At 44.0% G+C, this 144,179-nt stretch overlaps 1 pseudogene; it reads right to left on the bottom strand.

Moving 5' to 3' along the window:
* Positions 1–29,437: 29,437 nt before the first annotated feature.
* LOC143941263 (protein mab-21-like 2) lies at positions 29,438–100,811 on the bottom strand (annotated as a pseudogene).
* Between the last annotated feature and the right edge of the window lie 43,368 nt (positions 100,812–144,179).

Raw genomic sequence — 144,179 nt, 5'->3', positions numbered from 1 at the left:
TTCCTGGGGCTGCTCGGCTGCTTCAGTCAGCTTCTGAGCATAATACAGCATGTCCCACGAGGGGTCTTTCCCTAAGGCTTTATGGGTTTTGGGAGGCTTACCTGCATCTTTCAACTTGTCTCCACATGAGTGCTGTGAGGGAGCTGTCGCGTCGCCATGTTGGAGTCAGGCTGCATGATGTCTTTCTTCTGTTTGTGGGTCACCATTCCGGCGGTATACTAGGGGTGCCGCGGTCTCCACGGGTATCCGCTGTAGTTTTTACTGGAGCTTTTTTTTTTTTTTCCCATTGTTATACTTAATAGACACAATTTTCCAAAGTTATAGTGTCTTTAAACCCAAGTACAAAGAATTAATATATTTCAGCTAGTCTTTGAATATGGCGGCTGCATGGGACTGTATGTGACACCCAAACCTATCAAATATAACAACACTACAAATTTTGGCATATAATTACCAACTTTTATTGATTTTAACCTCTTTGGTATTTTTGCACATATGTAAAAATTATAATTTTTGGTCATAAAATTACTTAAACCCCCAGAACACTATATGTTTTTTGAAAGCAGAGACCCAGTAGAATAAAAAGATGATAGTTGGAATTTTTTTTACATAGTAGGTGAGGTTGAAAAAAGGCGCAAGTCCATCAAGTCCAACCTATGTGTGTGTTTATATATATGTATTACATTGTATATCCCTGTATGTTGTGGTCATTCAGGTGCTCATCTAATAGTTTCTTGAAACTATTGATGCTCCCCGCTGAGATCATCACCTGTGGAAGGGAATTCCACATACTTGCCATTCTTACAGTAAAGAACCCTCTACATAGTTTAAGGTTAAACCTCTTTTCTTCTAATTTTAATGAGTGGCCACGAGTCTTGTTAAACTCCCTTCTGCGAAAAAGTTTTATCCCTATTGTGGGGTCACCAGTACGGTATTTGTATATTGAAATCATATCCCCTCTCAAGCTTCTCTTCTCCAGAGAGAAAAAGTTCAGTGCTTGCAACCTTTCCTCATAACCAATATCCTCCAGATCCTTTATTAGCTTTGTTGCCCTTCTTTGTATTCGCTCCATTTCCAATACATCTTTCCTGAGGACTGGTGTCCAGAACTGGACAGCATACTCTAGGTACAGCCTGGCCAGAGTTTTATAGATGGTATTTGCTCAACTGCTTATCAAATGCATATTTTCAGGAAAAAAATATAATAAAATAAATTTTAGTGCACACAAACACAATATACTATCATTTTTTTTTTCCGTAAAATACAAAAGGGCAGGTGGTGTCAAGTAACTAGAAACCAATTGCATGCCCCTGCTGAGAAGACTCTAGATCTCAGAGGTAACAGAGGTAGTGGTGTCGTGAACCATTTTCCAGAATTCCTAGATCCTGGGACATGACCACCAGATATGTAACATGGAGCCTTTCTCTTTTTCGCATCTCCATCAGATATCTGGGGTGTAAATTTGTGTAGCAGAGTAGGTGTTCTGTACCATCTTGTTAGAATTCTACATCACACCATGATCCCTAAGAAACAATATTTAAAATCCTTATCTATGTTCATGATCAATGCAGAGAGAAACTGTACATCTAATCATCCAAAATCATCCAAATCATCCAAAAAAGAATGATTTTGCAGAATCAACTACATAGAGAAATTAGAAGAACTCATGTCAGGTCACCTTGATGCCAGGTGACAGATGCACACCGTAGGGCTGACTGCTGCGGACAGGAGTCAAGGTGATAAGGAAGGCAGGGCCACCAGAACACCAAGACAGATCCCACCGGGGTTAGAGCATAAGATTCCCTGGGGCGTGGAGTCTAAGAGCCAGTAGGTGTTCACCAGAGCCTCTAGTCTGTGAGGTTGGACTGGGCTGTAACTGGCTCCAGGTCAGGACCCCCAGGGTCCCCCAGCTCGCACCCACAGTAGGCAACAGGAGGATAGGGATAGTGAGGGATAAAGCCAAGGTCGGCGCCACAAGCAGACAGGAATAGTCAGGGACACGCCAATAGGTCAGGATCACAGGCAAACAAGGATTGTCAAGGACACGCCAAAGTCGGTAACGGAACAACAGAAGAGCACACGGCAGGTAACAGGAAGCCAAACACACAAAGGTTGATCAGCAGGGTTGGCCTGCAGTGCAGGGTCGGCTGGTCTCTAGAGATGAACACATGGAAACAGGTAAGCAGACAAACTCTATTGCATAACCATGACAACTCATTAGCATATCACAGGAAAAATCTCCAAATTCACCTCAGCCTGGTACAACTGGATTCAATTCAAATCCTCTTCTGCCTATAAAGCAGTAAATGTATGAAAAATTAAACATAAAACGATTCCATCCGCACCCCACCTTTTACCACCCCCAAAACCCACCCCTTTCCTTTTTTTCTCTTCTTCATTTATTTATTTCATTTCAATATTATTTTCTCATACAACCAAACCGGTGTAAATTGGAACTTTCTATAGCAATTGTAATATAGATTAAACAATAAAATAACATGATAATCACACCCTCTGCTTATGGTATGACAATACAAATGATGAATACAACATGTAAAACTTTGAAATTTATAAAATTACACCTTAATACCAAGATTACATTTCCCAGATGTATAATGCCTGTCATTACTGATTCTAAGCATATTCTATTGTTCTAATGTTACAATTGAATGTTATATGCCAAGATTTTTCATGTTCATTTAATAAAAATGTATGAAACAAAAAAGAATATCTGTTCTCAGAAACAGGAGTGTGTGGGACATGCCATAGATCAGGGGTCCTCAAACTATGGCTGAGGGCCATAGTTTGAAGATCCCTGCCATAGATGATAACACAGAGTAGACATGCAACTGTTAGGCTACTCAGCCTTTCTCAGCTACAGTTCCTCTAGAGCAGTGGTCTCCAAACTGCAGCCCAGGGGCCAGATGTGGCTTTTTGCATAATTTTATCTAGCCCTTGGGGCAGATAAATGCACATATTCGCTAGCACACCATGTGTACTTGTTCTTCTGTGATGTGAACCTTCTACAATAAAAGCTTTGGACAACATTTAAAGATCCATGTGTGCCAGCGAATATGTGCTATTTCTCCCAATGATGCCAATGATGGGGCACAATGCCTCCCAATGATGCCAACAGTGGGGCACAATTCCTCCCAATGACCCCAACAATGGGGCCCAATGACACCCGTGGTGGGGCACAATTCATCCCGAAGATGGGGCACAGTTCCATTCACTGGCACCCAAGACAGGGCATTATTTATTTTCCACTGACATGGGGCAAAACGGGGTGTGAGATCCACATGACAAGGCCTAGTGGGCCAGCTGTGGCCCGTGGTTTTTTTTTTTTTGCACGTGTGCTCTAGAGGTGGCTAGGGTTTCCCTATGCAACGAGCAATTCCTGCCTCTCAGAGAAGTTCCTAATTATACCAGTGATCTTTTCATCACTCTGTAAGGAGGGGGAAATTTTCCTTCTGACCGTTAATGTAAAAGGCATTATTTCCACCAATCACCAGTGTAATAGGTCTTTTTTCAATACCCCAATAGAAGGGGGTCCTTCTCCTTTTGACCACCGATCTAAGAGAACACTTCCTCACTAACCACATCCTGGAAGTGTCAGAATGGAAGAGAGTGCCATATCTCAGGGTAGCAAGAAATCAGGTAAGTATATGTACTCATTCATTATCCCCTTAGACCAGCGGTCTTCAAAGTACAGATTGTGTGCCAAATCCAGCCTACTACAATATTGCATTCAGCCTGCAGCTTGGGTAAGGTGCCCCCACTGTGCTGTAAACATACCATCAGTTGGTTTCTAAGACAGCTAATGGGGACCCTGATTTAAGGGGGGACTCTAACTCAGACTCTGATGTAAGGGGAAGCTTGACTGAAGACCCTGATGTCAGAGGGGCCTCTAAGCCATAGCCTGATGCAAGAGGGTACTCTGATAGGGACCCTGATGTAAGTGGGGACTCTAAGGTGGACTCCAAAGTAAGAGAGAGCTCTGATGGGGACCCTGATCCTGATGTAAAGAGAACTCCTAAGGTGGACTCTGATATAAGGGGGGGGGGCTTTGATAGGGACCCTTATGTACGATTGGGCTGTAGTATTATTGGGTGCCGTAAGACCACCGGCTGAAAACTGTAGGCAATCTGAGTGAAGAAATGTCACAGGACAATGTTTCGGAGCCACGGGCCTCTTCGTCAGGCAAGTGATGAAGGGGTCTCGCATGGCTCCGAAACGTTGTCGTATATGTACCGTATGACCATGTGAATAAAGCTTTGGACCCTTCTGAGGAATCCTTGATGTGCTGATGACATTTCTTCACTTAGATTACCGTTCATGGGGCATCACTTGTCGTGATTTTGAACTCCAGACTCCATGACAAGTCTCGTCACTGTGAACTAGGGCTTAGGGGTGACTTTATTGAAGATATTTATCTTGTGTTCTGTATCATATTATGCCCATTCTAAAAAGGATCCAAGCAAAGCATATTCATTCATTTATTACTCATTGGTTTATAAAACTTTTTTTAGTCCGCAAATATTTGTGAATTATACATTGTGGGCCTTGTTCTAAAAATTTTGCAGACCTTTGCTCTAGATGAAGACGCTTTCTCTACATAACGTGCAGTGCACGAGGACACTGCCTGGTTAAATGCTAAACCAGCTCAGAGTTAAGGTTTAAATAAATATAAAACCAAAGGCCAAAGGGATTTTTTACATTTGACCAGAGATCTACCTTTTTAAGCCTTTAATTGCAGTTCTTGTTTAACTAAGTCATTGTTTCCAAAACACTTTGGGCTAATTCTTCTTGTGCAACAGGCAGGGTATTATACAATCAAACAACATGATGAAACAAGCAAGGACAATATACAGTAGGTACACTGTGTATTTTCTGCACAGCAAACCTGGCCATGTTAGTGCAGGTGAAATCTTAGTAGGGAAAATAAAGTAATCAGCTTGCTGAACTCTGCATGGATTACCGGTATTAATTTTTCTCAAGAAACATCTAGAGATCTAGAACATTATGACAAAGAAAAATTAATTATTATGATTAATTATATAGTAACGATGTAATAAAAATGCAAGCATTTTTTTAACATTGAGCAAAGAAGAAAAATAATGCATGGCGGGAAAACTTTAATATAATTTAAGGTGTGCCAGGAAATGTGAAAAATAATTTCTTTTAATAATAGACACCTGCTGGAGCTGGTTTATGAATACCGGAGCACAGACAGCAGAACTAGTCCATAGCATAATGCCTCCAGGCCATAATGCCTCCACTTCTCCCATAAAGCTGTAATGAAGCCATCATTATGTCACAGTTGGATTCCCACTATTTTGTTTATTGCTCATTATACAGAAATTACTACTTTTAGCGAATCTTGAAAAAGACATGGTTAGCAAAGAATTTATTAGTACCTTGGAAGGTCACAGGTTGGGCACCCATGATTTACATTTAGGGTTGCCACCTGTTCGGGATTCACCCGGACAGTTTGGGTTTGGAATCATGCGTCTGGGCTTCAGACTGTCTGAAACCCAGACACATGATTCAGACTGGACTATGGCTTCCCAGCAGGGTTTCTAGCTGCAGTTTTGCAAGCCGAGAGTGTCTGTTACACTCTTTTTCACACTGCCCAAAGCCAGCACTAAAAATCCCCCCCCCCCCCCAACCACACACGGATGTGAAAGGAGAGAGGGCTCAATCTGTACCTCTTCCTCCCACCCCTAACCCTCTCTGTCTGCCCACACTCCAATCCCCAGACCTGCGCCTCAGAAATGGGGGGCCAGAAATTTGAAGTCCAGCAGCCTCAGATACAGCTAGATGAGAGATGCTGACTGACAAGGGGTGAGTGAGCTCACCATCCATCCCTGTCTGTGACTGAAGTCTCCCCCTTCTCTCTCCTGCCTCTGTCTAAGTACACTAAGGCAAATCAGGGTTCTCAGAGCACCCCTTACATCAGCATTCCCCTTTACACCAGAAGCCACATTGTTCCCCCTTACAGTGAAAGAGAACTCTGCAAGTTCAGATGTAAAGGGGGAACTCTGTGTACTCTGATGTAAAGAGGGACTCTTATGATTAACTTCATATGATTAGAAATGTTATTTAATAGCAAAATCTATGCATAGTTTATCTATGCATACTATGAAAACAAACATTCTGTGCGACGCTGCAGTGTTCCGGTTTGACTTGAAGAAAAGGTGGCAACCCTATTTATGAATATCTCCAATGATCATCAGCTCCATCTAGTGACCATAATGCCCCATCTCAATCCAGCGATGTTGCATGAGAGACTCGGTTGCATGGGACACTCCCTCTTCATTGGCTGAGAGAGCATGAGTAGAGAGTAGGGATGAGCCGAACACCCCCCTGTTCGGTTCGCACCAGAACCTGCGAACAGACCTAAACTTCGTGTGAACTTTAGAACCCTATTAAAGTCTATGGGACTCGAACGTTCACAATCTAAAGTGCTCATTTTAAAGGGTAATATGCAAGTTACTGTGCTAAAAAGTGTTTGGGGACCCGGGTCCTGCCCCAGGGGACATGGATCAATGCAAAAAAAGTTTTAAAAACGGCCGTTTTTTCAGGAGCAGTGATTTTTATAATGATTAAAGTGAAACAATAAAAGTGTAATATTCCTTTAAATTTCGTAGCTGGGGGGTATCTATAGTATGCCTGTGAAGGGGCGCATGTTTCTGGTGCTTAGAACTGTCGCTGCACAAAGTGTCATTTGTGCAGGAAAAAAAGTCTTTTAAAATCACTTGCGGCTAAATTGTCGGGTCTCCGTAATACAGAGAACACTCAATGAGTGTTCTCTGTATTAGCCGACAATTCATTCATTCATTGATTAAAAAAAAAAAAAAAAAAAAAAAAGCGTGGGGGTTCCCCTAAATTCAATTACCAGGCCCTTCAGGTCTGACATGGATATTAAGGGGAACCCCGTGTCAAATTTAAAAAAAAAATTGACGTGGGGGTCCCCCCAAATATCCATACCAGACCCTTCAGGTCTGATATGGATATTAAGGGGAACCCCGCATCAAATTTAAAAAAAAAATTGACGTGGGGGTCCCCCTAAAAATCCATATCAGACCCTTTATCCGAGCACGCAACCTGGCAGGCCGCAGGAAAAGAGGGGGGGACGAGAGAGCGGCCCCCCCTCCCTCCTGAACCGTACCAGGCCACATACCCTCAACATTGGGAGGATGCTTTGGGGGTCTGTGACCCCTCAAAGCACCTTGTCCCCATGTTGATAAGGACAAGGGCCTCATCCTCACAACCCTGGCCGTTGGTTGTGAGGGTCTGCGGGCGGGGGGCTTATCAGAATCTGGAAGCCCCCTTTAACAAGGGGACCCCCAGATCCCGGCCCCCCCCTGTTTGAAATGGTAAGGGGGTACAAAAGTACCCCTACCATTTCACAAAGAAAGTGTCAAAATGGTTAAATAAGACAAACACACTTTTGAAAAATTCCTTTATTAAAAATGAAAAAAAAAAAAAAAGATTCCAGCGGTGCTAATCCACTCTTGCTATCCAGCGACGGATCTCGGGGTCCAGCGATGGATGATCATATCCAGCGACGGGGGAATCTCTCAGTCCAGCGCTGTCCATGCATCCTTCTTCTGTCTCCTCTCTGGAGACACTGCAGAGAGCACAGCGCTGACGTTTCTTATATTGGGAGGGCGGGGCCACCCGTCACCTGACCCCGCCCCTCTGATGCTGCAGAGGGAAGCCAGGGGTTCCCCAGTGACGTGTGGGTGACCCCGCCCCCTCTGATGTAACGCAGGTTTCCGTTACATCAGAGGGGGCGGGGTCACCCACACGTCACTGGGGAACCCCTGGCTTCCCTCTGCAGCGTCAGAGGGGCGGGGTCAGGTGACGGGTGGCCCCGCCCTCCCAATATAAGAAACGTCAGCGCTGTGCTCTCTGCAGTGTCTCCGGAGAGGAGACAGAAGAAGGATGCATGGACAGCGCTGGACTGAGAGATTCCCCCGTCGCTGGATATGATCATCCATCGCTGGACCCCGGAGATCCGTCGCTGGATAGCAAGAGTGGATTAGCACCGCTGGAATCTTTTTTTTTTTTTTTTTCATTTTTAATAAAGGAGTTTTTCAAAAGTGTGTTTGTCTTATTTAACCATTTTGACACTTTCTTTGTGAAATGGTAGGGGTACTTTTGTACCCCCTTACCATTTCAAACAGGGGGGGGCCGGGATCTGGGGGTCCCCTTGTTAAAGGGGGCTTCCAGATTCTGATAAGCCCCCCGCCCGCAGACCCTCACAACCAACGGCCAGGGTTGTGAGGATGAGGCCCTTGTCCTTATCAACATGGGGACAAGGTGCTTTGAGGGGTCACAGACCCCCAAAGCATCCTCCCAATGTTGAGGGTATGTGGCCTGGTACGGTTCAGGAGGGAGGGGGGGCCGCTCTCTCATCCCCCCCTCTTTTCCTGCGGCCTGCCAGGTTGCGTGCTCGGATAAAGGGTCTGATATGGATTTTTAGGGGGACCCCCACGTCAATTTTTTTTTTAAATTTGATGCGGGGTTCCCCTTAATATCCATATCAGACCTGAAGGGTCTGGTATGGATATTTGGGGGGACCCCCACGTCAATTTTTTTTTTTAATTTGACACGGGGTTCCCCTTAATATCCATGTCAGACCTGAAGGGCCTGGTAATTGAATTTAGGGGAACCCCCACGCTTTTTTTTTTTTTTTTTTTTTTTAATCAATGAATGAATGAATTGTCGGCTAATACAGAGAACACTCATTGAGTGTTCTCTGTATTACGGAGACCCGACAATTTAGCCGCAAGTGATTTTAAATGACTTTTTTTCCTGCACAAATGACACTTTGTGCAGCGACAGTTCTAAGCACCAGAAACATGCGCCCCTTCACAGGCATACTATAGATACCCCCCAGCTATGAAATTTAAAGGAATATTACACTTTTATTGTTTCACTTTAATCATTATTAAAATCACTGCTCCTGAAAAAACGGCCGTTTTTAAAACTTTTTTTTGCATTGATCCATGTCCCCTGGGGCAGGACCCGGGTCCCCAAACACTTTTTAGGACAGTAATCTGCATATTACCCTTTAAAATGAGCACTTTAGATTTTTCCCATAGACTTGTATAGGGTGCTTTTCGAATTTGCTGCGAACAGCCCAAATTGTTCACTGTTCGCTGAACAGGCGAACAGGCAATGTTCGAGTAGAACATGAGCTCGACTCGAACTCGAAGCTCATCCCTAGTAGAGAGAGGTGGTGAGGCCGGGCTGTGGCTCTTTGTCTGAATGGACACAGGAAGCTGCAGCTCAGCTTGGGTTCCCCCATAACAAGTTGCTTGCTGCAGGGACACTCAATAGGAGGGAGAGGCCAGAAGCACAGAAGAGGGACCCGAGAAGAGGAGGATCTGGGCTGCTTTGTGCAAAACCACTGCATAAAGCAGGCAATTATAACATGTTTGTTATTTTTTTTAAAAAAGACTTTAGTATCACTTTAAATATGGTAAAGGAATGCTTCTTGTCCCTGTTATTGTCTTGTGGGTGGGGCCTACTGTGTCTGTGAACATAGAAGTATACTTTGCGTAGATTAGGCTCATCATTGCCCAGGACCAGGCGGAGATGGCAGTCATGTGAAAAGTCAAACATTAAGGCAGTCTGAATGGAAAAATTTCATCAGCACACCAAGGATTCCTCAGAAGGGTCCAAAGCTTTATTTACAAGGTCACACAGTACACATACAGCAACATTTCGGAACCATGAAGGTTTGTCACTTGACCTGATGAAGGGGCCCTGCGTGGCTCAGAAACATTGTCGTGTGACATTTCTTCAATCAGATTTTCTATGGTTTCCAGCTGGTGGTCTTACAGCACCCAGTATTACTACAGCCATTTCCATGAATATGTGTTTTGGGAATATTCAGTTTGGACATGAGTGGCAATGGAACCTTTCTAGTCAGTCCTGTGTGGCTTCGAAACGTTGCCGTATGTGTACCATGTGACCAGAGTAAATAAAGCTTTGGACACTTCTGAGGAATTCTTGGTGTGCTGATGACATCATACATGACCTCATACATGCTCTCATTTAACTCTTTACTTCCCGTAACTCATGATCAGGCCTCGTATCTCTATCGCTAATCTACTCCCGGTTACCATGAGAGACGAACATCGACTACCCTCACTACCAGAGGACCTGTCACCCAATCAGGTATGGCAAATGACTGATTGCTTGTAGTGTGTTTCTGCACTCAGTTACCCATAGCAGCTAACTCTTTTTCCTCGACTTGCTGAGGTAACCATTTGTAGCAATATTACTCATACCCCATTGTACTTTTTTAGACCCAGGTTCTTAGGGATACTCCAGAACCCGACATGCACCCCTTTGAATAACTTCAGACCAGGCTCAAAAGAGTTGAAATAACTTTACAGTTGGAACTTTAACAAAACAGCATGACAGGCCTTCTCCTAACTGTGGCTGGTCAAACATACCTGCACAGGTAGAATCCTTATGTACAAATTCCATAGATGGAAAATACAGAAAGGCAATGTCCATAATAAAGGTGTTCCCAGGGGTGGACAGCAAGTCCCAGTGACCCTCTTCTCTCTCTTCGTCTGTGACTCCAGCCCTTTAATTTGTTGGAGGAGAGATTTCGGTGTGGGGTTGTTACTCAGGGGTTGGGCTTGGCCCCTTAGTTCCAGTGAAGGGAACTATTATCAGCATACCAAGACATTTTGGACAATTTCATGCTCCCAACGTTGTGGGAACAGTTTGGTTTTCCTTCCTGTTCCAACATGGCTACGTACCAGTGCACAATGCAAGGGCCCTGGATGATGTCATTTATGACGAAACGATCATCGGGACTGATATGTACACACGCTACTCTGCATGTGCAATCGCTATCTACCCATTTACTAAGGATTTGTTTAGATTTATGTATATATCTGCCTGCATTCTACTAATCTGATGTAAGTGCATTACTTTTTATTAAATTTTAAGCTAAAACAATATCACACTATGTGGAGTTTTTTGTTCCATATATACTTCAGTTAGTTGATCTACTGCTGTTTTATTGCCACTACTTCTTGGTCTGTTGAGAGCCTTCTGGTTTACCAATTAAGACACCTGAGAGAGCACCTGGGCTTTTCTTCAGTGGATCAGAGATCTTGTTCATACACTATTGATTATACTGGGTGCACTTCAGTAATCTTTGCACCTGTTATATGCATTGTGTTATATATTGCAAGTACCATATTTATCGGCTTATAACACACACTTTTTTCCCCTGAAAATAGGGGGCAAATCGTGGGTGTGTGTTATATGCCGATTGTGTACCTTGGAGGGGAAGGAGTGCCACCAGAATTCACCAAGCCGCCATCTCCTGTTTACGCTCCCACTGGGCTTTCACTTGGCTCTCACATCACACAAACAGTCCTGCCTCCGCCACCGGCATTTGACCAGTGTTCTGTCTATCACAAGAGCTGGTCCAATGCTGATGGCGGAGATGGGACTGTGTGTGTGAGAGCCGAGTAAGAGCCGAGTGAGTGCTGAGTAAACAGGAGATGACGGCTCAGTGATTTCCTACATGGTTCAGATTGCTTTAATGAGAGATGGTGAGGCTGCAGATGGGCATTGAGGCTAAAAACTGCATTAATCGTGGTGCATTGATGGGCATTGATCAGACTGCAGATGGGCATTGATCAGGCTGCAGATGGGCATTGATCAGGCTGCAGATGGACATTGATCGTGCTGCATTGAGGCTGCAGATGGACATTGATCAGGCTGCAGATGGACATTGATTAGGCTGCAGATGGACATTGATCGGGCTGCATTGTGGCTGCAGACGGACATTGATCAGGCTGTAGATGGACATTGATTGTGCTGCATTGAGGCTGCAGATGGACATTGATCAGGCTGCAGATGGACATTGATCGGGCTGCATTGTGGCTACAGATGGACATTGATCAGGCTGCAGATGGACATTGATCAGACTGAATTGTGGCTGCAGATGGACATTGATCAGGCTGCAGATGGACATTGATCAGGCTGTAGATGGACATTGATGAGGCTGCAGATGGACATTGATTGTGCTGCATTGAGGCTGCAGATGGACATTGATCAGGCTGCAGATGGACATTGATTGTGCTGCATTGAGGCTGCAGATGGACATTGATCAGGCTGCAGATGGACATTGATCAGACTGAATTTGTTGCTGCAGATGGACATTGATCAGGCTGCACATGGACATTGATCAGGCCGTAAATGGACATTGATCGGGCTGCATTGTGGCTGCAGATGGACATTGGTCAGGCTGTAGATGGACATTGATCAGGCTGCAGATAGACATTGATTGTGCTGCATTGAGGCTGCAGATGGACATTGATCAGGCTGCAGATGGACATTGATCAGACTGCATTGTGGCTGCAGATGGACATTGATCAGGCTGCAGATGGACATTGATCAGGCCGTAAATGGACATTAATCTGGCTGCATTGTGGCTGCAGATGGACATTGATCAGGTGGTAGATGGACATTGATTGTGCTGCATTGAGGCTGCAGATGGACATTGATCAGGCTGCAAATGTACATTGATCCGGCTGCATTGTGGCTGCAGATGGACATTGATCAGGCTGCATTGATGGGAGAAGGGGAGGCTGCAGATGGTCACTAATCAGGCTGCATTCATAGGCACTGACCCTTAATTTGCTTCAAAGTTGGTTATTTAAAAAATATGTTTTTTTCTTGAAACTTCCCTCTTAAAATGAAGGTACATGTTATACACCAATAAATATGTTATATTTGTAGTTCTGCACTTCTTCTTTACATATTGTTTGTGCCTAGTATCTGGGTTATAGTGCCTAGCTGCTGTTTTGTTTTCGTTTCTAAGCACAGATATAATTTTTACACTCCCAAACTATTTATGCTCACCCAGCCACCATCTGGGCACCCTCCCCCAGTCTGGGACTATGTAAACGTAGATCTGACTCTCCCAGCTCAGAGCAGACTAGAGTAATCACAAGCATCTCCACTGATTAGAGGAGAGCTAAAGACCTAAAATTACCCAATATAGCACCTACCTGGGAGGTTGCTACCTACGTGTATATTTTTTAAAAAATTGCATAGCTATTCATCTAGCAAAATGGTATATATGCTCTGTGCAAATTGTGAAAACTGTATGTTTTCCTTTTATTTCTCCACAGGTTGAATGTTAATCATTCATAAAAAAAATAGCATGGCTTGGGGAAATATTGCATCATATGGCCACTAAATGGAGGCGAGGGCCATTTAAAATATACATTTCATTCTTACAAGTCCTAGCTTGATCTAGTGGCCATAATTTGGTATGCTACAGATGACATCATTGTGACAAAACGCGTAGGTAGGAGTCAGCATACGTTCTTGCATCACTTCCGATTGTCACCGATAGTGTCAACAATACATGTTTTACATGCTTTATTGTGTATGGCAAAATGTGAGTACATTTCCACATCTCTTTAAATTGGAATAAAAGTATTAAATAGTATCACACTATTGGGGCCGTTCTCTCCTTTTATATGTTAAACAAGCGAAACACCAACAAAACATCCCGAATCGGCCTTAGGGTGCTACACAGTGGCAAATACTGTGAATGCCTCATGCCCCAGGGAAAATCATTCCTAATTTGGGCATTTTATTTATTTATTTTTATTTTTTCTCTTCATTATCAATTTTTAATTTTTTGTTTTTTATTTACATTTGGGATTGATGTTCACCAATGTGTATGTTATATATGTTTTTTCGCACATAACTGCATCTAGCTATTTTTGCACAGAATTGTACAAAGCAATTAGGTTTAAGATTTAGGGGAGCATCTGTATAAACCACCGATAGTACACATTTTAGATTTCAGGTGGATGGGACCACACCTCACAGCGACTACACTAATAATTGATCTAAATATTTTTAGACAAATATATTTTTTATTGTATGAACCGTATGAGAAGCACCACATCTATTTTCTTTCAGATGGAGGCGAGGGCCATACAAAATAGACATTTCATTCTTACAACTCATAGCTTGATCTAGTGTGCCAGAATTTGGTATTTTCCCAAACCACCTTATTTTTTGATGAATGAATAACATTCAAACTATAAAGGAAATTGCCTGGGAACATTCATGTTGTGTTCGTGAAGGGTACCACTGGCTTTTGCTGGATGGACAGGTATGAAAACTTTTGTATACACCACTTAGTGTCAGATATAAGTTTATCTTGTCTCTGTAGTATAAGAAAAATAAGTGTGGCCTCTGTAGTGAATTGCTATAGGTAAAAATCATAAGGGACTTGTACTATCATCCAGAAATCTAGGAAATAAACGGATTGGGAGACGAGTCCCCAACCAGGCTGCCACAAGAACATGGGGGCAAATGGACTGTCGCGGTACAGTAAAACAATAAAATTAGAATTATATAACTAATGTATAAAACACAAAAACATTTTATTGATACAGGAGACGTAATCAATTACAAATTAAAACATGATAGCAGTTCATATATATCACCAAAATAATTTAACACCGGAACGGGAGAATCGCACTGGGACAATTAGGCACAGATGGCATCTCTCTCAAGTAGTTTCGCGGACAATAGGCACAGATAGCATCTCTCTCAAGTAGTTTCACGGACAATAGCCGCTTCGTCTGAAGGTATAAGCAATACAAACAGCATAATTAAATGAAATATTTTAGTAGATAGAGGGGGGGGGGGGGGTGCAAGGCTGCTTACCCATGTCCCGGAAGGCACCAGGCACAGGGCGCCACCACCAAGGAGGGTCCCCCGCGGCGACTCAGGGGAACTACCAATCAAACTACCAACCTTGGTGGTGGCGCCCTGCACCTGGTGCCTACCGGGACATGGGTAAGCCGCCTTGCTCCCCCCCCCCCCATCTACTTATACACATGTACCACAAACATAACATCAAAAATAGCACAAGATCACTTCTTATTATGTCGATTCTCACCAACCTCACTGCAGTAGGGGATGAAAGATTTGCTGTAGCTTCGACGCAGGTTGCGTTTCACAGGGCATAGCCCATTTCTTCAGGAACATATCTTGCAGTCAACACTAAAATGAACAATATGTATATCAATTACAATCACATGCTATCAATCAATATAATGGATCAATGGTCTATTGCCACATACCTCAAAGTTTATACAGAAACATATGTATAGAATCAAAATGTATAGTCTTCATACAGTCAGCCGCTGTTACCTCCTGGTCGGATGGAGTAGTCCACACAAACAGCTTTTTAGGGAGACCAAGCTCCTATATTATCATTTCATGTTAATATCTGAAACAATTTATCATGTGGGTATCCTAATACCAGGTGTAACAAAGCCTATCCACATAGCACCATGTATATGCTATAATAGGGCCAAAGGATATTACGGTCTGGGGTCCTTTATGGTTACAAGCTACACCCCTATCAGCAAATATATATATATTATATTGGTGCATGCTTGCACCCTACATGGCTTGCGCAGCACCCCATCTGGAACCACAGAGTGCCAGGAAACAGCCACAGGCAGGATAAAAGACAATGCAAGGCAAATAACAATATACAAGAGAGAAGAGCCTAGCCCAAATGCAGGAACAGGCTTAGGCTGAAATGTGACAATCAGTACAGACTGACAGAACAACCCTGACCAACACACCAGACTTCAAACATGAAAGTGCATCTGTGTCCACAAGATTCACACAGACAAGCATTAGCACTTAATAGTGTAATAAATAAGTTTAACATTGATGCTATTTATATAGAAATCCATTCCGCAGCAGGGCAATTCTAGAGCAGGTGGGGGCTTTAGGATTACCCTGTGGTAATAGGTTGTTTATCTCCTAATTTTAGAAGTGTGACTCTAAGATCTATCAGGTCTTCTCTTTGCCGGCTCATGAGAGTGCAGATGACGGGGAGAATAAAGTGCTGACATATACGTTGGACAGCTGAGTACTCCACTTCCAGCCTAGCAACTGATGGCCTTGTTTACAGTTTGTTGCTACCCGAACATAGTGCCAATCATTACTGCACATTGCAGTAATGGATTTGAGTATAAATAGCACCAATGGTAAGATTACTACACTAATAATTGTTAGTGTTTTTGTTGGATTTTTGGACACAGGCTTACTTTAAAGGGGAACACAAAGCAGAATCCAGTGTCCCTGGGGCCAAAAGTATTTGAAGACAGTGGGGATTGGCGGGTGTTGCTGGATGCCTCTGCTTTTTTGCTAAGACCTGCCTGGATCATCATGGAAAGTGAGACATGATATGCAGATGACCAATTCACCTCCTGATTAGCTGTCAGAAGTAAACACTAGAGAAACCCTGCAGAGGACTGACTTGTCCTCCGCACTGGGCACCAGAAGTTGAGATAGGGACAGAGATCTGCTGGTGAGGGAAAGCTAGGCTTAGCATTAGGGGAAGATTCCTTTGGAGAAGGATTAGCTTGGGGTTGGCCACGCAGACCCCTGGAAATTGCCACATTTGGAAAAGGACCTCACTACCCAGTCTGCTATCCAGATTGGTCCATCCTTTCAGCCTGCGACACCAGTGTAGCACCCCATCTGGAGCCCCATTACTTAGGTCTAAAGGGTACTTGCTAATAGGAGCACAGCTCAAGCATACTTGTAATGTAAGTCTTGTACACTTGAATTATGGTGGAATGGTACAAGTACCCTACTGTCCACACTTCTACTTTGTGTAGCACTCTCCACCAGAGGAAGTAAATAATATAGGTCTTGCTTACCGGTTCAGAGGCTGCCAGCCCAAGTACCAACTCCAGAGCACACCAACAAAAGTCACGCTTAGACTAGGTGTGTCTGTTTAAAGATTTATTGTAGCTGGCGCATGCGCGGCGTACAGGATGGTGGATGTGTGAGAGAAGAGCTCTGGTCTCCGGCTCACAATCCACGGCTCCTAAACAGCTAACATAGCACCAAAAAGCACAGGCGCGACACCGCTAACTGCCAGAGGCCCCCAGGCACCGAATGGGTAAAATTGGCTTCCAGCAAGGTATCTACAGAGGCTTTATTCCGCTATCGTGGCCTACACAAGGTATGGAGCACTTCCTGTATAGGCCACATTCCCCGGCCTCAAGATCTGCCCGGTCCGTATAAGCTATAATTTGTAATACGCTATAATTTGTAAAAGACCTGGGAAAATTTGGGTGGCCTGAAAGAGAGTAGTAATCTGGCGCATAGCTCGCCGCAGCAAACAGTGCTCGAGGCGAATTGTGAGTGTTCTGCACGGAATGCAGGGGTCAGATATGTCCTGGGGAGAGGGCTAGTATCACATACCTGACGGTAGAGCCTGATATGCAGCGGATGTCCTCTCTGACACCTCTGACTCGAGCCCCCCCCCCAAGTAATCCGAAACAGCTGTAGAAGGAGGGGTAGCTCAGCAGGATTCTCCAGGCAGAAGAGAGGGATGGTACAGGCAGGCTGGGTCATACATTGGCGGACACGTCAGGAGCAGATGCGGAGGCAGAAGAATAGTCAGGATGCAGGCCGGGTCGGCAACGAGCTTGCAGCGAGGTAGCAGAAGGAGCAGGCAGGTGCGGTTGTCAGACAAGCCAGGTCGGGTGCAGGTGGATAGCAGGAATCGTCAGAGGCAAGCCGGGTCGGGTAACAGGAACAGGTAACAAGATGCAGGTAGCAGGTACACACAGGAACGTTGTAGAGCAGATAGCATCGAATCTGTGCACTGCCAGTGTTTAAATGTTGGGTGCCAAAGCTGTTACCGGGTGTGCGCATGCGCACGGGGGAGGTAATCTGACAGGTCTTGGATTCTCATGCGCGTGTGTGCGCGCAGATGCATTGGAGGTGTTCGTATTCTTCAGCCGCCATCTTGGATATTGGCTAACCCTTCCTGACAGCTAGCGCTAGCAGGGCGGTGGGGAGAGTTAGATATGTGCTTACATTTCTGCTTGATCCCTACCTGGCTACTGTTTGGCTACTGAACTTTGTTTACTGTCTATGCTTCTCTTTAATACCTGAATGATTGTTGTGGGCTGCTGGCGCTACCTCAGGCTGATGTTAAATCCGAACCTGCCTTAACCATTTTTTATCCCTAAAGCCTATATATATATATTGCACCCGTGTTTAATATTGTATCCCTATTATTGTGATTATACCAAAAGGGTTTTTTCTTATATCCTTAATCCAATCAAATGTGACTATACACCACTTGTGTTAATTACCATAGATAAACTCACTGGGTTCATCACTTATTTCAATAAAGAACTGAAAACAAAAACCATAACCAAAACACAAAAAAATCAAAAAGAACCAAATAATATTCAAACTATTCTGTGATGGTGAAAAAAATCCCCAATGTCACCCCAATGAGGATGTCACCCCGGGTGTGGGCCACACCCACCGCCCCACCCCCCCCCCCCCCCCCCCCCCACCCACACACTGCTGTGTGGCAGGGCTGTGTAACTCTCAGGACAACATGAATTGAAATAAACTCCTATATATAGTGCCTTGAAAAAGTATTCATACCCTTTCAAATGTTCCACATTTTGTCATATTACAACCAAAAAATGTAAATGTATTTTATTGGGATTTTATGTGATAGACCAACACAACGTGGCACATAGTTGTGAAGTGGAAGTAAAATAATAAATGGTTTTCAAAATTTTAAAAATAAAATAATTAATAATAAAATAAATATGTGAAAAGTGTGGTGTGGATTTGTATTCAGCCCCCCTGAGTCAGTACTTTGTAGAACCACTGTTTGCTGCAATTACAGCTGCAAGTCTTTTTGGGGATGTCTCTACCAGCTTTGCACATTTAGAGAGTGAAATTGTTGCCCATTCTTCTTTGCAAAATAGCTCAGGCTCTATAAGATTGGATGGAGAGCGTCCGCTAACAGCAATTTTCAAGTCTTGCCACAGATTCTGAATTGGATTTAGGTCTGGACTTTCACTGGGCCATTCTAACACATGAATATGCTTTGACCTAAACCATTCCATTATAGCTCCGGCTGTATGTTTAGGGTCATTGTCCTGCTGGAAGGTGAACCTCCGCCCCAGTCTCAAGTCTTTTGCAAACTCTAACAGGTTTTCTTCTAAGATTGCCCGTGTATTTGGCTGGCCAACTCTGACCAGCTTCACTGTCCCTGCTGAAGAAAAGCATCACCACAACATGATGCTGCCACCACCACGTTTCACTGTGGGGATGGTGTGTTCTGGGTGATGTTCAGTGTTAGTTTTCACATAGGCCCATAGCGTTTTGCTTTTATGCCAAAAAGTTAGATTTTGGTCTCATCTGACCAGAGCACCTTCTTCCACATGTTTGCTGTGTCCCCCACATGGCTTATCACAAACTTAAAATGGGACTTCTTATGGTTTTCTTTCAACAATGGCTTTCGTCTTGCCACTTTTCCATAGAGGCCAGATTTGTGGAGTGCAGGACTAATAGTTGTCCTGTGGACAGATTCTCCCAACTGAGATGTGAATTTCTGAAGTTCCTTCAGAGTTACAATGGACCTATTGGCTGCTTCTCTGATTAATGCTCTCCTTGCCTGGCCTGTCAGTTAAGGTGGACAGCCATGCCTTGGTAGGATAACAGTTGTGCCATACTTTTTCCATTTTCAGATGATGGATTGAACACAGTGCTCCATGAGATGTTCAAAGCTTGGGATATTTTTTTTATAACCTAACCCTGCTTTAAACTTCTCCACAACTGTATCCCTAACCTGTTTGGTGTGTTACTTGGTCTTCATGATGCTGTTTGTTCTCTAAGGTTCTCTAACAAACCTCTAAGGGCTTCACATAACAGCTGTATTTATACTGAAATGTTGCTCTGTGATCCTTCAAACAAATTTAAAGTGCTAGTGCAATGAAACACAAAATGTATAACTATGCAGTCTGAAAAAGTGACTGCGTGCTAAGGTGCAAAAACATTAACAGAACAAATAACTGATGGTAACAGCCTGTAATCAATTAATAGTATGAAAAATAGTGAAAATAAAATGTCCTGCAGATATGGTTAAAAAAACGGCTAATTGCCAAAGTGCACAAGTGAAGCAGATATGGTTTCTACACAAAGTAAATATCCATAGCTGATAGTGACAGCTTGAAATTAATCAAATCAAAGTGAAGCAATAAAATACAATAATCTGCTGATATGATTATTGGTATATAATAATCCAAGTAATAAAAAAAGTCCAATGTATACTCTAATACAGAGAATCTTGAATATGAAAATACAGTCCAAACAATTGTTATAACAGTCTAACGAGTATTAAAATGATTAGCATATCCTTCCACCATGAATATAAAAGACGGCCGATGCAAGGCCAATCCTCTGTGGTGACACCTGAATGTGTACAAGCCCCTCACCTTACTGCTGTAAGGTTACAGCATAAATGCAGCAAAACTCTTGGTTTCCTCTTTGGATCGTGGTATAGCCTTCTCCTCTAATAAGCTCCGTTTGAGGAGGTAGGAGAGATAGAACAAAGGTTCCAAAAGTATAATCCCATTTTAAAATGGATCAATTTATTAGAACATGTAGCACTAACCCCTGAAGGAGCTGCTGTTTTGATTGGGCTTACCGTTACCTTCTTCACCTCGATTTGTGTCTAGGGGTTTCCCGTGGTAGATGGCCCAGAAACTTTAGAGACTGATGACGGATCCACTTAAAGGGATTTTTATTTGCAAAAACGTAGTTAACAAACAGTCTCTTAGTATAGGATCAGAGGGTTAGGAGAAAAGTCCCGGTACTCTTAGTGTCAAAGTCAATAATAAAGAACTCTCTTACTTTGACTAAATCCAGAGAATAGCCATTCACAGCTGGATGTTCACTCAAGTTGGATAGTCCCTCTCTCACAAGGCCTAGCAGCCAACAAGTTGCTTAAATCAGGAACAAGTCTCTGCCACAGACTTTGTTGTAGAACACGTAGGAATAAGTCTCTGCCACAGACTTGGTTGTAGAACATGTAGGAAACTAGGATTTGTAGAACACTCGTGTGGTAACAGTATATTTCAGCCAGTTTGGCAATACCTCACGATATTGGATTCTCTTAGGTCCCTCAGCCTCACCAGGCTCTTGCCAATAAGCCAACCCGTATGTGGCCTTCTTTCGAAGAGTCCTCCCCTGGATAGCTTACGAAGTTGCTGTGCCTCTCCACAACCGGAGACAGCGAATCTTTCCTTAGTTTCCTTGCCTCGGGCTAGCCAACCCCGAGACATAAAGTCGGGTGAATCTGCACCCCAGGCCATAGCCTTTCTGGGGGGGCTGGTCAGGAGGACCAGGACCATGGAGTCAGAACTTACTTCTGGACCGGAACCCCGAACAACATGACATCCGCATTTAAGTACCCTCTCCCAGAAAGCACAGCAAGAGTGACACTCCTACTGGGCAAGTTCCGAGAGAAAGTAACCTTAAAGCACCCAACCATGCCTGCCAGAAGAGACAGCGCCCCCTATGGCCAGGCTGAACACCCTATAGTCCAGTCAGACTGATGCTGAGGTCAAAATTTGGAACAATTATACCCAAACCAAACTACAGTTTAGGTGTAACATTAAATTTCAAAACACATAGTGTGTGCTCTTCAGTAGCCAGCACTATACACATAAAACACAGATACACTCACTTTTTGTTTAAAAGAGACCAGTGATGATCCACGAGCGCTGAGCTCGTACTGTTCCGTCACTACTGATTCTGCCTATGACTCCAATCCCTGGGACACTTTTTCAGACTGCATAGCTATACATTTTGTGTTTAATTGCACTAGCACATTAAATTTGTTTGAAGGTTCACAGCGCAACATCATTAACCCATTCATTTTACCCCACTATCTGTTAAAGATCAGTTAACCAGTTGTTTGCTACTGTGTACTTTTTCTAGTTTTAATTTGACAGCACAAGAGTAAATATACACTATCTTGTCAAATGTATTGATAAGCAAGGTCCATAAAGACATGGATGAGCAAGATTGGGGTGGAGAAACTTGACTTTCCTGACCTCAACCCGATTGAATACCTTTGGGATGAATTAGGGCAGAGACTGCGAGCCAGGCCTTCTCATCAAACATCAGTGCCTGACCTCACAAGTGCGCTTCTGGAAGAATGGTCAAACATTCAGATAGACACACTCCTAAACCTTGTGGACAGCCTTTCCAGAAGAGTTGAAGCTGTTATAGCTGCAAGGGGTGGGCTAACTCAATAGTGAACCCTACAAACTAAGATTGGGCATGTAAAGGCAGGTGTCCCAATACTTTTGACAATGTTATATATATATATATATATATATATATATATATATATATATATATATATATGTGTTTGACAATGTAATATAATATATTATATCTACAATATATATATATATATATATATATATATATATATATATATATATATATATATATATATATATATATATATATATATACAGTATATATATATGTGTGTGTGTGTGTGTGTGTGTATTTAGCTGTCACAACAGCAATATAGTGAAACATGGTTTCATATAAAACTGTGTGAGCATTAAAATACCAGCACGAAACACGCTGAGTCTGTTGATTCACAGTCAGCATATTTCAATAATCCAACATTCTCTGTAAATGCATTCTGTACAAAGATGCAACAGTAGCCCTTTTCTTATTATCAAAAATTTAATTTTCTTTTTACAGTCAGCAGAATTTACCATTAAATGTACTGAAATGATCTTCCACTCAGCATGAACCAGGAAGACTGCAACTTCAACATATAGGAACACATGAAGGCTGATCTGGAATGCTCCCTGAATCACACAGCATGTGCATATGTAGGATGTGCAACACCAGAGTATTCTGGGAGGTCACAACGCTTTCCGCACTATATCCTCTTAACTTTTTTATTACTTATATTTGGTGTGCAAAAAGTCACAAATCTAATTTGATGCAATGCAGTTATGAGTTATGACAGACACACTGTGATCATGTCCATTTTTAAAATGTATCTCATATAATTCTTAAAGGTATTGTACTTTTTCAAATGTTTTCTGGCAGGGTCAATGCTAGACTATTTAGTGTTCTAGGCAAGACCAGCTACTTGGGCGTTTTTTCCTTGGAGCCACATAAATTCGTATTTCCCTTTTGTGCTGGAATCATGCCGCACAACGTACTTTCAGCACAGAGACCGGGGTCTCACCTAGAGCACAGTACAGGGCCACCTATGGCTTGAAATCAGCTTAGTTCCCTGAGGGCCAAGAGGGTGGTGAGGCAGTTCAGGAAAGGTATCAGTGGGAAGAGTGATGCCTTATCAAGAGTACCTGTCATTTAGCCCATTCATTCAAGATTCTGTTTATTGAAGGACAGTGGAGTGTTAAAGAAAATTCTTTCTTTCCTGGGGATTGCCTAATCGATTTGAGCTATCTAAACTGAATAGTGTTTCTTAATTTCCTTCCTATGCTCAAATGTCTTATTAAAACAAAAAGATATGAGATACCTAAACCTTCAGTATTAGGCCTCATGCACACAGGACTTTTTAGAAACTCTCATAAAAGCCTTTCCTCCTGGCAGAAATTTGTTAGCAGAAAAAACACCTGATGCTTGTAAAAGCATGTAATGTGTTAAGGTGCATTTAGGCGCTATTACGGGTGTGAAGTGCTTGGGCGTTAATTCATTTCATTGGCCAGTATAATAATTTACTCTGGCCATTGAAATGAATTAACACTCAAGTGCTAAGCACACATAGCGTTGACAAGCGTCAAGCATTTTTTTCTGCCAAAACCAATGGTGGCCCGTCCATTAGGGGCTACATGATCTACATGTAGGGGACTAAGCCATTGATTTCAATGAGGGGGGGGGGGGGGTAAGCACGTGATTAGAGCCAGAGGCTCTAATAGGCTTAAACAAAGGGTGGACTTGGGGCGCTGAGCACTGCGCTCCGAGCCCACTCAGTTGTCTGCAGCTGCAGCTTCAGGCCCCTACCTTAATATAGGCCCAGCAGGGACGGGTTGACTATTTGGATAATACACTGCATGAGGCGCTCCTTATACCTCCCGCAGGAAGTGGAATCTGAAAGTCAGGGGTAATCGGTGCGGCGGGGGGGCAAGCACCATCACCACGACAGGCTCTCCATGAAGCAGCTGAACCCCACTCCACTTCCTCTAGAGGGAGATCGGTGCTTGTAATTGCGCCCCCCCCCCCTGCAGTGATCACCCCAGACTGTCCATTAGATTCTCCCTGCTCTGGGCCCCCATGTGTATGCAAATGGTGCCCAAACCCTTACTCTGCTAAAACCTGGAGCAGTGCACATGGAAATAAGGTTCAGAGCATGATATAATTGCCTAAATGGAACTGAAATATGCAGTATATTATGTAAAAATATCTGCATTTAAACTGTGAAAAAGTGATTTCTACACTGAAATACCTTTAAAAGTCTGAGAAGAGATAAATTCCCCGTTTTTGCACTAGGTGCCAACACAACTGAGCATGCTCAAACCTGTAAATATCTCTCATTTTAGCTCCAATATCTTTTTTGCAGGGTGCTATAGTAAATACCAGAATGAGCGCTGTGTTAAAGAGCATTTTTTGGGAGTGAAAATCGTCGGCATTATAGTCCAATGCAAGTTTTAGCCATTGATTCTAATGGAACAATTGTAACTTCCCCAAATAAATCCTTTTAATGTTGAGATGAAATGTATCTTTCGCTGAAATAAATTTTCCTTTCCAACATTGTCGCTTCCACTTAAAGTGGGGGTCCAGCTGTAAAAAAAAAAAAAATTAAAAGTCAGCAGCTACAAACACTGTAGCTGCTGACTTTTAATAAGCACACTTACCTGCCCAGGGTGCCCACAATGTCATCCGCCCATGACCGTCCATCACATTGCATTTATAGTGCTTTTTGAAAACTGTTGCTTTGTTTATGTGCATGCAAATATGGAAAAATGGACTTTGTTATTTGGCCTGTAGGATATTTGATGCACATAGCCCAGGGCTGACACAGTTGCAAATAGTATTATGTTTTTCTGCTCATCAGGTGCAATCGCTTTAGACATACATGAAGAGACAGATTGAAAGATATTGGTACTTCTATTGGGCGTGTGTCAGTGTGCTAACAACACAACCTATACTATATAAAGGCCTGCAGTAGGGGGGGTTTGTTTGGCCTGAGAAGGCCAGGTTTTTTGCTGTGATTTGTGGGGGAGAAGGAATGATATTGTGCATATTGACAAACGCCCAACTGGGGCTGTTTGCTGAAATTCTTGTGCATTTTTCCCATCATGGATTTATGTGGCCATGCTGTCAATGTTGCTGTCAATGTTGTGTTTGTATTGTTCCTCTCTGACCATCCAAACATGGTTTGGGAGTATGTGCTGACCTTCTACTCTTTGATCACATTGCTTAATCGTGTACACAGAAATGCAGCTTCCAGCAGAACATGGTCACCTATGTATGTGTGTGGATTGTGGGCTGGTGATGGGTTTTATATTTTGAATATATGTCTTTTTTAATATTATGTTGGAACGCTTTGTAAGAATAATGACTGTTAAGTATGTTTCTATAATTTTGCAGATAAAAATGATGTGGACTGGTGGGTGAGTTGTAGTATAAAATGTTACCCGTTATACACTGAAAGTAAAGCTGTGTCCACTCTAGGCTGTATTCCCGAGCTAGCCTGCAGAGAGGGGGTGGGCCGGGAGCTCCACTGATGCTCTGACGTTCCCCATGCAGCCTGTATGCTTGGAACAGAGCAGCTGTAGTGAGAGCAGTGATTGGAGTGGGAGTGGGAGCTTCAGGCCCCACCCCCTCTATTCCGGCTGGGGAATACAGAGGTCTGGGGGTCGGGGCTGGGAGCTCCACTGATGCTCTAACCCTGCCCCATGCCTGTATGTGCAGGGTGGAGCACTTTTAGTGAGAACAGATAGTGGAAGCCCTGCCCCCGGACCTCTGGCTGTGTGCAGTTTACTTGGATGGCCAGGTATGTCCTTACACCCATAAGATCCCTGACTGCTGAAACTCTGAGCTGTGTTATTCAACTGTAAAGCTGTGCATTGCTAAACGTTCTCTGACCATCTCCTGTATAATGTCCGCAGTCTCTGATTGTCACCTGTAGCATGTCTGCAGTCTCTGTCACCTGTAGTATGTCCACAGTCTCCGATGCTCTCCTGCAGTATATTTGCAGTATCTGAGCCTTTTCTGTAGTATTAATGTGCTTCTTCTACTTGCTCAATTATTTGGAATTGCTCCAGTGCTCAGTGAGTGGTAATGATGTACATTAACCTGTAGAAACCAATCAGTGAACAGTAGTAATCTGCTGTAATCTCTAGCAACCAATTAGTGAGTGGTAATGATGTGCTGTAACCTTTAGCAACCAATTAGTGAGCGCTAATAATGTGCAGTAACCTCTAGCAACCAATCGGCAAGCAGAAATGATGTGTTGTAACCTTTAGTAACCAGCCAGTGAGCGGTAAGGAAAGGCTGTTACCTCTGGCAACCAATTGCAATCGCTGCGTGATCTGCTGCAGTAAACTGATTTTGCGTTCACCTGCTATTTTTTGTATGTCTCAGAATGGAGGGGGGCCTCAAGAAAATGTTTACTCAGAACCCAATCAATATCAAAGATGGCCCTGGCTGAACTCGCATGATTTCCTCTCACTGTCAGTGTGAACAAGGGCTCAAACTGGGCCTTTGTCTTTGTAATTCACCTGCTGCTATCCCAGGGACACCATTTCTTATCAAACTACCTTAAGTTTACCTTCAAATATCATATGTAGAAATATAGATTTGCATATCTGCGAATAAATGAAAAGAAAAAAATTCTAATTGTGGTTGCGATCAAATATTAAATTAAAAAAAAAAATTGACATGGGGTTCCCCCCAAAATCCTTACCAAGTTCTTCAGGTCTGGTATGGATTTTAAGTGAAGCCTGTGCCAAAAAAAATGGCGTAGGGGTCCCCCACAAAATCCATACCAGACCCTTAACTGAGCACGCAACTTGGCATGTAAGAAAAGGGGGGGAGCATGCCCCCCCCGAACCATACCAGGACACATGCCTCAACATGGGGAGGGTGTTTTGGAATCCTAATCCTCAGCCTCATTCCCACAACCCTTGCCTGGTGGTTGTGGGGGTTTGCGGGCAGAGGGCTTAATGGAATATGGAAGCCCCCTTTAACAAGGGGCCCCCAAATCCCGCCCCCCATGTGACTGGGGTACATTGTACCCCCTACGCGTTCACCAAAAAAAATAGTGAGATGTGACAAAAAACAATAGTCAAGTTTTGACAATTCCTTTCTCAAAAATGTCTTCTTCTTTTCCCTGCTGCTTCCTCCATCTTCCTCCATTGATTTTCACTCTATATTGATATGAAACGGCAGCGCAAGCAATTTTTTTTTTCTTTTTGCTGCGGTACAGTAATAAACATGGAAAAGATGCGCTACTTTACAGGCATACTATAGACACCCCCAGACACGATATTTAAAGGAATTTTTAATTTTTATTGTTTCACTTTAAAGGGGTTGTAAAGCTTCGTGTTCTTTCACCTTAATGCATGCTATGCTAGCATAAACACATCTTGCACTCTCCGGCTCCCCGAGCCCCCGTTTTACTCCAGGCGTGATCCCGCATTGCTTTCCCCCAGCTCTTAATTGGATGATTGATAACAGCGCAGCCATTGGCTCCCGCTGCTGTCAATCAAATCAATGACGAGGCGCGCCGGGCGGGGCCGAGTGATACACTCGGCCGCTATGGCCACTGACTGTATCACACGGGAGCGCGCCCACAAGCTAACCCCCTTAGCAGAGCGCTTCCCAGAGGGGAGTTAGCTCTTCCGGGGAGGGGCTGAGACAGCCGCCGAGGGACCCCAGAAGACGAGGATTGGGGCCACTCTGTGCAAAATTAACTGCTCAGTGGAGGTAAGTATGATATGTTTGTTTTGTTTTGTTTTTTTGTTTTTTATTAAACCTTTACAACCCCTATTAAAATCACTGCTCCTGAAAAAACTGCCATTTTAAAAACATTTTTTCCAATTGATACATGTCCCCTGGGGCAGGACCCAGGTCTCTATACACTTTTTATGGCAAAGAACTTGCATATAAGCCTTCAGTGAGAACTTTGGATGTTGCAGGTTCGAGCCCCATTGACTTCCAATTGCCTGTGATCTGACAGGCATGTTCACCGGCAATAGCGATGCTTTCCATTTGAATAAGCGCCTAGATTCTGAGAATTGAAGTCTTATTTGGCCTTATTTGGGCACTTTTTCCTGGTCTGAAGGATAATTTTTCTGGCGCTATAGTAAATGACCCCCAATGCATCTTTCTCTTTCCTTGCAGAGAGGAGAAAAAAAGTGCTTGTAAAAAAATTATAAAAAATAAAATAAAAAATAAAGAATACAAATACCTAGATCAAGGTATCATCTAAGTCAATGCCAAGGTTAGTATTTGGGTCAAGGGTCAGGGTCAGTATATTTATTTTCAACTCCAAGCAGGTAATTTTTTTATTTGGCATCAGTGTCAATCAGTGCCAGTGTGTTTTAGGTAGGACAAAAAAAAAAGAAGAAAAAATTTGCACTATTGCTTCTGGACTGTACTACGGGTACAAACAGCAACCATACACATATGTGGTACCGTTGCAATTGTTAGGAACAGAAGAATGTATTTTGGGTTGTTCTTTGGTGGTAGGTTATACATTTTTTTACCATTATGGGCCAATTTTCCTTTGATAATAAAAAAAATCAGGAGATGTCCATAACCATTTACTACCAAATAAAAGCCCAATATGTCCTGAAAAAAGTAAGGTATAATCCACCCGGCTGCACAAGTAGTTGTGATGATATGTACGGTTTTAATAACACAACTCAAAGTTGCAAAATTGTGCTTAGGCATTTTGATTTGTTTTACCCTTAGGCATAAAGGAGTTAACCAAAAAAACACTAATTAACCAAATATAAATTATCTGTATTTTTCTAGCGGTAGCACAGGCGCTGGTTGTACAGTCTTTCTTTCACTTATTACACTTTAATTTACTTACTAGACTAGAATTCCAATCCAGCTCTGTATACATTTGTATCATTTTCTAAGCTTCATTCTGTTTGATGACTGTAATGGAGTGATAAATAAAACTGGGTTTATTAAAATGATTTCAGACATCAAAAAGCACTCTGACATTCTCACACACAGGATGCATTCTCTGTTCTCATATATCAATACAAATATCTGAAGATATACTTACTTTTTATTTTTTGCTTGTCTTTTACTGCTTTCAATGTGGCTGATGTTTGGCACTAAAACACATATAACCTTGGTAAGCTTTTAAAGGATAACATTTGTACATACTGTATAGTTTAAATAATAAATCATTTTTGTTCACTTTGTGACAAACATTCAGGCAAAAAATAATAATAAAAAGAAAATGACTAGATTTTATTATGAAAAGGTACTAGATTTTCTTAAGTCCGATTGCTTCTCGTGTGACTTGATTCACCCCTCACATCCTATGCAAGGAAAAGTCCCTCCATGTCTGGTAGTTGTTGAGCGGCTGCCCAGGCATCTTAGGTGTCTGCCCAACAGGGTCTTCAGGATGCACAGACATTTATTTCTGCAGCCCCCACCAGGGCTGGACTGGGACAAAAATTTGGCCCTGGACTTCATCCAGACCAGCCCACTTAAATTTTTCAAACAAGCACAAAAACAGTATATAAAACTATACGCAACTGTGCAAAAAAAACATAAGTAGCATAACATAAGGAGTCCTCACTAACCTCTTTTATTATTTCACTTATTCTCCTCTGTATTTCTCTCATCTTTCTCACATCACTGCGTGGAGTTGAGGGCAAGCCGTGTGTGCAGCCATAACTTTGTCACTGAAACCGGCCCACTGAGCCGTCGGCCCACCGGGAAACTCCCTGTAGTCCCAATGGCCAGTACATGCCTGGCCCCCACAGCAGCAGCAGCCGGTTCTCAGCCTTGGCAAACTGGAGCACCCAGGTGTCGCTTTCGGTCGAGCTCTGCTTGCCGGTCAGGGAGTAGCACTTTTTGGAGAGCTCGTTGAAGCCTTCCGCCTTCACCTGTGCCACCCTGTTGGGGCCCAACCAGGGATGTGGGACAGGAGCCACTGAGCTGCACTGCGGGCCTGATGCCTGTGCACATGAAAGCGGGGGTGATATGCATCACATAGCACTTACGGATCCGCAGGCGGTCCTCGCTGCTGTCAGCGATCATCTTTACCATGTCCCGGTAGCTTCACTTGTCCATGGCCTGGGCCACCAAAGTGTATAAGCGGGGGCGGATATTCCTGGCAGAGAGGTCATTTTGAACTCTACCTACAGGGACATGCTCCTCTTCTGACCATCGCTCAGCTTGAGCACCGTGCAGCTCGGTAGGGAGCCACCATCCATGATGTTGATGACCCCATCTGGTTGAGGTAGAGCACCAACTCATTATGGTGGTGGGGGAGACCACTTCCAGGCCCTAGTAGCGGGTTTCAATCTCAGGCAGGAAGCAGGGGTGTTAGGAAAACCTGCAGAAAGTTTGGAAAGCAGTGGCCATAGCTGCGCCCTAGGCAACTGCCAAGTGTGCCTATCGCTAGCCCCGGCTCTGGCGACTGGAGGGGTCTGCGCTTGTGCAGAGCACTCTGCTGTCTCCATTTTTTAACTGCTGCCTTCTGCCGGGGACAAACGCAACAGGAATGGTCCTTGGGAAGTGGGGGCTAATGGCAGCCTTACTATCGGCATAGCTGGGAACTGGCAATACCAGAATTTATTTCCTGATGCTGAATTATTACCAGACTGCTTATAATACATGCATATAAACAAAGTGAGTGTAACATATGTTATGTTATTTGTGAAAGTCATGCACACATTCTGCCAGTAAATGTCAGGAGAGGGTGGTAGAGGAGAAAGAGCTGTGACTGTGCCAGTGCCAGAGCAAATTGGACCAGTTGGGGTTTGAGATTCCCCCAGAGGAGAGATGAACATAGCGAGCAGGAGCAGATAAACTAGGGGGCTGAAGATGTCACCAAAGAGGTAAATGTTTGATAGTGTATGCATGTGTATGTAAGTTGCATGTATGTGTGTTGTAGGCATGTGTATGTATGTGGTAGGCATCTGTATATGTGTTGTATGCAGTGTGAATGCATGTGCATAATTGGTGGGTGGTGGAAAAATGCATTACGTGGATGCTGTGTGCTGGGCTGTATATTATTCTGACTCCTAAACTATGTACGTTATAGACACCTGACCTTCACAATATGTACATTGAACACCCGATCTCTGCTCTATGTATACTATCTACCCCAGACTCCTTCACTATATACATTACTCTCCCCGGAACCCTGCATTGTGTATATTACCCACCCAGGACCTCTGCACAAGGTACATTACCCAAATGTACATTGCACACCTCTGACTTCTGCATGCTGTACAAAGGTTCAAGTTTTAAGCCTCTCCCACTGTTACAGCAATTTAACCCTGGCCACCACTCCTTCATTTCCCCCCCACTATCAATGGGACAGTAAATGAGGAACAGCCTAGTAAAGTCCTGCATAACAATGTACAAACCCAATCCTAACAAACCCACTCGGTCCAAAATTAATAAATTGCAGATGTGTTACAATATAAACTGTACTTAAAGATTAGAAATAACAGTCTGACTATAACATTGCTAAGGCCTTTACACCCAAGAGTCCTCATAGAACTTAGCCATGTTATAGCCAGACCATTATTCCTAATATTTAAGTACAGCTTAGTGAATGGAATGGTACCAGCAGATTGGGGAAAAGATAATGGTGTCAATATTCAAACAAGAGCCAAGATATATACCTGGGAACTACAGACCAGTCAGCCTAACAATAATAGTACATAAACTGTTGGAGGGGATGATAAAGGACTATATACAAGAATTTGCTGGTGAAAATAGTATCATTAGTAGTAACTAATACAGATTTATGATAGATCGTTCTCGGCAGGTCAACCTGTTAACATTCTACCAGAAGGTAAGCTGTAATCTGGATAAAGGAAGGCCTGTGGACATGGTGCATCTGGATTTTGTCAAAGCATTCAATACAGTCCTCCATAAACCTCCAAAAAGGTCTGTTGGTATTGACGATAGTGTATGTATCTGGATAGAAAACTGGTTACAGAAGCATGTTCAGGGGGGTTGTGATAAAGAGTGTATCTTCTGAATGGGCTGGAGTTGTGAGTGGGGTGGCTCAGGGCTCTGTCCTGGGATCACTTCTGTTTAATTTGTTCATACAAGATATAGAGTTTGGATTAAATTGTTTAATCTCAATTTTTGCTGACATTACAAAGCTAAACAGGGTAGTAACTTCACTACAGGATAGAGCAACTTCACAGTAAGAAAAATAAAATAAAGAGGTGGGCAGCCATATGGCAGATGAGGTTGGAAAATGTAAAGTGATGCACTTGGGGGCTAAACATTTGAATGCAAATTACATGTTAGGGGGAATTAAGCATGGAAAAGATCTGGAGTTTAGTAGATCACAGACTCAACCATAGAATGCAATGACAAGCTGCAGAAAGCAAGGCTAGCAAACTATTGGCATGCTTTTACTCAAGAGATAAAACTCTAATTATACCACTTTACAAAACTCGGTTTCCTCTAAATCTTAAGTATGCCATCCTGTTCTGGACACCAGTCCAAGGAAGGATGTGCTGGAACTTGAGGGAGTCCAGAGAAGGGTAACAAAGCTATTAAAGGGGGCTGGAGGATGTCAGTAAGGAGGAGCTACTACAGTCATTAATCGTATTCTACCTGGAGAAGAAATGCTTAAGAGGAGACATGATTGTGATATACAAATACTGTATCTAAATGGGTATTCTAGCATAGAGCGAAAAACAGTCTCAGGTCACTTGAGAAGACACGCAGCCACTCAATGAAGTTGGATGAGAAGCGGTTTAATCTTAAACTGTGTAAGGGGTTCTTTACTGTTAGAACAGTAAGGATGTGGAATTCCCTACCACATTTGGTGGCATCAGTGAGGTGTGTCGATATTTAAAAAAAAACTTTTTAGATGAGCATCCTAGTGAATGCAATTTACAGGGATATGGGAAATGGTAATGACATAAACACAACTTGATTGACTGGTATCTTTATTCAAACTTACCAACTATTTAACTATGTATGAATAAAGATGATGTTGCACTGTCAACAGTAACATGAAAAACTAAGCAATGAATAATATAATCAACATATATTAAATGTAAATAAATTAATTAATACATATTGCTTCTAAATGTCCATAAATTATCACATGCTACTAAAGTGAGTAATGCAATGAATAAAATAATACATATAGTTCCAATGGTGACAATTTAATTGCCAAATGTGCACTAAAAGTAAAGGTGCTCTACTTCTCACACATTCAAACTCTGAAATAACTAGTGATTGGTGTCTCTTCTCATAATATATGTGACATCTCAGTGCTCACAAGCCTCTCAGCTTACTGCTGTAAGGTAACAGCATTGGATAAATATCTTCCATGGGGGATCCTTGTGCCTCCTCTTAACTTTCTCTGTTTTGGGATTTCTCTGTGATGGACGCTGCCCTGGGGACTGGATGTATGAAGACACCTCCTTAGGTGTAATTCTGGAATGTCCACCGAGTCCTCTCCCTGGTGGTAGTAAACAAACAAGAGGGCTCCAATAGTTGGATATCTTTATTCATAAACTTAGAGCCACAGATTTAGCTTTTTGGTGTTTGCAGCAGTCTTATTCATTTCATTGTTGTTTTGATAGCGCAGGAGTACCATTCACTTATGTAACTATAAAGAGCAGAGTGAATTATTTTTCACAAAAGCTCCACTTTTTTCAATAGAGGGTAAGAAAGCTTTAAAAGTTTCCTCACTTTTTGTCCCCTCCCAGCGGTCTAGCCTGCCAAATTTCCTAGATCTAGTCTACTAGGCCGATATGTATTCTTCTACATATTTTTGGTAAAAAAAAAACGCAATAAGCGTATATTGATTGGTTTGCGCAAAAGTTATAGCGTCTACAAAATAGAGGATAGATTTATGGCATTTTTTTTATTATTATTTTTATTAGTAATGGCGCGATTTTTATCATGACTGCGACATTATGGCGGACACATCGGACACTTTTGACACTATTTTGGGACCATTGTCATTTATACATCGATCAGTGCTATAAAAATGCACTGATTACTGTGTAAATGACACTGTCAGAAAAGGGGTTACACATTAGGGTTACACATTTTTTACTAGTAATTTATATAAATAATGCCTCACTTTGTATTTAAATAGAGTAGGGGTGGGTACCATCATCCTGATTATGTTAATAGAGAAAGAGACGGGCTAACATGAGCTACTGCAAACAATACACCCTGTAACGCCTATAATGATTAACCACTACAATACTGGGCACTTTCGCCCCCTTCCTTCCCAGACAAATTTTTAGCTTTCAGCGCTCTCATACTTTCATGCTACGCTGTACCCAAATTAAATTTTCATCATTTAGCACAAATAGAGCTTTATTTTGGTGGCGTTTATTCATGACTCAGTTTTTTATTTTTTGCGATATAAGCGAAAAAAGGGCGGAAATTTGGAAAAAAAACTATATTTTCTTCTTTCTATTTTAAAAGAAATCCAATAAAATCAAATTTTGTCATAAATTTAAGCCAAAATCTATTCTGCTACATGTTTTTGGTAAAACAAAATTCCGTTAAGTTTATAATAATTGGTTTGAGTGATCACAGACATATGTACGCAAATGATCATGTACAGATGTGTGCAGGTGATCACGGACATATGTGTGCAGATAATCACTGGGACATGTGATTTTACTGGGACATATGTGGGGGACATGTGTTTTTATTATTTGGGGACATGTGTTTTTATTATTTGGGGACATGTGTTTTTATTATTTGGGGACATGTCTGTTTTGGGGACATGTGTGTTTTACACTAGACTGGTGATCAGTAAGTAAAAAGCTGTAAAAACAGCTCATACTCACTGATCACCAGCTGGTTGCAGCGATCTGCTCTCCTCTCCTCAGCGATGACTTCCGTGTGAGGAGAGGAGAGCGGATTGCCTAGAACCGGCTGTTTTATGTCACATGATGGCTGTGATTGAACACGGCCATCATGTAATCAGGAGGGCCAATCACAGAGCCCTCCTTCCGAACCGAGATGCGCCATGTCTGGGTGACACTAGCGCATCGGGATCTTGCCGCTGCGCGGGCATGCACGCATGCAATCCCCCCCTGAAGGACGTTCCTGAACATCCAGTCAGAAGGAGAGAGCTCCCACCCGGCCAATGTATATATACGGTTAAGTAGTTAAAGGACTATCTCTGTACCCAGTGATTTGAGGCAAATTATGATAAAATAACATTTAATACATTTATTATAGAAAAATACATAAAAATACAATCACAACAAAAACTATTTATGAATTGTTGTGTACATTTACATGGGGTTCACATTAATATAATCAATAACCCATCGGGTAGATGGAAAAAATGATGTAGATACAGACGATATCCTCAACAAGTTTCATGACATGTGTCGCTTCTTCATGTGGTGTCGATCATAGCATCTAAAAGGTAAGTGAATATAATCTCATAATTACACAAATAAAAGACATTATAGATAAGCTAAGCATAAAGCTTGATTAATCTAACGCCATTGGACATGGGAGGCAATAGATGTGGAACGGTCTAAAATGATATAAAGGAATTTCTACATGTAATGATGAAGTGGGACCAATACTCCAGCACACATAGGGTAATAGAAAATATGAGTGGTAAAAGGGAAACATTTAATAAAAGTGAAGAAAAAAAGGGGGAAGAAGGAAAAATATAAATGAGGAGGAAAAAGAGGTGGAAGAAGGGGGAAGGGAAAAAGGGGGTGAAATCTAGAAATAGAATAAAAGGAAGAAAAGAAAATTGGAAAAAGAGAATGAGAAGATGAAGAAAAAAAGGAAAAGAGAAAAGACTAGTAATGGCAGTGATCTGCGATTTTTATTGTGACTGCAACATTATGGCGAACACATCAGACAATTTTGACACATTTTTGGGACCATTAGCATTTATACAGCGATTAGTGCTATAAAAATGCATTGATTACTGTAAAAATGTCACTGGCAGTGAAGGGATTAACACTAGGGGGCGAGCAAGGGGTTAACTGTGTTCCCTGGGAGGTGATTTTAACTGAAGGGGGAGGGGACTGACTAGAGGAAGAGACAGATCGTGGTTCCTAGCTAATAGGAACACACGATCTGTCACTCCTCACAGAACAGAACAGGGAAGTGTGTGTTTACACATACTTGTCCCTGTTCTGTGTCTCCTGCTCATGATCGCTCGTGGCCAGTGGTCATCTCGACCGTTGACCACGAGTATCGGCACCCCCGCTGTGCAGCAGGCGCATGCGTGCCTGCTATCCCGATCCCGCAAGCCGATGTATAGCTACGACGATTCGCGGGATCATGCCGACCTGCTGCAGTATAATGACAGAGGCTGGTCGGCAAGTGGTTAAAGGAACACGTGCTGCAAGGCACACACAGTCTAAGCCTTGACGGCTGCATCTACTTTGGTAGCTCACCAAACAATCTGCAGACTTTCCAGAAGTTTTTTAATCTTTAATTACTCTCACACAAGGTTGAATCAGAATGTAAAATCTGTAACCTTGAGGAAAAGTCAAACAACATGACTTTTACAATAACCGTGAAATCTATTATTACAACCACCCTGTGTTTTCTAGGTTCAACTAACTCCGCCAATTATCATTACCAAAATGCCAGGCAGAGGAGAGAGGGCTAATCATCAGCATTGCCTGTAAGCCCCCTACAGCTAATCATTTACCCATTACTGACTTACCATGCCTTGTTAGAGGCAGAGCTTGGCTTTTTCCAGTCAGGTTTGCCCTTCTGAAGATCAGTAAACATATAACTGGTGGGGGAATATTCAAGAAGTAGCAGGAGAGGCGGGGGAAGCGCAGATCCACAAAAATTAATAAAGTAGAAGCAGTGGGATCCTTGCAATGCAGGTCTTCAGGTACAGCTTTCTCCAGCAAGTAGAACAGTGAGCAGCACAGTAGTGGCATCACCAAATCTCACGCCAAATCTCTTGAGACTAGTAGTGCCTTTAATCCCTCACTGCAGATATACACTCATGAGGCTAAAGGCACAGTGGTGCCTAGGCACCTTCACATACCAGGAAGTGCACTGCTGTTTTTAAGAGGGAATTAAAAACAAAATGTAGATTTTCAGGATACTGTTGAAGCAGAATTAAAGTGTAGCTAAAGGCAAAACTTTTATTTATTTATTTTGGATAGCATGGAGAGGGATTAGAATCAGCTATCGGAGCCCCTGTTTAGGAGATTCATCCTCTCTATTTTTCCTGTTTACTGTTATCGGAGAAAATGAAAGTAAACAAAAATACCAACTTTTGGGTTGACATCAAAACACTAATGCCGCGTACACACGATCAGACTGTCTGGCAGACTTAGCCCGGCAGACAAAGCGCCAGACTTTGAAGCGGAGGTCCACCGGACTTTTCGAATGAGCGGACCTGCCCACACACAACCGGACTTTTCCGGCGGACTAGGTCCGCTGGACTATGGCGGGAGTCCGCCGTACTTTTGAAATGAATGGACTTGCCCACACACAGAGGAAAGTCTGTTCATTTTGAACGTGGCTCCAGGTAGCCGGGACTAGCGAAGGAAGTAAATGTCACCGCCTTCGGTGGCGAGATTGACACGTTGCTGGCCCCGTCACCTATTATGGACTTAAAGGGGAAAAAACGGCGTGGGGGTCCCCCCCAAGGTCCATATTAGGCCCTTATCCGAGCACGCAGCCCGGCCGGTCAGGAAAGGGGGTGGGGACGAGAGAGCCCCCCCCTCCTGAGCCGTATCAGGCCACATGCCCTCAACATGGGGAGGTGCTTTGGGGAAGGGAGGGCCGTGCGGCCCCCCCACCCCAAAGCACCTTGTCCCCATGTTGATGAGGACAAAGGCCTCTTACCGACAACCCTGGCCGTTGGTTGTCAGGGTCTGCGGGCGGGGGGCTTATCGGAATCCAGAAGCCCCCTTTAATACGGGGGCCCACAGATACTGACCCCCTACCCTATGTGAATGAGTATGGGGTACAATGTACCCCTACCCATTCACCTGGTGAATAAAAAATAAATAAACACCACACAAGGGTTTAAAAAAATGTATTGCACAGCTCCGGGGGGTCTTCTTTCGTCTTTGGGGGGTCTTCTCGCCAGACTCCTCCAGTATCTTCTGCTCTTTTGCTAGCTCTTTTACTAGCGGAGGAGCCCGGATTTCTTCTTAGTCGTCCCCGGGGACTTCTTCCTACTTCGGGGGTCTTGTCCCCCTCTTCAGGGGTCTTGTCCCCCTCTTCGGTTCTTCTTGCCGGGCCTCCGCTTTCTTCCTTTAGCTCTTTTACTAGCGGTGGCCCGGTCTTCTGTTGCCACGCCGCCTCTTCTTCCGACTTCGGGGGTCTTGTCCCCCTTCGGTTCTTCTTGCCGGGCCTCCGCTCCTTCTTCCAGCTCTTTTACTAGCGGTGGCCTGGTCTTCTAAGCTGTGCTCTGGCTGGCTCAGGGGGATCCATTCAGCTGAGCAGTTTGACATGGAACCTTGTCTGAGAGGCAGTGGGAGCAAAGAAGACAGTGTGAGTACATAAGCACATCCAGGGACATTCAAAGGGAGAGATTGCCACATGTAGCAAGCTTTATAAAAGGAGAGTGCTGTGCTTAACCCTTTTATGCTTGTTTTGGGAGATCTTCAGAGTAGTCAGGAGGGTTGGTAGTGTGAGCAAGCAGGTTAGCTGGGAGCAGACCTACACAAGGAGAGGATACACCCTTGCATACAATTTGTTCTGTCAGGTTTTGTTCTATTTCCAAGAGGGGCTGAGAGCTCCTAGTCTGTAGACTCAGAGTTTTGCTACTAAATCCACAAAGGACCGTGTGTATATACCGGAAGGAAAGTGGTCCAGGATCTTTTTTTTACAGAAGAAGCGAGTTGTCCCCTGTTGTTGTTCTTGATTCTAGTTGGGCCTCCCATAAATCCTCTGTCAATGCTCTGTCAAATTGGGTGACTATGTGGCAGATGAGGTTTAATGTTGAGAAATGTAAAGTTATGCACTTGAGGGCTAAGAATATGCATGCATCATACATGCTAGGGGGAGTACAACTGGGGGGATCCATAGTGGAGAAGGATCTGGGGGTTTTGGTAGATCATAAGCTCAATAATAGCATGCAATGCCAAGCTGCGGTTTCCAAAGCGAGCAAAGTCCTTTCCAGTATTAAGAGAGGTATGTACTCCAGAGAGAGAGATATCATTTTGCCCCTGTTCAAATCATTAGTAAGACCTCATCTGGAATATGCAGTTCAGTTTTGGGCACCAGTTCTCAAAAAGGATATCGGGGAACTGGAGAAAGTGCAGAGAAGGGCAACCAAACTGATAAGAGGCATGGAGGAACTCAGCTACGAGGAAAGATTAGAGGAACTGAATTTATTCACTCTTGATAAGAGGAGATTAAGGGGGGATATGATCAACATGTACAAATATATAAGGGGTCCATATAGGGAACTTGGTGTCGAGTTATTCACTTTACAGTCAACAAAGAGGACAAGGGGGCACTCTTTACGTCTAGAGGAAAAGAGATTTCATCTCCAAATACGGAAAGGTTTCTTCACAGTAAGAGCTGTGAAAATGTGGAATAGACTCCCTGCAGAGGTGGTTATGGCCAGCTCAGTGGATTTCTTTAAGAAAGGCCTGGATTATTTCCTAAGTGTACATAATATAACTGGGTACTAACATTTTATAGGTAAAGTTGATCTGGGGAAAATCCGATTGCCTCTCGGGGGATCAGGAAGGAATTTTTTTCCCCTGCTTTAGCAAATTGGATCATGCTGTTTTTTTTTGCCTTCCTCTGGATCAACTGTGGGTATAGAATTGGGTATATGGGCTGGTATGATATTTATTATATACATATATATATTTTTTTTTTATTTTTTTTGTGGTTGAACTGGATGGACTTTTTTCAACCTGACTAACTATGTAACTATGTAAATCCCTTCACCCATCCAGGTTGTTACCAGGGAGGTCTTTAATATTAATTGGACCCTGGGCAAACATTTTCTGTGGCCCTCCTGAATCCACTTATCAACTATTTGTGGGCTCAAGGGGCAGCTACTTTGGGCTCCACAACAGTAACTGGGCCCGGGGCAGCTGCATCTTTTGCCCTGCATTAAAGACAGCCCTGGTTGTTACCCCTAATAAAATATCAAAACAAAGCCAAGGGACTGACTTCTTGTGTTTGGATGCAAGCAGAGAATGTGTGTTACCTGGCTGTGCTGGAGTAGGAGAGCCAGTTATTAGCAGCTCCTGCGGTGATAGTGCTACTCTACAGTGCACCTTACTCTCCCCGATCTCCAGAAAACTGACACCAGGTGTTTTGTAGTTTACAAATGTAGCAATTACCCCCGAAAGAGCTGCTAGTTCGAATTGGGCCTGCACTCTTCAGAGAAATCCCCCTTTAGAAAAACTCTGTCCCCTTGGCCCAGCTGCGGTGCAATAATACAGTACAATATAAACAGTATAAAATACCTGTATCTATCCCTCAGGATCCTCTGGCTCCACCTGGTGGGGAAAGACATTATGCCACACAATTGTACTCTTAATCAGAAATACTTTTACTGAAAGTATAACAAATAAATGGTTACATGGATTGCACTGTCATCCCAACATAGAACGTCAGTACAGCATGAATCGACAGTCAATTACAATAAACAATATTCAAGTGTGCTATTATCTAGACATGGGAGCTCCCCTTACTTAAAGTTTTACATGAGGCCTGACTTAAAGTACTTTCTCCTGTATCTTTGTTCTTCACTAGCTTAAGTAGTTCTTCCGATATTTGTAATCCAAAGGGGTAAGTGCAAAAGATAACTTAGAATGCTCCAGGTATAGTTCCAAGAACTTGTAATCACACTTGGGCGCTAAAATGAACTAGGCCTAAAACCTATTAAATGTCAGATGCTCAATTACGCTTCCGTGGGGCAACAGGTTCCAGAAAGACCTGTGAGTGAGTCTAACTGCGTGCAGTAATAACAAATGGTGGGCCATAACCCACTCACCAACTGGATCAGAGTTCTGGATGATGACTTGAGTCCGGTAACTGCAGCTTGCTTCTGCTTAGACTGGGCCAGATGCTCTGCGTCGTTCTGACTGGATCCGGTCTTCCGCTACTTCGGCAAGCATCTCCAAACCTCGCCAATCCGATCACCAGCTCTCGGGCTCGGTCAGGTCACCTCGCAAACAGTCTGGTTTGCAGTCCGTGGTGACTTTCTGCCTATGTGTCTCCGAGGATCCTCCTTACAGTTCCACACAGGCAGGCAGCGTGGTCCCAAGAGACCAAATATGGCCGCTGCAGTCCCTTTTATACCCTACCCAGCATGCACTGCATATCAGAGTGTTCATGGGTAGGTCACACAGACTCCTGGGTAACAAAGGTCAAACCACTTAGCAAAACAAACAGTACTTCCTATGAAAGTCCTTGTGTTTAAAATCACCATATCTTGTGCGTTACCAGACTTTGTCAATAGATGGCTCCAAACACTGAACCCTCTCAATGTCCACAGATTTAACATTGATATATATATATATATATAGCCACGTTAATAAACGAATACACAAAGATAGTTGGGAATACTGTAATTGATAACAACAGAGACAGAGTGTAAAGGACGTTATCAGCTTGCAAGGTTTCTGGCAGGATCAACAGGTTTTTTTGCACTTATACAGGAGAACAGATTTAACAAATTACTTTCAATGAAATATTTTAACAGAACAAAAGAGAATACATACGAGAATGCCATAGCTAAGATTTATATACACTTTAATTCAAGGTTAAAGATTTTGACTTGAAATTGGTGAAAAGTCTTTTCTTCTAAAAAAAAATGGCCCAGTCGATGAAAGAAACCTAATTTAGCAAATAATCTTTTTGTATTTTTCGGTAGACGAAATGTCAATTTACTGAGTAATTTAATCCACTTTCATGCCTAGAAAAATACAGCTCAGTCAATTTAAAGCATAGTCCTTAATCATACCTATTAGTTAGTGAAGTAGAACTTTACACTGACCTCAGACCGAGGGTTATATAATGATGTGCCTTCAGAACATAACGTACCCATTGTTATCTTGACTTTGTTCTTCACTATCTCACTAATTTCTCCCTCTTATTGTTTCAGAGTACTGCTCTCTAGATCACAAAGACTCATATTTTTTGGCCATTTTATTAAATATTACACTTCTTCTGAAAGAGCACAAGTCAGAATTACCAGATCACATTATTTTTAATGAATTAGAAACTTTTTAGGTAAGGGTAGAAAAAAAATAAGGCCTAGGCAATCTAGATTGCATAGCCTCTGGCTAACAGGTTTATTTAACATCTTTCTAAACCAAAAAACAAAAATGTAAACTGCTACTACTAACATTTAGGCCACATTCATATCTTGCAATTTGGTATTACAGGCATAATCAGCAAGATTCTGCCCGAGCTTCCAAATTGGCAAAATGCATGAGATGCATTTTGGGTACCATTCATTCTTAATGGCACTGCAAACACAGTGCAATTTTTCAGAGAATGCAGCAAGACAAAACACACAAAAATCGCTGCAAAACGAATGTGAACAGCAAAATTCGGTGCTTGGGCTTCTGTGCCGCAACAAAGTCAAGTGAATGGGCTTCAACTGCAGGTGGCATTTGACCTCAGGGCATTACAGAGAGAGAGAAAGTAAAGAGGTCCATGGTTCCAATTCGATGATGGCACCCTATCCGATAAGATGATAGCGCCACATGTGACTCTGGTGGCTATCTTGGGCCAGGCAGAGTCTTTTTAAGACCCTGGCTCCCATGCTTGGCATGCTTTTCGCGAGTGGCTAGAGTAGGGACAGATCAACCATCGTTCAGGGACAGGGAAAGGTTCCTAGGGAGTAGGGAAAGGGCAGGGACACACCACCTTTCCTGGAAGCCCTCCTTTTTGGATAAGGACTAGGGTGGCTGCATTTGGCCCAAAGAGGACCGAGGCTGTCAACACACCTGAGACCTTCTGTTTCTGCTCTTCATTGTTTCGCCAAACTTCAATTACAATATATTTCTGTTCTCTGCACCTGGATACTGAGTGTTTTCTGCCACCGCACCATGTGCTGCGCCTACCCACAGTATGCCCTATGCACAACACTCAGAAATATGTGTAAATTACGCAAAAAGAAAACCGCAGACAGGAAAATGCACTCCCGCTACACAAAATGTAAAAGGAGCCTCAGAGATACAGCACTGCCTTCTTATACAAAAGGTATTTACAGTGGGTATAGAAAAGAATCACATGTTGTTGCTTTGCAGCCTGAAATGAGGACAACACATATTTTGTTTTATCCAGCAGGCTTTACTGGTGCAGTTTATAACATCCAAGTGAAAGATATAACACCAACATGTCAGAAAAAAATAAAAAACAAAACAAAAACAGAATCACTGAGTTGGAAAAAGGATCACCCCCATAAGGCAGTATTTTGTTGAGCCACCTTTTGCTTTAATTATAGCCTTTAGTCTGTTGGGATATGTCTCTACTAACTTTGCACATCTAGACTTTGCAATATTTGCTCACTCTTCTTTAGACTTTGCAATATTTGACCACTCTTCTTTGCAGAACTACTCAAGTTCAGTTAAATTTGATGGTGACTGTATGTGGACCGCAGTCTTTAAGCCATTCCACAAATTTTCAATGGGGTTTCAGTCTGGGCTCTGACTAGACCATGCAAGGACATTCAACTTTTTCTCCTTTAACCATGGTATGCTCATATTTTCTGGGTTCTTTGGGTCATTGTCATGTTGGAAACCTTCTTCCCATTGACAACTTTCTGGCAGAGTGCAGCAGATTTTCCTCAAGAATTTGATGATATGTTGCCTCATCCATTTTTCCTTCTATCCTGAGAAGTGCTCCAGCCCCTGCTGCAAAGAAACCCCCTCATAACAGGATATTACCACTTCCATAGAAATGGTGTTATTTGGATGGTTAGCTGTTTTGGATTTCCGCCAGACAGATCGTCAGATGAGACTAAAATTGAATTAATTGGCCTCAACACCAAACGATATATCTGGTGGAAATCCAAATCCAGAGGCGTTCTGTGATTACAGGCTGGAAGAGATCGCAGAGACCGAATGCTAAAACCCATCTCATGTGCTAGGAAGTCATCCTTGTGTTTGTCAGGAGGTTGTCCTGAAGAGCATAGCTGATCCATTCCACATTAAGGGGGCTGTTGCTTGCACTGTCCACCGAGGAAGGTTCATCATCCTCAATACTGCTTTCCAGAATCTGTCCACTACCCAGGGACAGCGTTCTAAGTTCCAAGAGTTCTAACTTTTAAGAAGCAAGTTCAGTGTCCTCAAAGTGCTCTTGTTATAGCAAGTTATTGGAAAAGCCTACTTTCTCCAATCCCCATCCCCATTCATCCCAAAAATAAAACAACAAAAACCCCACGCCCTAGACTATTTCTTGAGGTGACAGAGAGAGAACTTGCATGTGTGCCTGGCTGCAGGGCGAGAAGACCATGAGACCTAAAAACTGCTAGCCTCTATGGGGGTTCCGCTACATGTATTTTAGTATTAATTTTAAGACTTAGGCCGCGTACACACGGGCGGATTGTCTGCCCAACTAAGTTCGTCAGACAATCCGACAGACAGTCCGTTCAAAATTTGAATGAACGGACTTGACCACACACGATGAGCAGACAGTCCGCTGAAAGCGTGCGTGATGACGTGTACAGCACGTACGACGGGACTAGAAAAACGACGTCCTATACACTGCAATGCAACCTTCGGCCGTGTAAATCCTTTCTGAGCATGCGCCATACTTAGTCCGTCCAACTTGCCTACACACGAGCGGACTGTCCGCTAAAACCAAGTTTGGACGGACAAAACCAAGTTTGAACGGACAAAATTACGGAAATTCCGTAAGACTTTGTTCGTCAGACAGTCCGCTGAAAAAGTCCGCTGAAGCCCACACAGGAGCGGATTGTCCGCTGAAACACGGTTCAGTGGACTAAGTTGGACAGACAATCCGCCCGTGTGTACGCGGCCTTAGAGAAAATGTGTATCTGGTTTCTATCGTTTTTATTTTGTTTTTAAATACGATTTTTATATATACTATAAACAAAAATACTCCATGCTCTCTAAGCTGTGTAAGGGTGAATGGTGCCCTTAAAAATACTTTTTTTTTTCAATGCACCTAACCGACTTCTATGGGGCTTATCTACCTCTATCTTCTGGCCAGAAGACAGCCCCAGAGAAGTCAAATTTTCTCTCATTATCGCTTGAGCCAGTTACGACAGTTCTTAAGAAGATAGAGGGCTCAGTTTACTGTATATAAGACATTACCGTATATACTCGAGTATAGGCCGACCCGAATATAAGCCGAGGCCCCCAATTTACCCCCAAAAAAACTGGCAAACTTATTGACTCGTGTATAAGCCGAGGGTGAGACATGCCTGTCCATCCCTGTGTGTGTGTCCGTCCATCCCTGTGTGTCCGTCCATCCCTGTGTGTCCGTCCATCCCTGTGTGTCCGTCCATCCATCCCTGTGTGTGTGTGTGTCCATCCATCCATCCATCCCTGTGTGTGTGTGTCTCCATCCATCCATCCATCCATCCCTGTGTGTGTGTGTGTGTCTCCATCCATCCATCCATCCCTGTGTGTGTCTCCATCCATCCACCCATCCCTGTGTGTGTCTCCATCCATCCACCCATCCCTGTGTGTGTGTGTATCCATCCGTGTGTGTGTGTGTGTGTGTGTGTGTGTGTGTGTGTGTGTGTGTGTGTGTGTGTGTGTGTGTGTGTGTGTCCAGCCTACCTTTGTCCCGAGCCTCCGTCCCGTGCCTTGCCTCCTTGCCTCCGTTCCGTCCCGTGCCGTCCCGTGCCGTGCCGTGCCTTGCCGTCGTGTCGTGCCTTGCCTTGCCTTGCCTCCGTCCCGTCCCGTGCCGTGCCGTGCCTTGCCTTGCCTTGCCTTGCCTCCGTCCCGTGCCCTCTTCGGCGGCCATTGTAAAATTCAAAAGCCGCGCCTCCTCCTTCGCCTGTGATAGGCGGAACACTGAATTTCCCAGCAGCCTGTGTTCCGCCTATCACTGACGTCGTATCATCCTCGTCCGTAGTACGAGGATGATACGATGTCCGTGATAGGCGGAACACAGGCTGCTGGGAAATTCAGTGTTCCGCCTATCACAGGCGAAGGCGGAGCCGGAGGCGCGGCTTTTGAATAGTAGAATGGCCGCTGTCTGTCTGCTCGACACGCTGATCGAGCGGGCAGACAGCGATGACTCGAGTATAAGCCGAGGGGGGCACTTTCAGCCTCAAAAAAGAGGCTGAAAATCTCGGCTTATACTCGAGTATATACGGTAGTTATTTTTCAGTCTCAAAACAAGCATAGCATGCTTTAATCAGCCTCCACTGTAAGTTGTGCACTTTAGCACGATTAGTGCCATTATAACACTGTCAGCATAATCCAACTTCACAAAAAGTATTGCTCAGACTAGCACCCATGGGCAGGGGCAAATGCACAGGTTTACTTTAACCGCTTCAGCCCCGGAAGATTTTACCCCCTTCCTGACCAGAGCACTTTGTGCGATTCGGCACTGCGTCACTTTAACCACTTCAATACCGGGCACTTAAACACCTTCCCAGACCAATTTTGAGCTTTCAGCGCTGTCCCACTTTGAATGACAATTGCGCGGTCATGCTACACTGTACCCAAATGAAATTTTTATAATTTTTTTACCAAAATATAGCTTTCTTTTGGTGGTATTTGATCACCTCTACGGTTTTTATTTTTTGCGCTACAAATAAAAAAATACCGAAAATTTTGAAAAAAATTTTTTTTTTTGTTTCAGTTTCAAAACTTTGTAAATAAGTATGTTTTCTCCTTCACTGATGGGCACTGATGGGGCTACACTGATGGGCACTGATAAGGCGACACTGATGGGCACCAATGATGTGGCACCAATGAAGTGGCACTGATGAGGTGGCATTGATGGACACAGATATGTGGCACTGATAGGTGGCACTGATGGGCACTGATAGGCGGCACTGATGGGTGGCACTGATGGGCGACACAGATGGGCACTGACAGGTGGCACAAATTGGCACTGATAGCTGGCACGGATTGGCATGGATGGGCGGCACAGGTGGGCATGGATAGGCGGCACAGATGGGCATGGATAGGCGGCACAGATGGGCATGGGTGGGCACTGATAGGTGGCACGGGTGGGCACTGATAGGCAGCACAGGTGGGCACTCATAGGCGGCACAGGTGGGCACTCATAGGCGGCATTGTATTGTTATACTGTACTAATGGATGCCAATCAGTGCCAAACAATAATGCATGCCAATCAGTGATGCCCATTGTGGGCACTGATTGGCATCCATTATGGGCACTGATTGGCATCCATTGTGGCACTGACTGGCATCCTTGGTGGTCTAGGGAGGATTGCCTTTTGCTGGGCATCCCTGGTGGTCTAATATGATAACCAGGGTAATTGGCGCTACCTACAAGTAAAACTCCTTATATGTATGTATATCAATATATAATTCCGAATATATCATGTATTCATCTAGAAGAATATATATATAATAGAAGGAGGCATAACCCCCAAAAGACTACCAATCTGCGATTTAAAATTTACAAGCTCAAAAATCCCAAAAAACAACAAAGTTCCTACTAGAGATTAGTTCCTGGGATTAACAAATAATTCCAATAGGCAAAAGAAAAGGAAAAAACAAAAACCAAACAACAAACTGGAAACAAAAATAATTTTTTGTATCTGTGTCGCTAAGAGACAGTATTCCCTAAAATCGCATTAATGCCAAAATGTGGTTTGAGTAGGCAAATTCCCAGTAAGAGGCGTATGTAAATGTGCTAGTAAACTTATTATCCCAAATATGCAAACTGTAAGTGTAAAACGCTAATATAGATACATATGAAAGAATTTTTTGCCTAAAATCGCATTATCGCCAAGATGTGCAAAGAAACAAGTAGAAGGTGTATGTAAATGTGCTTAATGAGATTAAAAATCACAATACAAAATTCAAATTATACACCTATACATGCAATGTGCTACTATAAGCATATATATATGAAAAAACAAAAATTAATAATATATAGAAATTATGTCAAAAAAATATATGAAATATAGAAAGAATATATATATAAAAAATATATATATATAAAAAAGGGCAAAGGGTCTCTTAAATAAACAAAATAACAAAAAATACGAAAATAGTGTCCAAATTTCCAAAAAATCTCTTCAACTGTGCAATTACAGAAAGTTCAAAAGATGTGACTAAAGTGCTTCTCGTGCAATCTCCAACGTGACTTCTGTGTTCCCCCACAAGGTCCCCCACTCACCAGAAGAATACACCCCTGCAGGGGTAATTCGCCTTGGAATCAGAGTCTACCGGTAACCAGCTCTTCATTCGCATCCAGAGAGAGTTTTTTCAGTCCCTGCTGATGTCCAGCTCCTCAATCGCAACCAAGGGGGAGATTTCCTCATAGGAAAAAAATTGTAGTCTCCATAGTGTGATTTGTATAAAAAATCAATTTACTGCCACAAAAATATAAACAAATAAAAACATAAAAAATAATAAAACGGAAAAAACAATTCTCATATGTTGAGACAAGATGTGGGACCACAGTCCATTAAAAAAACCTTTCAGCCTCCATATATATATGATAACGTTCCAGGAAAAAAGATAAAAAATCCTAGAACAGGGCTGAAAGAAAGGTAATAACCATACGCTAATGGCACTTTATCCCAGATAACACAAAGGACTAGACACCAAAAAATAATAGTAATGTCCCAGGATATAACCTGTTTGTCTGGAGTCACTCCAGTGTTTGTAAGTCCCCCAGGGATAGAGCCCTTCTAGCGCGAAAAAAATATATAGTAATCCGAACGTGGAAGCCGCCCGGTGGACACGCAGGTACGGCTTGCACTCCAACTGCGCTCCAACGAACGGAACTGACGTAATAGGCGTAACTCCGTCTCATACGCCTCTTACTGGGAATTTGCCTACTCAAACCACATTTTGGCATTAATGCGATTTTAGGGAATACTGTCTCTTAGCGACACAGATACAAAAAATTATTTTTGTTTCCAGTTTGTTGTTTGGTTTTTGTTTTTTCCTTTTCTTTTGCCTATTGGAATTATTTGTTAATCCCAGGAACTAATCTCTAGTAGGAACTTTGTTGTTTTTTGGGATTTTTGAGCTTGTAAATTTTAAATCGCAGATTGGTAGTCTTTTGGGGGTTATGCCTCCTTCTATTATATATATATTCTTCTAGATGAATACATGATATATTCGGAATTATATATTGATATACATACATATAAGGAGTTTTACTTGTAGGTAGCGCCAATACCCCGGGTTATCATATTATTCTATTTCTTGGAGGAAACACCTTTTGGAGTTTCTTTCCTTTGTGGGTGGCAGCAACCTAATGATATAATTAGTATTTAGCCGTAGCTACTGTTATTACTATCCTCTCTTACTTCCCACCGTTGTCGAGCGCGTTTTTTTTCCTTTATTTTTATCCCTGGTGGTCTGGTGGCGTCCCTGGTGGTCCAGTGTGGGCATCCTCGGGGGGGCTGTGCTGATAATCGACCAGCACAGACCCCCCCTGTCAGATTCTTCTACACATTTTTGGTCAAAAAAATGCAATAAGCATACATTGATTGGTTTGCGCAAAAGTTATAGCATCTACAAAATAGGGGATAGATTTATGGCATTTTTATTATTTTTTTTTATTAGTAATGGAGGCGATCTGCAATTTTTTTGTGACTGCGACATTATGGTGAACACATCGGACACTTTTGACACTATTTTGGGACCATTGTCATTTATGCAGCGATCAGTGCTATAAAAATGCACTGATTACTGTGTAAATGACACTGGCAGGAAAGAGGTTAAACACTAGGTGGCGATCAAGGAGTGAAGTGTGTCCTAGGGAGTGATTCTAACTCTGAGGAGGATGGGCTACCACTGACATGACAGCGATCATTGCTCCTGATGACATGGAGCAGTAGATCTCTGTCTTGTTACTAGGCAGAACAGGGAAATGCTTTGTTTACATAGGCATCTCCCCGTTCTGCCACTCCATGATACGATCGCGAGACACCGGCGGACATCGATTCTGTGGGAACCGTGGACACGGTCATGCTGTACGCGGTGTGGGCCCACTAGCCCAGCAAATTAAAGGGGTCGTACAGGTACACCCATTGTTGCCATTGTGCCAACATATATAGGCGTGCGGCGGTAGGCAAGTGGTTAAAGTCGAACTAAAGGCAAAACTTTGTTTTCATTTTGGTAGAGTAATGCCGGGTACACACGATCGGAATTCTGGCCAGAAAAAGACAGATGAGAGCTTTTCATCGGAAAATGCGACCGTGTGTATGCTCCATCAGAATTTAGCTGTCCGAATTTCTGCCAGCCAAAAATGTATAGCATGTTCTCAATTTTCCAGACGGAAAAACTTTCTATCGGAAATTCCGATCGTGTGTATGCAATTCAGACACGCCAAAAATCATGCTCAGATTCAACTACGAGACGGAAACTATTGGCTACTGGCTATTGAACTTCCTTTTTCTAGTCCCATCGTACGTGTTGTACATTACCGCGTTCGGATCGTAATTTGGTGTGATTGTGTGTAGGCAAGACAGCTTGAGTGGAATTCCGTCGGAATTCCGTTGGAAAAACCAACAGAGCTTTTTCAGACGAGAATTCTGATCGCGTTTACGTGGCATAAGGGAGGTTTATATCACCTGCAAAAAAATTTTTTCGCCATCTGTGTCCCTTTGGGGAGATTTTCCTTCAAAGAGAAGTGTGGGCTTGTAAAAGAAAAAAAAAAAAACATTATACTTACCTGGATGCAGCATTACTCCAATGCTGCATCTGTCCCCCTGCCAGCTCTAAGAGTGAGAACCGAGCAATCAAATACAGCTGATCAATTGGCTCTCAGCCTTTAGTGAGCAGAGAGTCGGGGACTGCCAGTCACCGACTCTCTGTTCTGCCCTTCCTCGCTGAGAGGCTGAGCCAGCTCCTGATCCAGGCATCTGGGTGGATCCAAACCATATAGTCGGGATATTTTCAGAGCCTGGACTGGCTGTCCCAAACTAGATTTACAGATTCTGCCCAAGGCTCCACCATGTCCTCTTATGTAGCAACAGATTGGAGTGCAGACAAGGACAGAGCTCGTCCCAGCTCTAGACATCTGATGGAAAAGGACATAGACCCTCTCAATGGTTTAACAATTGAAAGAGTAGAGGTCTTCTTTGCGTACAGGTAAAATGTGTCAAGAAATTTAGATGGATGTAAAGCATCCTGATTCAAATAACCAACCTTTCTTGTCAACCAATGGCTAATACAACCCATATACTTGGGCAAAACATGTTAACAAGTGATCAAAGTGTCAGGTATTGCAACTTTTATAATTTAAGTTGTTGAAGTTTCTTTCAGTTAAGTTAGATTTTTCCTTTAAAGGCCTGGAGGCAGGTGATTAGGCGAACCTTGCGGTAACATTATGGTACACATCAATGTATGGTAATGGTGTAAAGTGGGACATATTGGTGGTTATTTACTAAAGGAAAATCCACTTTGCACTGCAAATGCACTTGGAAGTAAAGTCGCTGTAGATCCAAGGGGTACATGCAAGGAAAATAAAAAACAGCATTTTAGCTTGCACATGATTGGATTATAAAATCAGCAGAGCTTCCACTCATTGCAGATCGACTCCTTAGATTTAGAGAAACTGCACTTCTAAGTGTACTTTCAAGTGCACTTGCATTGCAAAGTGGATTTGCCTTTTGTAAATAACCCCCACTGTGAATTTTCATGTAGAGAATACACCATTCTCTTGTGTTGCAGGAAGATCTACAGTTACAATGGTTGCAACCCTAGTCCTTACACCACTTAACGGCACTTGAACTTGAGTTCTCAACACACTCTAAAACACTTCAGATATTTGGCATCTTGCACATATTCACATGTTATGTCCATAAATGTTTCTTCATCTTTGAAATCATTCATCAGTCATGAAACTCATCCAGATAGAATGCAGGAACCTGGGGCTATTTTACTCAAAGATCTTTTGAAATAACACATAAACAGCAGGACCCTCAATACAAATATGCCAGTAGATGTTGATAATTAAAGAGGCCCTGTAACCACCCACTAGTACTCTGGAAACTAAAGGCAGGTAGAGAATATGTATTAGGAGTACTTACAGAAACCCTGTTACCACCCTAGCCATTGTTGAAAGAAAACCATAAGAAGTCCTGTTTGCACTTTGCACAAAGCAAGGTTCGTAAAGACATGGATGAGTGAGTTTGAGGTGGGAGAACTTGAGAGTCCTGACCTCAACCCGATAGAACACCTTTGGGATGAATTAGAGCGGAGACAGCAAGCCAGGCCTCTTGCCCACATCAGTGCCTGACCTCACAAATGCCCTTCTGGAAGAATGGTCAAACATTCCCATAGACACACTCCTAAACCTTGTGGACAGCCTTCCCAGATAAGTTGAAGTTGTTATAGCTGCAAAGGGTGGGCCAGCTCATTATTTTACCCTTTGGACTAAAGGCCCGTACACACGGTCAGACTTTTTGACAACAAACATGCAAATTAGCTGTTTTGGAGCAACATCCGACTGTGTGTACGCTCCATCGGACAAACTTTTTCTGTTTTCATCGGACTTTTGTTGGCTGTGCGAACGGACAAACTTTCTGGCAACAAAAGTCCGATGAAGCAAAGTCCGACCGCGTGTACGCAAAAGCATCGGACTTTTGTACAAGGTACAAACACGCATGCTCAGAACCAATGCAAAAGATCAGACTACAATACAGAAGTTCACCAAAGGTGGCGCTGGAGTCATTGAACGTCCTCTTTTGAAGTGGTGTCAGTACGTTGTGACGTCATTACGTTCGTGTTTGTTGTCAAAAAGTCCGACCGTGTGTATGCAATACAAACTTGTGGACCACGCCCTTTGTACAAAAGTCCACGGAAAAGTTTGTACAAAGTCCGACCGTGTGTATGAGGCTTTAGACTGGCATGCCATTAAAGATAATGTGCGTGTAAAGGCAGGCGTTCCAATACTTTTGTTAATATAGTGTAGGTCAAACAGAATGAAAATCCTGAGCTTCTTAGTAGTGTGACATAGATCCAAAATATGGCAATTAGAACCACACCACCCTCATGTGAAAGTAGCCTTACTGGAGGCTTTGACCCTCAAATTATAGAGCAGTCATAGGAACTTTCTATGAAGGTTTTCCCCAGCTGTGATTCCATCTGCGTGGTGACGTAGGCCCTGGCTCCACCCTGGTGTCAAGGTATTGTTTCAGCTGCAGACTTGAATATTGTAAACTAGCACCGATTTATTTCTTTTAATTTGAGTGTGTGTGCAGTATGTGTAATTCTTTGTGTCTGCTTTGTTATTATCTTATTAAAATGCACTTTAACAAAAAAAAAAATTGGTCTCTGTGTCTCCTCCAATGCCATTATGCTTTTGCAGCTAATCTCCCTAATTATTTATTATTAAGAAGCCAGCATGTAATGCAGCACAGCAACACAGATGCAATACCAATGTTGGGTAGAGTTGGCCTTCCTTGATGAAAAAGGCTGTAGTAAAACGAAACCTTGAACCTCCAAATCCACTCTCTGTCTCTCACAATGGTGCGCAGGTTTAGGCCTCCCAAATATTTCTGCTTTCTATCATGCTGCATCAAATAAATTCCTTTATGGGTAACAATTTAATCTATTTATTGTGACCCTATTTCAGTATCTAACATGTTATAGTTATGACCAACTGATTGTTCTTCTATTCACAACCCTATCACAAAACATTTGGGACATATTCAAAACTTCTCTTGGCCTTCAATCTCATCATTTACTGCTCCTTTCTTTTGTTACAAATCCCACTTTTTACTCTGCCTGGATCGCTCCTAATTCTTTCAAAGCATGGAATATAGCAAATTTTCCCCCTGTTTATAAAATTTGTTATCTGCCTCCTCCAAACATTCTTTTCCTACATTGTGTGATAAATTTGGACTTCCTCAATCGGAACTGTTTTGATATTTGCAAATCAAAAACATTTTCCAACCTTATTTCAGTTCCAACTCCCAACTATCCCAGATGTTGCATTTTGAATTCATATTTATAGCTGACCCCCATGCTAGTTTCTTTCTCTATAAGCAAATTTTAGCTAGTACTAGCAATGGTCCACTTTCATAAGTCTCCAAATGGGAACTAGACCTTAATCGCTCATTTAATCCTACTGAATTGTCAAGCATATGGTGCTCCACTAAGTCTGCTTCTTTTAGTGTTGTTGCTGTGGAAACTAACTTTAACTAGATGCTGACCGCCGGCCGTCAAATGACAGCCAGGCAGCGCACCTATTGTGGCGGGAGGCCGTCATATGACAGCCTCCCGTTTAAACTGGGACTGCACGCAATCGTGCGCGCGCATCCCTGTTTCTTCGGTGGCGGCGTGTCACGGAGCCACCACTCGCCACCGAAGGGGGTGAACAGCCATTGGTTATGGCTGTTTACCACGTGATCGGCTGTGATGAAGTCACGGCCGATCACAGATGGTTACACCCCGGCTGTGCACGGCGCATGCGCGCGATCGCTGGGAACACTGCTCGTCACCGATGCTGGTAAACAGCCATTGGCCAGCTGTTTACCCACGTGATCGGCTGTGATCCTTTCACAGCCGATCACTAAAATGTAAACAAACCGCGGTAACAAGATGTTACCGGGTTGTTCTCCTCCTCACACTCCGATCGTGTGTGAGGAGGAGATTGCGGTAACATCTCGTTACCGCCTAGTGTACACCAATCACACTGATTGCCTGCCTGCCCACCCCCCCAATAAAGAGGACCTGTCACCACCCCTCATAGTACCTGTCAATCACAGTCCATCAGAGTACCTGTCACAGTCCATCAGAGTATTTGAGTATCTGTCCCAGCCCATCAGAGTACCCGAGTACCTGTCCCAGCCCATCAGAGTACCAGAGTACCTGTCCCAGCCCATCAGAGTACCCTAGTACCTGCCCCAGCCCATCAGAGTACCCGAGTACCTGTCCCAGCCCATCAGAGTACCCGAGTACCTGTCCCAGCCCATCAGAGTACCCGAGTACCTGTCACAGCCCATCAGAGTACCCGAGTACCTGTCACAGCCCATCAGAGTACCCGAGTACCTGTCACAGCCCATCAGAGTACCCGAGTACCTGTCCCAGCCCATCTGAGTACCCGAGTACCTGTCACAGTTCATCTGAGTACCCGAGTACCTGTCACAGTTCATCTGAGTACCCGAGTACCTGTCACGGCCCATCAGAGTACCCGAGTACCTGTCACGGCACATCAGAGTACCCGAGTACCTGTTGCGGCACATCAGAGTACCTGAGTACCTGTCGCGGCACATCAGAGTACCCGAGTACCTGTCACGGCACATCAGAGTACCCGAGTACCTGTCACGGCACATCAGAGTACCCGAGTACCTGTCACGGCACATCAGAGTACCCGAGTACCTGTCGCGGCCCATCAGGGTACCCGAGTACCTGTCACGGTCCATCAGGGTACCCGAGTACCTGTCACGGTCCATCAGGGTACCCGAGTACCTGTCACGGTCCATCAGGGTACCCGAGTACCTGTCACGGTCCATCAGGGTACCCGAGTACCTGTCACAGTCCATTAGAGTACCGAGTACCTGTCACAGTCCATCAGAGTACCGAGTACCTGTCACAGTCTATCAGGGTACCCGAGTATCTGTCACAGCCCATCTGAGTACCGAGTACCTGTCACAGTCCATCAGGGTACCCGAGTATCTGTCACAGCCCATCTGAGTACCGAGTACCTGTCACAGTCCATCAGGGTACCCGAGTACCTGTCACAGTCCATTAGAGTACCGAGTACCTGTCACAGTCCATTAGAGTACTGAGTACCTGTCACAGTCCATCAGGGTACCCGAGTATCTGTCACAGCCCATCTGAGTACCGAGTACCTGTCACAGTCCATCAGGGTACCCGAGTAACTGTCACAGTCCATTAGAGTACCGAGTACCTGTCACAGTCCATTAGAGTACCGAGTACCTGTCACAGTCCATTAGAGTACCGAGTACCTGTCACAGTCCATTAGAGTACCGAGTACCTGTCACAGTCCATTAGAGTACCGAGTACCTGTCACAGCCCATCTGAGTACCCGAGTACCTGTTCCAGTCCATCTGAGTACCCGAGTACCTGTCACAGTCCATCAAAGTACCCGAGTACCTGTCACCAGGCCATCAGAGTACCAGAGTACCTGTCACCAGGCCATCAGAGTACCAGAGTACCTATCTCCAGCCCATCAGAGTACCCGAGTACCTGTCACCAGGCCATCAGAGTACCCGAGTACCAGTCACCAGGCCATCAGAGTACCCGAGTACCTGTCACCAGGCCATCAGAGTACCCGAGTACCTGTCACCAGGCCATCAGAGTACCCGAGTACCTGTATTTGCAGCCCATGTCTCATAGAATATACGTTGGGGTGTTTGCTTTCCAAAATGGGGTCATTTTGTGGGTAATTTCACTGTCTTGGTGGTCCAGGACCTTCAAAAGTGTGATAGGTAGGAATGAAATTAGATGTGTCATTTATGCTCCTTGAATGCCAAATGTACTACTTCAATGTTCGGCCTCTCTATGTGGCCAGGCTGTGTAAAAGTCCTACACATGTGGTATCGCCATACTCGGGAGGAGTAGCAGAATGTATTTTGGGGTGTAATTTTTGCTATATACATGCTATGTGTTAGAAATATCTTATAAATTGACAATTTTGTGTAAAAAAAAATGCGTTTTAATTTTTTTCCACATCTGGAAAAAAATTAACCATTCAAAAGACTCATTATGCCTCACAGATTATACATTGGGGTGTTTGCTTTCCAAAATGGGGTCATTTTATGGGAAATTCCATTGTCCTGGTACTCCAGGGCCTTCAAAAGTGTAATAGGCGGTTGAGAAATGAGATGCATAATTTTTGCTCGTAGAACGTCTGAAGGTACTACATCAATGTTGGTGCTCTGTATGTGGCCAGGCTGTGTAAAAGTCTCACACATGTGGTATCACCATACTCGGGAAGAGTAGCAGAATGTATTTTGGGGTGTAATTTGTTGTATGCATATGCTGTGTGTGAGAAATAACCTGATAATATGACAATTTTGTAAAAAAAAAATAATAATAAAAAAAAATCTTCATTTTGCAAAGAATTGTGGGAAAAAATGACAACTTAAAAAAACTCACCATGCTACTTACTTAATACCTTGGAATGTCTACTGTGTAAAAAGGGGTCATTTGGGGGGTATTTGTACTTTCCTGACTTGTTAGTGTCTCAAGAAATGAGGTACACCTGATGTACTGAAGGCCTGATCAGATGTGATCTATTTTCAGTGATTGGCACCATAGTTTATAACTTTCACAAAGACCAAATAATATATACTAATGTGGGTTATTTTTGCCAAAGATATGTAGCAGTATAAATTTTGGCCAAAATTTATGAAGAAAAATTACTAATTAGCAAAAATTTATGACAGAAGCAAAGAAAAAGGAATTTTTTCACAAAATTTACGCTTTATTTTATTTATAGCACAAAAAATAAAAAACCCACTAGTGATTAAATACCACTAAAAGAAAGCTCTATTTGTGTGGAAAAAAGGACGCAAGTTTCATATGGATACAGTGTTGGATGACTGAGTAATTGTCATTCAAACTGTGAGAGCGCTGAAAGCTGAAAATTGGTCTGGTCAGGAAGGGGGTGTAACTTCACTGTATTGAGGTGGTTAAGGTGCTAACCCATTGGTATTTGGTTCCTGCTAGAATATTGAAATATGCTTCTGATTACCCTGGAGCTTGTTTTCCTAGTTGTTCAGAGTCTGGCACTCAATTTCATATTTAGTGGGATTTCCCAATTGCCCAAAAATTCTGGAAGGCAGTTTTTGACTTAGGCTACAAAATCTTTGATACATCAATAGAGACCAGTCCTGCTACAGCCCTATTAAACCTGAAACCTGATGGGATCACACAAAATCAATTTCACCTTCTTTCACAGCTCCTAACAGCCGCAAAACTAACCATTGCTAAGGCATGGAAAACTCAATATTTAATTCCAGCAGAAACCATACACAGAACTAATAAAGCTCTTATTCATGCTAAAATGGAAGCAATCAAAAGAGATCGAATTGGTCATTTTGAGAAACTCTGGTTTCCTTGGGTTAAGCATTGTTTACCTCCAGACTTTGATGACACACTATTATTGCCTTGGTAATTTTATTCTTTTTGCCTTGACTATAATTTCTATTCATTTGGGATCGCATCACAACTTGTAAACCCTCCCCCATCCCCTTTCCACCCTTTTTTATACCCTCTTCTCTCTATCTACTTCTATTTTTTGTTTTCTACCTTACTTTTAATATTGTATAGTAGTTATATACACATTGGGGGTTATTTATGAAAGGAAAATACACTTTGCACTGCAAGTGCACTGCAATTGCACTCGGAAATTGCAGTCGCTGTAGATCTGAGGGGAAGATCTGAAATAAGGGGAATCTCTGTTGATTTTGTCATCCAATCATGTGCAAGCTAAAATGCTGTTTTTTATTTTCCTTCCATGCCCCTATCAGATCTACAGCGACCGCACTTGAAAGTGCACTTTCAAGTGCAAATTGGATTTGCCTTTCGTAAGTAACCCTCATACTCTCTTCTGTTTTTAATATATACATATTAGATTGATCTCCTTATTACTGCTCTTGCAAAATGCAACCAATATATTTTTTTCCTTCTGATGGAATTTTTTGATTCTTTTGATGTATTGGTTTATTCGTTGATATTGAAAATTGGTGTTGTGCTCCCACAAAGAAGTGAAAAAAAGGGGAGTATCCCAATGTGCAGAAATATATCCTTATTTAAACAGTGTGAAAACTAGTGAAAAGATTTTTGTGCATAAAATATCTCTATATCGATACATAAATAAATAAATAAATTGATAGACCAAGAGAGCAATCGATATGTAAGCCAAAAATAGTGTCACTCATACAATAGTGTAGGAACCAGTGATCAAGTAAATAAAGTGCTAGTGTGCATGCTATATCACTAATATAAAAATCTGAAAAACATCATTATGTAAACCAGTAGTGCTATTGCTCAGGGGGACATATATTATAGTCCAAGAGATGGATTATACAGTGAAAGTGTCACAGAACAAAATGAAGCTGTATGGTGGAACAGTGAATCCGTGATGCGACAATCTCCCCACTCAGGTGATATCCACGTGTTCGCTAGGCAAACTAGGTAATTACCTTACTGCTGTAAGGTATACAGCGTATATAGACTCTGGGAAGAGCACAGGGGGTCAGGGAGAGAGCTTCAGACTCCAATAACGTCACCACCATCCATAATGGTTATTCCATGGATTAGATCAGCATGGGCACTCAAACGATAAATGTAAGACTCACCATAGTGTAGTAGATTATAAAGTTGTCAATTTATTAAAAAAGATTCAAACTACTCACACAATGCTAGATGTAAATCGAACAGTAAACAGACTACGAGCGTACCGCTCGGGTGTAGACGTCACTTCTGGTATCCTACGCGTTACATCACTTCCCGTGACCTCAACTGGGGTGTTTATTCGTTGCTCTATTCGTTACATTTTTTTGATTTGTTATGTACTCATCCTGTTCATGTTTAGCTTTATTGATTTTTGAATATTGTACCACCAGCCTTGGCCTTGTATGTACTCATTTTGTCAATGTTTGTTATATTCAAAAAATATTAAACAAATTTGACGAGAAAAAGGTTGTTGTAAAAAAAAAAAAAAAAAAAAAGAAGTGAGATCACTCTGCTGTCCATTAGGGCTGTATAATGATAGACAGAAATACAAATCCTTTGGTAAGTGTAATGGGGTCTATTTACTATGAAAATTAAAATTCACTTTACACTACTTGTAGATCCGAAGGGGACAATGCAAGGAAAATAAAAAACAGCATTTTAGCTTGCACACGATTGGATGATAAAATCAGCAGAGCTTCCACTCATTTCAGATCTTCCCCTCAGCTCTACAATGAGTGCTACTCCAAGTGCACTTGTAGTGCAAAGTGGATTTGCCTTTAGTAAATAACCCCCAATAGCTCTTATATACTGTATACTGTACATTTCATTTGTGTATTTAGCTGTTTTCCTGGAGTATAATCTCCTATACTTTTATTATCTGTAAAGTAAATTTTACATTTGCATGAGTTTCCTATCATAGCATTAAATCCGACAGCTGGCGTGTCACATTTCAGGTTTCCTAATTTTTCTCCTGCATACCCTCCAGCTCAAACTCTTATCTTTCTCATAGCAAATACCATCTCACATCTAGCTTGCCTTAAATCTAAAAACATCATTATGGCCAACGGAGCAATTTGAAAGATTCTGCCATCCACACTGAGAACAGGGCTGATGTATTCATAATGAATATAGCTGAACAGATTACGGTGTAAAAATAGAGAGACATGAAAATACAATATTGATATCACATTAGTTATCTGTAGTGAACAATTACAGGTACATTGCTTGAATTCCATTAAAAAGAATAAAATATTTTTTTTTCAGTTTCGGTCTTGCACTTAACCACTTTCAGACCGGACCAATTTGCTGGTCAAAGACCAGACCACTTTTTGCGATTCGGCACTGTGTCGCTTTAACTGACAATTGCGTGGTCGTGCGACGTGGCTCCCAAACAAAATTGACGTCCTTTTTTTCCCACAAATAGAGCTTTCTTTTGGTGGTATTTGATCACCCCTGCGGTTTTTATTTTTTGCGCTATAAACAAAAATAGAGCGACAATTTTGAAAAAAACTCATTATTTTTTACTTTTTGTTATAATAAATATCCCCCAAAAATATATAAAAAAACATTTTTTTCCCTCAGTTTAGGCCGATACGTATTCTTCTACATATTTTTGGAAAAAGAAATCGCAATAAGCTATTATTGATTGGTTTGCACAAAAGTTATAGCGTTTACAAAATAGGGATAGTTTTATAGCATTTTTATTAATAATTTTTTATTATTATTTTTTACTAGTAATGGCGGCGATCAGCGATTTTTATTGTGACTGCGACATTGTGGGGGACCCATCGGACATTTTTGACACATTTTTGGGACCATTGTCATTTATACAGTAATCACTGCTATATAAATGCAGTGATTCCTGTGTAAATGACACTGGCAGTGAAGGGGTTAACCAGTGGGTGGCAGTGTAGGGGTTAAGTGTTCCTAGGGGTGTGTTACTAACTGTGGGGGGGTTGGGCTTTCATTTAGCGAACACTGATCTCTGCTCCAATCACATAGAGCAGAGATGAGCGTCACTAGTTCCTAGGCAGAATGGAGAAATGCTGTTTACTCGGCATTTCCTCCATTCGGCCGCTCCGTGAGATGATCGCGGGGATGCCCGCGGCGCTCGAGTCCGCGGGTCCCGCGACCGGACTCACGGGGGCCCCGACCAGCGCGGGAGCGCACCGCCGGTGGCACGCTCCCGCTGGCAGGGCGGCATTGAATATTGGACGTACCTGTACGCCAATATGCCTGCCTGTGCCATTCTGTCGACGTACATCGTCGTGCGCTGGTCGGGAAGTGGTTAAAATGTGACATCTCTCTGTGGACTGATTTCCCATGTTAGCAAATTGGGGCATGCTGACGTCTGTGAACGGAACAACACAATATAACCCAAAAAGCCCAGCAGTCTGTACTCTCATGCCCCATACACAGGAGCATAATTCTTGGATGGTTTTTCTGACGGAATTCCGCTCAAGCTTGGCTTGCATACACACGGTCACACAAAAGTTCTCTGACGGAGCGGCCGAATGGAGGAAATGCCGAGTAAACAGCATTTCTCCATTCTGCCTAGCAACTAGTGACGCTGATCTCTGCTCTATGTGATTGGAGCAGAGATCAGTGTTCGCTAAATGAAAGCCCAACCCCCCCACAGTTAGTAACACACCCCTAGGAACACTTAACCCCCACACTGCCACCCACTGGTTAACCCCTTCACTGCCAGATTATTGATTGGTTTGCACAAAAGTTATAGCGTTTACAAAATAGGGATAGTTTTATAGCATTTTTATTAATAATTTTTTATTATTTTTTTTTTACTAGTAATGGCGGCGATCAGCGATTTTTATTGTGACTGCGACATTGTGGGGGACCCATCGGACATTTTTGACACATTTTTGGGACCATTGTCATTTATACAGTAATCACTGCTATATAAATGCAGTGATTCCTGTGTAAATGACACTGGCAGTGAAGGGGTTAACCAGTGGGTGGCAGTGTAGGGGTTAAGTGTTCCTAGGGGTGTGTTACTAACTGTGGGGGGGTTGGGCTTTCATTTAGCGAACACTGATCTCTGCTCCAATCACATAGAGCAGAGATGAGCGTCACTAGTTGCTAGGCAGAATGGAGAAATGCTGTTTACTCGGCATTTCCTCCATTCGGCCGCTCCGTGAGATGATCGCGGGGATGCCCGCGGCGATCGAGTCCGCGGGTCCCGCGACCGGACTCACGGGGGCCACGACCAGCGCGGGAGCGCGCCGCCGGTGGCGCGCTCCCGCTGGCAGGGCGGCATTGAATATTGGACGTACCTGTACGCCAATATGCCTGCCCGTGCCATTCTGTCGACGTACATCGTCGTGCGCTGGTCGGGAAGTGGTTAAAATGTGACATCTCTCTGTGGACTGATTTCCCATGTTAGCAAATTGGGGCATGCTGACGTCTGTGAACGGAACAACACAATATAACCCAAAAAGCCCAGCAGTCTGTACTCTCATGCCCCATACACAGGAGCATAATTCTTGGATGGTTTTTCTGACGGAATTCCGCTCAAGCTTGGCTTGCATACACACGGTCACACAAAAGTTCTCTGACGGAGCGGCCGAATGGAGGAAATGCCGAGTAAACAGCATTTCTCCATTCTGCCTAGCAACTAGTGACGCTGATCTCTGCTCTATGTGATTGGAGCAGAGATCAGTGTTCGCTAAATGAAAGCCCAACCCCCCCACAGTTAGTAACACACCCCTAGGAACACTTAACCCCCACACTGCCACCCACTGGTTAACCCCTTCACTGCCAGATTATTGATTGGTTTGCACAAAAGTTATAGCGTTTACAAAATAGGGATAGTTTTATAGCATTTTTATTAATAATTTTTTATTATTTTTTTTTTACTAGTAATGGCGGCGATCAGCGATTTTTATTGTGACTGCGACATTGTGGGGGACCCATCGGACATTTTTGACACATTTTTGGGACCATTGTCATTTATACAGTAATCACTGCTATATAAATGCAGTGATTCCTGTGTAAATGACACTGGCAGTGAAGGGGTTAACCAGTGGGTGGCAGTGTAGGGGTCAAGTGTTCCTAGGGGTGTGTTACTAACTGTGGGGGGGTTGGGCTTTCATTTAGCGAACACTGATCTCTGCTCCAATCACATAGAGCAGAGATGAGCGTCACTAGTTGCTAGGCAGAATGGAGAAATGCTGTTTACTCGGCATTTCCTCCATTCGGCCGCTCCGTGAGATGATCGCGGGGATGCCCGCGGCGATCGAGTCCGCGGGTCCCGCGACCGGACTCACGGGGGCCACGACCAGCGCGGGAGCGCGCCGCCGGCGGCGCGCTCCCGCTGGCAGGGCGGCATTGAATATTGGACGTACCTGTACGCCAATATGCCTGCCCGTGCCATTCTGTCGACGTACATCGTCGTGCGCTGGTCGGGAAGTGGTTAAAATGTGACATCTCTCTGTGGACTGATTTCCCATGTTAGCAAATTGGGGCATGCTGACGTCTGTGAACGGAACAACACAATATAACCCAAAAAGCCCAGCAGTCTGTACTCTCATGCCCCATACACAGGAGCATAATTCTTGGATGGTTTTTCTGACGGAATTCCGCTCAAGCTTGGCTTGCATACACACGGTCACACAAAAGTTCTCTGAAATTTTGATCGTCAAGAACGCGGTGACGTACAACACTATGACGAGCCGAGAAAATTAAGTTCAATGCTTCCGAGCATGTGTCGAATTGTTTCCGTGCATGCGTGATTTTTTTGCGCATCTGAATTGCATACAGACTAACGCATTTTCGGATAGGAACTTTTTACGACCGAAAAATAGAGAACCTGCTCTCAATCTTTTGCTGGCTGGAATTCTGCCAGCAAAAGTCAGATGGAGCATACACATGGTCAGAATTTTTAACCAAAAGCTCACTTTTGTTGGCAGAATTTCTGATCGTGTGTATGGGGCATCAGGATATGGCTGACAATGGAAGTATCACAAACTACATAATTTTATAAGATGGGGGCAGTTAGGTAAACCTTTTACTTTCTCCTGCATGAGCAACATAAAGGATTCATGTTAAAGTCCAGTATGCAAGTTCATTTTTTGATTGAATGTGTTTTTTTTCCACATTCTTCTCCAAATACATACAATGGTAAAGCTGTCCACAAAAGTGACAAAGTGAGTTTGGATTTTTCACATTGGCAGCAAAGATAATCCCATAAAGATTAACTTGTGTTACTAAAGATTTAAAATATGCCTGTCAGGCAAAAGCATTCAGTCGACTGTGCTGCAGCCAATTGCTTTCACACACACCCGCCCTCACGTGCCCCACCCCGCCATGTATTCTGGGCTCCTCTTGCCCATCTGTGGGCCTGGGACAGACATGGAGGGTGAAGCAGAGGGAAAACAGCTAATGCCCTGTACACATGACCGGAAAAACCTATAAAGCCAATGTGACACTGCGCTGTCCCAAATTAGCAGCTAACACGCTAAAACATGGATATTTTTAGCATAAATATGGTAAATGCGATATATAAAGTGCAGCACTAAATGATGCTGTGTAAATCTGTGAATCCAAATGTACGTGACAAAACAAAAAGAGAAGAGAAAAAATATATATATGTTCCCCCCTCTTACATTAAATGCAACTGAACAGGTGCATGCAGTTTACATGATACATAACAAAGTGAATAAATTGAGTGAAAATCAATGTAGAGAGTCCATTGTGTATAAAGTGAAGTCCCAAATATGGAGTAAAAAAATTCGAAAGAACCATCCAAAAGTGCTTCTTCCAGAGGCTTCACCCAAGTGCTGATACCACCACCTTAAAAGATGTCGGCTTACCAGATAGTGTTGACCCAATTGAACGTATATTCAAGGGGTCACAAGTGCTTATTGTTCCAGTTCGGGGCACTGACTTTCAAATCGCTGATCAATAAGTCACACCTTGAAGATAGCCTTTCTCCAATTCTTAGACACATGTGGTCATGATCATTGAAAAAAAAAATCTCCAACAGCAACCGAAATCAACATGGAATAGAAGTATATGGCCAAAATAGCATAATACCGTTTAAAATAAAATGTATTTAAAATAAAGTAATGAACTCACATTTAGGTAGTCATTCAAGCGCTTATAAATAAAAACTGAGCAGTAGTGGAGTCTTCCCAGACTCAGCTCCTTGCACAGATGGAAAGGGCTGCAAGGGCTGGGACTGGGATAATAATGGGGGATTTTAACTACCCGGAAATTGACTGGAGTAATGGCACTGCTAGAACATAAAGACCGAATTCGGAGAGTAGTGGCTAAGAATATGCATGGAGTATACATACTAGGGGGAGTACAACTGGGGGAATCAATGGTGGAGAAAGATCTGGGGGTTTTGGCAGATCATAAGCTCAATAATAACATGCAATGCCAAACTGCGGTTTCCAAAGCGAACAAAGTCCTCTCTTGTATTAAGAGAGGTATGGACTCCAGAGACAGAGATATCATGTTGCCCCTGTTCAAATCATTAGTAAGACCTCATCTGGAATATGGAGTTCAGTTTTGGGCACCAGTTCTCAAAAAGAATATTGGGGAACCGGAGAAAGTGCAGAGAAGGGCAACCAAACTGATAAGAGGCATGGAGGAGCTCAGCTATGAGAAAAGATTAGAGGAACAGAATTTATTCTCTCTTGAGAAGAGGTGATTAAGGGGGGATATGATCAGCATGTACAAATACATAAGGGGTCCATATAGTGAACTTGGTGTTTCATAGTTTCATAGTTTCATAGTTAGTAAGGTTGAATAAAGACACCAGTCCATCCAGTTCAACCTGAGTGTCTACAATTGTCCCTATCCCTGTACATTGCACACTCACATTGGTCCCTACCCTCAATGAGCCCACAATCCAAGGTCCCCATTCAAATAGGGCCAATTTTTGGACAGAAGCCAATTAACCTACCAATTAACTGTACAGTCAACACAGAATACAAGGGGGCACTTTATTTGCCTAGAGGAAAAGCAATTTCATCCAAATACGGAAAGGTTTCTTCACAGTAAGAGCTTTAAGAAAAGGCCTGGATTCCTCCCTAAATGTACACAATATAACTGGGTACTAAAATTTATAGGTAAAGTTGATCCAGGGAAAATCCGATCTGGAATCAGGAAGGAATTTTTTCCCCTGCTGTAGAAAATGTGATCATGCTTTGCTGGGGGTTTTCGCCCTTCTCTGGATCAACTGTGGGTATAGAATTGTGTATATGGGATTGTATGATATTATTATTTATTTTTATGGTTGGACTCGATGGACTTGTGTCTTTTTTCAACCTGATTAATTCTGTAACTATGTAACAAAGACCTTTTAGACAGTTTCATGGTCCCAAATTTGTGGGAACAGTTTTGGGATGGCCCTTTCCTGTTCAAACATGACTGTACACCAGTGCACAAAGCAAGGTCCATAAAGACATGGATGAGCAAGTTTGGGGTGGAGGAACTTGACTGGCCTGCACAGAGACCTGACCTCAACCCAGTAGAACACCTTTGATTGATTCCCATAGACACACTCCTAAACCTTGTGGGCAGCCTTCCTAGAAGAGTTGAATCTGTTATAGTTGCAAATGTGGGCCAACTAAATATTGAACCCTACAGGCTAAGACTGGGATGCCATTAAAGTTTGTGTGTGTGTAAAGGTAGGTGTCCCAATACTTTTGGTAATATAATGTAGATCATCCACAACAAACGAAACCTTGACTAGGGAAAGAATCAAACACAGCCTCTACCTATCCTCTACTCCTCCTTCCCAGGTTTATGTTTATTATTAAGGCACACATGGATTAGACACAAATGTACAGTCTTTCTATGTAAGAAAAACATTTCCCAGATGTTATTTCTCCTTTTGGAGAGACTTTTATTAGTGCAATTAATAAAGAGCCCTAGCATAAAGTACACATCTGATATTGCTATTAATAGGCCGGTGCATAGAGACAGTTCTGTGCAATGCTTTGCAATCACCATAATTCTTAACCTTTTCTTCAATTCAGAAATGCCTGAACAAAAAAACGGAACTGCTGATTGGCTGCATTGGGGTTTTTAACTTTTCTCATTGCCTTACAAAATAAAATGAATGAGCTTTTCCTGTGCACACATCTAAGCAAGCTGACAAAGCTCATTTTAACTTGGATTGACGTAAAACAGAATTTCCCTCATTTCTCATGATATGCTTCCCAATTCTCCTTTCAGCATATCTCCATTTATCATGTATAGTTTCCCAAACTAGTTTTGTTTTATCTTTTATTGTAATTGCATTCATGTGTATACATTACGCATAAAACATTTGTATTTTCTATGAGTTATTTATGTCTTCTGAACATATGGTCAACAGAAGGGGTCAACTAAATATCTAGGTTAGGTCTTTTTTTTTTTTAAATAGCATAATCTGTTTTCAGCTCATGATATTATAAAGTATAGTCTGCCCATACATGCCTGCATTTATTCCTCTTTCCTATATTGCTTATTTTTTTTTTTCCTGATAGGTGCACTTTGTGGATTCTGGGAAACATCAAAGGAAATCTATCAACTGCTGACTGCATTTCCCTATACTTTGCTGTGGCTTTACTTAGGGGCTCATTTTAAAAACATGCAAAATTCAAAAATGGTGTTTGGCCAAAGGTGTTCAACATAATATTTATAGTGGGGATCGAAAGTTTGGGCACCCCAGGTAAAAATGTGTATTAATGTGCATAACGAAGCCAAGGAAAGATGGAAAATATCTCCAAATGGCATCAAATTACAGATTAGACATTCTTATAATATGGCAAAAAAATTTAGATTTTATTTCCATCACTTACACTTTCAAAATTACAGAAAACAAAAAAATGGCATCTACAAAAGTTTGGGCACCCTGTAGAATTTATAGCATGCACTGCCCCCTATGCAAAGCTGAGACCTGCCAGTGTCATGGATTGTTCTCAATCATCGTCTGGGAAGACCAGGTGATGTCAATCTCAAAGTTTTTAAATGGCCAGACTCATCTGACCTTGCCCCAACAATCAGCACCATGGGTTCTTCTAAGCAGTTGTCTAGAAAACTGAAACTGAAAATAGTTGACGCTCACAAAGCTGAAGGCTATAAGAAGATAGCAAAGCATTTTCAGATGCCAATATCCTCTGTTCGGAATGTAATTAAGAAATGGCAGTCATCAGGAACAGTGGAAGTTAAAGCAAGATCTGGAAGACCAAGAAAAATATCAGACAGAACAGCTCGCAGGATTGTGAGAAAAGCAATTCAAAACCCACGTTTGACTGCACGATCCCTCCAGAAAGATCTGGCAGACACTGGAGTTGTGGTACACTATTCCACTACAAATATGGTCTTCATGGAAGAGTCATCAGAAGAAAACCTCTTCTACATCCTCACCACAAAAATCAGCGTTTGAACTTTGCAAATGAACATATAGACAAGCCTGAGGCATTTAGGAAACAAGTTCTGTGGACCGATGAGGTTAAAATAGAACTTTTTGTCCGGAATGAGCAAAGGTACGTTTGGAGAAGAAACGGCGCAGAATTTAATGAAAAGAACCTCTGTCCAACTGTTAAGCATGGGGGTGGATCAATCATGCTTTGGGGTTGTATTGCAGCCAGTGTCACAGGGAACATTTCACGAGTAGAAGGAAAAATGGATTCAATAAAATTTCAGCAAATTTTGGATGGTAACTTGATGCCATCTGTGAAAAAGCTGAAGTTAAAGAGAGGATGGCTTCTACAAATGGATAATGATCCTAAAGACATCTCAAAATCCATGGGGGATTACATCATAAGGCGTAAACTGAAAGTTTTGCCATGGCCTTCACAATCTCCTGACCTCAACATTATTGAAAATCTATGGATAGACCTTAAAAGAGCAGTGCGTGACAGACAGCACAGAAATCTCAAAGAACTGGAACACTTTTGTAAGGAAGAATGGGCAAAGATACCTCAAACAAGAATTGAAAGACTCTTGGCTGGCTACAAAAAGTGTTTACAAGCTGTGATACTTGCCAAAGGGGGCAGTACAAGATATTAACTCTGCAGGGTGCCCAAACTTTTGCAGATGCCATTTTTTTGTTTTCTATCATTTTGAAAGTGTAAATGATGGAAATAAAATCTAACTTTTTTGACATATAAGAATGTCTGTCTAATCTGTAATTTGATGCCATTTGGAGATTTTTCCATCTTTCCTTGGCTTCGTTATGCACATTAATACACATTTTTACCTGGGATGCCCAAACTTTTGATCCCCACTGTATACTGGATATAAGTAAGGTGACAGGGTCTCTTTACATATCTCTGTCACTGGCAGAGTTGTAGGTTTTTTCCCTGGTTTATATGGGAATCTGTTTGAGAACTTGGATTAAGACAGGGAGGTGGAAAATAGCTCTTTAAATACGTAAAGAAGGAAAACACAAATATAAAGTGAAGCCCACCAGAATAAGGACATATTCCAACACACAAGTGCCTTTGGTTTACCATCAATCTACCACCCATCTACTGGTCATCACTCCACCTGCTGGACTAATAACCACAGAAAACCAACTATCTTCAACAAAGGCAAACCATGGGGTGACACGTGTCTAAAGCTGGCCATACATTTTTTGAATCTTGGCCAGTTCAGCAGGGATCAGCCAAGTCTCAAAACCATCTATGTGCAGGCTGACTGTACCCAAATCGATACATCAATCAACTTGGGTGCAACCAGCATGTTGAAGCTGCAAGGCTTCACTGCCAGTTTTCCTTAGACAAGATGGTGGCGGCAGCAAGAAGACTCTGCTGGATTTGTAGACAGGTAAGTGTCCTAATATTAAAAGTCAGCAGCTACAGTATTTGTAGCTGTGGATTTTTAATTGTTTTCTGAAGGAGCCTGGAGCTCTGCTTTAAGCAAAGCCAGCAGATGAAAGACAAAACAGTAGAGTATATACTAAAGAATAATATAGATTTAAGTTTATTGGCATAAAGACTGTTGAGTAGCAAATATCCAGAATGTGTGTCTTGCAGATAATTTTGTAATGCTTTGCAAAAGAAATGTATAACAAAAATGTCTCAATCATCTAAAACCTCACAAAAATGCAATCAGTATTAGCCCTTGTACACACGGTCGGAGATTCCGACAACCAAATCCGTCGGATTTTGTCTGTCGGATTTTGTCCGACGGATCTTGTCCGAAACTGTTGCATACACACGGTCGGACAAAGTTGTCGGAAAATCCGATCTTTCAGAATGTGATGACGTAATTTCGTTACGACGGGAATACGTTCAAGCTAGTAGCCAATAGCTTTGATGTAGCATTTTGATCGGAGCATTTTGTCGGAAAATATTTCCGGCAAGTTGGAAAATTTGGTCCGACGGATATTCCGACGGAAACAGTCCGATGCAGACCACACACAGTCGGAATATCCGACAAAGCGCTCCGATCGGACACATTCCGTCGGAATCTCTGATCGTGTGTACAAGGGCATAGTCATGTATTAATGGGCTTCACTTCAGGGCTGGTTCTCCACTCCATATTAGTCAATAGGAATGCAAAAGTAGCTTGAAGTAGGTTGACACAGTTTAGCAGGAGGTCAAATATAGGTCAAAAGCAGGTCAAATGTGCCTATCAATGAACTCTGAATGATATCAGGAGTGTTTCAAATTGATGTTGAATGCACCTGAATGCAAGCTGCATTAGCCTTTTGAGACAACTCCAATGCCAGTCAATGCATGATCTACCATTTTGAAAATTACATCTGTGTTTTCTTGAACTAATTTTAAAGACATGCGTAGTGTGATTCCTGTTTGCATAACCTGAACTCTTCTCATGCAGGACAAAGCAACAGTTTCATTTGAATGCCCTCTCCTTAGCAGAAATATTTTTTCTCTGTTCCATTGCCTCTCCAGTTGGCTGCTGGGAGCAGGAGAAGTCACTTTGTGTAAGCTACAAGTCATAACTTACAAAACACTATGAATGCTCCATATGTATAGCACTGGTGCTTTTTGATTGGCTCAACTTTTTTATGTAGCAACCTCTAGGTAGGTGCTAGAGGTAGGATTTTTGTTAGGATACGTACATTTAGGCAGACCTGTCTGGCTGGCAGTCAGGCTTGTTTGTTTTGTTCTGATCTGGGCTGGGAGTGGCTTAGGGTAGCAGCTGGTGACTCACAGGAAGCATCACTGGGACCTCCCTCTTATTTTCAGTTTTTGCTAGAAAGTTCTGGAAAGAGAGGAGGGGAGGGGGCAGGCCTCCTAAAATACCCAGGGTAAGCCCAGCTGGGGAAAGTTGTCGGGTGGAAGAGCTGGAGTGAAAAAGTGTGGAGGCTGTAGGGGCCTTTGAGGGAGCTCCCCAGTCTAGGGGGGAGGTGACCTAGGGCCTGGGCTCAGGTTCAGTCAGGCCCACCTTGAGGAACACATGAAGAGGCACAAAAGAGAGCTAGGAGAGGACAGCAAGAGAGAGAGCCCTACTAAGAGACTCCAGGGAGGACAACTGGTCACAGCCAAGAGGTCTGGTGAGTGAGACACAGTCAGGAGGACTGGGGAGGCACACCTAAGAGGACTGTGAGGTTGCAGTCTGAGATGGGTGCAGAACTAGAAGTGTGGACTGTGGTCGAGGGGGCATTGGAAGGAGGCAGCTGCAGCCAGGAGGGCTGGCAGGGCCTGAAGAGGGCTTACTGGGATTAGTAGCCGCACGTGGGACAGCTAGCAACAAAGAATTTCTATTTTTCTACACTATAGGGGCCCGCGGTTCTTGCCTGCAAAAGGCAATTGTTAAGGTCCGGCTGAGTCATGTCAGGCCTAACCACTTTATGCTAGCTGTACCTGAAGATTAGAGAGGAAGCAATGTGCGGGAGGAGAAAGACCTGAAGATTAAGGAGAAAGTGATGTGCAGGAGAAAGCTGAAATTGTATGTACAGGTAGAGTACATAGTTTTCCCAAACTGAATTGCTTTAATTAAACAAAAAAATACAAAGTTCATGTTCATGTCTCGGTATGCCTGAGAGTGAATGCAGGGCTGGGCCTTCTGACCGATAAATATAAGCTACTGGGGAGGGGGCAAGAAAACTCAACTGAACTTTTAGTTTAAATAAAGCTCAATATCAGCTACAGGGGCATAAAAAAAGGTGTCCAAAGTCTTATGCTGCATACACACGATCAGATTTTCTAACAGGAAATATTGGATGTGAGCTTGTTGGCTGAAACGTGTGTATGCTCCATCGGACATTTGTTTTCGGATTTTCAGCCAACAAATGTTGGCTAGCAGCTTCTCAAATTTTCCACCATTTTCCGATCGTGTGTACAGAAGTCCGTCGCACAAAAGTTCACACATGCTCAGAATCAAGTAAGAGCCGGAAGCGCTCGGTCATGTAAAACTAGCGTTCGTAATGGAGATATCATGTACGTCTTGTAGGTAACTACGTTCGTAATTGTTGGCCAACATTTGTGTGACTGTTGTATGCAAGACATGTAATATTTTACAAAAGGTGAAATTATCTGTTAAACCATAAGGAACAATGCAAGTCAGAAATCCGCCCATGTGTGGGCTCCGGCGGACTTTTTTTACCCAAAAGTCCAGCGGACTTGGAAAGTAGTTTTGACTCAAAAACTGTCCGCCGGACTCGCAGTCCGGCGGACAATATGGCCGTGTGTGTGCTAGTCCGCCGTGTGTGTGCTAGTCCGCCGTACTTTTGAAATGAATGGACTTTCCCACACTGAGAAAAGTCAATTCATTTTGAGCGCAGCTCCAGGTAGACGGGACTAGCGATTTGTTATAATAAATGTCGCCGCCTCTGGCGGCGAGATTGACACGTCGCTGGCCCCGTCACCTGGTATGGACTTAAAGGCCGAAAAAAACGGTGTGGGGGTCCCCCCCAGGTACATATCAGACCCTTATCCGAGCATGCTACCCGGCCGATCAGGAAAGGGGGTGGGGAGGAGCGAGCGCCCCCCCCCCCTCCTGAGCCGTACCAGGCAGCGTGCCCTCAACATGGGGGGGTGCTTTGGGGAAGGGGGGCCGCCTGGCCTCCCCACCCCAAAGCACCTTGTCCCCATGTTGATGAGGACAAGGGCCTCTTCCCGACAACCCTGGCCGTTGGTTGTCGGGGTCTGCGGGAGGGGGGCTTATCGGAATCCGGGAGCCCCCTTTAATAAGGGGGCCCCCAGATCTTGGCCCCCCACCCTATGTGAATGAGTATGGGGTACAATGTACCCCTACCCATTCACCTGTGAAAAAAATGTAAACAAAACACAACACACAAGGGTTTAAAATAATTTATTGCACAGCTCCAGGGGGTCTTCTTCTGTCTTGGGGGGTCAGTGTAGGTAGGTCAGCTTATGTAAATGTCAGTGTATGTGTAGGTCAGTGTAGGTACGTCAGTGTAGGTAGGTCAGGCAAGTCAGTGTAGGTAGGTCAGTGTATGTAAATGTCAGTGTATGTGTAGGTCAGTGTAGGTAGGTCAGTGTAGGTAGGTCAGACAAGTCAGTGTAGGTAGGTCAGTGTAGGTAGGTCAGGCAAGTCAGTGTAGGTAGGTCAGTGTAGGTAGGTCACTACCGTCAGTGTATGTAGATCAGGTAGGTTAGTGTATGTAGGTCAGGTCACAGCCCAGCCAAAAAAACCTGCATCACGTACAACACCCCGTCCAACCCCCGTTTCCGGCCTTGGACTTTGGGCTGAAGCCCCTGGTTCTTTTGACACCTAGCAACGCCCCTGGCTTTCAAGGATCATTATTTGCTATAATGACGATTATTTTCAACTTTGAAAGTCCAATGAAAGCTAACAAATAACAGCCATTTAGCTGAAAATAAGGATTGTTATATCAAATTCAATGTATTATGACTTAGTGAAGTAAGCTTTTAGTTTTCTGAACCCTCCTAAAAATCACAATGGGTGCTAAAGAAATGCACAGTATTTTCTAATGATATAATAATGTACGTTTGTATTAATACAGTCATCTATTAAAAATTTCCAGTGTTTACTCATGATCAGCAAGATATCGGATGTTCTAGAAATAAACTTTTAACTAAAATGAATCTTGACCTTTTTATGTTTTCCTTTTTTTCTTTATTGGTATACAGATATACTTAGTCTACTCTAACACCAAGCCATAACTCTCCTCGAAGAATTTATTTGTCTGTATTTTCCCTGATCAGTATAAACCTCTCTGCTGAGTTCTTTCCTAGGCTGGGCACACATGGGTGAATTTTTCTAGAGGAACCTCTCTAGTGATGGTTGCACATATAAAACAATGGAGTTGGCATGTAGTATTCGTTATTCATACATAGTTACATAGTTGGTAATGTTGACTAAAGACCCCGGTCCATCCGGTTCAATCCAGTTCAATCAATGTGTGTGTGTGTATGCCAATATCAATTCTATATCCCTGTTTACTGCATTTGTTAATATGCCCATCTAGGATTTTTTTGAAACTATCGACTCCTGCTGACACCACTGATTGTAGAAGGGAGTTCCACATCCTTACCACTCTAAAGCCCCATACACACTATCAGATTTTCTTCTGAGTTTTTCCTTCAGATTTACCAAAACCATGTAGTACAAGGGCCTGTCTGATTGCATACACATTGAAACTCCTAAGGTTTGACCTCATATTATATGGTTCTGGTAAATCTGAAGGAAAAACTTGGCAGAAAATCTGATAGTGTGTATGGGGCTTCACAGTAAAGAACCTCCTACGCAGCTTAAGGTTAAACCGATTCTCCAAATTCATTGAGTGGCTGCATCTTTTCCTAAGCTCCCTGAAGTTTAATGCCTCGTACATGCGGTAGGATTTTCTGACGGAAAATGGTCGATGGGAGCCCTTTTTCGGAAATTCCGGCCATGTGTAGGCTCCATCCAACAGTTTCCATTGGAATTTCCGTCTCAGAAAATATGAGATCTGGTTCTCAAATTTTCCCACAAATTCTGATTGCACAAAGTGCCATGCATGCTCGGAATCAAGCAGAAGAGCAGCACTGGCTATTGAACTTCATTTTTCTCAGCTCATCGTACGTGTTGTACGTCACCGCGTTCTTGACGTTCAGAATTTCCGACCAACTTTGTGTGACCATGTGTATGCAAGACAAGTTTGAGCCAACATCCATGGAAAAAAACCATGGGATTTTGTTGTTGGGTGATCCCTAGTTCCTGGCTTAAGTCTAAGCCCCTGTACACACGGTCGGAGATTTTGCCAACCAAATCCGTCGGATTTTGCCCGTCGGATTTAGTCCGACGGGTTGTGTCCGAAACTGTTGCATACACACGGTCGGGCCAAGTTGGCGAAAAATCCGATCTTTCAGAACGTGATGACGTAATTTAGTTACGATGGGACTACATTCAGGCTAGTAGCCAATAGCTTTGATGTAGGAATTTGATCTGAGCATGCGTGGCACTTGGTCCGATCAAAATGCTATACACATGATCGGATTAGGTCCGACCGGCCCAGTTGGTCATGTTGTAAAATTGGGTCGGACGGAGATTCGGACGGAATCAGTCTGATGCATACCACACACAGTCGGATTATCTGACGACACGGTCCGATAAGACGCATTCCGACAGATTCTCCGACCGTGTGTACAGGGGCTAAGGATGAGTCATATTTAAATGCTCCTTACGCTTTGTCGTCTGGTAAGCGAATTTATATCTCGGTGGTCGGGCATCTGTTCACTTCTTATGTGTGGAATCACCGTGGTGTCTTAACAAGAATTCCTAGAGAGGACTTTGATATATTTTCTTCTGTACCTTTTTTTTGTGAATGAATTGTCATCATATAGAAGTCATCTACAGCAAATGATATTTAACCGATGGGGACATTATGAGCATATGAAACTATTGGTTGTATTTATATTTTTATTTCGATTGCATGAAATAATTGTTTATAATTATAATTTTTTCAGTAATTATTGTATTTGGCACAGCTCTTCAGTTTGTCTTGTGCCTTGTTTGTGTGTGTATCCCACTTTGAGCTGCAGCCAGTGGATTTATTTAGTATAATTTATTATTTTTTATTCATTTTTATTTTACATTTTTTGTCAAGCGCAGTTTATTTTTTCTAAGTTCAATCTCTGTATTTGCAGACGATACTAAGCTAAGCAGAGCAATAACTTCTACACAGGATGTGGAAACCTTGCAAAAGATCTGAACAATTTAATGGGGTGGGCAACTACATGGCAAATGAGGTTCAATGTAGAAAAAATGTAAAATAATGCATTTGGGTGGCAAAAATATGAATGCAATCTGTACACTGGGGGAGAACTTCTGGGGGAATCTAGGATTGAAAAGGACCTGGGGTGCTAGTAGATGATAGGCTCAGCAATGGCATGCAATGCCAAGCTGCTGCTAACAAACCAAACAGAATATTGGTATGCATTAAAAAGGGGTTTAATTCCGGAGATAAAACGATAATTCTCCTGCTCTACAAGACTCTGCTCCGGCCACACCTAGAGTATGCTGTCCAGTTCTGGGCACCAGTCCTCAGGAAGGATGCAATGGAAATGGAGCAAGTACGAAGAAGGGCAACAAAGCTAATAAAGGGTCTGGACGATATTAGTTATGGGGAAAGGTTGCGAGCACTGAACTTATTCTCTCTGGAGAAGAGACGCTTGGGGGGGATATTATTTCAACTTACAAATGACGTACTGGTGACCCCACAATAGGGGTAAAACTTTTTTTGTGTAAGGGAGTTTAACAAGACTTGTGGCCACTCTTAAAATTAGAAGAAAAGAGGTTTAACCTTAAACTATGTAGATAGTTCTTCACTGTAAGAGCCGCAAGGATGTGGAATTCCCTTCCACAGGCGGTGGTCTCAGCAGGGGGCATCAATAGTTTCAAGAAACTATTAGATAAGCACCTGAACAACCACAACATACAGGGATATACGATGTAATACTGACATATAATCACACACATAGGTCTGACTCGATGAACTCGTGTCTTTTTTTAACCTCACCTACTATGTAATTATGTAACTATGAGTATGAGGCTTTGTGCTATGTAATCGGATGTTTTCATACAATTGCGTCTTAATTGGCAGAATTGTCCTTTTGGAATATTGTCAGTCAATTTGTGATAGTGGCAACTTTTGTAATAAAGTAAAGAGTTGCCAGCCGTAAATTTGAAATAGTTTTTTTCATGCATCTCATCATTTATATGGTATAGGTCAAGATCCAGACAAGTTTTTCCCTTATCAGTAACAAGTGAAGGAAAGGCCATATGGGTTATTATTACAATGAGAGATAAATTCCTCGATGACACCCCCAGCAACCATCCCAGATGATGATGATGTCATTGATGTACCTCTTGTAACATATGAGGTGTTTTAGATGAGGATTTTTTTGCCAGATGTGTTTGTGTTCCCATAGGTCTATGGCCAGGTTTGCATAGGTTGGTGCAAAATTTGTGCACATTGCTGTCCCTTGTACTTGTAAATAATATTGGTTATCAAAACAAAAGTAGTTATGAGTCAGGCAATATCTGGTGCAGTCTAAGATAAACTCAGCTTGCCCATGACTGGTCAAGGGCTGCTAGCCCAAAAACATGGGGGATAGACGTGTATAGTGAGTTGATGTCCAATGTCATCCAAATATTCTCACTTTCCCACCTGTAAGGCTTAAGTAAGTCCAACAGGTGAGTTCCACCATGGATATAGGACTGTAAGCCTTGGGCCAGGTGTTATAAATGATGATCAACATATTTGGACAAAGCGGAAGTGATCTGGGATGGTGCTGGGGGTGTCATCAATGAATTTATCTCTCATTGTAATAATAACCCATATAGCCATTCCTTCACTTATGTTGCAGATCAGGAAAAACTTGCGTTCCTGGATCTTGACCTATACCATATAAATGATGAGATACATGCAAAAAACTATTTCAAACATACGGCTGGCAACTCTTTGCTTCATTACAAAAGTTGCCACTATCACAAATGGACCAACAATATTCCCAAAGGACAATTCTGCCGATTAAGACGCAATTGTACAAAAAACATCCGATTACATGGAAACAAAGCCTCATACTCAAAAACAAATGTAAGGATAAAGGCTATGCGGAGTCTTTAGTTGCTCAAGCATATAAGCATTACCTGCAACACGATCTCCCTATAACCAAAAAAGAACATTTAGACCAGTCCGCTCGCTTTATTACAAAATTTCATACTGATTTTTAAAAAACATTGGCAGATATTACTAGAAGATCCTAACCTCAAACCCGGCTTACCAGATATCCTTAGGGTGACCTACAGAAAGGGACCAAACCTAAAATACAAAATCGTGCCTAGTAAATTAAAACCACTTCAAAAAACTTTTTGTACACATACCTGTTTAATTCCTTTAAAAGGTATGTTCCAATGTAAAAAGCCTTTATTTAAGACATGTTCTTTCATTAAACATGGTAAAAAAATATTTACCACAAAAGGAAAGACCTATACTCTAGGTTATTTTTATAATTGTATTTCAGATTTTGTAGTTTATGGCCTTGTTTGTCCTTGCCACTTACTGTATGTGGGATGTACCATGCGACCACTAAGACAAAGATTTATTGAACACCGAAGAAAAATAGAAGTGGGCAAGGACAAACACATTGTCCATCGCTATTTTGCGGAACATCACAAAGAGGGTTTGGAAGTCTGGATCATAGAGCAAATCACGAAAAATCTCTCTGAGGCTGAGAGATTCCGTAGACCATGTGAGCGTAAGACATGTTGGATATATTTACTAGATACTATAAATCCTGGAGGAATTAATGAAGAATTAGAAATATTCACAATATTAAAAAAATGATGTCTAATCACACGTCCCATTTATAGGCTCTATATGTTGATTTCACACTAAAAATATAAATAAGATAACGGAGGTGGTGGGCCACTTCGTTTTATAGTAAATAACCTTTAAAGAAAAATTGACTATCTGTTTCTGATTTTTTCTACTCTTCTCCCCCCTTCCCCTTTCCCCACCCCCCCCCCCCCTTTTATATTCCCCCCCCCCTCCTTTTTTCCCCTCCCCCTCTTTTTCCTAATGTCTCTCCCAGTAACATTTCAACTGCACCCATTTGTTTATTTTAAATTATTTAAAATGATTTCTTTGTCTATTAGTCGTCATTAAGGTACTGTATCCATGATTGTTTATTTTAAATATTTACAGTTAGATATTAGCCAGTATATTATAAGTATAATTGTTATTTCCCTTTTAACCACTTCGCATCCAGGCCAATTCTGACATTTCTCTCCTACATGTGAAATTCCTCATTTTTTTGCTAGAAAATTACATAAAACCCCCAAACATTATATATGTTTTTTTAGCTAAGACCCTAGAGAATACATTGGCGCTCATTGCAACTTTTTATCTCGCACGGTATTTGCGCAGCAATTTTTCAAACACGTTTTTTTCAGAAAAAAAACTGTTTCATGCTTAAAAAAAAAACAGTAAAGTTAGCCCAAGTTTTTTTGCACAATGTGAAAGAGGAGGATACGCCGAGTAAATAGATACCCAACATGTCACGCTTCAAAATTGCACGCGCTCGTGGAATGGCGCCAAACTTTGGTATTTAAAAATCCCCATAGGTGACGCTTTAAATTTTTTTACTGGTTACATATTTTGGGTTACAGAGGAGGTCTAGGGCTAGAATTATTGCTCTTGCTCTAACGTTCGCGGCGATACCTCACATGTGTGGTTTGAACACCGTTTTCATATGTGGGCGGGACTTACGTATGCGTTCGCTTCTGTGTGCGAACTCACGGGGACAGGGGCGCTTTAAATTTTTTTTTTATTGTTAATTTTATTTTTATTTTTTTAGTTTTTCACTTAAAAAAAAAAAAAATTGATGACTTTTATTCCTATTACAAGGAATGTAAACATCCCTTGTAATAGGAATATGGCATGATCGGACATATTTACAGTGAGATATGGGGTCAATAAGACTCAGGCATCATTTAGATATAACCACTGAAAGCCCATGACGTCAATAGACGTCAATATACATTTTTAGATTAAAAATAAGAATAAACACTTCTTTAAAATCAGTGATATCATCATGTTCATAATAAGATCCATTTTCATTAACCTCCCTGGCGGTATGATTATTTCAGATTTTAGGTGCTGAAAGCAGTACAGTTATTTTGCATGAAAATTTGTCGTTTTATATTGTAGTCCTGTAATTCTTAGGAATAACTCACTTAAATCTGTCCAAACCGGAGTCTTGCAGACATCCCGGGTATGATAAAATTAGAAAAAGGAAATCATAAATTATAATATAATAAATAACTATAAATAATTATACCAAATGATAATATAACAATAATAAAAATGATTCAATAATGTAATCAATCAAAAACACTGAAATTTGCTCAGTTGCAGAATTGTCACTGCCATTACTTTTCAGTATTTGATGATGGATCTCCCCACAAATCGCTATCAATTCTGCGAGTGATTCTCATTTATTATCGCTTTTTTCTAGCTGGTTTAAAATAATTTTTGATGTAAAGGGACAGTTTTGGTTGCTATGGACAATCTCCAGTTTCCAGGCATAAAGAACAGTTTTTATAATATAAAACTGCATGCAGGGTACTGGGCAGACTACTAGGGACAAAGGGGATGTGAAATAATTACATACAGCAATGTAATCTGTAAGATTACATTATACTGTATGTAATGTGTGTGTTTCACTTTTTGAATTTGGCGCCGTTCTCCGTCCCCGTGCGTCGCAACGCTTGCAGGGAATGGAGATTGGCTCCGTGATAGATCGAGCAGAGCATGGCTCTCTCGTACAGCGGGGGGACATTGCTGGATCCAGGGGACAAGGTAAGTAAAGTCTTCCTGCATTCAGCGATGCGGTTCCGAGTCTGGCTCAGGGCTACCGCTTTTGGTACAAAATCTCCACCCTGAGCCAGACTCGGGAATACTGCCAGGGGTGTTAAACAACATGAATATACTCCATACATTTAGATGTGCGCTGGCAGTTTGTATGGCTATATAATAATCTCCCTATAAAGTACTACTTATAGCAATATTGTATCTTTAATAAGCATTCACTCAATACCATCCAATTTATTCTATGCTTGGGGATATAACTCGTCAGCTTATATATATAACTTCATCAAGCCACAATTGAGTCAAATTTTTTTTATGTCTGTTTTTAAAGTGTTTACATATTTTTATATATTATACTTGTTATTAATATCCTTGCACCGATGGTCCATCTCTATTGTTTTATACCATTGTGTTTTGAACTATACAGAGAGATATGTATGTATATATCCTTAAAGCGGAGGTCCACCCTAAAGTGGACCTTCCGCTCATCGGAACCCTCCCCCCCTCCGGCGCCACAATTGGCACCTTTCAGGGGGGAGGGGGGTGCCGGTACCTGTACAGTACAGGTATCTGCACCCACTTCCGGGATAGCTCTCTGCGGAGAGGGGCGTAGATTACGCCCCTTTGCGAAAGTCCCCCGCTGCCTGCTGGCAAAACACACAGATCCCAGAGGCAGCGGGTCCATCCTTATTGCGCAGCACAACTCGCGCATGCGCAGTAGGGAACCGGGAAATGAAGCCGAAAGGCTCCACTTCCTGATTACCATACCCAAGATGGCGGCGGCAGCACCCGAGAGACGATCGAGAGATCGGCTTTGGGTGCCGACATCGCGGGCGCGCTGGACAGGTAAGTGTCACTATTTTAAAAGTCAGCAGCTGCAGTATTTGTAGCTGCTGGCTTTTAAAAAAAAAAAAACGCGGACTCCCGGCGGACTCCCGCTTTAACTTGTTTTTTTTAAATTAAGATCTTGTAAGCCTCTATTTGTATGTATAGAGCGCTATTACAATTTCTCCCAACTGGGTGGCAGCACCACCAAGGCACATAAAAAGGCTGTTAACTTAGCTTGACAAAGGAGCACGCACTACAGACATCTCCCTAGTGCACATGCTCTGAAACGCGTCGCAATCACGTCCGTGACGCCATCGCACCATATGCTGCATTCCAGCCCTCTCCTGTGATCCACCAGTTGCTCTCCAAGCCTCGCTCTGGATTTCGCTTGAACGCCAAGAGACTCCTGCTGGTCACACACGGATCTACAGGACATGACCACTGTTGACAGGGGAGACGGAGATTGGGTAACCGGACTCTACTGTGCCCGCTTAACAATACTAAAATGTTATTTTGATAAACTTTGTTTATTAAATACTACAGTCTTACTTAAGATGTGCCTGGTTCCTGTTTTATCTTCAGAATACATGATTTGGCTGCAGCTATTGATTGACAATGTTTTCCATGTTGTCCTTTCAATTGTTATATCGTCTTCTGTTGAACGGGATGGCCACACATGGATCGAAATTACCTTCTGACCATCAGATTTTCAATCAACACCTATGGCCAACTTTAGTTAACTGAAGTTTTACAAAAATACCCCTATGCAATTCCATATCCTCTGAATAATACATACCAGTACACCTCCTGTTGTAAATGGTACAGGCCTCCCAGATGCAGCTGTTGGGGGGCCTCTTCACAAAAATCGCAAGCCTCCTATCCACATTGTTCTGCCATTTGCAGAACAGGCTGAACATAACAGTAATGTGCCCCCTAGTGGCTGATCTGTGCTGTGCACAGCCTCCTCCTCTAGCTGAGCTTATTGCAGGTCTATAAGTCATATTTGGACATATTTATGAGGTTTGGAAAACTGTTATTACCGAAAATATTACCTGTGCTAATTAGGTAATAAACAGCAGCCATCCCTTCCTAATTAGATAGACTAAGTGGGTGGCAATTCATTTTGATCTTTAAGGTAGCAAATTGAAGATCTGCCATTAAATCTTGATCACATCTGTAGGGGTCTCATTGAAGTGGGGGATCTGCTCTATGTTTTCACTCCAACCCTAGGTGCAGGAAAGATACAGTGTGTTTGTGTATGTGCATTGTTTTGGATTGGGCCTGGATTGGGTAATCGCAGTTGCACTTTGCATAAGCAGTTGCATCAGAGCTTAGTAAATGAGCAGAAGCACTGCTGACTTCCATCATCCATTTCACCATCATGCACTCTACAGACACCGAAAGGCTACACTGATGGGCACTGAACATGCTGAACTGATGGGCACTGGTGAGGCTGCATTGAGGGACAATAGTGAGGCTGCATTGATGGGCAATTGCGAGGCTGCATTGATGGGCACTGGTGAGGCTGCATTTATGGGCACTGGTGAGGCTGCATTGATGACCAATGGTGAGGCTGCAATGGTGAGGCTGAATTGATGAGCAATGGTGAGGCTGCATTAATGGGCATTGGTGAGGTTGCATTGATGGGCAGTGGTGAGGCTGCCTTGATGGGCACTGGTGAGGTTGCCTTAATGGGCACTGGTGAAGCTGCATTGATGGCACTGGTGAGACGCAGTGGGGAGGCTGCATTGATTGGCAATGGTGAGGCTGCATTGATGGGTACTGGTGAGGCTGCATTGATGGGCACTGGTGAGGCTGAATTTATGGGCACTGGTGAGGCTGAATTGATGACCAATGGTGAGGCTGCAATGGTGAGGCTGCATTGATGAGCAATGGTGAGGCTGCATTAATGGGCAATGGTGAGGCTGCATTGATGGGCAGAGGTGAGGCTGCCTTGATGGGCACTGGTGAGGCTGCATTAATGGGCACTGGTGAAGCTGCATTGATGGCACTGGTGAGACGCAGTGGGGAGGCTGCATTGATGGGCACTGGTGAGGCTGCTTTGATGGCACTGATGAGGCTGCAGTGGTGAGGCTGCATTGATGGGCAATGGTGAGGCTGCATTGATGGGCACTGGTGAGGCTGCATTGATGGCACTGGTGAGGCCACAGTGGTGAGGCTGCATTGATGGCACTGGTGAGTCCGCAGTGGTGAGGCTACATTGATGGCACTGGTGAGGCCGCAGTGGTGAGGCTGCATTGATGGGCACTGGTGAGGATGCATTGATGGGCACTGATCAGGCTGCATTTGTAGACACTGGTGAGGCTGCATTGATTGGCACTAGTGAGGCTACATTTGATGATGATTTTGCACACAAACAAAAACCATCACAAACACACACAGAAATCATCACACACATATACTGACATTACACACACACAGAAACCATAACACCTAAACAATAGAAATTATTACAGGGGTACTTAGGATTTTGTTTTAGATCTGCAGGGGTACTTTACCATAAAAGGTCGAGAAACACTGCTCTAGATAACATGCTCACATGATCTTTAAGTTATTTTTTCCTGAAGGCATATCATAAATCATTCCTCATTTTGCACCCTAAAATATTGCCTCTCTTTTAACTTGTAATGACTTTATTCTCTCTACTATGGGTGTAGGAGGGGCTTAGTAGTGCACTGCAATGGTTACAGATACTTTGCTGACGTAAATGTTCCGTCCTTGCCTCTAATTTTAAAATGTCTTCTACAATGTCATCTAAATGTGTGCTATTGTATACAGTCACCCTGAGGTGTCTACACTACCGACCTATTTGTACATTGCACTCTACTTTTGAAACTATGCTTCCAACTAATTACTTATTTAGTCATACCATGTGAAATATGTCTTGACACATTTCATCCTTTACTACTGAGCTGAAAGGATAGTTTAAATATTTGTAAGATATGTATCTTTCCTGACATCATTATCTCATTTATTAGTTGCTCTTTCAAATACGGATTATTATGCGGTATGACAGGTTGCATTTCCCTGCAGCACATTCAGCTGTTTTAGCTTCGAAATTCCTTTGACACAAAAGATTGATTGCTGTGTCTCTCGGTGCTCTCAAAGCTGCTGCTGGAGTACAATTCCATACCACAGAACTATGTAAAGGGTCTCAAGGGGGCCTCTTGAGTGCCAATGCAATGACCCATCCAGTAACAGTTGATGGGTCAATCAAAACCAAAACTGTTATTTCATTGTTTAGGAGATGCTGGTGAATTAAAGCTGAACTCTGGGTGGCATTGTCTTTTAATATCTATATTGGTGCTTTCTTACTTTGAACAAATGTGGTGTTGCATGTGTAGCGCCCTCCTAGAATAGATTGCTAGAGCATCTCAGGTAAACTTAGTTCTTTAGCCCCTCTGTAAATACTGGGGGGGCATCTGATTATTTTTGCCTGTTTTGGGTTTCACTGGCTGCAGGCTCAAACTACTTCTCTCTGCCTTCTAGTGACTTCTAGAGTAGTGGGTAGTGGGTGGAGGCAGACTCTTGGTCTAAATATTTATCTGGTCTCAGACAATCCTGGGGGGGGGGGGGGGGGGGGAAAGACCAGTAGGTGGCTGAGGAGTGCTTAAATAGTTTGAGGCCTGGAGCAGCAGGGTTCTTGTCCAGGAGGAGAAGATCCCAGCCTGGAGGGCTTCTGCCCTTCTGGGCAGTGTAGCTGAAGCTTGTAGCAGTTCATTGAGGTCCCAGCCCTGTGAGATCTGGGGTGCTATTTGCCAGAAATAGCTGTAACCAGATCAAGGGGACACACTGAGGATCTGGCCTGAAGGCTGATAGGAAAAGTGTCTGGCCAATATTAAATAGAGGCATCCAAGTATACAGGGACATTGTGAGTATAGGCCTGGATTTGGGATCCTTGTGACTGTTTGCAGCTTTAACCCATTGAGTATATCCTTTAGCGCTGCTCAGTTGGGACCTTTCCTTTGTTTCGAGGTTGCTGGTCCAATATTGTTTGCCAAGAGAGGGGCTAACCTTGAAGAGAGAAGATATGGCAGAGTGTAATCCGGTTACTTTGTGCACTAAATTCTTAGTATCCCGATGCTCATCCTGCATCCTAACCAATGAGCATTAAAGTGTAAAAAGACATCCCTTGGTTGGTCACTGAGATACAATATAAGACTGTCTGAGTTGTTTTGTGTCTGGCTGCTTGTACATTCAGATGGGAAGAGAACCTGGGGCAAATCAGCAGAGCCTGACAGTGGCCTGCACTACATGTGCATTATTAGGTATACTGAACATGACATAACCATTTTTATTCCCCAGCTTTGCAGACCTTATTCACATCTGTTTTGTTTGACCAGTGGCAAATGTGCCTTCTATCCTCCCAACCACCGGTTTGCTAAATTGTCTGTTGTAGTTCTGTTACAGCTAGCACTGACATATTTATGTCACCTCACCACTTGCTGTAGTGGGCAGACCCAGGTGTCTTAGACTTGTGGACTAGTCTGATCCACCCAATGCACACGTGCCATCAGCCCCAGCTTTGCCCTCATCTGAGCCCCAACTCCAAAATGAATTCCAATCGCAAATGCCGCCCACACACCTGGGTCATCACCCTTAAAGGGACAGGATGATGTCAGTGGTGGGCAACGTTTGAGAATTACAAAAAAAGTAGTGTATACCGATTTTACAATTTTGTCATCATTTTAAAAGAACCCAGGAAGAGCATCTACAAGTGTAAACTTAGCAGGATTTGTTTGTATTGGTTAGACCTCTGCACTTGGGTCTACACATGTACTGGGCCATGATGAGGGGTTCTCACTGCCCTTTTTGTATTTTTTATTATTTTATTAAAAATGTTACTAAAGGATCTGGATCACACCATGGTGAAAACGAACACTCAACATTCCCAGCTAAACATGCAATATGGAATATAGCGGAGAGATTTCATTGTTGGAGTATTTGGACATGTTAGATGCCAAGGGTAGATTCAGCCCAGCAAGTGCCACCCAGTGCCAGGACATCTAAGCCCAGGGCAAACATGCCAAACTGCAACCCCCCCAAGATGTATGAACATTATGTGTCAGCAAAAATCCCCACACAAAAAAAACACTGAGCACTAATCTGCAAGCTTACCCCCAAGCATAAATTCCTCCTCCTCCTGGTACAACTCCAACCCCCTGATAAAAATCTCCCCTCTCAGCACAAATCTTTGCCGCCCACCCCCACCCCAATAGAAAACACTACTCCTCCTTTTTTTTTTTTTTTTCTTGAGGACCGCTATGGGGAATAGATATTGTATATTGTATTGGATATCGTACTGATACTGTTTTGTTTTGTTTATAAAAATGGCAGGAATATATTATGTTGTACTTTATTGATGCTGTTTAATGGAATATTTGGTTATTGGAAAGTCTTTTTTATAAGTAATTATTACTAATAACTTTTGTTTTGTATTCCTGCAAAGAAATAAAGAATTAAAAAAAAAAAAGAAAACACTACTCCTAGCACAAATCCTCTATCCCTAAATTTCCCCTCCTAGTACACCCCCCCCCCCCCCCACTTCAATTCCCCCTGCCAGCACAAATTCCACAAAAATCCCCCCTCCTATCACAAATCTCCTTTCTTCCATCCCCCCAAACACAGATCCCCCTAAATCACCACTCTTAGCACTCCCTCCCCCAAATGTCCCCAAATAGAACAATACTTACCATGTGCCACCGCCCCCCCCCCCTCGCCATATTACCCCTTCCAACACATGTCCTCTCCCCCTCAATCCCCTTGTGGCGCCCCCCCACCTCCCATGATACCACAGTGCCCAGGACAGCTTCACCTCCTGTCCGCCCCTTATCCCAGTCCTGTTGCCACCTATAAATAAACTGTCATTTTTGGAGTGGACAGCTAGTCACATTTTATGATTCACAAACCTTTACTGGGCTAAGTAATATAGTTATCATTTCAATTCCACTTGCACCGAGTTAGTGTGCTTTACATGTTTCCTGTATTAAACCATAACCACTGCCAACTGCCCACATATATACATTGCTATTTTGACGTTTGATACCAGGGTTATGCAGCAGCTAGCTGCCATAACCCTGGTATCATTTTTTTCTGTGGGCAATTCTGCTCTAAGTGATCTGGCAGGGTATCAGCCACAAGATCACTTTTAGGGGCGGTGGGAGAGGTGCACCCATTGGCCCCCCACCCTGCTCCTGCCACTTTTCAGTCATTTCTGTGTTTACCAGAGCCATCGGTAAACCCAGAAATGATCCGCTCCGTTTGCTAGTTAGGCCGGAAGTCGAGAGAAGGCCAGATTGCCCCCTCTCAGCTCTATGCCCTTGGAGGACCGGAGCGACCTCCAACGTCACTTCCAGTTCTCAGGCAGATAGGCGGGATTTTTTTTAGTTTAAGTCAAATGTCTTTATTTTTTGTTTTGTTTTTTGCTTTTAAAGATAAATGAACCCAGATCTCTCAATAAAAAGGACATCTCATGCTTATTCTTGCTTGTCATAGGAATAAAAGTGATAAAAATAAAGGGACAGTGTAAAAAAAAAAAAAAAAGTAAAATAAATAAGATTTTTTTTTCAAAGCACCCCACCCCTCCATGCTCGTTTGCAGAAGAGACCGCATACATAAGTCGTGCCTGCACATGTAAGCGGTGTTGAAATCACACATGTTGGATATTGCTGCTATCATTAGAGCAATTATTCAAGTGCACTGTAACTCTGAACAGGTAACCTGTTAAAATGTTTAAAGCTTCGCCTATGGAGAAGTACCGTAGTTTGTAGCCATTCCATGAGCGTGTGTAATATTAAAGCATGACATGTTAGGTATCTATTTGACTATCCGGCGGACTTAGTCTGGCGGACAAACCGCCGTAAAGTCCGCTGGACTGTCTGAATGAGCGGGCCTGCCCACACGCGTGACCTTTCCGGCGGACATAGTCCACTGGACATATCCACCGTACTTTTGAAATGAACGGACTTGCCCACACACACGGAGGAAAGTCCGTTCATTTTGAGCGTGGCTCCAGGTAGCCGGGACCAGCGAAGGAAGCGTCGCTGGCCCGTCACCTGGTATGGAGTTGAAGGGGAAGCCCTACGCCGAAAAAACGGCGTGGGGGTACCCCCTAGATCCATATCAGACCCTTATCCGAGCACGCAACCCGGCTAGTCAGGAAAGGGGGTGGGGACGAGAAAGCGCCCCCCCCTCCTGAGCCGTACCAGGCCGCGTGCCCTCAACATGGGGGGTTGCTTTGGGGAAGCACCTTGTCCCCATGTTGATGAGGACAAAGGCCTCTTCCCGACAACCTGGGCCGCTGATTGTCGGGGACTGCAGGCGGGGGCTTATCAGAATTTGTGAGCCCCCTTTAATAAGGGGGCCCCCGGATCCCGGCCCCCCACCCTATGTGAATGAGTATGGGGTACAATGTACCCCTACCCATTCACCTGGGAAAAAAATGCACAAGGGTTAAAAATTGTTTATTGCACAGCTCTGGGGGTCTTCTTCCGTCTTCGGGGGTCTTGTCCCTCTCTTCGGTTCTTCTTGCCGGGCCTCCGCGCCTTCTTCTAGCTCTTTTACAAGCAGTGGCCCTGTCTTCTATCGCCACCTCCTGTTCTTCTGTTCTCTTCTTCTCTTCTTGAGCTGTTGACTCATCGCTGTCTCTGGCCACAATGACAGGCACGCGGCGTGCGACGACTTATATAGGGACATTGCTGGGTGATGTCCCCGCCCATTATGATGTCACAGTGTCATCCCCTTTCCTGACCAGCCAGGTTGCGTGCTCGGATAAGGGTCTGATATGGACCCAAGGGGGGACACAAGGGGGGACACATGCACCTAACCAGACCATAGTTCCACGCCTGTGACAAGAGACAGTGTCCCCTGTGGCCAGGCTGAACATCTCACACTCCAGTCAGACTGATGCAGAGGTCTAATTTAGACAAATAAACCCAAACCAAACTGCAGTTTAGGTAAAGTTTAACTTTAAAAAACGCATAGCGCGTGCTCTTCAGGAGCCCGCCGCTACATATTTATTTGGCGCAACATTATCTTTCACATTATACAAAGCTATTAGGCAAACTTTAGTGTTTTTGGATTTTTTTTATTCAAAAATTATTTTTCCAAAAAAATGCATTTGAAAAGACTGCAGTACAAATACAGTGGGACATAAAATACTGCAACAATTGCCATTTTATTTTCTAGGGTCATATATATATATATATATATATATATATATATATATATATATATATATATATATAATGTTTGGGGGTTCTAAGTAATTTAGATTTTAATTATAGATCTTTCTGTCAGATGTTACGATGGTATATTGAAGTACAATTACAAGCATTTTATAAGGCTTTTATTGACAATGACAAGTTTATGCAGAGTCAACATTTGCATTGTTGAGCCTTCTTGTTCAAGACCTCTGCAATTCGCCCTGGCATGCTTTCAATCAACTTCTGGGCCACATCCTGATTGATGGCAGCCCATCCTTGCATGATCAATGTTGACGTTTGTCAGAATTTTTGAGTTTTTTTATTCACCCGCCTCTTGAGGATTGACCACAAGTTCTCAATGGTATTAAGGTCTGGGGAGTTTTGATGTTTTGTTCCCCAAGTCACTTAGTTATCAATTTTGCCTTATGGCAAGGTGCTCCATCGAAAAGGCATTGTTCATCACCAAACTGTTCTTGGATGGTTGGGAGAAGTTGCCCTTGGAGGATGTTTTTACATCATTCTTTATTCATGGCTGTGCAAAATTTTGAGTGAGTCCAATGCCTTGGCTGAGGAGCAACCCCACACATGACTGGTCTCAGGATGCTTTAAGCCCCATACACACTATCAGTTTTATTGCTGAGTTTTTCCTTCAGGTTTACCAAAACCATGTAGTGCAAGGGCCTGATTGCATACAAATTGAAACTCCTAAGGTTTGACCTCATATTATATGGTTTTAGTAAATCTGGAGGAAAACTCAGCAGAAAAAATGATGTGTGTATGGGGCTTTACTGTTGGCAAGACACAGGACACAGAAGGAAAGTAAAGCACAGATTCATGTCAGGGGGTTTAACCGCTTCTGCCCTGGAAGATTTTATCCCCTTCCTGACCACATCACTTTTTGAGATTCGGCACTGCATCGCTTTAACTAACAATTGCGCTGTCGTGCAACGTTGCACCCAAACAAAATTGACATCCTTTTTTTTACCACAAATAGAGCTTTCTTTTGGTGGTATTTGATCATCTCTGCGGTTTTTATTTTTTGCGATATAAACAAAAAAATAGCGCCAATTTTGAAAAAAGTGCAATATTTTTTACTTTTTGCTATAATAAAAATCCCCCAAAAATATATAAAAATAATTTATTTTCCCCAGTTTAGGCCAATATGTATTCTTTTACATATTGTTGGTAAAAAAAATGCAATAAGTGTATATTGATTGGTTTGCACAGAAGTTATAGCATCTACAAAATAGGGGATAGTTTGTGGCATTTTTATTATTTTTTTTTACTAGTAATGGCGGCTATCTGTGATTTTTATCGGGACTGCGACGTTATGGTGCCATCTGCAGGGAACAGAGACACAGCACTACAGAAGGAGTTATTGATGGTAGTCATCTTGCTGACTCTTGTAATACTACAGGGATAAAGGATAAGGCTATCCATTCCCGGGACATTGTATACAGACATCATTGTCCTCTCACCTTGTTGAACAAAATTCAGTCTGTTTCACTGATAATCTGGGCCAGTTATGTTGTTTGCCCTGATACCCAGGAGTTAAAGTGCACCAACGAAAGTGGCTAGCTGAAGACACCAAATGTTATCTTTGCTTCAAAAAGTACTGAAGCTGTTAGTGCCATACGGATCCACACACATATTCAGGGCTCTCCATATGCATTGGGTGTGTGGGACAGTTGATCTATAACATTAAACCATTGTTTATTGACTTGAATAGGTGTGTAAAGTTGGGCCTGTGGTGTCGGGACAGTAGAGAGAAGCCTGACACAAAGGGAGTCAGACCTCTGCTCTCCTGCTGCCTGGACTCATAGACAGACATCCCATCCTGCAAAAACTCATATCAAGGAGGTGGTAAACTCATTTCAGGGAGGCAGGCCTTCACGCCCGCAACCACCCAGCAACCCCCCCTGCTGCCCATGGGCATGCGCCACAATATTTCTTAAATCACTTTTCAATATTTTTTCACAGTGCTTCTGGGGAAGGGGTGGGGGGTGGGTGGCAGTAGACGGTGTTAGTAGTCTTTTGTTTTTAATCATTTATTTGTTTACAATTTAATTTTTTTTTTTTTTTTTTCTCAATGTTTTTTGGGGGGGAGGGGCAGTGGACAGTGTTGGTAGGGCAGGGGAGAGTGGTGTCAGTAGTTTTTTTTATTTTTATTTTTTTACACTTTAAAATTTTTTTTTATATTTTTTTGGGGGCTTTAGTGAGATGTCAGGGGTCTAAACAGACCCCTGAGACTTCCCATTTGATACAGAGAAAATGATTGAGGACACAGATTCCCCAGTCCCTTTCTCAGTACTAAAGATGAATGAACAGAAGACAGAGGCTCCTGTTCATTCATAAACTGAGCAGAGTAAACATAGTTTACTCTGCTCAATTATCACAGGACACAGGCGCGATCTCGCTCACTGTGTCCAATTCCTGACAGTTCCCCCTCGCAGTCGGAGGGAGAGGAGGGGAGCCGGCTACGGGGGACAAGAGGGGGGCGGAGGAGGACAGGAGAAGCAGCGGCGAACACGGGGCCGTAAGAGAATGTCATGGAGGGGGCTGGGGGAGGAGCACACAGGAAACATGATTGGTACGGCGGGGGGGGGGCAGTTGTGAACACCGATCTCCCTGTATAGCTTTTTAGCTGACAGCCGCTAGAGGGAGAGAAGGAGAAGTGTTTGTCAACTAAAAATCTATATAAAGGAGATCGGTGTTCACAGCTGTTCCCCGCCTCATTGATCATTCCTGGGAGATCGGGAGGCGCTTGCGGGTGTGCGGGAGCCGCCACAGAAATGGGGTGTCTATATAGAGCCGATCTGAGTAAAGATAACCAATCTAATTTGAAGTGTCACATTGTGCTTTATTTACCATTCAAGTATGCCTATGCTCTTGGGGACATTCTAGTGTTTGGAATCCCCTGAAAGCAGCTTAAAGTGGTTGTAAACTCTTACAAACCACTTTGACCTACAGGTAAGCCTAGATTAAGGCTTACCTGTAGGTCCAAGAAATATCTCCTAAACCTACACGGTTTAGGAGATATTTGCCAAAAGACAGGCACCACTGTCTACGGCGCATGCACCGTAGACAGCGGCGTGCAGACGCACTGAGCACACCGCTGTTAACGGGATATGCCACGAGTGGCAGCTCCCGTGCACATGCGCAGGAGTGACGTCATCGCGGTTCCGTCGAATGACAGCGCCGGGGCAGCGAGACCCACCAAGAAGATGGAGGCTCCGTACACAAGGGAACAGCGGTGACTTCGCTGGCTACTGTGTCAGGTAAGTGACACATAATGGACTACTATGCGATGCATAGTAGTGCATTATGCTTTACCTTTGCAGGGAATCAAAGAGGAAGTAAACCCATCAGGGTTTACTTCCTCTTTAAGAGCTATATTGCTCTTAATCTCAGTTATTGCTCTCCAGTTGATTATTTTGAATATATATTATTACTGTTTGTTACTCTTTTCCACAGAAATATTGCAGTAAAAATTAATTTCTGTGTTTTATTATAACGTCTGTTTTTCTCACTGGTCATTGCACTTACACTATTGCCAGGTGTACTAGAGGGACTGAGGCTGTTATTGGGGTTGAGAAGCAGAGTAATGGACTGAACTAACTTAACCACTTGGCGTCCGCGCTATAGCCGAATGACGGCTACAGCGCGGACATGAATTTCCGGGAGGCCATCATATGATGGCCTCCCCTTTGCATGCTCCTCGTGCGCCCACTGCGCGTGCTGTGATCACAGAGTCACTGAGACTCAGGTGATCACAGATCCAAGTAAGGGGCCGGTCCCGGCCCCTTACCACGTGATCAGCTGTTAGCCAATCACAGCTGATCACGTGTGTAAACAAAAAGCTTGGTAATGTTTTTTTTTTCGATCACCAGCTTATGTGCAAGGGACATCGGTCCCAACGAGGAAGGAGGCACATCTGCCTAATCTGTGCCAATCAGTACCCCCTGCCAGTGCCACCTGCCAGTGCCCATAGTGCCCACCAGTGCCACCTATCAATGCCCACAGGTGCCACCTATCAATGCCCACCAGTGTGCCAATTAGTGCCACCTAGCAGTGCTGCCTATCAGTGTAACCTACCAGTGCCGATCAGTGCCCATTATTGCCGCCCATCACTGCCACGCATCATTGCCCATCACTGCCACCTATCTGTGCCCATCACTGCCAGCTATCAGTGCCAGCTATCAGTGCCACCTATTAGTGCCACTTCTCAGTGCCCACCAGCATCACCTATCAATGCCCTTCAGTGCCACCCATCAGTGTCACCTCTCAGTGTCACCTCTCAGTGCACACCAGTACTGCCTATCAGTGCAGCCCATCGATGCAGCCTATCGGTGCCCATCAGTGCAGCCTAATCAGCGTACATCAATGAAGGAGAAAAATTACCTGCAAAATTTTATGACAAAATATAAAAAAATATATATAAAAAATATAAAAAATATATTTTTTCAAAAAATGTGGTCTTTTTAAATTTTTTTAACAAAAAATAAAAACCGCAGAGGTGATCAAATACCAACAAAAGAAGCTCCAAAAGAAAGCGGGGGTGTCGCTACACAAGTGTTTGTGAGCATGACTACATATGTAACACTTTACACAGAATAGCTTTCATAAACAACTTTGTTTTCCATGGAATTCTGGGTCTGTTACCACTTACTTGGTGCCTTCCTAATCTTTCCACCTGGAATATTTTAGTTGTAGATCTAGTAAAATCATATGCAGTATAGTAAACAAACTGGATAAAATAGCTTATGTTTTTAGACTAAAAAACTTCTAAAGGAACAGCAGGATCTGGAGTTCAATTTACTGCTAACCTGTCTATTACATTTCAAAAGCCTATGAACAAGATCACGCGATAAATATATATATATCAAATTATGCTTAATGTCATATGTGCGTTACCAGTCACACTTAAGTTTACAGCACAAGGAGTTGGGAGAACTTCATAAAATCTACTCCAATGATTGACCTATACCACCTTGATCTATTTTGTGCTGTAAAAATCAAACATTTAGCTACAAATTTTCACAAAACTGCCTTTTTTAGATTTAAAATTGGCATGTTTCTTAACGCCTTAGTGACGGCACCTCCCAGTTTCAGACGCAGAGGGGGTGAAGGCGAGAATTACGGTCACAGGGTGCACGTTCTCGGCACGGCATTGTTTACATTGTGGTACACAATGTGGCCTCTCGGCATTAAGGCCCACCCGCCAAGAGGCCACATATATGTGTATGGCTGACGTAAAATAAGAAAAGATGCTACAGTCTTAAGCCTCGTACACACGATCCGATTGTTAGCCAACCGAGTGTCCCATTTTTGTCCAAAGGGTATGTGCCAGGAACTTGTCTTGCATACTAATGGCAGACAATTGTTGGTCAACAAACACTAGACATACTACAAGACTAAAAAGAGGAAGTTAATTTCTCAAGCACCACCGTTTGGGCTCCTTCTGCTAATTTCGTGTTAGTAGAAGTTTGGTGAGTGTTGATTTTCAGTTTGTTTCTGAACGGCTGTTCATCAACCAGCTGTGTTGCAGAATCAGAGGAGAGAACATGGTATTATTGGGCTTGGAGTTATTGCTTTGACCCAAGTTCAGTCCAGGAACAGGTGGAGGAGTTCTTGGACCAAAAATTGGTTGCTTAATCATGAACAATAATGTCATATGCCATTGCTGCAGGAGGCCCAGGAGAATAATCCAGATGATTTTCGGATTATGATCTCCGGATGATGGACTGCTACTTTCACCAACTCTTGGCATTGGTGACCTCTATATTAAGAAGCAGGACACATGTATGGGGCTTCCCATCACTCCAGAGCAAAGGCTCATAGCCCCCTTGCGGTTCTTGGCGACAGGGAGAAGTCTCCAGGACCTCAAGTTTACCATTGGGATCTGCCTCCAGGCTCTGGGACTCATTATTCCAGAGACCTGCTCACCCATTATTCAAGTCCTGCAGAAGGACTATATTAGGGTAAGTTTTTACCTTTAAGATCACATTCTATGTATTGATGTTTGCTAATGTATTGCATTAATTTCTTGATTACATAATTATCAATATTGTAATATGCTGTGAATGTCTTCTTTGTCCTCATGCATGCTGTAAGCTTTTCCTGCTCCTTTTTTGGCCTACATGCATATTTTACAAAATTAAGCTACCCAGGATGCTATCCTGGGCCCATACACACCTAGCCTAGTAACTTAACAATGTTTTTTGTCAACTACATTTTGGGGATTCGGGATTTTCCCAACTGTGGTGGTGCTATTGATGGAAAGCATTTCCGGATTGTCTCACCACCCAACTCTGGCTCATATTATTTTAATTATAAGGGCTTTTGCAGCATAGTCATGCTAGCTATAGTGTCTGCCAACTATGAGTTTTTGTATCTGGATGTTAGGAGGAACGGCCGCAAATTTGATGGAGGATTGATTATACAGATGAGTTCTAGAAGCGGCTCCAGAATGGCAACTTAAACTTGCCACCTGCTGAGGAGAATGTTGTGGGCCTCAATTTTGTTTTTGTTGCAGATGAGGCCTTTGCTTCAGGGGAACATCTAATATGATGAAGCCATTTCCTATGAGGAACCTCACCTCAGAGCAGAGAATATTCCAATACAGGCTCTCTTGTGCCAGAAGAGTGGTTGAAAATGACTTTGGCATCCTATCGAGTTGTTTGAGGATGTTTTTGACTTCAATCAACCTGGCACTCTACGAGATCAACCATGTGGTCCTGTGCTGTTGTATGTCACATATTTTTTTTAAAGAGGAATGCTACCAGCTACCTTGCCTTACTGCCAAGTAACGTGGACCCTGCAGTGGCAGGCCCAGCTGAAGTGGCTGCAGCTCAGCCATCTGTGGACATGCTGACGCCTATTGAAAATGCCTGTGCTGGACTGCCCTCACAAATTGCCATAGATTTTAGGCAGAAATACCTTGATTTTTTTGTGGGTAGAGGGGCAGTGGCTTGGCATAAAATTGTAGCTGATCATGCCTAACATAATTTTGAGATCATAAACTCATATTTCATTTGAACTACTGTTGTCTTTGTTTCTTATCTGTCTAATATGTTCACACAAATGGGCTTTATGTTTGCCACCTGCGCCAATAGTGCAATGTACCTTATTTGCTACATGAGGTGACAATATCTTCTTCAGCTAAATATTATGGTGTGCTGTGGGTCTTCTACACACACACAATGGGGTTTATTTACTAAAGGCAAATCCACTTTGCACTGCAAGTGCACTTGGAAGTAAAGCCACGGTAGATCCGAGGGGGATATGCAAGGAAAATAAAAAACAGCCTTTTAGCTTGCATATGCTTGGATGAGAAAATCAGCAGAGCTTCCACTCATTCAGATCTACCCCTTAGATTTAGAGCGACTGCACTTCCAAGTGCACTTTCAGTGCACATTGAAGTGCACTTGCAGTGCAAAGTGGATTTACCTTTCAGAAATAACCCCCAATGTTTTTTGTTCTTAATGGATCTAATGCATGAAGTTCCAAAACATTATGGTTTTTCAACTCTTTTAAGGAATAAAAATTGCAGGAGTTGGCCACATTTTATAGCACATTGTCACTGTAACTACAACAACTTAACAAATACATTGGTATTGAGCATTGAAATAATAAGCCACACATTGTTTAGTGAAAAACATTTTACTTAAAGCACATTCACATGTGCGTTTTAAGGTTTTAATACAAACCAACATCTTGGTGTATAACATGTATGTTTTGCATTATTTCTCCTTTTTTGGGGGACTAAACAGGCATGTTCTAAAACATTAGATACACATCCCAAACTCAGGAACTTACAATGTTCAATTTTGGTAAAGTAAAGACCAAATGAGACATTAGTATCCCAAGGCTGTGTAAATGTTGCCTTCCTCACATGGGGTGATCTCACCCCTCTAAAAGTCAAAATTTAAAGCCACGTATATATAGAGGCATAACAATCACATTTCCCTTATGATTCCATGCTGCAAATGTGTGTAGTTACAAACATCCCTTTTTCTAAACCAACAAAACAAGAATATTTTTAAGAATATAAAACCCAAAATTTGAAGGTGCCCCTAAATTGTGCCTTAACATTCTTATTTCCCTCATGATCCCATGCCTAAAATGTGTGTATTTCCATACATCTAGTTCGCAAAAAGCCCCAAATCACACATGTGCTATTTCCCATCACAGGGTATCAATGGGCATGTTTCGGGGGTGCTTCTTTAGTTATGAGGAAGGGGTTGCACCCCCAAAACATGTTCACTGATACCCAGTGATGGTAGATATCACATGTTGACACACTGTGTGATTTGGGGCTTTTTGCAAACTAGATGTATGGAAATACACACATTTTAGGCATGGGATTATGAGGGAAATAAGAATGTTAAGGCACAATTTAGGGGCACCTTCAAATTTTGGGTTTTATATTCTTAAAAACACAGAAACATTACAATTCACATTAGTTAGGGCAGTGTTTCCCAACTCTCCTCCTTAAGATGCAAACCTAGGTCATGTTTTCTATACTTGTAGAATTTGGCACAGGTTATGTTGTCATGTTTACTGTTAGTAATTCGCACAGTCGTTTTTAGACCGAGGCAAATGCAGAAAACATGACCTGGTGGTGCACCTATAGGAGTGGAGAGGAGAAACACTGAGTTCTGTCTCTAAACGTTCACATTTCAAAGTCCTAAAAACATGGTAAATATTAAAAGGGCAAACAGGGGCTAACAAGTGGAACAAAAAACTTCAGAACAGGCAAGAGGAAATTAAAATCTGGCAAGCATGTCTACAAAATCTCAGATTTTTTGCTGTAAAGCAGTGGCAGCCACCTTGATTTGCTTCAGATCCTTCAAACAATGCAATATATCTGCAATCATTCTGCCAATAGTGCATTGTGGAAGATCATGACCTAGTAAGAAGAGTAAAAAGTATTAAGGGAACGATGGTCAAGTGGCTGAGGCTCTACATAGTGAGTTATGGTCAAGTTACCAGTCAGATTCAGGAAATACTTACCTACCCAGTCTATTGTTGCTTGCAACCTGCTTGCCCTTCAGACACCTACACTACTAGGAATGTACACACTGCAACTACTCTGTAATCTTGGCCCTGGTGCCTGGGTCTCCAAAACTCGGGTACCGAGCAACACTCCCAGCACCTTCCACCTCTTTCTTCTCCATACTAATGTTAATGCACTACATACTTTGCTAATGTATGGAGTGGGTGTTTTGTTTGGACATCAAACAATCAACATGTATATGCATTTGAAGCCAGATTCCAAGAATAATTACTTGCACAAACCAGAGACTACCGAATACTTTCTTCCTCTTCTGGGTCGCTTTGGCCCTCAGTGTGACTCGCATCAGGGGATTTGATGTCCACAATGGCAAGGTCTGTGCTGGGTCCAAGAGTCAGATCCCATGGCTCCAAACAAACATCCTGGATGAGCTCACCATACTCACTTTCCTCTAAAAAGAAACAATACACCATTCATTAAGCCACCTCAAGTCCCTTCTGTTTTTAGAATCCATTTTGCTACATTAGTTGTCCAACCTTGCACTTGGTCTGATGTCAATGTTTGCTCCTGACTAGTGGACTCCACCCTGCTACACTCTGGTTGTTTTTCTGCATAGAAAAGGGAAGGTGATGTCATTTTACAGAGGACAACACTGGACAAGTGCCAACATTTAAAATGTCCAGCAGTTGCCCCCCACCCCTCTTATATATATATATTGTATTATATTATATATCTCCTATGGGATAAGGGTTATATGATGATCATCCTAGCAGGCGTGACTCTGTGTGACTGTGATCCCCGGGGCCTCTCCTCTACCCATGTCTACACTGGCAAGGCTGCATTAATAGGCAGTGATGAGACAGACGGCAAACAGAAAGTGTTCTTTACCCCTTAAGTTTTGCCCTAAGCCCATGGCCTTTGGCCCACCTAAAAACACCCCTGTCAGTGGCTAAATGAGTGTGTATGAAGTTGTCACTTATGATTTTGGGGGGAAGATGGCCTTGTTGCCTCCCTTGTTGAAGCCAGAGAGAGGGTAGCCTCCCTTCATCTCTTGTGGTGGCTTGGCTGGAGCCTCCCTGTTGAAAAGAAAAAATGAGTTCCAAAAATATAGAAATGTCCAAAAACATGACCAAATAAGAATGTTCATATCTGCTTTATATTTACCTTCATCTTCAGAATACCAAGCCAAAGATTTGAGAAAACCTTATATATAATTCCCTAGAGCTACTTGGAGAAAGAACATATACAGACAGCTAATTTACACATATACATATTGGTTAGATCCAAATATCGCTTACTTTTTTTTATGATCCGATGTATGTACTCCATCTGATCTTGTCCACGGTGTTTGAGATCAGACCATCATTTTCGGATTTGGTCCTTTGACCATTCCACCAAAATGATGTCCTTTTGGCTGTTGGACCTTTCGTAATTGCGCAGCTTGCAGTTCTAATCGTGGTTATCTAGGATGCGCACCATCTCCACCATCTCACCTTTGCTCATGGGGGTTTCTTTGTGCCTCCTATGAGCTCCACCACCACGGGGCTGCCATGAATCTGCAGAATCTGGGGCATGACACTGGTCATACCCCAGCGTCATGACGCACCAAGAGCAGAGTTTTACGCCTGTGAAGTGTATATAAAGCTAGAAAGCATGGTTGATGTAACCTGTGTAGGAATGATCTTGGAGTGGAGGACGAAGGACATAAGAAATGAGCCATAAAACGCAGATACAATTGGAAATAGGTGGTTAGTGGCCTATACTGCTTAGATTGAGGCCTATATTCGGACCAGCTCATGAATTAAGCCAGACATTATGGTTTGTCTTGTGTTCTGTCTTGCAGGCATTATATCATTTATCATGATGGATAAATTCACTTCAAATTTACTGAACCTGATTTTCTGCCCCAATTCATTGACCTGGCCTGGGAGCTGCCCAGTCTCTGGAAGGTCAAGAGTAGAGACTACTCCAATAAAATATTGAGGGAGGCAGCTTTGGAGAAACTGCTTGAGTTGGTGAAACCAGTGTACCCCAGGGCAGACATCAACTATGTCAAGACAAAAATATCAAACCTGAGGAGTACTTTTAAAAGGGAGCTAAACAAGGTCATGGACTCAGAGATATCTGGAGCAGCAGCAGATGACATATATGTCCCCAGGCTGTGGTATTACGACCAGACAGAACCCAGGCCATCGCTGTCTACACTCCCTTTGACATCTGCTGAGGCCACAGCTCCTGAGGGCCACCCAGGTCATGCTGCACAGGAAGGAGGAGATGTGGAGGAGCCCAGGTTGATCCAGGTATAGCATTGTTGTATCCAAAAATCCAAAAATACAATGAAGATAACAAGATGTTATTGTTAAAATATTTCTGCCTTGTGGTTTCCATATTAATAGACATTAGTGATTTTGTGGCCCCACATCCACCACTTCCACAGCAAACCCACCCACCACTGCCACATGGCGGTCAGTGGCAATACCAGCCACAAGACCCCAAACAAGCCTGCTGGACTAGGGATTTTCACCCCTTCACCACTAATTTCCTTTTTTTTTGGAATAATGATTTTGTTATGTTTTCTAAATGTTTGTTTGCATAGAATGCACTTTTTGGTTAAGTTCTTTGTATTTTTATGACAGATAGCATCTCTAATTTAATTTGCTTTATTTCTTTTATGCACAATAAAAAAGTTGTGTAGAATAATAATTTGTGTTTTACTTCAAATCACAGTTTGGGAGTAGGCAGTTACATTTAAAAAAAATACAATGTAAAATTAACAAGGGACACCAACATAGTTGAATCTTTAAAAACTACGGGATAATGGTGTTGTGGTAACTTGCCCAAAAAATGAAACAACAAGCATAATATTATTATTCTTGATATCACTAGAAAACAAATGCCTTTTAAAATATGTTTGCTATAACTCCATCAGTATCACCAGCAAAGCAGCTTCATTATTATCCCATTAAAGAAGAAGAGAATGTGCACTGCATTTCGACATTTCATAATTAGCCATGTCACGAATGTTAATTACGAGCGCTAGTTTACAAGACCGACCGCTTCTGGCTCTTTCCTTGCTTCTGATGATGCGTGTTTGTACTTTAGACTTTTGTGTGATGGACTTGTGTACACACGATACGAAAATCAGACAACAGACCGTTGTCCGGAGAAAATTTACTAGCCTGCTATCCAACATTTGTTGGCCCAAAGTTTGCCAATTGTCTGAAGGAGCGTACTAACGGTCTGATTTTAGGACAACAGTCTGTCAACAATCGGATCATGGACAATACAAAATATGGATCTTTAATTTTTTTTAATGGAACAAAAGATCTTTCAGCGCCTCTTGGAAATACCTTCATTTGGTGTTGAAAAGCAAAGATGCCAACCAGTACAGCAGTACTACAGAAATTGGAGACTGGCTAACTACTGTGACAGGACGAGACTCTGTCACTACAAAATTTGTCAGTTAAAGCAGTGGTTCTCAACCCTGTCCTCAAGTACCCACATGACCACGTTTTCTCTTAGATAAAATAGCTGTCCAAAATACCAAGCCCTTGACGCTGATTTAAAGCACCTGTGCAATATAAAGGAAAACCTGCAAACATAGCCTGTTGGGGGTACTTGAGGACAGGGTTGAGAACCACTGAGTTAAAGACACAGGATGTGCACATTGGCTCAATGCAGAACTACAGAGCGTAGATGTGGAGTGGCATCGAAGAACCTGTGGTCTGAGTGGCCAGCGTGAAGTGAATAGGTACTGTGGATAAAGCTGAGTGAAAGCTTAAGAGCCAGGTGGGCTAGCATTTTTCATTGATTTGTAGATTCTGATCCGGCCGCACCTAGAGTATGCTGTACAGTTCTGGGCACCAATCCTCAGGAAGGATGTACTGGAAATGGAGCGAGTACAAAGAAGGACAAATAAGCTAATAATGGGTCTGGAGGATATTCATTATGAGGAAAGGTTGCGAGCACTGAACTTATTCTCTCTGGAGAAGAGACACTTGAGAGGGGATATGATTTCAATATATAAATACCGTATTGGTGACCCCACAATAGGAATAAAACTTTTTTTGCAGAAGGGAGATTGGCAAGACACGTGGCCACTCATTAAAATTAGAAGAAAAGAGTTTTAACCTTAAACTGCGCAGATGGTTCTTTACTGTAAGAGTGGCAAGGATGTGGAATTCCCTTCCACAGGTGGTGTCCTCAGAGGGGAGCATCGATAGTTTAAAAAAACTATTAGATAAGCACCTGAACAACCGCAACATACAGAGATATACAATGTAATACTGACATATAGTCACACACATAGGTTGGACTTGATGGACTTGTGTCTTTTTTCAACCTCACCTACTATGTATCTATGTAACCCCTGTGTGGGAAATCTAATGTTATGATCTTTTTCATTTGCCTTTTTAATAAAAGTGGGCTACCTGGCCCAAAAAATATAGTTCCTGACAACCATGAATCACTTGAAAAATACATCTGTCACTGAGCTATTGTGAATTGGATGTGGGTTTCCCTGCATCCAATTTGCATGTCAGGAGATTGTGACCAGCTCTCAATGGAGTCAGTTCACACACCTCCGGAGCAAATTACACAGGAGTCCTATGCTTCTTCTGGTTCATTTCAGCCAACAATTCGGACCGGAATCGGACCAGAAACAGTGAATAGGGCAGGGGCAGCCCATCCATTAAGGGTGCATGGGCACTGCTCCCCTATCTATGCGTCTAGCCTCTATGCAGGACACTGGACGCATTAATTCCAACGGCAGTGGGGGGGGTGTATTTTTGAAGCACCTAGTTAGAGCCAGAGGCTCTAATAGGCTTCAAATTAGGGTGGGCTCAGGAAGCAGAGAATGCAAATGGAGCCCACCCAGGTGTGTTACAATAGCGAATGAGTATTCACCATTTGGAACACCGAAACTCCTCCCGGCCAATCTGGATGCCACCGCCTCCCAAAGTAAAAACACCAGCAACCACTGGAACAGTTTTTCGCTTGTGTGTATGCGGCATCAAGAATCTGTCCTCCTGTACCTGCTTGTGTTTTTTGGAATATCCCTCTACCCACCTGTGTTCAAGTACTTCAATAAATCTGCAAAAAGGCAACCCTAGACTGAGGCGGAGTTTGTGGGGTGCAATGGAGCTGGTAGCCTCTGACCAGGTAGGGGAGACCTTGTTTATTTTCAGCAGTAAGGGATAAGTGCTACACTATGTTATAAAGGCTTTGTGTCATTTTGTGCTAATAATTTATTGTACCCTAAAAAAGGTGGATGAAATAATGCGGCTCTTTTTTTTTTCTTTTGCCTTTTTTAATCAGTTTGGTTAAATAATTGGATTATTTTGTCTTGTTTCATCTACTTTAATTCAGCCTTACCATTTTCTGTTCTGACCTTTAAAAATTAGAGAGAAAATTAGCGTAAAATAGCCACAAATGTGCCATAATAAAAAAGCAATTATTTTGCTAATGCTTTTTTGGAAAGCCCCATAGCTTTTGAAATGCTAAGAACTACACAGTATACAGTATTTGCTGCTCTTGTATTGCAAGGAAATTTGGTTCAATAGCAGCAGATCCATGCAGAGGTATAGCACTCAACTGTATGGAGATACCTGATTGGTCACAAGAACCAAAGTCTAAAAAAATCTTGCTATTCATTCACCTGTTGTCCATAGTAGTTCTGTTTAACCACTTCCCACCTGGGCTATAGCAAAATGACAGCCGGCGGTGGTTCAGTTATGCTGACTGGACATCATTCCGGATAACTGCCAGCTCGCGGAGGGTGCACAGTGCAGCGATCGGTGGTGCGGCGTGTAAAGCGTGTCAGTCTGACACACTGCAACACTGAACTTGGTAAAGAGCCTCTGACGGAGGCTCTTTACACGTGATCAACCGTGTCCAATTACGGGTGATCACAGTGTAAACAGGAAGAGCCATTTATCGGCTTTTCCTCACTCACGTCTGACTGACACGAGTAGAAGAGAGATGATCGGTGGCTCGCCTGACGGGGGGTCTGCGCTGATTGTTCATCAGCGCGACCCCCTCCCCCCATTGGATGCCCACACTGGACCACCAGGGATGCCGCCAGGACCACCAGGGATGGCCATGAGACACATAGATGACCAGGTATGCCTCCCATGGCCACCAGGGATTCCATACAGTGCCCTAAAAGATGCCAATCAGTGCCCAGAAATGGTGCAAGTCAGTGCCCACTACAAATGCCTGCCCGATGTCTCCTCATCAGTGATACCCAGCAGTGCCACCCATCAGTGTCCATCAGTGCAATCCATCAGTGTCCAGTGTCCATTATTGCCACCTATCAGTGCCCATCAGTGCCTATCAGTGCTCATCAGTGCTGCCTATCAGTGCTCATCAGTGCTGCCTATGAGTGCCACCTGTCAGTGCTTATCATCAATTTCCATCAGTGCCACCTCATTAGTGCCCATCAGTGCCCATCAGTGAAGGAGAAAACTTACTTATTTACAAAATTTTATAACAGAAGCAAAGAAAACCTTTTTGTTTTCTAAGTTTTCTGTATTTTTTATTTGTTGCATAAAAATAAAAACTCCAGCAGTGATCAAATACCACCAAAAGAAAGCTCTATTTGGGGGAACAAAATGATAAAAAAATGTGTTATGCCCCGTACACACGAGAGGGATTAAGTCTGACAGACTTCCGACGGAGTTCTAGCGGAGTTCCGCCGGAGTTCTGGCGGACTTTTCGACCGAACGGACTTGACCACACACCATCACACCAAACTCCGACGGAGTCGAACGTGATGACGTACGACTGGATTCGACGTAGGAAGTTCATAGACAGTAGCCAATAGCTGCCCTAGCGTCGGTTTTAGTCCGTCGGAGTAGCACACACACGAGCGAATTTTTCGAAGGGGACCGGGTCCGGCGGAGTTCCGTCGGGAAAATTTGAAGCATGCTTCATTTCTAAAGTCCGTCAGACTTTTGCGAAGCTAAAGTCCGTTGCAGCCCACACACGAGCGGATAGTCCGCCGGACTCAGTCCGTCGGAGTTTGGATGTCGAAAAGTCCGCTCGTGTGTACGGGGCATTAGGGTACAGTGTAGCATGACCGCGCAATTGTCATTCAACGTGCGACAGCGCTGAAAGCTAAAAATTGGCCTGGACAGGAAGGGGCGAAAGTGCCTGGTACTGAAGTGGTTATAATATTGATTCCGTTTTCCAAACTTCTTGCTGTCAGGTCTCCACACCTGGCAATTTTCCAAATGTTTTTTCTCTTTCTTTGCCCTTGCCATACCTAATTTTTCTTTTAAACTCTATGCAATATTCCACACTAATTTGTATTTATTTACCCTATATTACCAAAAGTATTGGGACACCTGCCTTTACACACACATGAACATTAATGGCATCCTAGTCTAGGGGTTTAATGTGGAATTGGCCCACCCTTTGCAGTTAACAGCTTCAACTCTTCTGAGAAGGCTGTCCACAAGGTATAGGAGTGTGTCTATGGGAATGATTGACCATTCTTCTATCAGCACATTTGTGAGGTCAGGCACTGATGTGGACAAGAAGGCCTGGCTCGCAGTCTCCGCTCGAATTCATCCCAAAGGTGTGCAATTGGGTTAAAGTCAGGACAGACAAATTCCTCCACCCCAAACTTGCTGTTATAGGGAATTGAACTGTTAATTGTGCTTGCACAGTGTGCTGAAAAGTGTACCATTTGTCTTAACTTCTTTATGATAAAATACACAAAACTTTCTGGTAGACATGTGCGATTCATTTCATATCCGAATTTCTGAATTACAATAGTAACGAAATTAAACAAATCCATAATAACGAATCAAAATTTTGGATGAAATTCAAATAGTTTTTAAATCCAATTCGAATAGTTTTCAAATAGTTTTCTAATTCTAAGAGAATAAAATAGAATGGAAAAAAGGAATAGAATAGTAAAACAGAACAGAATACAAGATAGAAAAACAGGGATATACTGTAATTGAAAATCAAAGAATAGTGTTACATAGTTACATAGTAGGGGAGGTTGAAAAAAGACACAAGTCCATCAAGTCCAACCTATGTGTGTGATTATATGTCAGTATTACCTTGTATATCCCTGTATATTGTGGCCATTCAGGTGCTTATCTAATAGTTTTTTTAAACCATCGATGGTCCCGCTGAGACCACTGCCTGTGGAAGGGAATTCCACATCTTTGCCGCTCTTACAGTAAAGAACCCTCTATGTAGTTTAAGGTTAAACCTCTTTTCTTCTAATTTTAATGAGTGCCCACAAGTCTTGTTAAGCTCCCTTCTGTGAAAAAGTTTTATCCCTATTGTGGGGTCACCAATACGGTATTTATAAATTGAAATCATATCCCCTCTCAAGCGTCTCTTTTCCAGAGAGAATAAGTTCAGTGCTCGCAACCTTTCCTCATAACTAATATCCTCCAGACCCTTTAGTTGCCATTAGCTTAGTTGCCCTTCTTTGTACTCGCTCCATTTCCAGTACATCTTTGCTGAGGACAGGTGCCCATAACTGTACAGCATACTCCAGGTGCAGTCTAATCAGAGTCTTGTAGAGCAGGAGAATTATAGTTTTATCTCTGGAGTTGATCCCTTTTTTAATGCCAATATTCTGTTTGCTTTGTTAGCAGCAGCTTGGCATTGCATGCCATTGCTGTGCCCATTATCTGCTAGGACCCCCAGGTCCTTTTCCATCCTAGATTCCCCCAGAGGTTCTCCCTCCAGTGTATAGATTGCATTCATATTTTTCCTACCCAGATGCATTATTTTACATTTTTCTACATTAAACCTCATTTGCCATGTAGTTGCCCACCCCATTCATTTGTTCAGATCTGCTTGCAAGGTTTCCACATCCTGCAGAGAAGTTATTGCCCTGCTTAGCTTAGAACCTTAGTATCTAGTATGTAGTAGCTTAGTATCGTCCACAAATACAATACTGTTTATGCCATCCTCCAGGTCGTTTATGAACAAAATAAATAGGATTGGTCCGAGCACAGAACCCTGGGGGACCCCACTACCCACTCTTCTGACCATTCTGAGTAATCTCCATTTATCACCACCCTCTGAACTCGCCCTTATTGCCAGTTTTCAATCCATGTACTCACCTTATGGTCCATGCCAATGAACCTTATTTTGTACAGTAAATGTTTATGGGGAACTGTGTCAAATGCTCTTGAAAAATCTAGATACACACAACGTCTATGGGCCTTCCTTTATCTAGATGGCAACTCACCTCCTCATAGAAGGTTAATAGATTGGCTTGGCAAGAATGATTCTTCATGAATCCATGTTGATTACTGCTAATGATACCGTTCTCGTTACTAAAATCTTTTATATAATCCCTTATCAACCCCTCCAAGAGCTTGCATACTGTTGATGTTAGGCTAACTGGTCTGTAATTCCCAGGGATGTATTTTGGGTCCTTTTTAAATATTGGTGCTACATTGGCTTTTCTCCAATCACCTGGTACCATTCCATTCAGTAGACTGTCAGTAAAAATTAGGAATAATGGTCTTTACTTGACTGAGTTCCCTAAGTACCCTCAGATGCAAGCTATCTGGTCCCAGTGATTTATTAATGTTAAGTTTCACAAGTCTAATTTTATTTCTGTCCTCTGTTAACCATGGAGGTGCTTCCTGTGATGTGTCATGAGAATAAACACTGCAGTTTTGGTTACTGGAGGCCCCACTTCCCTTTTGAACACTGAGGAGAAGAATATATTCAATACCTTTGCCATCTCCCCATCCTTTGTAACCAGATGTCCTTCCTCTTTCTTTATGGGGCCAATATGGTCTGTCCTCCCTTTTTTACTGTTTACATTCTTAAAGAATTTCTTGGGATTTTTGTTTGCTCTCCTCTGCTATGTGTCTTTCGTGTTCTACCTTAGCTGCCCTAAATGCACCCTTACATTTCTTGTTGCATTCTTTATAAAGTCTGAATGCTGATGATGATCCCTCCCTCAATACTGTATTTTTTTATGGCTTTCTTCTTTGCTTTTATATGTATTTTTACATTGGAGTTAAGCCACCCAGGACTTTTGTTCGCTCTTTTAAATTTATTACCCAATGGGATGCATTGGCTAATGCCCTTATTTAATAGGCTCTTAAAGTGGTTGTAAACCCTTACAAACCACTTTGACCTACAGGTAAGCCTAGATTAAGGCTTACCTGTAGGTCAAAGAAATATCTCCTAAACCTACACAGTTTAGAAGATATTTGCTGAAAGACAGACGCACTGAGCGTGCCGCTGTCAACGGCGATATGCCGCGAGTGGTGGGTCCCGTGCACATGTGCGGGAGTGACGTCATCGCGGCTTTGCCGAATGACAGTGGCGGAGCAGCAAGACCCACCGAGAAGATGGATGCGGCGGACTACAGGGGACAGCGGTGACTTCGCTGGCTCCTGTGTCAGGTAAGTGACACATAATGGACTACTATACGATGCATAGTAGTCCATTATGCTTTGCCTTTGCAGGGAATAAAAGAGGAAGTAAACCCATCAGGGTTTACTTCCTCTTTAAGGTCTAGTTCCCATTTGGAGGCTTATGAAAGTGGACCATTGTTAGTAATAGCTAAAATTTGCTTATAGAGAAAGAAACTAGTATGGGGGTCAGCTATACATATGAATTCAAAATGCGACATCTGGGATAGTTGGGAGTTGGAACTGAAATAAGGTTGGAAACATTTTTTGATTTGCAAATATCAAAACGGTTCCGATTCCTTGAGCAACATAATGGACTACTATGCAATGCATAGTAGTCCATTATGCTTTACCTTTGCAGGGAATCAAAGAGGAAGTAAACTCATCAGGGTTTACTTCCTCTTTAAAGCAAACCTACCCTTCCTCCATGTTCTTTGTTCCAAAGATTTTATCCCAATTCATGCCTTCTAACAAGGCTCATAGTTTAGGGAAGTTGGCTCTTTTGAAATTCAGTGTACTTGTATTCCCCTTATTTTTCCTATTTGTGTGATCTATACTGAAGCCAATTGACCTGTGATCGCTGTTTCCTAAATTGCCCCGTATTTCCACATCCATGATCAGGTCTGTATTGTTGGTAATCAGTAGATCCAGTTTATTTCTAGTTGGTGTGTCTACCATCTGAACCATGAAATTGTCCTGCAAGACATTTAGGAGCTGGTGAGCCTTATGTCACGTACATACGACCGGACTTTTCGAACAGCAAAGGTCAGATGGAACAAATCCGTCTTTAGAAATAGAATATGGACTTTAGAAATAGAACATGTTTCAAATTTTTCCACCGGAAATCCGCCAGACCCAGTTCCTATGGAGAAATCTACTCGTCTATATGCTAGTCCGAAGGACGAAAACCGACGCTAGGGCAGCTATTGGCTACTGGCTATGAACTTCCTTATTCTAGTCTGGTCGTATGTCATCACGTTCAAATCTGTCGGACTTTGGTTTTATTGTGTGTGGCCAAGTCCGTTCATTCGGAAAGTCCGTTGGACCTAGTCTGCTGGAAAGTCCGGTCGTGTGTATGCGGCATTAGTGTTACAATGTCTCAGGTGTGAATGGGAAGTAGGTGTGTTATATTTGGTGTTATCTCTCACTCTCTCATACTGGTCACTGAAAGTTCAATATACAAACAACAGACTTGGGGGGCACACCCTAAAAATCCGTTTACATTCAAGATGGTGCTGCTTTAAGACCGCAAACAGAACAAAATAGATTGCAGTGCACACATACAAAAATTACATTTAAATCTTGCAAGGCTATTTAAAACACCTGAACATATTCAAAAATATGGGGATTTGGTTATACCATATGGCCATATAGTGCTAAGCCCACTACTGTGTCAAAGTACCCCATTACCAATGGCTCCTACATTATTTATAGAATAAAAAATCCTGCATCTCAACCATGGGAGACAAACTCCTCTTTATGGGAAACTATAAGGACTCCTCCTATAACACAGGTGAACACTAATAAGAGGTAATTAAGGGGGGGTGGGGTTCTCCAGCCAAAGTGCTTAGCACTATATGGCCATATGGTGTAACCAAATCTCCGTATTTTTTAATATGTTCATGCGTTTTAAATAGCCTTGCAGGATTTAAATGTCATATGTGTCTGTAATCTATTTTGTTCTGTTTGCGGCATAGGAATGTGCAGCCTATTGCATTAGTGTGTGCACCCCAAAGCTCAAACACACAAGTTTGTGTGTGTGTGTGTGTGTGTGTATATATATATATATATATATATATATATATATATATATATATATATATATATATACACACACATACTATACTGTAAAAAGTATTGGGGCACCAATACAAATATCTATAGCAGGGGTTTCCACCATCCCTGCTAAGTTGTGTATTATATGTGAAGCTGCGCATAACAGAGACTAGTATTGTGGTAATTGAAATTTATGAGATGTTGTGGAAGTTTAACATGGCACCTCATGGCAAAGAACTCTCTGACAATCTGAAAAAAAGAATTGCTGTTCTACATAAAGATGGTCTAGGCTATAATAATATTGCCAAGACCCTGAAACTGAGCTGCAGCAGGATAGTCAAGACCATACCGAGGTTTAACAGGACAGGTTCCACTCAGAACAGGCCTTGCCATGGTTGACCAAAGAAGTTGAATGCACGTGCTCAGCGTCATATCCAAAGGTTGTCTTTGGAAAATAGACATATGAGTGCTGCCAGCATTGCTGCAGAGGTTGAAGGGGTGGGGGGGGTCAGCCTGTCAGTGCTCAGACCATACGCTGCACACTGCATCAAATTGGTCTGCATGGCTGTCATCCCAGAAGGGAGACTCTTCTAAAGATGATGCAAAGAAAGCCTGAAAACAGTTTGCTGAAGACAAGCAGACTAAGGACATGGATACCGTGTCCTGTGATCTGATGAGACCAAGATAAACCAATATAAACTTATTTGGTTCAGATGGTGTCAAGCGTGTGTGGCGGCAACCAGGTGAGGACTACAAAGACAAGTTTGTCTTGCCTACAGTTAAGCATGATGGTGGGAGTGTCATGGTCTGGGGCTTCAGGATTGCTGCCTGCACTGGGGAGCTACAGTTCATTGAGGGAACCATGAATGCCAACATGTACTGTGACATACTGAAGCAGAGCATGATCCCCTCCCTTCAGGGACTGGGCCACAGGGCAGTATTCCAACATGATAACGACCCCAAACACACTTCCAAGATGACCACTGCCTTGCTAAAGAAGCTGAGGGTAAAGGTGATGGACTGTCCAAGCATGTCTCTAGACCTAAACCCTATTGAGCATCTGTGGGGCATCCTCAAGGCCTCTAACATTCACCAGCTCCGTGATGTCGTCATGGAGGAGTGGAAGAGGACTTCAGTGACAACCTGTGAAGCTCTGGTGAACTCTATGCCCAAGAGGGTTAAGGCAGTGCTGGAAAATAATGGTAGCCACACAACATATTGACACTTTGGGCCCAATTTGGACATTTTCACTTAGTGGTGTACTCACTTTTGTTGCCAGCAGTTTAGACATTATAGAAGTCCAGCCTCAGCTCGTTTGGCTGGGCTTCTCCTATGGGTCACAGGAATGCAATTTGTTTTTCAATCTAAAGTCCACTCTCTCTGCTTATGTCACCAATATCAGTCCAGGCACTGCATCATCCCGACTCTGGGAGTCTGGATTTGCCAGATGCCTGGAATGATAGCCTGTGTCAGGTCACCTTGAGGCGAGGTGACAGATGCACACCGTAGGGATCAGGAGTGCACCGCAAGATTGTGGACCCTACGACTGACTGCTGCGGACGGGAGACAGGTCTGCGCCTAGAACGTTCTTCGGGAGATAACTTAGTCCAGCCCAACTGCATAGGTTCCTCGGTAGGCAGGGGGTGCTCCTCGGATCGAAGAGAAGGGACTGGGGGCTCAGGCTGCCTAAAGAACGGGGAGTGCTGGTGTCTTTTTTCCAGGGCCCTCTCCTGAAAGTGAATATCGATCTGGTTACACAAGGTGATGACACTGTCCAGATCAGCAGGAAGGGATCTTCCTGCTAATTCATCCTTCACTCTATCAGAGAGGCCATGTAAAAAGGTTGCAACTAGGGCCTCATTATTTCAGCTCAATTCAGCTGGATACGGAACTGAAGAGCATACTGTCCCACAGACGCGGACTCTTGACGGAGACGTAAAAGAGCGCTAGCCGCTGAGGAGACATGACCCGGTTCCTCGAAGATATTCCGAAAAAGTTTCAAGAAATCAGACAGGCTAGAAACCACTGGATCATTCAGTTCCCACAGAGGGGCAGCCCAAGCTAGCGCTTCGCCGGACAGGAGGGATATGATATATGCTACTTTTGCCCGATCGGACAGGAAGTTTTGGGGCTGAAGTTCAAAATGAATTGTGCACTGGCTAAGGAACCCCCTGCAAGCCCTGGAGTCCCCAGAGAAACAGGACGGAGCTGGCAGTAATAATGCATGCGTGGATGCGACTGCTGCTGACTGCACTTGAGGCTGCAGTTTCGGGGTTCCCAAGGAAGCCTGTAGCTGCTCGAAGCGGGAAGCCAGATCTTGAAGGAATCGCATCACCTGGGTCTGATGCGATTCTTGGGTCTCAAGTCTGCGAACTAAGCTCTGCAACGGATCGACTGTAGGAAGCGGCACGTCAGCCGGGTCCATGGATAATCAAACTGCCTGGTCACCTTGAGGCGAGGTGACAGATGCACACCGTAGGGATCAGGAGTGCACCGCAAGATTGTGGACCCTACGACTGACTGCTGCGGACGGGAGACAGGTCCCACCGGGGTTAGAACGTAAGATTCCCTGGGGCGCGGAGTCTAAGAGCCAGCAGGTGTTCACCAGAGCCTTGAGTGGTGAGGATGGACTTGGCTGCAACTGGCTCCAGGTCGCGACCCGCAGGGTCCCCCAGCTCACACCCACAGTAGGCAACAGGAGGATAGGGATGGTGAGGGACAAAGCCAAGGTCGGGGCCACAAGCAGACAGAAATAGACAGGGACACGCCAAAAGGTCAGGATCACAGGCAAACAGGGATAGTCAAAGACATGCCAAAGTCGGTAACGGAACAAAAGAAGAGCACACGGCAGGAAACAGGAAGCTAAACACACAAAGGAATACACAATGGTTGATCAGCCCTGATAGCCTGCAGTGCACAGGTTAATATAGGGCTCCCTGATAGGGCCTGGGATGGAGCCATGCTTAGAGGAGAGGTTATAAAAACCACCAGGTGGAAGTGGCTGGCCTCTTAGTCTGAACACATGAGGGGAGGTAAGCAAACACAGGAAGAGCACTGCATAACCATGACAGCCTGAGACGTGGGCGTCCGCAGAACTTTTTTCAGAGGGGGGCATAATTTTAGGGTCACCCATGCGCCACCCCTTTTCGACAATGTCATTATCACATTATCATGGTCAGAGACTGCAGACGTAGTACAGTCCCTAGGATAAGTAATGGATAATGGCCAACAGGCCCTCTTACCAGACCCAATGAAACGACAGCAGTGATCCCTCTGGCTGGACGATCGCTCACTCTGGGTTTCTCGGGGGGCGACTCTGGTCAGTAGTGTAGCATGTCTGTACCCTGGCAGTGGCTCAGTCTTTCTCTCTCTGGCGGCGCTGGGCAGCGTGGTTCTCTCTGCTGGCACTGGACAGCAGGGCTCTCTCTGGTGGCGCGGGGCAGTGTAGTTCTCTCTGGTGTCGCTTGGCATCGTGGCTCTCTCTGGCTTCTACCCAGCACACTCCTCATTCTTTTTCCTGTAGCACTCTCTCCCTCAGCTCTTTTACAGGCTTCAGTCTCTCAATCTCTCTCTTGATCGAGCTGTAGCCTCCTCCCTGTGGAAAATGGGGCCGCCAATCTTTGGGACTACATGTCCCATGATGCTCTCCTCTCCTTGTCTCCTTTGACTGGCCCTAAGTTATGGCCAATGGGGAGGGAACAGAGTGGGCAGGAAGCTGGGCGGGGAACCTGATAGCCCCAGCTCGCCTTTCTCCTGTCACAGAGCCGCCGAGTTCTCTGCTGGACTGAGCAGGGAAAACAGCCCACAGTCACACTATACTGATAGGGGGGCTTGACAGAACCTTGATGGTGTCACCCCACTGGCGGGTTGCACATGGGTGTGGGCTGCCCGCACCCCGATAGCGATGGAACTGTGTTGAATTTAAGATCTGATCCCTGATTCCAGGGGGGGGGGGGCATTTGACCCCCCTTGCCCCTACCTGCGGATGCCCATGGCCTGATACGGCCGCTCCTCACCCCTCCACAGCTCAGTGCTCCAGTGAGTATGGAGGAGCAGAGCAGGAGAGCTGTTGATTGACAGGCAACAGTTCTCTGCTCGGGGGAAGTGTTTGATTGCTCGGTGCAGAGACGTCGGGGGACAGAAGCAGCATTGAACCAATGCTACATCCACCTAGGTAGGCATGATTATGGAAACACCCCAAATCCATACTTCTCTTTTAATGGCTGTGTTGAGTTATTTTGAGGGGGCAGCAAATTTACACTGTTATACAAGCTGTACACTCACTACTTTACATTGTAGCAAAGTGTCATTTCTTCAGTTTTGTCACATGAAAAGATATAGAAAAATATTTACAAAAATGTGAGGGATGTACTCACTTTTGTGAGATACTGTACAACCTTTTATTAAGAATATATAATTCTGGCTTGGAAAGGGGAGTAGAACTTTCTGAAATGAGGATGAGCATTTCATATTAGATTTATGGATTATATTAGAGGGAATATTGTATTGAATTATCCATCTCAAATCAGTCGTATTTCAGTTTAATTTGCATTTATCATGACCAATAAATCACATTAGGCATTGTAGCAATATTCCATGGCAAAAGTAGTAGGTAAATATTAGCAGCTCTAGGTGTATTTATTAATTGTAAAGATATGCAGCTACTTATTGCATTCTATAAAAAAAAAATCATAAAACATTTAACTAAATGAATATTTAGTCATGTTAAAATGTTACCAATCCCAGGAGCCTGCATCCACTATATCTGGTCTCCCACAGTACACAGAACATGGAAATGCAATTATTTTAGTAAATACAAACGGCTAAATACCTTTTCTCATCAGCAGTATATAGCAGTCTTGTGACTTTTATCAGTGTCTGGTTAAAGCTTGTAGAAGGAGTTTTCATTTTCCTCTGATTGTCCTCTGAGCCTGCAGGACCCCTGACCCTCTGTCTGGACAGTGATAATTGGCCCTGTGCTGATCACATGCACTATCCCCCCCAAAAAAACTCTCTCTAGCAATACACACCAAACTAAGCAGGTGCAGAGTGAATCCATTTAATCTGTCTTTTCAGAACAGGTTTTGGGGGCAATGCAAGAAGGGGAGGGTCAGAGAAGACAGGATCAAATGGCCTTTGTACACAGTGCAGAGAATTGAGATCGCCCAGATCGCGGGTTCCCAACCGGCCATCTTCAAGCATTAGCGCAAAGAACGAAGACGCCGCTAGAGAAAGCAGAGCCAATGCTTCCTGTATAGCACTGGCTCCTTCACAGGCGGAGTGATATCAAATGTACTCCATATGTGACAGGAAGCATCCGCTCTGCTCTCTACTGCAGTTGCATGCTTCTGTCACACTAATGCATGGGAACCGGCGATCTGGCACAGCAGCCAGCAGTGCCAGCCAGCAGTACCAGTATCTATACCAGTCACCAGTATCAGCCACCAGTACCAGTACTCGCCAGCAGTACCAGTATCAATACTAGCCACCAGTACCAGCCACCAGCCAGTAGTACCAGTACCAGCCAGCAGTATCAGTACACACCAGCAGTACCAGTACCTGCCAGCAGTAACAGTACCCACCAGAAATACCAGTACCAGCCAGCAGTACCAGCCAGCAGTACCAGTACCTGCCAGCAGTACCAGTACCAGCCAGCAGTACTGGCCAGCAGTATCAGTACCCACAAGCAGTACCAGTACCCACCAGCAGTACCAGCCAACAGTACTAGTACCCACCAGCAGGACCAGTACCAGCCAGCAGGACCAGCCAGCAGTAACCGTCAGCAGTACCAGTACCCACCAGCAGTACCGGTACCCGCCAGCAGGCAGTACCCAACAGCAGTACCAGCCCTGGGGGACAGCCAGCAGTAGCCACCAGCAGGACCAGTATCAGCCAGCAGTAACAGACAGCAGTACCAGTACCCACCAGCAGTAAGAGTACCTGGCAGTACCCAACAGCAGTACCAGCCCTGGAGGACAGCCAGCAGCAGCCACCAGCCATAACCACCTGAGGGACAGCAGCAACCAGCTGCAGGAATCCTGAGGAGGAAGTGAGGATTGAGGTCATTTGAGGAGCAGGTAAACCTCTGTGCATCAGTGTGAAAGCAGCCTTAGACCCCTTTCACACGATCGATCCGATCAGGTCTGCCTGTCTGTTTTTCAGGGGGACCCAATCGGACCCTCCATTCACCTGTATAGAGTGGCAGATGTAAACAGACTCATGTCTGTTTACACCCGCCTATCTGCAAACCAATTGGCTTAAAAAAACAGAAGGGCATCATCATCTGTCCCCTTCTGTCTGGGCGGATTGGAGGGCCCTTAGGGTAGAGCAGGCTGTGTCTGTGTCTGCTCTACATACGCAGAGTGGACACAGACCTGCCATCCACCGGCTACACTCATTGTGGCCTGCGACCGGTTACCAAGTCTAAACATTGTAACAATTTGTCAAAGGAATAGACTTTGTGTGTAAGTGAGGAAAGTTTAACCACTTAAACACTAAACCTTTTTCTAACATTTATTGGTTTCAAGGTAAAATAATTTTTTTTTTTGCTAGAAAATTACTTAGAACCCCCAAACATGTTCCCTCTAAAGCAGGCTCAGGGGAGACCCAGGTATCTTCACTCCCTACCAGCATGCTTGACTGACAGAAAAGAACATAAAGAACCATTACAGTATGTAATACAAGGTACATTAAAGTAGTTGTAAAGGCTGAAGGTTCCTTACCTTCATGCATTACATGACATATTTTTTAGCTTATGCTCTGTACACACGAGCGGATTTTCCGTCAGAAAAAACTTGGATGTTTTTTCCGACGGAATTCCACTCAAGCTTGGCTAGCATACACACGATCACACAAAAGTTCTTTTTAACTTTCAACCGGCAAGAACACGGTGACGTACAACACTACGAAGAGCCGAGAAAATGAAGTTCAATGCTTCTGAGCATGTGTCAAATTGTTTCCGAGCATGCGTAGGAATCTTGCACGTCGAAATTTGTACAGACGATCCGAATTTCTGATCAGAACTTTTTCCAACTGAAAAAATAGAGAACCTGCTCTCAATCTTTTGCTGACTGAAATTCTGCCAGCAAAAGTCCGATGGAGCATACACGCGGTCGGAATTTCTGACAAAAAGCTCACATACGACTTTTGCTGGCAGAATTTCTCATCCTATGTATGGGGCTTAACACTATAGGATTATAACAGACCTGGGACACCTTTGGGCGCTCCAAAGAGAATAGTAATGCGGCATGCATATTGCCCCCTAAACCTCCTGTCGGGCCCTGTTCTGAGCCCCATTCCTGTCTGAATATTGTGTCCGGGTATCAGGTAGACTGAAACCCGGGCACATGATTCAAAGCAGGAACTGTCTGGGTAAATCCTGGACAGGTAGCAACCCTATACAGGAAGCAGTTTGAAGACCCATTTCTTTTCCTTTAGACGTTCACTTCATTCACCTGCACACCAAAGGTTCCTTTACAGAAATTCATGAAAAAAAAAAAAAAGGAAATAATAAAGAAAAATAGAGAAGTAAGGAAAGAAAGGACAGAAATAGTAAACACAGACAAGCTGAATCATAGGCCCTATTTCAATATTCTTCAGCTCCTATTATAGAGAACTGTCAGTGTTGGTTCTTTGATCTTTTAAAACATTGTCTGAGAGTAGCCGTGTAATGACGCACAGATGTGGTACAGGTAATATTGCAGAGCTGGATCCTCGGCATCATGCATTATCTTTTGTCAAGTCCCGGTTTATCATTTCTCTTCCAAGATGACCCTGTTGACTTCATGAAATCATTTATCTCTGAAAATCTAAGCTAGGCCCAATTTGCAAACATTACACGTATGGAAGACACAAAGCAGTACTGTATTTCTTGAGTGACATTAAAAATCGTTTTTGTGCAAAATTCTCCATATGGTCTGAAATGCAACATTGGAAACCATATATTAGCAACACTTAGCAGTTTAAACATAATGAAATAAATCATTTCTCACACCAGAAGTCTACCACATACACACACACACACACACACACACACACACACACTACAACCAATTCTATTAACCTATCATTGTTTTGGGGTTGTTGAAAGCACCCTGAGCACCCAAGGCTAAGTTAAAATTAAGAAACACAAAAACATATTACCCACAAACATGTTTCTGGTCACATTTGGTCCTCATACTGGTAACATCCAAGTTAAAAAAAAAAAAACAGTTGGCCCCAAAACAAACTGACATCACAAGGAGATTACGTCTTCTTTTTGGACCTATGGTTTGTTTTGAGACACATGCCATTGATTAAATAAGACTCAAGCAGATTTGCAACCACCTTCTAATGCCCTTCTGCTGTGATAGACAAGGCATTCTTTGAGTGACCTTGATGTGACACCCAAGAGCCAAAAGGAAAAGATGTCCACCCAAGAAGGCATTTGGGAATAACTTCCATGCTTGAGGTGATTGTAGCCATATTAGTGCACTATTTCTGCTCTTAGATAATAAGGTTTAATGAGAAAGTTTGATTTCTGTTGTATTGATGTATCATCAAGAGCAGGGGTCTCCAACTGCAGCCTGGGGGGCAGATGTGGCCCTTTGCTTGCATTTATCTAGCCCTTGGAGGAACTTTTCCTTTCACTGATACAAAGTGCTATTCCTGACCCCAGTTATGGGGCACTAAACCTTCCACTGATACCTATGAGGGGGCACTATTCCTCCCACTGACACCAATGATGTCCTTTTGTTTTCACTCCCACTTATCACCAAGCCTATGTCATTGTTTAGTCCCAACAATGCCAGGGCATTTTCTACTCCCACTGGCCACAGTCTGGCCCCCCTAAAATTTAAGGGGGAGTAAACTGGCCCTTTGTTTTGAAAGTTTGAAGGCCCCTGATCAAGAGCATCAGAAAAGAGCCAGAGTAGGGGTGGGAGATAGACTCAGAGCCGGAGTTCCGCTTTATATTTTAACATAGATAATATCCAGTAGTAAGAAAACCTAGCTTTCCCAGACAGATAGGAATGGTACTATTTCTGCTCTTGGATGATGAGGTTTAATGAGTAGGTTTGATTTGATGTATCGATGTATCGTTATCAGTGACATTTTTAATTCATGGCATGTGTATATTTAATTCAAGAAATATAATTATAGGTTAGGCCCCTTTCACACCAACGTCCCGTTCAGGCCCGCCTGTCAGTTTTTCAGGCGGACCTGAACGGGTGCTCCATAGAGCTCTATGGAGCGTCGGATGTCAGCGGTGACATGTCCGCTGACATCCGACCCGATCCGATCCGAAAAAGTGTGACGGAGGAAAAAGCTATTTTTCCATCCGTCTGCGGATCGGATCGGGTGACGACGGGCACTGCGGTCCGTCGTCATCCGATCTCCCATAGGGGAGAGCGGCGCTGTGACAGGTCCGTCCCTGCACAGTGTGCGGAGACAGACCTGTCATCTCCCTGCTCAGCGGGGATCGGCGGAGTGATCCCCGCTGAGCAAACGGACATCCACGGGGCGGATCAGAACTGATCCGCCCCGTGTGAAAGGACCCTAAGGATGTTTAAGCTTAGACAAATCAGTTGAGCAATGCTTTCTACATTTTGGGGCAGTCTAAAAGGCATCTGACAATTAATTACTTAACAAGGGCAGTTGTTTATTTAAAAAAAAAAAAGAGATTACGTTAATCCATTCTGGATCTAATGGAGGTAACTGAATTCTTAAACTGATCACTGATAAGTAAGTTTCCATCATGGTGCCAGTAGCTAAACCATGCTAGATGCCAGGATTCCACTTTCTTAAAGGAACAAAAATAATTATTCAATCTTCTTATCACAAGCAGTACTAAGATAAAAAATACAGCGTGGTATGTTCTATGTGTAGTTACCCAACCAGCCTGTTTAAAGCAATTTTCCAGTCAGAAAATAAATAACAGTCTATTAATCGATAAAATAAAAAAGAAGCTTTACGTGCAATATTCACCTTTAATGTGGAGCTGCCACCTGCAGTATTTCCATAGGATGATTGAATCTTTGCAAGTTAAACTACCCACATCCAGGGGTCAAGACCTGGGGAAAAAAGTGTGGGAACTCCCACCCAAGATACACTCCCCCACCCAAAAAAAAAAATAATACTCTCATATGCACGAACGCTTCAAAAGTGGTATTTTTCATCCAATTTTCGTATTGTGTGTATGAAGCTTAACTGTTAGTACATAAAAAAAAACAATCCTCAATAAACATAAATACGGTAATTCTCTGAATAATCAGCATTCATTCAATTGTGCTTCCATGCAAATGTGAACATCATGTTATGATCTTTATTGGGGAATGTTATTTTGTATATAGAGTGTTTATGTGGTGATTTTACACTTTTCATTGAACAGAGTTTGGATAACACAGGGTTAAATGGAAAGGTCATAAATGAACTGCACATTATCTGGACAGAATGCTTGGAGAGATAGTGATGTGTTCCTGCTTAGGAGATATATGTTAGCTTGGAGGGCTGCAAACACTGCAGGGCTCCAACACACACTCGCTGCTAATTCCAACTCTTCACATATTTCCACATAAACTTCCCTCCTGGCTTTAAACTTTGCCAGGTATTGTGCTCAGCTTACCACCCCAAACTGATGTTCCTCCCTCAGCTCACCTCTCTCCCTGCATGTCCTGTGAGCAGAATAGCTGATCTACCCGTCAGCTAGACCTAGACCTGATCTACCCGTCAGCTAGCTGTGATTGACAGGTATATCGAAGCAGAAGCTGTCATGGGGCCCCCTACTGGCAATGCCTGAATGATCAGGTGTGCGGCACTTACTATTACAAGCTGCTGGTGGAGCACCTGCCACACATCTCGCATACTTGCAGGACACGGCTGCTAAAGGGAACTGAGTTCCTGTTGTGGAAAAAGTACAGGAACTCCGTTCCCATGCGTTCCTGCAGGACTTGAGCCCTGCCCACATCATAATACCCACTTCCTCTGAGCCCATTCTGTCATGGACCCACCCCCTGGGGAGTCATCATGCAGCCTTGACCCAGAGTATTAGAGCCATACGCTCTTTAAAATTCTGCTGGTTCAGATCGTTTGATCTGCTTCTGTTGGAAAAAAAAAATCTCAATCAGCAGCTGCAGCCACTGATCAATAAATTCTGACGCAGCGCTGTCAGAAAACAATGTCCAGGCAGGAGGTATTTCTCCATCTAAGAGCAGTGACGTATCACTCTTGCCAAAGCAGGGGCAGGATCTGTAAAAAATAAAAAAAATCATAAAAAAAGAAGATAACAAAGCAAAGGGAGAGGAGGACAAGGACCTTAAGGCCTGATTCACACTTATGCATTTTGCAGTTTGCATATTGCACATGCATTTTGCGTTTTTCAATACATGTTTTTCATCCATTGAAGTCTATAGAACCAAACACCAGAAAAAAGTCCCGGTCCTTTCCATAAATTGCACAGATGTGAACTATAACCATAGAAAACCATGTTAAATGGACTGTAGTGTGTTTCTGCAAAACTGAAAATGCGCTAGAAAATGCATAGATGTGAACCAGGCCTAAGTAACTCAGGGGAGTGAAGGTCTGCTTAAGTCTCTTTACACTTTTCTCCTCCTGCGCTCCAAAAAAATTAAGCCTGAAAGCAACCCTGTCCCAAAATCAGAATGTTCCTCTGTAAAGTAGAGATATTATACTCATTTGTTATGAGGAGACTAGCTGGAGGAGCGTTGTCCGTAGGCATGGCACAGTGGGCAAGTTCCAATATGGCCACGCCCGTTTGCACAGGAATGTGCACACGCGTATCGGAGGCGAATGTGTGAAGGCACAATCGCCATGGCACACACAATGCGCAACAGGTCCTGGCGCCCTCTGGCTTTTAAAAGAGTGACTGTGGCACATGGACATTGCTGACTGGTCTTCGGCTTCCTGTTCCCTTGTTTTACTTATGCTTCTGATTGCCTGTTACCGACCTGGCTTGCCCTTGAATACCTCTTGTCTCTCTCCCGGCTCTGACCTCAGATTGTCCATGGATCTACGCTTGTCCTCTGTCCTGTGTATGGCCTTGGCTTGCCTGACCATATCTCTGATCTCCTGTCTACTGACCACTGGCTCACTGACCTTTGCAACCTTCCATGACTACGCTTTCTGCTTTGCGCTGTCTGCTGTGATTCGCCTTGGTGCTTACCTGCTGTACCCAGCCTGCAGTACTCACCTGTTGCTCCAGCTTGCAGTACCTACCTGCACTTACCACTGCAACCTGATTCCTGCTGTTGGCAGCTTGCACAACTATTAGCTCTCTTAGGTCCTGCTGCTCACCTCATCTGGCAACCCCCTTCAGAGACCTACAGCTTTTATTTGTGGCACAGCCAGCAATACCTGCTTCTTTGGGCTTTGTGTTCCCTGTTTCCACCTTCAGGGACACCAAGCACTTCAGCTTCAGGACCAGGTACGTGATACTTGTCCGGTTGCTCTTGCCATCAACTTTCTTTTGAAGAGATAGAGTGTTCGGGGAATCCACTTCTTCAAACACAACACATCTCTGTGTTGGATTTCTGGTCCCCTCTGCCAAGGCGCTGTGGTTCCTTCCACTGGCTCCTACCTCATTACTGTGTCCTGTGGTGATGCTGGAGCCACTGGAAGGAACCACAGTGCTAAATGGGGACCAACAATACAATACAACTGGAAGTGTTTTACAGAAGGAGAATCAGTTGGGCAGTATCACTCTTTAAGAGAGGGAAGATGGATTGCATGATAGATACTGTAAGTATATCATTTTTGCTTTACAATGTAACATTTTCTTAGTTAATCTCTTCAGCCCCAGAAGGTTATACCCCCTTTGTGACCAGGCCATTTTTTGCGATACTGCACTTCATTATTTTAACTAACAATTGCACAGTCGTGCGGCACTGCACCCAAATAAAATTGAAGACTTTTTTCCCACAAATTGAGCTTTCTTTTGGTGGTATTTGATCATCTCTGCGGTTGTTATTTTATAGGCTATAAACAAAAAAAGACTAAAAATTAAACAAATATATATATTTACTTTCTGCTATAAAACATATCTAATAAAATGCAAAAAATATAATTTCTTCATCAATTTAGGCCAATATATATTTTGCTACATGTTTTTAGTAAAATAAATCAGAAATAAGCGTATATTGATTGTTTTGTGCAAAGTTCTACAAAAGCGTCTACAAAGATGGAATATTTTTCTTTATTTTTATTCTTTTACTAGTAATGGCAGCAATCAGCGACTTATAGCAGGACTGCGATATTGCAACGGACAAATTGGGCCCCTAACTGACACTTTTGACACTTTCTGGGCACCAGTGTCATTATTACAGTGATCAGTGCTATAAAATATGCACTGTTACTGTACTAATGACACTGGCAGGGAAGGGGCTAACATCAGGGTCAATCAAAGGGTTGAATGTGTTCCCTGGGAGTGCTTTCTAACTTTGTGGGGGAGATGCTTTGACTAGGGAAAGACAGAGATCTGTGTTCCTGCTTAGCAGAAACACAAAATCTCCATCTGTCCCTCTCACAGAACGGACATCTGCCTTGTTTACATATGCAGACCGTTCTGTTATGCCTCTCTCTGGAGCGATCGCAGGGTGACAGCGAACATCGGGTCCACTGGACCCACTGATTGGCTCCCGTTGTGTCCAAACGGGTCGCTGACGCCCCAGACCCAGAACTAGAAATCACGTTAAGGTACGTGATTTCACCCAGGAGGGCCTGTTGCCAATCATGGCTCAGGGGGGCTAAGTCCATGCCCCACACCATATAAGGCTACCTACATGACGGCCCTGTGTAGTGTTGGTGGTGTGGACAGAGAGATAGCTTGATTTAGATTAAGCAGGCAGTTTATTCAGTTAGTGGCAGTGTATTTGATATAGTTAGTGGCAGTGTATTTGATATATATATATATATATATATATATATATATATATATATATATATATATATATATATATATATATATATATTATACTCTGCATCTAGCATAGACTATATATTCAGTGTTTACTCTATATTCAGTCAGTGCAGGCAGTGTATTAAATATAAATATATATATATATATATATACTCTGCATCCAGTGTAGCCTATATCTACAGGGCATTCCGTGGTGTACTGTTTCTACTACTTCTCTGGTGGTGTACACAGTACAGTGCAGCCGTAGTACAGTTGCTACTACTTTTCTGGTGGTGTACACAGTACAGTGCAGCCGTAGTACAGTTGCTACTACACTTCTTTGTCTGTCAGAAATTCAGACGGAAAAAGTCAGATGGAGCCCACACATGATCAGAATTTCCGACAACACAGTCCGATCGCACATTTTCCATCGGAAAGTCCGACCGTGTGTACAGGGCATAAGTAGGAGGAATAGAACCCCTCTGTTGGTGTCAGCAGAAGGAATAATGTGGCATCACTAGTTTTAGTGAAAGTAATAGTGTTCCATATCAGTGGAAAGAATTATGACCCGGTGTTGGTGTCACTGGAAGGAATGGTGCCTGGTCATTGGTGTCAGTGGAAAGAACTGTACCTTGCATCAGCGGGAGAAGTATAGTTCCAAGGGCTGAATAAAGGCAAGCAAAGGGCTGCAACCATCCCATGTCGCAGTTTGAAGACCACTGACCTACTGTATATGCACAGCTAGGGTTAGTGTCCATACAAGAAAAATCTGACACATCTATGATATGGTTTTATCTGTCTAGAATAAATAATTTGGATTTGCTGTGCCATTAATTAACAGTCTGTTAAAATATATTCATCCAGCATTTATGCTGCTGCCAAAAATCTAGTTCCTTTTGGCAGAGGAGATGACAGCATCCTGACATTGAGGAGGGGAAGGTGTAAGATTAACATCTACAGCGTTTCCGATTTCCACAACGATGAATTACATCAATGCTCTCCACATTCCCTATGGAGCTGTAAGTAAGGGCCTTATTTGTTATATACATTCACTGAGCATGAGTTTAATATTACCCAGAATATTTAAGTCCACCAATTCCCATGACAGCCAATAATCACTGTATTGTTTTATCAACATATTAATTAAGTTATTCATGAGTGATTTTGACTTTGGAATGCATGAGTTTATGGAGGTTATTATACAGAGGTGAATGCTGAATGAACTGAATAAGGAAGAGGAAAGAGAAAAACATTGTAGATGAAAATATACAGAAGAATTGAATGTGCTTGAGGGGAAATTAAGAAAAATGAATTAAAAATATCAGGATATACTGTATGTACATGGATGTTTAAACTGAACCTTTCCTTTGGCTAAACCTGCAAAATAAACACCTCCTTACCATAAGGTGCCTTTAAGGTGTAAGTTTCTCAACTAAGTATTGGGCATGCCCTTGAGGCGGGGGACACAGTGATACTAGAGAGGAGGGGCATGCTACTCCCTTTAATAGGTATTCAAAGTTTGCCAGCCATGCCATCTTAGTCCGCAATGTATGCTCTGCAGCTGTTGCCTGACTTCATTTAGAAAAACTATGCGTGGTGATGAAGCTGAAGAGCAGCAAGTATGTCATGTACAGGCAGTGACATGGACACAGAAAACGACAGTCACCGTGGGTGGGTACAGAAAAGCAGCTGAAGTGAAGAAGTGGTGGAAGAGGGGTGCAATAGTCCCAGGGGTACAGAGGTGAGCTGTAGAAGAGGGTTGCAGAGGCAAGCTGTGGAAGAGCTGTGTAGGGGGTGCAGATGTAAGCTGTGTAGAGGGGTACACAGGTAAGTTGTGGAAAAGGAAGTGCAGGGGTGCAGATGCGAGCTGTGGAAAAGAGGTGCAGTGGGTGCCGAGGTGAGCTGTCAAAGTGGTAAAGAAGTGAGGGGTGGAGGAGAGGTAAAGGGGATGCAAAGGTGAACCATGGATAAGGGGAGCAGAGGGGAGTTGTGAAGGAGGGGTGTACAAGTGTCCTGTGGATGAGGGGTGCAGAGGTAAATGTTGGATGAGGAATGCATGGACACAGATAAGGGCAGGCATCATGGGTGGTAACCAAAAAAGCACCTGAGATGAATAGGTGGTAGAAGAGGGGTGCAATAGTCCCAGGAGTGCAGTGCAAGGGGGATGCAGAGGTGATTTGTGGAAGAGGGATATGGGGGGTGCAGAAGTGAGCTGTAGAAGAGGGTGCAGAGGCAAGCTTTGGAAGAGCGGTAAACGGGGTGCAGATGTGAAATGCGCAAGAGGGGTGCACTTTGTGCCGAGGTGAGCTGTGAAATGAGAGGTGGAAGAGGGATAAAGGGGATGCAGAGTTGAGCTGTGAATAATAGGAACAGAGGTGAGCTGTGAATAAGGGGAGTCATGAAGGAGAGATACACAAGTGTGCTGTGGATGAGGGGTGCAGAGGTGAGGTAATTTTCTAAGGTTATAAAATGTATATGTCACATTGGAGGGAAATAAAAGTTCAACTGCCTCTAAAGGAGAAAAGATGTGTTGGTGATTCCGCCACAAATAGGGATGAGCTGGGTGCGTTCGACACGAACACCGGCTGTTCGCCCATTTGGCGAATTCTGAATGTTATAGGCCGTTCGCACCATATTCGAGTGGCTCTCACAGCCCATAATGCACTGCGGTATTGCAGTGCATTGCTGGCTGATGATTGGCCAAGCATGCACTATGACCCGCATGCTTGGCCAATCACAGCGCCGGCAGCAAGGAGAGCCATAATTGGCCACAGGCAGGATGCCTGCCTCTAATTATGGCTACACGGCGGCCTTGCATAGTGTGTTGCGGACGGCTCAGAAACAGATAGGCAGAGACAGTGTCTAAATTTCTTTTGAACCTAGTGCAATTACAGTCGGTGTATTGTGTCCCCTGCACAGTGTGCACCTGACGTTACCCCAATTCCTGGTGTTGTTCTGGTCCTATACCACAGGCAGCTGCAGCAGTTACCATCGGTGTATTGTGCCCCCTGCACAGTGTACACCTGAAGCTACCCCAATTGCTGGTGTTGTTCTGGTCCTACACCACAGGCAGCTGCAGCAGTTACAGTCAGTGTATTGTGCCACCTGCACAGTGTGCATCTGAAGCTACCCCAATTGCTGGTGTTGTTCTAGTCCTATACCACAGGCAGCTGCAGATTTACAGTCAGTGTATTGTGCCACCTGCACAGTGTACACCTGAAGCTACCCCAATTGCTGATGTTGTTCTAGTCCTATACCACAGGCAGCTGGAGCAGTTACAGTCGGTGTATTGTGCCACCTGCACAGTGTACACCTGAAGCTACCCCAATTGCATGTGTTGTTCTAGTCCTATAGCACTGCTGGTGTTCTCATCTCCCTGCAGGCCATTAGTATGTCTGGAAGGCCAACAAGGAGAGGCAGACAGTCACGAGCCGAGAAAAAGGGCAAGCAGGCTCTGTGTCTAGAGGCAACAGTGCTGGTCGTGGACGCGGTGCATCGTCATCAGCACGTGGCCATGGGACACGCTTGTCCTTATTTTTGGCAGCTGGACATGTTGAGCCGCAACATGCCGAAGACTTGGTAGAGTGGATGACCAAGCCCTCCTCATCCTCTCTCACCCACTCTCAGGGTACTGGCAAAGCAACTGCCAACGCGGCCTCTTCCCTCATCACAATGGCATCAGTCTCTCCTTCCCTAGACCCACCATGTCCTCCTGAGGAGTCACCCGAACTGTTTGAGCACAGTGTTGGGTACATGCTCCAGGAGGATTCCCAGCGTTTTGAAGGCTCTGATGATGATACCCAGCTAGAGGAAGGCAGTAGCGTGAGCCCAGAGAGAGGGGATTCCCAAGAAGCACAGCAATCTGGTAGTGATGTTCTACCAGCTGCAGCATACTGCTAGGTTTGCTCCAGTGATGAGGAGGGAGGGGATTATGAGGTCACTGATTCCACATGGGTGCCTGATAGGAGAGAGGAGGAGGAGGCACATCTCCAATGAGGCAGGATGCCCTCCAGGGGCCAGCTTAAGGGCAGTACACCGACTGAATCACACCGAAGAGCTCTGCCTGTGCAGTGCACTGCCTCTATGCGTTATTCCAAAAGTTCTTTGGTGTGGGCCTTTTTTGAGACGAATGCATCAGATCGCACGACTGCTATTTGCAACATATGTTCATTGGCAAGCGTACCTTAAAGACTTGCACCGAAGAACAAAGCAGACCTCTCCTTGCTCCTCCTCATCAGCTGGGATCTCCAACCCCACTATACCTTCAGTCCTCTCTGAAACCTGCACTGAGAGGAATGAAGGTGTAGAATCAGGTGTGTCACAACCAAGTACTTGCGGGCACTCTGCTAGCAGTACACCGACATCCGATTGTACCAGGCAAATTTCCCTGCCCCATCTGCTGCATCTGTTGGACCGTCGAAAGAAGTTCCCTCCCAGCAATCCACATGCCCAGCGGTTGAATGCTAGCTTGGCTAAATTGCTAGCACTTCAACAGCTTCCTTTTCAGTTGGTAGACTCAGCCCCCTTCCATGAGTTTGTGCAATGTGCGTTTCCTCAGGGACAGGTTCCCAAACGCCATTTTTTCTCACTGAAGGCGATTCCGGCTCTCTACCGGCATGTGAAAGGCAATGTCCATGCCTCGCTGGGCAGGGTGGTCAGTGGTAAGGTGCATATTACCACTGACTCATGGTCCAGCAGGCATGGACAGGGACGTTACCTATCTTTCACGGCACATTGGGTGACTATTCTGGCAGCTGGGAAGGATGCAGGACAAGGTGCAGTAGTGTTGGAGGTTGTTCCGCCACCACGCCTCCAAAATGCTAATACTGGTTTGACACACCTCTCTCCTCCAACCCCTTCTCTTCTTCTTCCTCCATGGCCTCTTCCTGTACTTTGTCCTCTGAACCAGTGGTGCTCCGTAGGCGTTCAAGGGGCTACGCAAGTACGCAGGCAAAAAGATGCCATGCCGTGCTTGTGTGCTTAGGGCACAGGAGCCACACTGGGGCAGAGATTCTGTCAGCTCTGCAGGGGCAGGCTGAGAGGTGGTTGACGCCAGCTTAAGCCAGGAATGGTGGTTGCGACAATGGCACCAATCTCCTCTCCGCCCTCTTACAGGGACAACTGACCCATGTGCCCTGTCTGGCTCACGTCCTTAACTTGGTGGTGCAGCGGTTCTTGGGCAGGTACCCGGGCTTACAGGATGTCCTGAGGCAGGCCAGGAAAGTCTGTGTTCATTTCCGCAGGTCATATAATGCCAGTGCTCAGCTGGCTGAGCTCCAAAAGGAATTAAACCTGGCCAAGAACCGCCTTATCTGTGACATGCCCATCAGGTGGAACTCAATGTTGGCCATGCCGCAGTGCCTGCACATGCAGCAGAGGGCCATCAATGAGTACCTGTGCGACTACGGCACCAGGACAGGGTCAGGGGATCTCGTTTTTTTTTCCCCACGCCAGTGGGTCATGATCAGGGATGCATGCACTGTTCTGTCACCATTTGAGAAGGCCACGAGGATGGTGAGCAGTGACAGTGCATGCATCAGTGACACTGTACCTCTTGTCCACTTGTGGAGCACACGCTGCATGGAATAATGGACAGGGCACTTGAGGCAGAACAGAGACAGGAAAAGGATGACTTCTTTGCCTCTCAAGGCCCCCTTTATCTAGACAGTGTTTCTGCTGTCCCGCCGATTACACAGGAAGAGGAGGAGGAGGAGGAGGATTGTGTCAGCGTGGAGGTGGAGCCTGGCACTCAGCATCAGCAGAAGTCTTTTAGGGATGATTTACAGTCCCAAGAAACCCGTGGACTTGTACGTGGCTGGGAGGAGGTGGCTGCGGATCATGTCGTCCTTAGTGACCCAGAGGACTCCGGACCGAATGCCTCAGCTAACCTACACTGCATGGCCTCCCTGATGCTGCAAAGCCTGCGGAAGGATCCTCGTTCTCAGCAGATCAAGGAGAGGGATCATTACTGGCTGGCAACTCTCCTTGATCCATGGTACAAGGGTAAGTTTGCGGACCTTATCTTGCCATCGCAGAGGGAGCAGAGGATAGGACATCTCCGGGAGGCCTTGCAGAAAGTTCTGGGCAACACGTTCCCAGAAACTGGGAGGTTACAAATTTCTTGTCCTGGATAACGTGTTGCTGAGGCTTCAGTCAGTCACATCAGGAGCGGTGGAGTAGGTGGCCATCTGACTGATGCGTTCAGACAATTTTTTAGTCCGCAGTCCCAAGGTATGATCGGTTCAAGCAACCATCGCCAGCGTCTTATTTACATGGTGCAGGAATACCTAGGGGAAAGGTCAGACTTGGACACCTTTCCCACCAAAAATCTTCTGGGTTACTGGGTCTTGAGGATGGATCACTGGCCAGAGCTTGCACAGTATGCAATTGAGCTACTGTCCTGTCCTGCATCCAGCGTTCTTTTGGAACACACATTCAGTGCTACTGGAGGCTTTGTAACCGATCACAGGGTGCGCTTGTCCACATACTCCGTTGTGGACAGGCGGGTGGGGTGGTATGCAGGATCTTATATAGGAATAAAGAAAACCGTGGATCTTCAGAGTACTGCACAGTGGCAGATACTGTGAATGCGCAATACCCCTGTGTGGGGTAAAGATTTACAGTGAGTGCATTTCCTATAAGGGCACTGTAAAGTGCACCAGCAGAAAAGATTGAAGAGCACCAGTGTCACTCTTTGAAGAGCACCTGTCACTTTTCGTGAAATAGTTGTTTATGGAATTTTTAATGCAATTTTTTAAGGATTGAAGGACTGTGCACATATTTACAAGGACTATACTATTTAGTTACTATGTATTGAACTCGCAGGTTAAAGCACATAGGAATAAGAGCACTTGTCACTTTGATTTTATTATAATTTTTATTTGTTTGCACACTACACATTACACACTCGGGTTTATTTAAAACAGCAATAGTTAGCACATTGGGAACTCATACACTTTAAAACATATGAACAGCGCCACACCTGCTTCTAAAGGAGAACTACTGCTTTGGATAAGGAAATCATGTTTGCAAAGTGCTAATGTGATTTTCCAAAGCTTTTGATGCATGGAGTACATCATGAGAATCACGAGGCTCTAAGGCCGCGTACACACGCGGACTGGCTGCCGAAACTAAGTTCGTCAAACAGTCCGCTCAAACTTTTGAATGAACGAACACGCCCACACACGGCACTTTTTGAGCGGACAAATACGGCAAACTTTGTTCGTCGTACTAAGTCCGCGCAACTTTTGAAATGAACGGACTCGCACACACACGAGGCAACAGTCCGCTCATTTCGAGCGCGTGTGCAGGTAGGCGGGGCCCGCGAAGGAGACGTCGCGGGCTCCGCCGCCTGGAATGTACTTAAAGGGGAACCCCAACGCCGAAAAAAATTGGCGTGGGGGTCCCCCCAAAGTCCACAACAGACCCTTGTCCGAGCACGCTACCCGGCCGGCCAGGAAAGGGGGGGCGAGCGAGCGCGCCCCCCCTCCCGAGCCGTACCAGGCCGCGTGCCCTCAACATGGGGGGTGCCTTGGGGAAGGGGGGGCCGCGTGGCCCCCCCCACCCCAAAGCACCTTGTCCCCATGTTGATGAGGACAAGGGCCTCTTCCCGACAACCCTGGCCATTGGTTGTCGGGGTCTGCGGGCGGGGGGCTTATCGGAATCCGGGAGCCCCCTTTAATAAGGGGGCCCCCGGATACCGGCCCCCCACCCTATGTGAATGAGTATGGGGTACAATGTATCCCTACCCATTCACCTGTAAAATAAAAGTACCCCAAAAAAAAACACAACACACGAGATAAAATATTTTATTGCACAGCTCCGGGGGTCTTCCGTCTTCGGGGGTCTTCTCGCCGGACTCCTCCGCTATCTTCTTGTAGCTCTTTTGCTAGCGGAGGAGTCCGGCTTTCTTCCTCCCCGCCGCCGGCCTCTTCTCCCGACTTCGGGGGTCTTGTCCCCCTCTTCGGTTCTTCTGCCGGGCCACCGCGCCTTCTTATAGCTCTTTTACAGGCGGTGGCCCGGTCTTCTGTCGCCGCCGCCTTCCGTTCTTCTGCCAGGCCACCGCGCCTTCTTATAGCTCTTTTAGAGGCGGTGGCCCGGTCTTCTGTCGCCGCTGTCGCCTTCCGGTCGCCTTCCGTTCTTCTTCTTGTTCTTCTTCTTCTCCAGGAGATGTTGACACGTCGCTCTCTCCGGCCGGAATGCCAGAGCCGCGCTGTGCGGCCACTTATATAGTGACAATGGGGCGGTGTCACATGGTATATGTCACATGGGTTGGTCACAATGCACTGCGGTATTGCAGTGCATTGCTGGCTGATGATTGGCCAAGCATGCACTATGACCCGCATGCTTGGCCAATCACAGCGCCGGCAGCAAGGAGAGCCATAATTGGCCACAGGCAGGATGCCTGCCTCTAATTATGGCTACACGGCGGCCTTGCATAGTGTGTTGCGGACGGCTCAGAAACAGATAGGCAGAGACAGTGTCTAAATTTCTTTTGAACCTAGTGCAATTACAGTCGGTGTATTGTGTCCCCTGCACAGTGTGCACCTGACGTTACCCCAATTCCTGGTGTTGTTCTGGTCCTATACCACAGGCAGCTGCAGCAGTTACCATCGGTGTATTGTGCCCCCTGCACAGTGTACACCTGAAGCTACCCCAATTGCTGGTGTTGTTCTGGTCCTACACCACAGGCAGCTGCAGCAGTTACAGTCAGTGTATTGTGCCACCTGCACAGTGTGCATCTGAAGCTACCCCAATTGCTGGTGTTGTTCTAGTCCTATACCACAGGCAGCTGCAGATTTACAGTCAGTGTATTGTGCCACCTGCACAGTGTACACCTGAAGCTACCCCAATTGCTGATGTTGTTCTAGTCCTATACCACAGGCAGCTGGAGCAGTTACAGTCGGTGTATTGTGCCACCTGCACAGTGTACACCTGAAGCTACCCCAATTGCATGTGTTGTTCTAGTCCTATAGCACTGCTGGTGTTCTCATCTCCCTGCAGGCCATTAGTATGTCTGGAAGGCCAACAAGGAGAGGCAGACAGTCACGAGCCGAGAAAAAGGGCAAGCAGGCTCTGTGTCTAGAGGCAACAGTGCTGGTCGTGGACGCGGTGCATCGTCATCAGCACGTGGCCATGGGACACGCTTGTCCTTATTTTTGGCAGCTGGACATGTTGAGCCGCAACATGCCGAAGACTTGGTAGAGTGGATGACCAAGCCCTCCTCATCCTCTCTCACCCACTCTCAGGGTACTGGCAAAGCAACTGCCAACGCGGCCTCTTCCCTCATCACAATGGCATCAGTCTCTCCTTCCCTAGACCCACCATGTCCTCCTGAGGAGTCACCCGAACTGTTTGAGCACAGTGTTGGGTACATGCTCCAGGAGGATTCCCAGCGTTTTGAAGGCTCTGATGATGATACCCAGCTAGAGGAAGGCAGTAGCGTGAGCCCAGAGAGAGGGGATTCCCAAGAAGCACAGCAATCTGGTAGTGATGTTCTACCAGCTGCAGCATACTGCTAGGTTTGCTCCAGTGATGAGGAGGGAGGGGATTATGAGGTCACTGATTCCACATGGGTGCCTGATAGGAGAGAGGAGGAGGAGGCACATCTCCAATGAGGCAGGATGCCCTCCAGGGGCCAGCTTAAGGGCAGTACACCGACTGAATCACACCGAAGAGCTCTGCCTGTGCAGTGCACTGCCTCTATGCGTTATTCCAAAAGTTCTTTGGTGTGGGCCTTTTTTGAGACGAATGCATCAGATCGCACGACTGCTATTTGCAACATATGTTCATTGGCAAGCGTACCTTAAAGACTTGCACCGAAGAACAAAGCAGACCTCTCCTTGCTCCTCCTCATCAGCTGGGATCTCCAACCCCACTATACCTTCAGTCCTCTCTGAAACCTGCACTGAGAGGAATGAAGGTGTAGAATCAGGTGTGTCACAACCAAGTACTTGCGGGCACTCTGCTAGCAGTACACCGACATCCGATTGTACCAGGCAAATTTCCCTGCCCCATCTGCTGCATCTGTTGGACCGTCGAAAGAAGTTCCCTCCCAGCCATCCACATGCCCAGCGGTTGAATGCTAGCTTGGCTAAATTGCTAGCACTTCAACAGCTTCCTTTTCAGTTGGTAGACTCAGCCCCCTTCCATGAGTTTGTGCAATGTGCGTTTCCTCAGGGACAGGTTCCCAAACGCCATTTTTTCTCACTGAAGGCGATTCCGGCTCTCTACCGGCATGTGAAAGGCAATGTCCATGCCTCGCTGGGCAGGGTGGTCAGTGGTAAGGTGCATATTACCACTGACTCATGGTCCAGCAGGCATGGACAGGGACGTTACCTATCTTTCACGGCACATTGGGTGACTATTCTGGCAGCTGGGAAGGATGCAGGACAAGGTGCAGTAGTGTTGGAGGTTGTTCCGCCACCACGCCTCCAAAATGCTAATACTGGTTTGACACACCTCTCTCCTCCAACCCCTTCTCTTCTTCTTCCTCCATGGCCTCTTCCTGTACTTTGTCCTCTGAACCAGTGGTGCTCCGTAGGCGTTCAAGGGGCTACGCAAGTACGCAGGCAAAAAGATGCCATGCCGTGCTTGTGTGCTTAGGGCACAGGAGCCACACTGGGGCAGAGATTCTGTCAGCTCTGCAGGGGCAGGCTGAGAGGTGGTTGACGCCAGCTTAAGCCAGGAATGGTGGTTGCGACAATGGCACCAATCTCCTCTCCGCCCTCTTACAGGGACAACTGACCCATGTGCCCTGTCTGGCTCACGTCCTTAACTTGGTGGTGCAGCGGTTCTTGGGCAGGTACCCGGGCTTACAGGATGTCCTGAGGCAGGCCAGGAAAGTCTGTGTTCATTTCCGCAGGTCATATAATGCCAGTGCTCAGCTGGCTGAGCTCCAAAAGGAATTAAACCTGGCCAAGAACCGCCTTATCTGTGACATGCCCATCAGGTGGAACTCAATGTTGGCCATGCCGCAGTGCCTGCACATGCAGCAGAGGGCCATCAATGAGTACCTGTGCGACTACGGCACCAGGACAGGGTCAGGGGATCTCGTTTTTTTTTCCCCACGCCAGTGGGTCATGATCAGGGATGCATGCACTGTTCTGTCACCATTTGAGAAGGCCACGAGGATGGTGAGCAGTGACAGTGCATGCATCAGTGACACTGTACCTCTTGTCCACTTGTGGAGCACACGCTGCATGGAATAATGGACAGGGCACTTGAGGCAGAACAGAGACAGGAAAAGGATGACTTCTTTGCCTCTCAAGGCCCCCTTTATCTAGACAGTGTTTCTGCTGTCCCGCCGATTACACAGGAAGAGGAGGAGGAGGAGGAGGATTGTGTCAGCGTGGAGGTGGAGCCTGGCACTCAGCATCAGCAGAAGTCTTTTAGGGATGATTTACAGTCCCAAGAAACCCGTGGACTTGTACGTGGCTGGGAGGAGGTGGCTGCGGATCATGTCGTCCTTAGTGACCCAGAGGACTCCGGACCGAATGCCTCAGCTAACCTACACTGCATGGCCTCCCTGATGCTGCAAAGCCTGCGGAAGGATCCTCGTTCTCAGCAGATCAAGGAGAGGGATCATTACTGGCTGGCAACTCTCCTTGATCCATGGTACAAGGGTAAGTTTGCGGACCTTATCTTGCCATCGCAGAGGGAGCAGAGGATAGGACATCTCCGGGAGGCCTTGCAGAAAGTTCTGGGCAACACGTTCCCAGAAACTGGGAGGTTACAAATTTCTTGTCCTGGATAACGTGTTGCTGAGGCTTCAGTCAGTCACATCAGGAGCGGTGGAGTAGGTGGCCATCTGACTGATGCGTTCAGACAATTTTTTAGTCCGCAGTCCCAAGGTATGATCGGTTCAAGCAACCATCGCCAGCGTCTTATTTACATGGTGCAGGAATACCTAGGGGAAAGGTCAGACTTGGACACCTTTCCCACCAAAAATCTTCTGGGTTACTGGGTCTTGAGGATGGATCACTGGCCAGAGCTTGCACAGTATGCAATTGAGCTACTGTCCTGTCCTGCATCCAGCGTTCTTTTGGAACACACATTCAGTGCTACTGGAGGCTTTGTAACCGATCACAGGGTGCGCTTGTCCACATACTCCGTTGTGGACAGGCGGGTGGGGTGGTATGCAGGATCTTATATAGGAATAAAGAAAACCGTGGATCTTCAGAGTACTGCACAGTGGCAGATACTGTGAATGCGCAATACCCCTGTGTGGGGTAAAGATTTACAGTGAGTGCATTTCCTATAAGGGCACTGTAAAGTGCACCAGCAGAAAAGATTGAAGAGCACCAGTGTCACTCTTTGAAGAGCACCTGTCACTTTTCGTGAAATAGTTGTTTATGGAATTTTTAATGCAATTTTTTAAGGATTGAAGGACTGTGCACATATTTACAAGGACTATACTATTTAGTTACTATGTATTGAACTCGCAGGTTAAAGCACATAGGAATAAGAGCACTTGTCACTTTGATTTTATTATAATTTTTATTTGTTTGCACACTACACATTACACACTCGGGTTTATTTAAAACAGCAATAGTTAGCACATTGGGAACTCATACACTTTAAAACATATGAACAGCGCCACACCTGCTTCTAAAGGAGAACTACTGCTTTGGATAAGGAAATCATGTTTGCAAAGTGCTAATGTGATTTTCCAAAGCTTTTGATGCATGGAGTACATCATGAGAATCACGAGGCTCTAAGGCCGCGTACACACGCGGACTGGCTGCCGAAACTAAGTTCGTCAAACAGTCCGCTCAAACTTTTGAATGAACGAACACGCCCACACACGGCACTTTTTGAGCGGACAAATACGGCAAACTTTGTTCGTCGTACTAAGTCCGCGCAACTTTTGAAATGAACGGACTCGCACACACACGAGGCAACAGTCCGCTCATTTCGAGCGCGTGTGCAGGTAGGCGGGGCCCGCGAAGGAGACGTCGCGGGCTCCGCCGCCTGGAATGTACTTAAAGGGGAACCCCAACGCCGAAAAAAATTGGCGTGGGGGTCCCCCCAAAGTCCACAACAGACCCTTGTCCGAGCACGCTACCCGGCCGGCCAGGAAAGGGGGGGCGAGCGAGCGCGCCCCCCCTCCCGAGCCGTACCAGGCCGCGTGCCCTCAACATGGGGGGTGCCTTGGGGAAGGGGGGGCCGCGTGGCCCCCCCCACCCCAAAGCACCTTGTCCCCATGTTGATGAGGACAAGGGCCTCTTCCCGACAACCCTGGCCATTGGTTGTCGGGGTCTGCGGGCGGGGGGCTTATCGGAATCCGGGAGCCCCCTTTAATAAGGGGGCCCCCGGATACCGGCCCCCCACCCTATGTGAATGAGTATGGGGTACAATGTATCCCTACCCATTCACCTGTAAAATAAAAGTACCCCAAAAAAAAACACAACACACGAGATAAAATATTTTATTGCACAGCTCCGGGGGTCTTCCGTCTTCGGGGGTCTTCTCGCCGGACTCCTCCGCTATCTTCTTGTAGCTCTTTTGCTAGCGGAGGAGTCCGGCTTTCTTCCTCCCCGCCGCCGGCCTCTTCTCCCGACTTCGGGGGTCTTGTCCCCCTCTTCGGTTCTTCTGCCGGGCCACCGCGCCTTCTTATAGCTCTTTTACAGGCGGTGGCCCGGTCTTCTGTCGCCGCCGCCTTCCGTTCTTCTGCCAGGCCACCGCGCCTTCTTATAGCTCTTTTAGAGGCGGTGGCCCGGTCTTCTGTCGCCGCTGTCGCCTTCTGGTCGCCTTCCGTTCTTCTTCTTGTTCTTCTTCTTCTCCAGGAGATGTTGACACGTCGCTCTCTCCGGCCGGAATGCCAGAGCCGCGCTGTGCGGCCACTTATATAGTGACAATGGGGCGGTGTCACATGGTATATGTCACATGGGTTGGTCACATGGTGACCCCGCCCCCTTACGGTGTCATAGTCCCCATGTGACATCAACCCATGTGACCAACCCATGTGACATATACCATGTGACACCGCCCCATTGTCACTATATAAGTGGCCGCACAGCGCGGCTCTGGCATTCCGGCCGGAGAGAGCGACGTGTCAATATCTCCTGGAGAAGAAGAAGAACAAGAAGAAGAACGGAAGGCGACCTGAAGGCGACAGCGGCGACAGAAGACCGGGCCACCGCCTCTAAAAGAGCTATAAGAAGGCGCGGTGGCCCGGCAGAAGAACGGAAGGCGGCGGCGACAGAAGACCGGGCCACCGCCTGTAAAAGAGCTATAAGAAGGCGCGGTGGCCCGGCAGAAGAACCGAAGAGGGGGACAAGACCCCCGAAGTCGGGAGAAGAGGCCGGCGGCGGGGAGGAAGAAAGCCGGACTCCTCCGCTAGCAAAAGAGCTACAAGAAGATAGCGGAGGAGTCCGGCGAGAAGACCCCCGAAGACGGAAGACCCCCGGAGCTGTGCAATAAAATATTTTATCTCGTGTGTTGTGTTTTTTTTTGGGTACTTTTATTTTACAGGTGAATGGGTAGGGGTACATTGTACCCCATACTCATTCACATAGGGTGGGGGGCCGGTATCCGGGGGCCCCCTTATTAAAGGGGGCTCCCGGATTCCGATAAGCCCCCCGCCCGCAGACCCCGACAACCAATGGCCAGGGTTGTCGGGAAGAGGCCCTTGTCCTCATCAACATGGGGACAAGGTGCTTTGGGGTGGGGGGGGCCGCGCGGCCCCCCCTTCCCCAAGGCACCCCCCATGTTGAGGGCACGCGGCCTGGTACGGCTCGGGAGGGGGGGCGCGCTCGCTCGCCCCCCTTTCCTGGCCGGCCGGGTAGCGTGCTCGGACAAGGGTCTGTTGTGGACTTTGGGGGGACCCCCACGCCGATTTTTTTCGGCGTTGGGGTTCCCCTTTAAGTCCATACCAGGCGGCGGGGCCCGCGACGTCTCCTTCGCGGGCCCCGCCTACCTGGAGACGCGCTCGAAATGAGCAGACTTTCCTCCGAGCGGGAACAGTTTGCTCATTTCGAAAGTGGCCTACACACGGGCGGACTGTCCGCTCAAACCAAGTTTCAGCGGACAGTTTTTCGGAATTTCCGAAAAACTTTGTTCGTCAAACTGTCCGCTGAAACTGTCCGCTGAAGCCCCACACACGAGCGGACTGTCCGCTGAAACACTGTTCAGCGGACAAAGTTGAGCGAACAGTCCGCCCGTGTGTACGCGGCCTCACACTGTCACTTGTGAGGAGGGCCCAAGCCTATGTATATGCAAATGTTCAGAAAGTAAGTATTTGCCTAGGAACTTCCATATTTTCTCATAGTAGCATCTGGTACATTAGGTTGTCTAATATTGACATTGAGGGTTATTTTAGAAGGTTAGGCAGTAGAAAAGGATCACTCACAGCAGAGCCAATGTTTCAAATCCCCTTCACTAGTTTATACTAACTGCAGTTACTCCAATATAACACACTCTACAAGGTACAGAACAATTCTGACCATTGGCTCCTCTAACTTTCTAATTGAAATTGTCTGACAGTTAATACTGAGAGAAGACAAATGGAATTGAGAAGGTAGAGCATATGCCTTTGACGTTATCTCCTCTTGCCATTACCTTAGGTTTGATGTGTTTAGTGTCAGTACCTTAATTTTTATCTAAAATAGGTTGATTGTTTTGGTGCGAAATTTTGACATCAAAAGTCCTTGCACATGATTTTTGCAGGACCAGTAACGTAATTTAGGACCTGTAAATTGATTACTCACACCATGTAATAGTAATGGATCTGTTTTTAATTGAAATCACACAAGTTAAAGTGATACTAAAGGATCGTTTTTTATTTTTTTTAAATAACAAACATGTCATACTTACCTCCACTCTGCAGCTCGTTTTGCACCGAACATCCATTTCTGGGGTCCCTTGGTGGCTCTTGCAGCTCCTCCCTGCATTAGATAACCCCCTTGGGGAAGCACTCTCCCGAGGGGGTTACCTTGTGGGCGCACTCCCAAGTCCAGCATTTGGCATCGAATGCAGGACTCAGGCCCGCCACCTGGAGCCTGCGTCATTGGATTTGATTGACAGCAGTGTGATCAATCATAGATCACACTGAGTATATCCAGCTATCCAGCACTGTTGTGCCCCACGACCACCCCCAGCTTTACACCAGCAGCAAGCGTGTCCTCCTCCAGGTGCAACCTTCCATCTTGCATACCTACAAAGCTTGGTCCCCTGAGTGCTGCCATGTATACTATCCCTTCTCCACCGGGCTGCTCGTTTCCTTTGTGGTTCAGGTATTTACCTCACACATCTTATCAGCAAGCCACCTGGAGTAGTCCATCTTCCCCCTACCAAGTTTTATTGTGTGGTACAGTTTTTGCCTTTTAAATTACCATTTTAAAAATTGTCTTCATTTTTGATGCTTTATGCCATATGACTATTTGCTGCAATTGTTTTTATATTTCATAGTCATATATCAGACTGCGTAGAGACTGTTCATCTTCATAGTGCAATAAATCATTTTAAATCAACATATGACCCTACCCATGGAGCACTGCTTTATTGTTTTTTGGTTCTAGTCTTCCATTCCAGTGGTTAGGCAGCTGCACTGGGTACGGTGCCTTTCCTCCGGGTCTTGCACCTACATATTGGCCTGACAGCTCTAGCGCTCTGAGAACTTGGGGTGTATTTTGCTATTTGGTAATTCATTTTGACTATTCAAAGCATCCATCCATGTCTCAATGCTTTATTTTGCTGAGAAATCACCTTGAAAAACACCATCCTAGCATTTCTAGCCATGGTTATCTTGAGTAAGGGCAGATGATTCATGTAGCATTAACTCCCCACCCCCCTCATCAACATTACATAGAAAAAAAAAGCTAAGTGGGAGTTGTAGTCCTGGAGTTTTTAAAACAGCGCTGAAAAAAGTAAGCAGAAATGTTTTAATATTTTAGTATAGTGTGGTAAAAGTTATGCTATGTGAATGGAAATGTGTAATAAATATCAAGTAGACGCCAATTTTGATCCAAAATTAGAAATACAATTTCAATTTACTCAGCGGCTCACCAGCGGTTTTCAGCATCTGCTGACCTTTTTTTCGGATTATACGATTTGAGGCGGTGGTGTAAATTCTAAGCCCTTCCACCACCCCAGCCAGCAATTGCCGAACATTGTGGTTTAGTAATAAGTAAAAAAAAAATGAAAAGGTATATTTTAGTTTTATATTTCATATACTAATTTTGGTGTTCCTATGCACAATTACCCTATATCTTAATACAAACGTCTTTAAATTGTGGCTTTTTTTGCAGAATTGCAAACCTCAAATTTCTTCTTTTAGCTGAGGAGGCACTCTAGGAATATTAGCTTAGAAGACTGTTTTGGTGCTTCCAAGAACTACATTCTGATGTGCCAGAGCATGTAATCCTTTGGCTGACATCAAATCCAAAAGCCATACCTTCTTGGTCCTGTTGCATGCTCCTAAACTGCTGGCTGCATGCTAAGATGTGCAACTAGATCTACAAATATTAAAGCTTAGAAAAAGCACAAAACAATCAGTCTAAAATACCCTTATTAAACACTTTTAAATATTTTTGTTCTGAGGGCTTAGTTCTACTAAAGTAGAAAGTAACAGGGTTCCTTTAAAAGCCCATTGCCCCATCCCCATTAATACTTACCTTTGCTGCACTCTGTTCGTTTGAGGCCTAAGGGGGTTATTTACTAACGGAAAATCCACTTTGCACTGCAAGCACACTTGAAAGTGCACTGAAAGTGCACTTGGAAGTAGAGTCGCTGTAGATAGGAGGGGGACTTTCAAGGAAAATAAAAAACAGCATTTTAGCTTGCACATGATTGGATGATAAAATCAGCAGAGCTTCCCCTCATTTCATATCTACCCCTTAGATTGAGAGCGACTGCACTTGAAAGTGCACTTGCAGTGCAAAGTGGAATTTCGTAAATAACCCCCTAAAAGTTTTGATTTCATTTAGTAAAAATGGTTGTTTATAACAGTGATATTCACTGCTATAAGCAAACATGGTGTGCAAAAAAATAAAAATCCTGATCACCTCCCCAGAGTAGTACAATGTTATGCCACGTACGCGTGACTGGACTTTCCAGCAGACTAGATCCGACGGTCTTCCCGATGGCCTTTCGGCAGAGTTCCGACGGACTTTCCGAACGATCGGACTTGGACACACACAATCACAGCAAAGTCAGACGGATTCGACCGTGATGACGTATGACCGGACTAGAATAAGGAAGTTCATAGCCAGTAGCCAATAGCTGCCTTAGTGTCGGTTTTTGTCCATCAGACTAGCATATACACGAACGGTTTTCTCTATAGGAACTGGCGGCAGAAAAATTTGAAACATGTTCTATTTCTAAAGTCCGTCTGATTTTTAGACAGCAAAGGTCCGATGAAGCCCACACACGATCGAATTGTCCGGCGGATTCGTTCCGTCTGATTTTTGTTGTCAAAAAGTCTAGTTGTGTGTACACGGCATTACTGTGGCCGAGGGCGGTACCAGAAGTGAAGCCATCACACAGCTTACACCCAGAAGTAGAGGATAGTACACCTGGGAGAACTGGGAGCGGAGACACTGGAAGCGGTATGCATACTACACAACTGACATTCAGAGAATAATATTAATAGTGCAGTATTTTATGATACTTGTGGCGAATACCCCTCAGTGTGAGGTACAGCACCAAATAATGTAGGAGGATGGAAACTGTTTGTGTTTTTGATAAAAAATTTAAATGTTTTATCGATTCCTCTTGCTTGCTCTATGTTATACCAGAATAACCCTTTCGAAAGAGATACTGACTAATAATATAAAAAGGAATGAAACCTTTTGTTGCAAACTGGAAAATTTTGCAGTTAATGGAAACTTCTTGATAAAATGATGCCTTCCAAGACTCATCTGTAACCGGAGGTCATGGCCATCTGGTGAGTTT

The sequence above is a fragment of the Lithobates pipiens genome, unplaced genomic scaffold, assembly GCF_037356315.1.
Source record: "Lithobates pipiens isolate NorthernLeopardFrog02 unplaced genomic scaffold, aLitPip1_a1.2 Scaffold_3, whole genome shotgun sequence".
Taxonomy (NCBI): Eukaryota; Metazoa; Chordata; class Amphibia; order Anura; family Ranidae; genus Lithobates; species Lithobates pipiens.
The sequence above is the reverse complement of the archived record's forward strand: the minus strand, read 5'-3'. Positions and strand labels throughout refer to the sequence as shown.